Here is a 144179-nt window from a genome sequence, read left to right on the forward strand (position 1 = left end):
AAAAATAGATTTCACCCTACTTACGGGTAGGGCTGGAAATGGTATGGGATTCAACCCGAATCCGACCATATCCAAATCTATTTTAATGGATATGGTTTCTATGTTTGTGACTAGAATCCGACCCGAATCCGAACCATTTTAACAAGATTTATAATTTGATGCCTAAAAATTAATTTATATCGTACATTTATATATGAAAATCATTAAAATAGTGTATTTTTTATTTTTGTTTTTTAATGGATATGGAGACCCGAAACCCGATGGATCCTAATATGGTAAAAAGGTTTGACCCGAAACCCAACCCGAACCCACTCCATTTCCAGCCCTACTTATAGGCATCTCTACAGATTATCCTCCCGAAGAATATTATGAAATGGATGAGTTGGATCCATCCGAATTCTGCCAAAAGTATTTTCCCTGCTTGGAGAAAATGCAGAAGAAGTTCAAAGGTGCGGTTAAATTGCAGGAGATTTTGTGTAACGCCCGTATCTGTAATTTGTATTTATTTTTATTTTATTTATTTTTATTTTATTTTAAAATATGTTGGATTGGATTTGGGATAGGTGGGCCTAATTTTTGGGCCTGAGTCTGTGTTGGGCTTAGGTTTCAAACCCAGGTATATATTCATATTTTTCTAGAGAATAGGGTTTTTGGATAAAAAAAATAAAATAAAATGGAGGCGGCTCGCTTGCTAGAGAGTTGGAGCGCAACGATTCGGACTATGAGGGATTCGTGGAGCTTTTAATTAATGTGAGCAGATTAGTTTTTCTATTTCACGTCTAACATTACTGTTCAAGGTTTCTGCTCATGTTTTCTGCTCATTCTTCTGTCATTATTATTCGTCCTATCGTTGTTAAAACTTGTTGAACTATCGTTGTTAAAACTTGTTAACTCTGTTGAAACTTGAAAATCAACATTATTGAACTGTCGAAGCTTGATTTGGGCCCGTTAATGGCGGTGCGAGCCCAAACAAACATTTGTCATGTATATGATTTGGAACCGTTTGTATATTATTTGAAACGGTTATACTCTTGTTGTGTTGATTAAATTACTGATTGATGGTAGTGGGGGATGTCGGGTTGAGAATCGGTTGTTGGGTGCTGTCGGGATTGAAATTGGGTGGGCTGTTGAAGCTTGGAAAAAGCTTGAATAGGTGTTAATGGCGGCTCGCCCAAACATCATCCTGTAAAATATTTTGAACTATTATTCTGTTGATTGTGTTGGTTAATTGATGATTGGTTGTAGTGGGGTGGTGTAGTAGGTATGAGGGCTGTCAAATGGGGGCTGCTGAAGCTTGGAAGAAAGCTTGAAGACGCATTAATGGCTTCGAGATCCAGATCTAGTTGTGGGATGAAGAATTTTGATTTCAGGAATTGAGGTTTTTTGTTTTTGTTAAAGTTATAGGGGTTTTCATGGGGAGTATTTTCGGTTAGGTTTGGAGGATGATGGTGGCTGATCCAGTGGTGGCTGGTGGTGGAGGAAGCAGCTAAGGGAGACGACCTGTTGATGTGGTTGGGCCTTGGGCCAAAACCTATTAGTGGGGCTTGGGCCTTAGTTGGTTTTCTTTGGGCCCGATTTTAGTTTGTTTAGTTGGGCTAGTTCTATTTTGTTTGGTTGGGCCGAAATAAGTTAGTTGTTTGGGCCTCTTTCAGTTTAGCCTTTGGGGCAGATTTCAATTATTCTTTGGGCCGAACCTGTGTGTACCCTACGTCATAATTTCCGGTCCAAAGTATTCTCGGATTATGAACCGGGTGTAAGACCAGCGGCGGACTAGTTTGGGGGCAAACACTTTGGATAGTCCGGTCCTCTAATCCGTTAGAATTCACAACAGGTTTAGAGCCCATCCGGGTGACCCAAGTTCGTGGACCCAATCCGTCCGGATCATTCTGATCTAGTCACCCAATAAGATCCTAATGCAATCCGATAAGATCCTAATGCAATCCGATCGATAAGATCTTGCACAAGGATAGAATGGAATCCTAGGGAATGATCCTATTTTAGATAGAGTCATGATAGGATTCGTGAAAGAATGCAATCTCCTCGGAAATCCTTTCTTGGCAGCCAAGGCAGGGATTGTTATATATACGGAGGCTTCGCATCCTCCGAACTACGTTTTAAGAGACTTGATCCCGGATTCTTCACTGGCACGAGGGGCAACCGAACGTTGGTACGCCTCACTTTCCTCAAAAATCCCAATCCCCCATATCTTTCGAGCCTTCGGAAGCACCATCACATCAGGAGTGTCGGGTTAACGTTTTGCCCCGACATTCTTTGGCGCCGTCTGTGGGGACCGAACCCACGACCACGTGGTATTCCGTTGGAGCTTGATATCATCGGCCGTATTTTTCATACGTCCTTGTTACTATACCATGGCTGAACAAATTGCGATGAGTAATACAGAAGCCGCCAGTCGGCATGTAGCACCTCTGCAAAACATGGAGACTATTCTAGGCACCACTACGGAGGTGGGGCAGTCGAGCCGTCATAGATCTTTCTCTCAGAACGGAGGAAACAAACTGTCTGAAGTAGTTCCACACACTCTGGAGCCATTAGGGACTCGGGAATCTAATCCCCGTGTCCCTCTCCGCAATGTTGTGCGGATCGGGAGCACGAGAGCTGCCAGAATCCACGCCGTGGATGGTCCCGCTGAACCCACCCGCGATGCTACCGCGGCGACGCCCAATAAGGGGCCGGGGAGGCCGACATGCTAACCCACGCGCCTCCATCCGGAACTTGCAATACCAATCGGATCCAGCTTTAATCTCTCTTTTGACAAGAGTAGTTGCGAAAAACGAAAATTTGAGAAATCAACTAGGCAAATGGCCTAGAGACCCTGCAGAGCACCAATCGGTCGAGTCCCCGTCGCACCGCGTAGGCAAAGGCAACGGGCCGAACCGGGACAGCGCGAAGATCCTAATAATGGCCAAAACCTTATTCACAATAATGGTCAAGCTAGAGATCCAAGCCAAAGCCGGACTATCCACCCTATCGTGTTTGTCCCCACTCATTCAAAGTCAAACAATGTCTGGGATCGTTTGGGCAAGAATCCTCAGATACACCGATCCACAACAATAACTGAACGCCAAAGAAATGCATTGAGTTCCAGTTTGGAAACGCCAGCATCCGTGGATGTGTCCGGATTAAGATATGAATCCCAACACACAAATCGGAATGAGAGTCCGCCGCTACACCGCTAACAAGTGGCGGCGGGGTAGAATCGGGTAGAATCGAACGTCGGCAACGACCGAATCCCCATCGAATCTTAGCCCACGATGAACGGATCTGGAGAGAAGAAAATCAAGATGAGGACAGCTGTGAGAATATGAATGAACAAAGGGTTAAGGAATTGATTAACCAAGCCGCGACCGTGCAAAACCATCCGAGACGATCCACTCTTGGAAAGGGCTGTGCGAGGTCCGAAATTTTCACCCTTTGTAAATGACATTCGAGACTGTGTTCATCCTGAGGCATTCAAACAGCCCCTCTTCCGACTTACGATGACGTGGATGGTCATCCGAACGAAAGCACGCCATGAGCTACCAAGCCGCTATGACCTTATGGGAATTTCATGAGTCGTTGATGTGTCGTATTTTTCCAGCGACGTTGAAAGGATACGCACTATCCTGGTTCAACAAGTTGCCTCTGCATTCAATTGATTCATTCACCAAGCTTAGCGATATGTTCGTTGAACGTTTTCAGTACAATATGAAGACGAAGAAGAGTCCGAGCACACTGTTCAATCTCGCTATGGAGAAAGGTGAAACAATTAAGAGTTTGGTACGACGGTTCAGGAAGCTTCACGCCGAAGTTCAAGATGTGAGTGATGCTTTCGCTATACAGGCATTCCATCAAGCGTTGCATTTTGACAGAGATGGACTTTACAACTCTCTTACTCGAAAGTCGCCTACCACCCTCTCTGATTTATTCACCCGAGTGGAAGGGTACGTTCGAGTGGAGGATGATCACAAGTCTCGGCAGAGAAAGGATGGTGCAGATCCCGCTTCCAAGGATTCCACTAAGGATAAGCTTACCAATCAAGGTAGCAAGAGGAGTACTCAGAATAATACAAAGGCCCCAAATCTAGATGAAAAGGTATTCACCCCTTTGACTCTTGGCCTTGCAGACCTGTACAAGAAAATCAGAACTAAGAAAATGTTACTGCCAGCTCGGCCGCTACCAGAAGATCCTACAGGTAGGCGGGATAAAAATCGAAAATGCAGATATCACAATGATATTGGGCATGAAACAGATCACTGCAGAGCTTTAAAGAAAGAAGTTCAACGCCTTGTTGACGATGGACAGCTTACTGAGTTTGTTCAAAACAAACCTCGGTCGGCCCATATCAATTTGGCTGAACACAACGTTATTGATGTATGCCACGCACGTGTCGATAGCGTCTCCCACCGTCAGCGCAAGATCGAAACATGCTTGAAACTTCATCATATACAAGATCATTACCAGGTCAACAGTTTCAATTTTGACCAAGGTATCAATACGGAGACCTATGAAGGCAACGAGTTGAAGTTCACTGAGAATCCATTTAAAAGGGGTTTATTACCCCCACAATGATGCTGTTGTCATTACTGCATGGATAGGAATCTTTAGGGTGCAGAAGGTTCTTATCGACACAGGAAGCTCAGCTAGCGTGTTATTCACCAGGGCTTACTCCAGGATGAAATTGTCAGAGGACCTGATCATAGAAGACCGTAATCCAATCATTGGGTTCAACGGAGAACCAGCCCATGCTATTGGAAAGGTTCATCTCCCTGTCACAGTAGGGCATCAATCTATCGGGATAAATTTTCTTCTGGTGGATTGTGGTTCTTGTTATAATGCAATTTTTGGTAGGGATTGGATCCATGCCAATCAGGCTATTGTATCTACTTTCCACCAGGCATTGAAATTCCCGACGCCAAAGGGAGTCTGTAAGGTCCGCAGTGACAAGATGATGTCGCATCAGTGTCACGATTTGGCACTGGAAGATACCAGAAAATCCGAAGTCCGGGGCAACACGATCCTCCAGGGGGATCATGCCAAATAGCAATTACAAAAATGTTGGGCTTATCAGGTACGAGAAGCCCGACGCTCTGTAGAAGGTCCCTCGATCGATCAATTGGAAGAAGTTTAGATAGGGGGCGAGAGCCACGAAACTACTTTCATCGCTGCCGGTTTACCCCCAGCCGAAAAAAGAGCTCTAATTCACCTGTTGTGGGATTATCAAGTAATATTTGCCTGGAATATCGACCAAATGCCCGGAATCGACATGGAGGTTGCTTGCCACAGACTCGATATTGACCCGAGATTCAAACCAGTTCGACAAAGGCCAAGGAGGATGGCTCCAGAACGAAAACTGAAGGTCAATGACGAAATTGGTAAACTGATTGGAGCAGGGTTCATTAAGCCCATCGAATACCCTACATGGGTATCCAATATCGTCGCGGTTCCAAAGAAAAATGGGAAGCTTAGGGTTTGCATTGATTTTACCAACCTAAACAAGGCTTGCCCCGTGCATCCATACCCATTACCTCGCATCTCAGATCTAGTCGATGCAACCTCAGGATTCGAAATGTCATCGTTCATGGACGCCGATGCAGTTATAACCAGATACCTCTGCTTGAGACAGATCAGGAGCACACGGCATTCATCACGGACCAAGGCTTGTATTGTTTTACAGTCATGCCATTTGGTTTGAAAAATGCAGGCGCCACCTATCAGAGGATGATGAATACAATGTTTGCCGACATGATTGGGCGTATCATGGAAGTTTACATAGATGACATGGTAGTCAAATCCAAAGAAGCACCCGACCACCTTCAGCATTTACAAGCGGTTTTCGATAGGCTAGTAAGATACAAACTGAAGTTGAACCCTGTGAAATGTTCCTTTGGGTTAGCGTCTGGAAAGTTTTTAGGATTTCTGATGACTCGACGGGGTATTGAGGCAAACCCTGAACAGATTCGGGCCATTCTTGAAATGCCCCCACTATCGAATAAAAAGGAAATTCAGCGGCTCGCTGGTCGTTTGGCAGCCCTGAATAGGTTCATATCAAAGTATTCGGATCGATGCAAGCCATTCTTTCAAACGTTGAAAGGTACCTCCGTTTGGAACGAGGACTGTGATAGGGCTTTTAAAGAAATTAAAGCTTACTTGGTATCACCCCCCATCCTGGTTAGTCCACAAACTGGCCAAGACATTGGAGTTTATTTGGCGACCGAGATCGCAGTTAAGTAGAAGATTGTTCGTGGAAAACCCAGAGGAGCGCCCAATATATTTCATTAGCAAAATGTTAACCGGCCCAGAGAGCAGATATTCTAAAATTGAGAAAATTGCGCTCGCCTTGGTGCATGCCGCACGCAGGCTTAAGCCATATTTTTAGGGACGTGTTGTTAAAGTATATACGAGAATATCCCTTCGCAAGGCACTCGGACGCTACCGAAGAGTCCGCCTCCGATTGGTCTAGCTATCTAAGTGCTTACCACATCTTATATGAGCCTCGCGACCGCAGAAAAGGTCATGCATTAGCTTCTCTGATGGCGGATTTCCCAGTAGAAGATATCATGGTCTCACCCGAGTTATTCGAGGAAGAACAACTGCCAGATTTTCCCAACCACCAACCTGACTCCGTTAAAGAGAATTTCATCGGAGGGCGTGGCGTGGGTTGTGTATACAGATGGTTCAAGTAATAGGAAGGGGTCCGGGATCGGTTGTGTGATAGTCGACCCAAACGGTAACCGGATCGAGAGGTCCGTCCGACTTTGCTTTCCTGCTTCCAACAATGAAGCCGAATATGAGGCGGCAATAATTTTGGAATGAGAGCGGCTTCGAAATGGGGCAAAGGAAATCAATATGGTAACGGACTCTAAGCTAGTTGCTTGTCGGTTTGGAGGGTCATATCAAGCACGAGATGAGCTTAATGGTGGCTTATTTAGATGTGACACGATCTTCTTGCCGCAAAATTTGAGCGATCTCAATTTCGCAGAAAGACCAAGGAATGATGTTCGACACGCCGATGCATTGGCCTACCTTTCAGCAGCAGCTGATTCAATTGAACCTCGCAATATCGGGTAGAGGTCCGCCATCGCCTAGCATTGACCTCCCATTGCCCGATATGGTCGATCATCTATGCTTGAATCGCGCGCATTCACGCAGATTTTATCACGATCCTACGCCAAAGAAAGCGGACAAGCACCAAGAGCATCCCATTCAGGATTCTCCTCGCGGCCATGAGGAGGATGCTGACATCTCCCCCACGGTGGATATTGACTCTGCAGTGGCGGAAAATGAGGTTGTACAGGAGGAAGACTCTCGCGAACCGATTCGGCGGATCTTGCCGACAATGCTCCTGAAATACCAGATGATCAGTTTTCCGACATTGAGTCAATGGAACTTCTACTTCCCGATTGGCGTCAGAATATGGTTGAATTCTTACGAACTGGAGAACTCCCCTTATACAAGGCTTTATCTGACAAAGTCAAACGGGATGCATGGCAGTTTGTGTTGTTACCTACCTCGGAGGGGGGGTCCTGCCTTTACAAAAACCCATGGGTTCGGGCCCACTCCTCCTGCCTTACTCCTCAACAGGGGACAACAGATTTTAAAAGAAATTCATGAAGGCATTTGTGGTAATCATTCTGGTGGTCGGAGCCTCGCTCACAAAGCTCTCACCCAAGGATATTGGTGGCCATATATGCAAAAAGATGCCAAACGGTTTGTCCAGATATGTGTACCATGCCAGAAACATGCTCGGATCATTAAGCTTCCTGCGAATGAGCTTCATCCCATACTTAGCCCTTGGCCATTTGCTAAGTGGGGACTCGACATTGTGGGTCCTTTACCTAAGGCCCCAGGTAATGTGAGGTTTCTCTTGGTTGCGAATCGATTACTTCCACGGCTGGGTTGAAGCTGTATCCTTGAGTCAGATTCAGTCTTCAGACGTCAAACGGTTCATCTGGCGCGATATTGTGTGCCGATTCGGTGTCCCAGCTGAAATGGTATCGGACAACGGCCGCCAGTTTGATTCTGCTGAGATCCACATCTTCTGCAAATCCCTGAAGATACGGCATAACTTCTCCGCACCCTACTATCCCCAGGGAAATGGACAGGCGGAAGCAACAAATCGGGTTATTCTGGACACGTTAAAGAAAAGGCTTGAATCAGCTAAAGGAAATCAATAAACAGCTACTGGGGTGCTTTGGGCTTATAGGACAACCCCCCATCGTTCCACAGGAATGTCACCCTTTTCATTGGCATATGGAATGGAAGCAGTACTCCCAACTGAAATAATCGCCCCAACAGTGCGTTCACAAGCCATCTCCACAGAGGTCAATGCTGACATCTTGGCTCGCGACAGAGCCATGGTGGAGGACCTTAGAGATGAAGCCTTGCAGAATCTCATGACTTACCAGGATTCTATGAAGCGCAGCTATGACAAGAAGTTACGCGCACGAGCATTCAAACCAGGCGATTGGGTTTTACGTACAAGGCAAAGGAGTAACGAAGAACCCAACAGCGGGAAACTCGGTGAGAACTGGGAGGGGCCTTTTATCATTGAAAGGCTCGCATCCAAAGGTTCTTATTTTCTCAAGAACTTGGCTGGCGATGTCCTAACCAAACCATGGAACGCATACCATTTGTGTTTATTTCACAAGTAATTTACTTATCATTAGTTCCACCAATAAATTTCACATACATTGTACTTTCCTTCCATTTTTCATCAATAAAATTCTTTTCCATTTATGTTTTAATTTCAAATGGGTCATTTAGTTTGAAATTTATTAAACCCTGGTGGCGAAGGCAATCCTACACTTCAGTGTCGGCTTGCGTGGTGTAGTGTGCCTACGCCTGGCATCATGGTTCGACAATGAAAATCCAAGAACGATAATGTATCGCTTTTGGTCTGGGTGCGATTGTTTAGAGTACATCAAGCGTATACCCTTGGTGGCGGAGTCTAAGCTACACTCTGATTTAAACCCAACTACTGAGGCACTTCTGGGTTGTCTGTTGGTCTCCTCAAGGATCGTCTATGGGAGAATCTTTGCAGTGTAACTACGCTTGTTCGTCAAGTGACTTAGTTGCATTGTTATCGTGGCGGCAACGGTAGACCACCGTATAATATTTTATAAAGATGGTTATATATTACACATATTCTATCCATGTTACGTTCACTTTCGCAGGTTCTATGAAAAGAATCTTACGGATTAGTGTAGATTCGGTTGGAGATGTTGTCCCAATTCCAAAGATTCAAATTCTATTTCTCCGGATTTGGCTTCCATATTTCTATACCGGGCCGTGTAACACAAGCGGGGGCATCTTAGTTTATGCATTTATGAAGTCAGCCATGTCGGCTAGATTTGCTGCATAGAGCATATATAGTTTAAGGCTTGATTATCAAATAATATATCAGCCACAAGCCCAGTCGTTCAAGACATCCAAAATTCATTTTTCGAATAGCCTCCCGTGTATTCAACAAAGGCCCATTCCAAAAAAAAAAACCCTAAACCCTAAACCCTAAACTCTTGAACCGGTTCAGTACACTTCAAACTCTTGACCCTCTACCACCGGCACCGGCGGCCGGCCGGTTCAGGCACTTTTTCAACCGGTTCAGGTGGTTTACGTCCGGTTTTGACATTTTCCCAGCCGGTTCAGGTGGTTTACATCCGGTTTTGACATTTTCCCAGCCGGTTCAGGCATTTTCCAACCGGTTCAGGTGGTTTCCATCCGGTTTTGACATTTTTTCAGCCGGTTTAGGCATTTTTCTAACCGGTTCAGATGGTTTCCATCTGGTTTTGACATTTTCCCAGCTAGTTCAGGCGTTTTCAAGCTTGTCCAGGCGGTTTTCCTCCTAGATCCAGCACTTCCCAGCCGATTCAGTCGGTATACAGGCCGATTCCAACAGTTGTCAGGCCTACTTAAATCTGGGTCTGCTGAATTTCCTACATTTTCAGGCCGGGTCATCATTTTTTCTTCCTGGTTCATCAGTGTGCTTGCTGGATCAACCGGTTTTCTAGCCAATTTTCGTCTTTTTTTTACCAGGTTAGCCTCTTCCATGGTCATATCATTTAATTGGCCACTCTTTTACCCACTCAAGTGTTTAAGCTTTTCAAACTTTCTGGCCTATCTCCATTACACGTTCCTTTTTACTTCATTTTTGTTTTTTCGGTACTTTAATTATTCAACACATCATCTTCATCTTCGTTTTGATCATTTGTTGAAGAGGGGGCAATGTGTGTACCCTACGTCATATTTCCGGTCCAAAGTATACTTGGATTATGAACCGGGTGTAAGACCAGCGGCGGACTAGTTTGGGGGCAAACACTTTGGATAGTCCGGTCCTCTAATCCGTTAGAATTCACAACGGGTTTAGAGCCCATCCGGGTGACCTGAGTTCATGGACCCAATCCGTCCGGATAATTCTGATCCAGTCACTCGATAAGATCCTAATGCAATCCGATAAGATCCTAATGTAATCCGATAAGATCTTGCACAAGGATAGAATGGAATCCTAGGGAATGATCCTATTTTAGATAGAGTCATGATAGGATTCGTGAAAGAATGCAATCTCCGAGAATCCCTTTCTTGGCCGCCAAGGCAAGGGATTGTTATATATACGGAGGCTTCTACATCCTCCAGAAATACGTTTTAAGAGACTTGATCCCGGATTCTTCACTGGGTACGTAGGCAACCAGAACGTTGGTATAGTCTCACTTCCTCAAAAATCCCAATCCCCCATATCTTTCGAGCCTTCGGAAGCACCATCACATCGGGAGTGTCGGGTTAACGTTTTGCCCCGACAGAACCCATTTGTGTTTTAGGCAAATTTCAGTTTTATTTTTAGTTGGCTTGGGCCAAAATCCATTAGCTTTCTTTGGGTCAGTTTCTAATATTCTTAGGCCGGTCCATATAACTTAATATAGATCCAAATGGGGTCTTTAAATATTTAGACTTTTGGGTTTTGGTTTTGGGCTTTGATTGTGGACTTTTGACTGTTGAATTATGCTATGTTTTATATTGTAAATTGTATGGACAAGTCCAAAGATAGAATATTGCAAAAGCCTGTATAAATTGGTTTGTCATTACCTAAGAAAGATTTGACGTTGATGTTGTGTATTACGGACACGTGACGAAAGTGAAATTTAAGAGACATGATATTCATAAAACGTTATAAAACATGTTATGCGGTACGTTTGGAGATATTTGTGACATTATGTGGAATGTTGAAATTTATTGTTCTGTTAAATGAGATGATATGGTAGGATATCTATTAAATGCAATATCCTTGAGAAATGTATATAAACGCTCCATTATTATATATGTGAGATGCTACTATGAGGTAGTATAGTATTTGTGGATATTTCCCACGGGATTGTAGCTTAGTGCAATAATATATTTGCACGTGAAATAATGAAAATTGTTATGAGATGTATTGAGACATTTCTAAATATTGTGGCTTAGTGCAATAATGTATTTGGCATGCACGTGATAAAGTGAAATGGTTATGAGACACAAATGTATGACACTTGAATAAATTACGTAATGAAAATCCTAGAACCTAGCTACCACAACTCATGTGATTTGACCCTTGTGATGGTCGTATGTGATATGATTGGCCCCTGTATAGGGTGCATATATGAGATGTGGATTGACCCTTTTGTTGTAGGGCAGTCGTAGCCGAATAGTGGCTTGATTATTCCGTTCGCAAAAATTAGAACGAGACGCCCAATATTTTATGTCGAATAGTGGGAGTACTCACATAATGGCTTTCGTGTGACGGTTACCTGTTATGCGATATCCCGCTTAGGGTAACTACGCACGGAGTGGTTCATTATGTGAGGGGAGGCATGTGGATGTACATGTTTGGCGTTGGATATCAATTATGGTAGCCAGGGAAACTAGGTAAGACATAGAGATGACGCGATTCTAGAGACACTTGAAGAAACTCTAAACAATAATTGTGATGATATATCAAAGTGTACGTTAGATCTATAATAAATCTTTGATGGTGGTTGTGAAATTGGTTCAATGAGATGATTGGAATTAGGTATATTATATGTTTGTTTTATTGTAATTTATGTTGCATTCACAATGGTTCTGCAGAAGGGTGGGTTGAATTGATTATTTATGTAGGTGTGACCCACTCTGTGATTATGCATACGCCAGTGTAAGTATAAAGTAAGTTTTAGTTTTGTTCTATTATTATTAGATGTAGTTGATCTAGTACGGTTTGAAGTTAAGGTGCCTTAGTGGAGGAACTAAATGCATTATTATTATTGTATTGGAAGCTAAGGCACCTCAGTGGAGGAACTATCTGCCTTAATTATTGTGATTAAGAATGTTATATTAGTCGTTTGAAGTTAAGGCGCCTCGGTGGAGGAACTAACTGCCTTATGGATTGTGTATATATATCTATAAGTATATTTCGTATTTTAGGGCTACTCATACCAGCATTGTTTATAATGCTGACCCGATTTGCATGTTTGGTTATCGGGCGTGTTCATTAAATGAACATAGTTGATAAGTCTTGATAGGTTTAGTGTTGAAGAAGGTTGGTTGCTGCTTGTGGTTTGCATTAGCGTCGCATTTCAGGATATATTTTGTTTTCCCTTGAGGTGCAATAGATTTTCAGTTGAGACAATGTTTTTGTATTTTCATTTGTAATTATAATTAAAGAGTTGTTGAAAGAATATTTGTAACTTAATCCTATTTGGGAATTTTTGTAATGAATAGGACTTTTGTTTATTTAAAAATTTTTATTGGTTTCAAATTATGAGAATAATTAAATAGATGATGGGTTTTTTGGAAGTGGAGAGTGCATCACACCTCGAAAATCGAAGAGTCGGGAACAAATATTGTTTTTCCGATTCTGTCGAAAATCGAGGTGTGACAGTTTGGTATTAGAGCATTTGGTTAGCTTAGACTTAGGTGAGTTTAATTGATTCTCGGATCGTGGTTTATGGATAGTGGTTAAGAAGTATTATTTTCAAAACTATTTTCGTTAGTCGTTTTATTTTTTACAAAGAAAAAAAAAGAAAAAGAAAGATACATAAATAAAGCAAGTCAATATTTTTCTTGATTTGTTTGTATGTGTAATGTGTATATTTATATTAGTTACTCCTGTGGAGTGCATATGAAGTGTTTTTATTTTTTATTATCGTATGAGGAGTAGTTACATTTATTATATGTTAATTATTAACGGATTTGTTTAAAATGATGTGTGCTGCTATAATGTTGTTTTATTGTTGGTGTTCATTTTCACTTGGATTATGGATTAAGTGCGATAACATGTCTGTGAACGTTGTATTAGAGTGTTAGGTTATTATTCAAGAAACAAGAGATATTTTATTCTATATTGAATGAGCTGTATTAACTGATAACTTTGTGACGTACTAAGTGAGGAACTAATTGCCTCTATGTTGGAGGAACTATCTCGCCTCACTCGTACATTTTAATTGATGAATATTATTATAAAATATAAGAGATTAATTTGTTAGATGTGATTAGTTAGAAATAGAAAGAAAAATAAAATAAAATATATGTGTATTTCTTTTGAGATGTGTATACTTGCGTATACACGCTTTCTTATATTATTGTATATAGATAAACTATTACCATGTGTATATGATGATAATATTGTTCCACCAACATGACATGTGTAAAATTGTTTTCCTCATGTCACGTTATTCATGATTAATTAAAATAATTGTGATAATTCTTATTCTTAAACTATATTGGAATTTATGTAGAGGATGTCTTAATATAATGATGATCTTATTTCAACAACAAACAAATGTTTATTTAGTGTGTTTCGTGCTTATAAATTATGACATGATTGTTTAATATTGTTAAATTAGTTTCACATTGATTTTTGCATATTCGAGTATTCTTAAACATATACTTTGATTTATTATTCATAAATATTATACTGAGAATATAACATGTTATGGGTGATATATTAGAAGTGGGTTTATATTATCCCAAATTTTTTAAAATTCGTGTTATACGGTAGCAAGTCTTATTTTAATTGTCACTAGATATGGATATTTTTTTTTTTGAACCTTTTCACTGTTTAAAATAATTAGTAATAATAATAACAATGAACGTCGAGTATTTATTCTTAATTGTTTTGTTTCAGTCTATATAATTTTGATGGAAAAAAAAATTATACATGTTACATTTGATCTAGTTGCATTCCTGAATTAGGATTCGATAGTCGTTCTAAATTTAATATTTCTGATTTTTATAGCTTTAAATGATTCATTTTTTGCTTGCTTAAATGAAAGTATTATAGGTTTTATTGTTTAAGGTTGTTACTATCATGTGACATTTCAATAAATTTCACATGCATAATAATTAGTGTAATTCATCCGTTCTCTATAACTTTTGCCGATTATTAATTTTATTCTTGTGTGACTAAAATGTGTTAGTGTGTCGAATTTTTTTTATACTTTTAGATCCATGGTTTATCATAGTGAGTAGTCATGAAACAAACTACAAATTATATGCATTTTCTTGTTTCAAATTTTTCTTATGAAATACGTAGTATGTCTGTTGCTTAGATTGTTATCCATGATAATAGGAGAAACTTGATTTGTTTGTTTAGTAAGAAAAAAAAATAGTTTACTAGTAAAAGAAAATAAATTTTGATATATGCATGAGAAGAAATTGAGGTAAAATTGGATAAGAGTGTTTTAATGCGTTATTGATGACGATACATTGGTGTTTAGAGTAGTGAACGTTATTGATTCATATTATTATTTGTATTTTTAATTAGATGTTTCCCTTTCGATTTGACTCATATGATACTGGAGTACGTTTAATTAAAATGTTTGAGATTTTTTTTTTTATTGTAGTTTCAATGACATGAGTGATTTTTGTTTTAAGTGTATTAGGACACTAATTTTCTTCTGTGCATGATAATGAAAGACTCACTAATGTTTTATGCAGGGATGAACTTACCCCATATTATTGAATAGTTTAAGTAGAATATTATTTTTCGTAGAGGTTGCTACGTGTCAAAAAACTGCATGCTAATGAGAAACGATATATTTGTCTTATGTTTAAGTGAAAGTAGTAATAATTTATTTTAATATAGACAGTTAAACTATAATAGATTTTTTAGTGGCATGGGGACATATATTCTGAAATTATTTAAAAATAATTAATATCAATGTTATTTTGCTTAAGTTTAAACTTGGTACATTCTTGTGTAGGTTCAAAGTTAATAACCCACATTATTTGTTCGTATAGATTACTTTGCTTCCGAATCTCGGGACGAGATTCTTTTGAGATGTGTATAACTGTAACGCCTGTATTTGTAATCTGTATTTATTTATTAATTAATTAATTTTTATTTTATTTTAAATTTGTTGGATTGGATTTGTTATATGTGGGCCTGATTTCTGGGCCCGAGTCTGTGTTGGGCTTAGGTTTCAAACCCAGGTATATATTCATATCTTTCTAGAGAATAGGGTTTTTGGATAAAAAATAAAATAAAATGGAGGCGGCTCGCTTGCTAGAGAGTTGGAGCACAACGATTCGGACTATGAGGGATTCGTGGAGCTTTTAATTAATGTGAGTAGATTAGTTTTTCTATTTCACATCTAACTTTACTGTTCAAGGTTTTCGCTCATGTTTTCTGCTCATTCTTCTATCATTATTATTCGTCCTGTCGCTGTTAAAACTTGTTGAACTGTCGTTGTTAAAAATTGTTAACTCTGTTGAAACTCGGAAATCAACATTGAACTGTCGAAGCTTGATTTGGGCCCGTTAATGGCGGTGCGAGCCCAAACAAACATTTGTCATGTATATGATTTGGAACTGTTTGTATATTATTTGAAATGGTTATACTCTTGTTGTGTTGATTGAATTACTGATTGGTGGTAGTGGGGGATGTCGGGTTGAGAATCGGTTGTTGGGTACTGTCGGGATTGAAATTGGGTGGGTTGTTGAAGCTTGGAAAAAGCTTGAATAGGTGTTAATGGTGGCTCACCCAAACATCATCCTGTAAAATATTTTGAACTATTATTCTGTTGATTGTGTTGGTTGATTGATGATTGGTGGTAGTGGGGTAGTGTAGTGGGTGTGAGGGCTGTCAAATGGGGGCTGCTGAAGCTTGGAAGAAAGCTTGAAGACGCATTAATGGCGTCGAGATCCAGATCTAGTTGTGGGATGAAGAATTTTGATTTCAGGAATTGGGGTTTTTTGTTTTTGTTAAAGTTATAGGGGTTTTGATGGGGAGTATTTTCGGTTAGGTTTGGGGGAGGATGGTGGCTGATCCGGTGGTGGCTGGTGGTGGAGGAAGCAGCTGAGGGAGATGACCTGTTGATGTGGTTGGGCCTTGGGCCGAAACCTATTAGTGGGGCTTGGGCCTTAGTTGGTTTTCTTTGGGCCCGATTTAGTTTGTTTGGTTGGGCCAGTTCTATTTTGTTTGGTTGGGCCGAAATAAGTTAGTTGTTTGGGCCTCTTTTAGTTTAGCCTTTGGGGCAGATTTCAATTATTCTTTGGGCCGAACCCATTTGTGTTTTGGGCAAATTTCAGTTTTATTTTTAGTTGGCTTGGGACGAAATCCATTAGCTTTCTTTGGGTCAGTTTCTAATATTCTTAGGCCGGTCCATATAACTTAATATAGATCCAAATTGGGTCTTTAAATATTTATAATTTAGACTTTTGGGTTTTGGTTTTGGGCTTTGATTGTGGACTTTTAACTGTTGAATTGTGCTATGTTTTATGTTGTAAATTTTATGGACAAGTCCAATGATAGAATATTGCAAAAGCCTGTATAAATTGGTTTGTCATTACTGGGCGTATGTGATATGATTGGCCCCTGTATAGGGTGTATATATGAGATGTGGATTGACCCTTTTGTTGTAGGGCAGTCGTAGCCGAATAGTGGCTTGATTATTCCGTTCGCAAAAATTAGAACGAGACACGCGATATTTTATGCCGAATAGTGGGAGTACTCACATAATGGCTTTCTTGTGAGGGTTACATAGTATGCGATATCCCGCTTAGGGTAACCACGCACGGAGTTGTTCATTATGTGAGGGGAGGCATGTGGATGTACATGTTTGGCGTTGGGTATCGATTGTGGTAGCTAGGGAAACTAGGTAAGACATAGAAACGACGCGATTCTAGAGACACTTGAAGAAACTCTAAACAATAATTGTGATGATATATCAAAGTGTACGTTAGATCTATAATAAATGATTGATGGTGGTTGTGAAATTGGTTCAATGAGATGATTGGAATTATGTATATGATATGTTTGTTTTATTGTAATTTATGTTGCATTCACAATGGTTCTGCAAAAGGGTGGGTTGAATTGATTATTTATGTTGGTGTAACCCACTCTGTGATTATGCATACGCCAATGTAAGTATAGAGTAAGTTTTAGTTTTGTTCTATTATTATTAGATGTAGTTGATCTAGTACGGTTTGAAGTTAAGGTGCATCAGTGGAGGAACTAAATGCCTTATTATTATTGTATTGGAAGCTAAGGCGCCTCAGTGGAGGAACTACCTGCCTTAATTATTGTGATTAAGAATGTTGTATTAGTCGTTGGAAGTTAAGGCGCCTCAGTGGAGGAACTAACTGCCTTATGGATTGTATATATATATGTATAAGTATATTTCGTATTTTAGGGCTACTCATACCAACATTGTTTATAATGCTGACCCGATTTGCATGTTTGGTTATCGGGCGTGTTCATTAAATGAACATAGTTGATAAGTCTTGACAGGTTTAGTGTTGAAGAAGGTTGGTTGTTGCTTGTGGTTTGCGTTAGCGTCGCATTTCAGGATATATTTTGTTTTCCCTTGAGGTGCAATAGATTTTCAGTTGAGACAATGTTTTTGTATTTTCATTTGTAATTATAATTAAAGAGTTGTTGAAATGATATTTGTAACTTAATCCTATTTGGGAATTTTTGTAATGAAAAGGACTTTTGTTTATTTAAAAAAAATTATTGGTTTCAAATTATTAGAATAATTAAATAGATGATGGGTTTTTTGGAAGTGGAGAGTGCATCACACCTCGAAAATCGAAGAGTCGGGAACAAATATTGTTTTTCCAATTCTGTCGAAAGTCAGGGTGTGACATTTTGGCTGCAAGGAAGGAAGCGAAGGCAGACCCTAGCTTACTAGAGGATGTTTATCGGCTGGACCGGTTGTATGTGCTTGGAGCGTTTCTGATCCCAGTTGGACACAAAGGAGTGAGTGTCATACACATTGATCTTGCAAGCAATATGGAACAGTTTGATCAGTTCCCTTGGGGATGGGTTGCTTTCGGTACCTTCAAGCAAAGCGCCAACGAATTGTGTGATAAAATGGAGGACCACTTTAGGGAAAAACTGATTGAACTCTTCACGGCGTGTCTACATGGTTGTGTTATGGCTTTTACACTTTGGATTTACCCACACTTGCCCAAGTTGGGCCCGCAAAGGGCGGATGATAAGAACTTCCCATGGTTTCTTGGGTGGTCAGAATTCCCTGGGAAAAGCACGAGGGGTAATACATGGGAGTCGAAGTTGGTCAACAAGAAACTGTTTCTCAGGAATGTGGTTAAGGTACCAGAAGAAGTGAAAGCTCGTCCCGCCATTAGAGCTGCATTGGAGGTCAGTTTTAAAGTGTTCTCAGTAGTACATGATGTCTTGTCACTCTTATATTATGACGCCTGCCTCTGATTGTATGTCTAACTCTTCTTTGATGGTTTGTAACTCCTATTTGATGTAGTCTCCCTCCGCCTATTTGTTGTCTTCTCACTCCTATTGAATGTCTCCTCACTCTTATTTGATCATATGTAACTGTATTGCTCTTTTACAGGAAGAAAAGGGAGAAATAGAGCAGAACCTTAACTCTAAAATCATGGATGTCCTCTTTGAAAGCCGCCAAAAGCTCCGGTTCGACCAGATTATGGCGGAGCCTTCTATGAAAAGAAAATGTTCCATTGGAACAGGGGACACTGGGCAGAATAGTGGTGAGGAAGACTTTGAAACAGGGGATAGTGGTGAGGATAACTTTGAAAAACAGCCAGCTTCTAAGAAAGCTAAAGATGTTCTTAAGCAAGACAAAAAACCAACTATTGCTTAGGCGCCCTTGAAGAAGAACGCAGAAGCAGTGAAAGTAGTACCCCCCCCCCCCCTCCAAGAAGAAGCAGAAGCTATAAAGGTTGTGCCCCCTTCAAAGAAGTCGCCCTCGAAGGAGTAAAACACCCCCCCCCCCTCTGAGAAGAAAGCAGAAGCTGTAAAAGTCGTGGGCAAGCGACATGTAACTTTTGAGGAAAGTCTTCCCGATGACAACCCCATTGCTAATGTCACTGAAGAAGAGTCTCTATTGAATCCTTTACGTCGTTTGCGTGACTTGCCCGAAGATGAAGCTGATATTAGTTGGGGCCAGACACAGATGTTACATGTTGTTCTAGATAACACCATTCTTTCTTCGAACCAAGCTGGTGTTGTTGGAGGGACCATCAATGGGCGGGTATGATTTTCGTTGTTTCATTTACAGGCTTAATTTGATATATAAGCGGTGATACTGTACGTAATAAATGTCACTAAAAAATTGTTTATTTTCAGACCCTGGACGAAAATGATGTTGAGGCCCAGAAAAGTGTTATGGACACTTTGGAAGACATTAACACTACCATAGTGGAGAAGCTGAGATCTCCATGCAAAGTAGCTGATCTCCAGTCAATGTCCTCATCATATGGCAACAGTGACATACTGAATGGTAGCCAACCCAACCCCAAAGAAGGTGTTGGACTGCAGTTGTCCGATTCTGAACACCTAGATTGCTTTTTGAATCTAAGTTAGCCTGAACTGGAGAGAAGAGCAGGGGATCACTTAACAAAAGGCATATCTAATGCTGACATCCGCAATGATTTTTTGCAAAAAAATTAGTCTGAGCAAGGGAGAGTGGAAATAGGTGAAGGTGTTAAGGACATAAACATTAGTGATCACAATGCTCTGAACACTCTAAACGATGGTGATGCGGACATTGCTGTTGGAGATGGTGCGAACATTGAGAAATTTGTTCCTGCGGACATTGAGGTATCTGTTCCTGCTGTTGAAGTGGTTAATGCGGCAAAGACAGATGATGGGAATGTAAAAGAAACTTCTGCTGAATCAAAGGTTAAAATTTAAATAGCATTTCCTTGTGCTATTAAATCGGCTCCTGTTAAATAGCATTTTTTATATTTTATTTGCAATTTGGATGAGTTCTATGACTGAACATTTTTACATTGGTATTGGTAAGTGGTGAACACAACAAGAATGTGGATGATGGTGAGCAGTCCAGTAACGATGAGGATGACGGACGAAACTCTGTGTCTCCTTCTATAGCGCAGGCCGACATGGTGAGAAGGCGACCGCGCAAATTTGACACAGTAAACTATCCAGAACTTGAAAATGAAGTTGCCCATTTCTGCCAACCCTTGATTCGGAGCGTTTTCAACAAAGGCCCATTATTGGATAGGCCACCGGGGATTGCATTACGGAGAAGGCTCCCCAATGACTATTCGAAGTTGACTACTACTACTCAACGGGTAACGTATTACTTGAAACTGCACGATCTTCTTGGTACAAACCCAACACAGGTTGTTAGATAGTACGGCTACCGAGATGAGATAGATTTGTCTGTCTTCTACACCTTGTATAAGAATGGTTGGCTCAATGATATCGTATGTCTCTCTCACTGATCTTCTACTTATGCGGTTGTTTGGAAATATATTGCCTAAATATTTGTACTAATTCTGTGTAGGCTATCGATATGTACATGGAATTGTTGCGGCGTTGGTACATGGACATAGTACATGAACAAAAGTACCACATTATATCTGCGTCATTCTTTTTAGTAATCTTCTCAACTTATAGTATTGTGTTTACGGAAATGTTATATAGGGTCTTCAGAATCTTATCTACTGTCTTCCACTAGGTATATGGTGTCATATAAAAGATTTCCCAAGCAAGTTAACAAGTTAAAATTGTTAAGGACATATAAAAGCTGACCCACCATGAAGTCCGTCTATAAGAAAGCATGCATGACGCCCTTAACTAATAAATTTTCCTTTCCATGACTACATTGTTGTATGTACTTTTCCCACAATAGTTTGGCAGTGACCCTTGATGATGACAAAATTGATTTGGAAACCAAGATCGAAGAAGTCAAAAATTCTGTATTGGGAGGCTCTTTACACACAGGCAGCATGACAAGGTTTTCCTTTCATTTGTTAACGACATAGCGAACAAGCCGTGTTTGATGATGATGGTTAATATTGGCAACATCCATTGGATTCTCGTTGTAGTGAACTTTAGAGACTGGTCTGTTCAGATCTTTGTTTCTTTGGAAACAGGGGATAGTGGTGAGGAGTGGGAGCTTGACCCCAGGCCAACTTTGGAGAAAGTACTCTCCGTATTGCCTTACGGGATGTTGGCTTTCAAGAACGACTCTATCGATCACTCCAAATTGGGTACCAAGTGGAAGTTTGTGTTCACTGATTGCTGCAAACAAAATGATGATAACAGTTATGGGGCCTATGCATTGACCTTTGCGGACTGTCTTCTCAGGAATAGGTCACCAGATTTTGACCCTAAGCGCAAAGTATACATCAGACAGAGAATTGTAAAGGATTTATTGGAGTGTGGAATTACTGCTGCAGAGTATGTTAAGATGGCTGCTGGTTGTCGTCAAATGGACTTCAATGACGAAGGAGAGGGTAGTGTAAAGGATGGTGGTGACGGTACCGAAAAGGAAGTGGATGAAACCCAGACTAATGATAAGGTGTAAACCAAGAGTATGACACATATTCAAAAGGGCATGTCAAAGATAATTTTATTTGCTTTTTCACTTAAACACTTAGCTTAAACATGATCATGGGAGCTGCTTATATAATCTCTTCCAACACCTTATCTAGTTTCATTAACAACTTTTTAATGTACAGTTACTAACGTTTTAATTTAGGCTTATATATAACACTATATATGTTGTACAAGACCCTATATAATGTCGTACGTACACAGACGTCTGATCTTGTGTCATATATAAGCCTCCCTCGAACAAGTTCTTAAGAGAAAATTTAAAAGTTATTGAAGACTCGATATAATCTATTCAAAGAGACGATATAACCTAGTACACTCACCCACGATTGATAGTGTCTTGATCAGCTTATATAGTGTCTAGTCACAGCTAATTTAGTGTCATATGTAAGCTAACAAGGAACAAGTTGATAAGTAGAATTCAAAGTTATGGAAGCCACTATATAAGTTATTGAAGACACTATATAAGCTGTTCAAGATTCAATATATGTTCCCTTGTGAACTTGTCTCTTCACGGAAATGTCCGTTAAAGAGAAAGCCTTAAGTTGTGAATAATCTTCAGTATGTATACTGCTTTATTGTGAAGTCCATTGCACTGTACTAACGGCCTATGCCACTAATCTGGATTTGTCAGAATGTATTTGAAGGTACTGTCCTCAAACAATATTGTTGACGACCAGTTCACAAAAGGAATGCACAGAAAGAGTCCCAGTGGAACAAAGTTAGTGTACTAGAAGAAGAAGTGGCAAAACTATGCCAAAAAAAGATTCAGCATACTTTTCAAAGAATGTGTTAATTGTCAGAAACTCTACTGTATGCACTCGATGTGAACTTACGGATGATCCAGTGAAAAGGACCACTATCGCCTATGTCACAGCACAGTATTGGTGGCAGCATGATCAACAAAACATGGAAGTTGTTGCACCAATTATTAAAGTCAGATGTTTTGGCTGAGGCTTACACATTAATTTAAGGAGCTTCTACTTGCTTTATGACAAACAATGGCTGAATGATGAGGTTTGAAAACAAATTATTACCTTATAGTAATCCGTCAACGCCTGTACGTACACACAATGGCAAACTTCTTTTGCTTTATTTATTTATTATTGTTATATTTTTTTTCCCACAGGTTCTTTCTGTTTACATGGAACTTTTGAATAGGTGGAATAATGAAACGGTGGATCCAGATTTCCAGACACATTATGCCAGATACACTATCATCCCTGACACGTTTGTCCCAGTAATTTATTAGACATTCCCATCCATCGTCCTTCTTCATTTTTTCTGATACAGTGACGACACAAATTACTTCTGTGTCTATTAACTTAGGTTTCGATGGAGACGTTATATGGAACCCTGCAAGGCACCCTCAGTGATGGGAGTCTAACCACAACAGAAAAGCTTACAAAAACTGGTTCGGTAATATCGTGGATCCTAAGCATGACCTTCAAAGAATTGGTTCAAGAAAACAGTCACATCCCTCATGCGGCAAAATCGAAGGGATTGATGATGGCTTTGAACGTGGGAAACAACCAGCACTGGATCCTTGTTGTCTTCAACTTTCAAAATTGGACGTGTTTTTTGTACAATTCATTGGTTTCCAATGTGATCGACCCTTCCCCAACTATAGATAAGCTGTGTACTTTGCTCCCGTATGAACTCCTATTACACGACCCAAATTGTATACACCCTACGTTCTTGCAGCGGAAATGGCATATAGAACATGTTGATTGTATAAAACAAACTGATGGGTGGAATTGCGGAGTGTTTGTACTTGCATATGCAGACCAATTAATCAGAGGTGATCACCTCCAATTCGAAAGACCAGCAGATTGCATCCGCAATACTGTGGCAAAGGACCTAGTTGATTGTGGTATTAACTGAACATGAGTTCCTCGACATCGACAAAAATATGAAATACTCTGTATAGCTTTTATTCGTGGGGACTTCCGTCTTTTTTGTAGACTTGTTTGTTATAATATAATTTTGGTCAATTGTCTACTAATCAGGGTCCTGTTATGTGCCCTATAATGTTAATCTTAATATTTGTTAGTGATAAAATATAAAAACATTGTATGATATAAATATATCATCGTCTTAATATTTACCTGAATCATTATACCTACCTACCAACATAATCTCAAATATCTCAAAAATGTCAGATGTAATAATATTCGAAGCATTACAAATATATAAAAACATATTTCCTCGAGTACGTATATACTGTCGTTGAAAGCTTATATAGTGTCCTATCTGAACAAGTTAATAAACTATATAAAAGTTGTTAAGGACACTATATAAGCTGTCCGTGACACGGTATACGATTTACACGAACATGCTTTACAGACATGCCTTATCTTAGGAAGCTTATCAGGAACTTGTCCAGCAACTAACTATAAGAATGCAGATTTGATACTGGGAGAGAACGATCTCTTACTGCATCTTCAAAATGGCTTCAAAAGTTCTTGTCTAGACTTGACATACTCCCCAACTCGACTCGACTCCTAACCACACCTTGACATACTCATAAGGTGTTCATTTGGCACAAAATCTGACATTAGTTTATGAACGTGGTTCCAGCCAACCTTTGGGATTTCTTTGATTATCAAATCCTTGGTTTTTGTTAAATTATACCACACCATTTGCCTTCCACAGTTAAAAACTGCAACACCATTATCTACTAGGTCCACAAAATGGGGTCGACAGATGCCTTCAGCATACAAATTGTCCAATTTAAACCTCCGACCTTCATCCCAACAGTTGTCAATTACAAGTCGAAGCTCTAATTCATGTGTACGATACCCAACCCACATAAAGGAGAACATAACTGCAACTGTTCCCTGAAATTGGAAAAGCTTGAAACTCTTTCAACGACAGCCTGTCAACGGTAGTGCAATCTTACTCCATCTCTCGGTGACAATATTGAATCGCAAAATCCCCCCCTCACGAATAGGCCAATGAAAACATCCTTTCGCCATAATACCCGGATTCATTTCAATGTGCTCACTATTGAAGGACAACTTCAAATCTTTCAGCCTTCTCCATTTGCGTATGCGAGAGTCAAACTTTTCAACCACATGGCAAACGACTACCCTGCGGTTGTTGACTTCGGACTGTCTTATAGTGTTTCTGCAGTCTTCTGACAAATACAATATCATAAACTCTAACGATTCCACAAAACTCACATACAAACCCATACACTGTGTCCGAAATCTAGTTTTAGGACTGGGCAATATAAGCATTTGCTGCATCGTGGGTTTGCAAAGGTAGTACACGTCCTTCATTTCAACTTCCTTGTGACCTAAAAGGATACCTTGCATTGAAGACGCCAAGATTTTGAAACCGTATCCACAGAAGTCCAGAGTAGGAGTAGGAAGTGGTGGAATGTGATCACCGTTCAAAGTGAAGGATGTATACATTTCCCAACCGTGTGCAGTCTGAATTATGTAACCTAGAAGAGTTCTCATCTTCAAAACATAATCGTTAAGGAATGAGGGGTCAAACCTACTCTTTTCCCACTCACGACAAACAAGCTTTGATTTGTCGAACAATGGGAATGGAGCACAGAGAAGAATCTGTCGGCACATTTCCTGAGGAAGAACGCAACCCTCATCTTTCCCCTTTCGTTTAGAAGATTGGGCCATCGTTATGAAAAGTCACCAATAGTTCATGCACCAACACCCATGCTTATATAGCGCATGTTTACTATTTACTGGAAGGTGGAAAGTCACCAACAACCTAAGGACATTTCACTTCCAAAGGACACTTTCTTTGGACACATCACTTCCAAAGGACACATCACTTCCAAAGGACACTTCCAAAGGACGCATTACTTCAGGGAATCTACTTATTTTGTGAAAGGTTATTATTTTTGTATGCATCACTTCAAACAATTCAGTTATTTTGCAAATGGGATAAAGAAGTAGAAAGAACAAACTAGAAGAAGTTAGAGAAAAGTAAGAGTCATTTCGTCAAACACATATAATTCATACATAAAGGGATAAAATGGGATAAAAACATAACAACATAATACAAGCCATGAGTATGAATATTAAACAGATGAACAGTCTCCCTCATGAATCAAATCGGACTCCCTCCAGAACTGTTCTCTAAATCTAACCAAACAGATTGGATGACTTCCATCTTACACTCACATCTTTTCACTTTCTTCCGCAACGACACAATTTTCTTCTTCAATTTTCTTTCCCTCATTTTCATCAGAATATCACTATCAATAATAAAATTATCCATCTTCCCAAAGAGAATATCAACCTCCTTCATTGCTAACGGATTCACTTGCTTCTTTATCCTATTGATCGTAGTTAGTATGGCTTCGAGTAAATTCACCAACCCAATTGGGGAACGAGACGACACTGACGAAGTTGACATCGAGAAAGAGAATAATTATTATCGGGCTGATTATTATAGTTAAGAATATCGGTATTGGGGAAGTAGGGCACAAACCATATCTAATAAGAAAGCTATTTCACAAGGCTGTCTTAGGCCGTTCAACCTCAGGATCTTAATCTCAACCATTGATCAAGTAATAGAGAATAGCCATTAAAACCTTCCTTGGACAACAGTCAATTAATAGACACTCTCTAGGAAGGTTCTAAATGATGGTAATCCCATACCCAACTGAACCCAACAATTATGTATGGGATTATTGCCTTATTTATGGTCAGCTTATTTAGAATGCACAAGCTAGATTCTAGAAAATAGCAATAGTACTATCTAAATGGTTCATCAACACTATATAAGCGTTCAAGGCACATTATCAGGTACTCAAGGCACTATATATGTAGGAATTCCCACGACCATGTTATATAGTGCATGTCCACAGCGTATGCAGTGTCCTGAATAACCTAATTAGTGTCATTAATACGAACATATTAATAAGCATATATGAACGTGCTTCACGGCACTATATACGTTGTTCAAGCCACTCAATAAGCTGTTAAAGACTCCCTGTCCATTCACGGATAATCCGTTTAAGAGAAGGCATGATATATATGATGTCCATTTGAATTATAAGCTACGCAAACATGTCCGTTTAATACATACATCAGTTCTACCAAGGACAAGTCAGTATAACCATTTACGGCCCCGAACCATTTACAAGTACCAAAATCCAATCCAACTCTTGCAACTACCAAAATAAATACTCAGCCTATAAATACTGGCCCAAATAAATAAGAGGTAAAAAGGGGGCACCCGTTATTCCCACAAATTCCATCTATTACTTGCGTGAAATTCACATAAGAAATTGCGATAAATGATAAATTCACGATCATCATTTACAGTAAGAGGACGATAATTTCACCATTTTTGTCACCTCATTTACAACCTCAATAAGAAATGTCTCAACAATACTAACCACACAGCAATTGAGCAACTGCACAAGTTAGAATCACTAAAATTGCAATAGTATCTCCCAAATCGTTTGCCCAGATACCTTTTGCATGGACCTAATATAGGATACTCTGAAGACTATTTAATATTGTCAATTGCTTATATCGTGTTATATATGCTTATATAGTAGTATCTTCAAGAGACACTATAAACAATTGAAGCCACATCAAATAATTGCAAAATTAAAGATAAAGCAGTTGAAGCCATAACCAATTACAAGTTCAAAAGTACCCACAAAATCCCATTCTTGCAACAACCAAAATATCAATAACAAACAGTTGCTGTTCCTAAAGGGAAGAAGGGCAAAAAATGTTAACTGCTTTATCTTGTGTCCTAAATGGCGACAAAGTCAGAATTGTTACTATCATAGCATATGATTGCTCAGCCCCTTGTCATCGGCGAAGTTTTTTGCATGTTGTTGTGCCCTTCCATGTTGCAAAAAGTGCAACATCTTTTACACTTTGGACCATTATGCTCTGCTCTTATCTTTACTCTCTTCATAGAAATCCGACCAGCTTTACGCTTCAAGGGAGGGGGCAGGACGCGCTCTTCCTCCTCATCAATGTCCCACTGCTCCTTACTCGGAATGCCAACCCACACCTCACTATAACACCATTGCCAGTTTGCAGTACTGTAGTACGAATTGACATATGTCATATGACAAGCTTGGCGGCTCACACTTATGGCTTTGCATGCATGCGCACACGGGATTCCCATATATTGGAAATACCCACACGAGCAGACCCTATTTTTAAGACTGACACGAAATATTCGACAACGGTCGGTCTTTATTAGATACTCCCCAGTCCCAGCTCTTGAGTGTGTGAATTCCAATGCCTTGGTGATGTTGGCTCGCACCAAACTAGTAGCCCTGGGTGTGAACCTCTCACCGCGAGCAGCCCAGTCATCCGCCATTTTTCTGTACTTGCAGTAGTGCGCACTGAGATTCTCCCTAATTGCTTCCACTAAACAAACAACTGGAAGGGCTCTGTCATCCTTAATCATGTTGTTCCAAGACTCAACATGGTTAGTGTAGGCAATGCCATATCTCTTTACCATAGAGGCGTGACATGCCCACTTATCTAGCGGAATCTCCATAAGCTTATCGTACACATGTGAGTTCATTTTCTTTATATCTCTCATCACAGCACGGAAAAACCACTCTTGAGTTGTCTTAGCTGCTGTCTTAATCTTCCTCATAAGCGAAAGTGACGGAATCAAACCCGACATGTTCTTACAAATGTGGTTCATGCAAAAGACATGTTTCGCCCGAGGAAACACCTCAGGGACTTTGACTACCAGACTGGGATGCCGGTCAGATATGATAACTAACGGAGTCTCATACCCAATCACTTAGTCTCCTAGGCAATGCAAAAACCAATTGTAGTTCTCGTTGTCTTCACCGCTAACTAGACCAAAAGCAACAGGGAAAACATGATTATCACCGTCAACAGCAATGGCTGAAATCAGACATCCTCTTGATCTCCCCCTCAAATGTGTGCCGTCTATTTCTATGTGTGGCCTACATGTGTGACGGAAGCTCCTCACAGTAATCCCATATCTCCAGAAGTAACACTTGAAGCGATCTATGTTTCCCACTCTTTGCAGCTCTGTAAAGCTGAAGCGATCAACCTTCCTCAATTCTTTACTGGGTGTTGAGTAGTTGATAGGACTGGCCGAAACTACCTTGAATCTGTAGACATTACAATTATAGTTAATACAACTTATTCCTATGGGAATACAATAACATATCTGAATACAGTGCTGAACTGAATCACAGTCTATTAGGTCTTAAAGGTGTATAGCGTATATCATGGAATATGGAGCGTACATAGTGTCTTTCCCAACCTATATAGTGTCATGAACAACTTCATAAGTTTAATTTCTAAGCTCTCTTTCACATTGAATATAGTGTCTGTCACAGCTTATATAGCCTTGCGAAGAACTTGTATTATGTCTGGTATAACTTTATAAGTTACATATCAAAGCTGTATTTCAATCCGCAATTTTTATATAATGAAAGCCTCAGCTTATATAGGGTCATGCAGTTCTTACAACAAATTCCTATGAAAATACAATAACATATCTTAATACAGTGTTCAACCAAATTAGTCTATTAGGTCTATTAGGTCTATTAGGTCTACAACGTATATAGTGTTGTTCACAGCGTATACAGTGTCTTGAATAACTTGATCAGTTACATATCTAAGCTGCCTATATGACAGGCATTTCAAATAGGAACATAAGCTGACCGTCTTGCAACACACGCACCTCTTCGAGAGCCTTTTCCCTTCCCCACCACGCAATTCTGTAACTGATATCTACTAAAGTCCACTTTTTAACCATTGCTCTCATGTGCATTGCCTTATATGTTTTGTCATTCTGCAAAAGGTATTTACATGACATGGCGACATAACTGCTTGACACCTCACGGTTAAACTCATCAGCCTTTTGGCAACCACATGTGTGAAATTTATATACGGTTCTCACACCTCATATATATGAACCTTTCGTGTTGCAGTACACGTGAAATGGGCATGTGGAACTCAAACTATTCATCTCAGCCCCCTTACATCCAAACTGCACCCTTCCCCAGTCAGTTTTCAATCTTAATAGTTCAAAGTTATGTTTAATTGCAAAAGTCTTCATGTGAAATATAAACAAACTCCTTTCAGGGAACTCCATACCCACAGTCAGTAAATTTGGATTTGGAGCTACCCACTCAGTTGGAGGTGCATCTTCTATGTGACCTTCGTCAACCACAACCTCCTTGTAGTGTTGGGATTTCTCTCTTCTTTCCTTCAAGCAGTCAACTCGTTCACTACTACACCGATTCTCTTCTGTCAACTGCTCTCTTTCTCCATCACCCATACCCTTTCCAAATGTTGGTAAAACGACTGGTGGTTTGCCAAATATGTCATTATTAGTACCACCACTGATATTTGGATTGTCACCGCCACCATTGTCCTGCGTACACACACCGTTATCCATTACTTACGGGCGGATATACTCAAAAGGAAGCATTATTGGACCAAATGGGCACACTCCAGGAGCGGTGTGCGGAGTTCCGAGGACGTGCTGGTATAATACTCTACCGTAACGTCCTGCACATATCGCCTGACCACCACTGCTTTCTTCCCCCGGCGCAACACCACTAACCTTTTCTGCATGACCACCACTCTTTTCTACCCCTGCCGCAGACACACCATCAACTCCATTAACTTTTTCATCATGACAGCCACTTTCCATACTAGATACGACTCCAGCCATTCCGAAGCATGCAGTAACACAACCTGGGCTATCACTACCACTAAATTCTCCATAAACTAGACCATCATCTTCAAACATACAATCATTGTCCATAACATCATCCCTATCTATATCCTTCACATTCTTAGAGTCCATACCTATAAAACCCAATGGGTTCATATATCTATCTATCCTGGATGTACCTGCCACATCCATAGACACATGACCTTCCCCTTCTGAGTCACTGTGCAATTCGAGCGGAGCCCGTTTGCTATCCAACCTAGTTATAATAACTCTGTCTGTTGGTATGTCCGGAAATAATAAACCTCAAAGTGCTTGGAAGTTGCTCAACATTGAATGTGGTTGCTTTCCCATTGAGTAGTTTAGATTCGTCGGTTCCAAAACAACTACTTTGGACAAGAACCGTTAACCGTTTCTGCCACTCTCGAAATATCCAGACTACCTGCGAACATGACAATCGACTAGTTAATGCACAACAATTTACTCATTGGTATATTGCATCTCTTGAGGGACATGTCATATAGTATCTTGAGCAGCTTATATACTAGGGCAACTTCCTAAACATACTGTCCTTCACAGCTTATATAGTCTCGGCCTTTCAACTATTTAATCAGTGTAGCTTAATTAGTAAGCTATGAACGGCACTGTATAAGCCAGGAAAGACACTATATAAGCTTCCCAAAAACATATCAGGTTCTCTCTTAAGCTTGAGGGACGTGCCATATAGTACCTGACTCATCAATAGGCTTATCACTATCACTTAATTCATCATCACTTAGGTCATCACTATCACTAGATTCATAATCACTTGGACCATTGATAAGAGCCCAAAACTGTAGTTTTAACCCCTTAACAATATTGCTGTTAGACCAATTATGTGATTAATAATATAGGTTTATCACTAATTACGTGTTTTTGAGTATTTCAGGCTTTGGAGTTGAATAAATGTAAATTCGTTACTAATTAGGTGCTAAAAGAAGCTAAATGGATTGCTATGAAAGTTTTATGAAGAAAGCCCAAGTTTCATGGAGAAAAAGCCCTTAAAAAGCCCAAGTCAAAGCTGTTAAGTGAAAGTCAAACCGGATTAGAAAGCTAAAGAAAAGTCAACAGAACTTCAAAAGGCCATATCTTTAGACTTAGACCTCGGATTTTGGCCCATTTTATATCAAAATGACCGGCTCAGAAAGATCTTTCCAATCACTACACCAGAACGGTTGAAAAAAGACATTAAAGAGCCGTCATTTTTTCAAAAAAAAAGACACTTTAAAATGTCGGTTGGTGACCCATTTTTTTAGCAGCCGTTTTTTTTTATTTCACACTAAAAGTGCGTCGTTTATCAAATTTTCATTTTTTTAAAAGCGTTGAATGAGCTCAAAGAAACCCAGTCTACCAAAGAAGCCCAGTCTACCGAGAGGAAACCAAACAAAATGGACATTTCTTCTTATACAGACCCATCTTCATACAACAATAACAATAGAAGCCAAATATAAGCTAAGTAAATTCAAATTCTTTTCCATTTCCACACCTACTAAATAATACAGTCATACCACTCAACAAAATTCTAAACTTAAAATTTCAATTCATACACTATTACAATGATCTAAATTGTACAAAAATCTAAATACTCCAAAAATCTTATGCAGAGAATTTTCAATTTAACTTCTGATGAGTAAATATTCGAAAAGAAAAGTATGTAGTACCAAAGCCACCATGGCACCATCTCAAGCTCCAGAGGGATGCGGTCCTGATCCTGATGGTATAGCTTAGTAAAGTAGAACAGAAAAAAGAATTAATTCATTTTTGGAAGGCAATCAAGAGACAAACTTCTAGGATATTGCATAAGAGTCATATACAGATGCAGTGGATTCATGATAGATGCATAGGAGTCTCACTTTCCATACCATAATGTGGTGTCTCACTGTTGAAATGGAAAAGGTCAGGAAGCTCAACAAATAGACCAGCTTTTAAGAAACAGAAAGCTAACAACCAATTACATATTATTACCGATATGGAGTTGAAACAACAATATTATCCCTAATATTTTTGAAAATGTTGCCACGTGAAACTTTGTAGAGGTTTTCAAGGAAAAGGGGGACTAAGCAGCTCAAAAAATTGAAAGCAACAAATTACTGTGGAATTCTAAATGAAAAAAAGAAGAATGAACAATAGCAAATGGCCCTATAATCTCAACAGTGATAAAATATAACTATACAATAGCCACAAATTATCAAAGTTCGATGGTATAGAATTGTTCAAGTGCCACAGTGACTACAGAACTACTGATACGCTTTGGGGATGACACATGTTGCAGCTAAAGTATGAAATCAAGTTAGAGAAGCATCACATAAAATGTAACTTAAAATGAATAGATAGTGAAACCTTTATACAATGCACTTGAAAGCATATATATAACAGAGTTTCAAAGGAAAGTAAGAGCGTTATGATTATCTAAATAGGTTATCCGAATTGTGTCTGTATTATTGTCTTTATGTGTGTAATATGCAGGAAATGCATGACAAACACATTAACAAAGACATATCAGATTTGTCATTTTTAACATATCAAAATGAGGTGGCAATCCTGGAGGGTTCACATGTTTGGTTATGTGAAACACACAAAGCAAAAACTATCAACTTCTTAAATATAACTATGAAGAGATCACCACGTTTGGAAATGCCTGAGAAAATTGGAACATTTTCTCGGGGATACCTTTGTTGTATCCACAAAGTACTTTCACAAAGAAAATTTGGCTAATAAACGATGTTTACATGGTTTCCAACGTCCTCTCAAGGATATGGTTGAAGTAATATGGAGGATAATAAATCATATGTTTTCTAAATACAAGAGACTAGTAAGAAAATTTCAGGATTGGACAGATACATATTTTATAGAACAATGGCCTAGTATGTTGATAAGCATGTGAAATTTTAAAGTTCATGGAATCATAGCTCTATTAAGTATTCCAGTTAAGGAGATGCAACTTACAATAGTAAATTGTGCACCAACAAATGAGCAGCTCCATATACTTCAATCAATCATTCACCCTTACTATGTAAACCTACAATGGAAAGAGAAAAATCAAGTTAGAACACCTACACTATACTAGAGTTCTAGGAATGAATGAACATTATGGTCCTTGGGTTGTGGTGATGTCAGATCGATCTCTCAAAAAGGTAAACAATAACAACTCATAAGAGTATAGTGAGAAGGGTTATACCTTGTAGCTACAGTAGAGAACACTTTCACAGATTTGAAGGAATTTTTTTGAAATATACACAACAGAGTAGCAGAGCATTGCCCTCAGAGCATTCCCAATTCAAGGTGGGTTTACAATGAACATGCCACATTGGCAACCCCCAACCCGCCTTCTCTCCAAAATTGATTAGCCCGCTAAAACTATTTTGATGTAGTGACAGGTGGGCTGCTTCTGGTTGGCATCTTAGATGTCAGCTCACTCAAAAATCTCCCAAGTTTTCAAACCAAAGATAACCTACAAATTTTCTAGCCGAAGGGCTGTAAAAAGAATGTTGGATGAATAGATTATAAACACAATGCCAACTGCAAGGTAGCTCCAACTACCACCAAACTCATCTTTTACGAAGCCACACGGTACCTTGCTTCGGTATGGTTTGTTTGGAATGCAGGTGGATATATCTTTTTAGGTTCTATATAATCTTCCTAAAGAACTAATAATTTTAGGACAGTTTGACAACATAGCAATGCATCTATCTATTGTGAAAGTTAATAGCATCTATCCACTTCTGAAGAGAACATAGCTCAGTCTGATGACATCATGTTGTGGTACGCTTTTTCTATATATATCTTTTAATTGTGACAAATGCATTCACCAAAGAGCCTCAAACCAAAATCTCAAATTGAGAACTAAAATAGCATACTCTATTTAGTGGCAATCAAAACTACAATCCCCAACTCAAAATGTTCGATGGTGCTTTTTTAGTCCTTTGTGCCTAGGGTGGATCCAATGTTATACTAGGACTTGGGGTAATAGGCTACTTGTGTGGCACATGTAGGGCTGTTTTGTGCATTTTCGTGTTCCTGTGCTCATAGGCTTTCTCAACCTACTTTGCTTCATTTATTAATGAAATTCTATTTTACCAGGAAAAATTTATAATAATATATACTATAGGATAACTTATCATCGGCAAGATCATCCACACTTCCCTAGTTTTATAGGTTTATAAAGATAAAATGATAACAAGAATGGAAGCATCAAGTTAGTAAGCTAAACATGCGCAGGTTAATCAAATGAGAGCTGAAGTGCTAATTGCTAAACCATATCATCATTTCACTAAAACTAAAAAATAAATAAAATTAAATATCATCATTTCACTTACAACTGTACTGTTATGCAACTTCAGAAATTAGACAAGAAACTGTGCTTACTAGCCAGGTTCCGCCTTTCAAGTATGACTGGGTCATTGGTTTAACGAAACTAGGAAAACCATTTTCAAGTTTCGACTTCAAGTCCTCAGCTCTTTCCATCATAGGGTTGACCCTAGAATCCTCAGCTGTTTCTATCACATGGTTGACCCTAGATTCCTCTGAATACTCTCTGTTGACAATCCGATTTGATAAATTAAGTACATTACACATTATATCCCATCAGACAATCTTCTAAATATATATACGTAACCACAAACCTCATAGGACTTTCTTCGATAACATTGGGATCCTGAAAAATGAACATTTGGGGGTAAGTGAACTTCAAAATGCAATGTGGATATAAAGGGAGTAACTTGGGTCAAGAGAAAATGACTCACTTCTTTGTATATTGGAGTTGGCAATTTAGAAATACGGGATGATCTTCTTTCTCGATAATTGCTCTTTGGGTGGCTTTTCTTTGTATACACCAGTTGGTAATTTAGCCCTAGTCTTTCCTTATTATCTTTCGGAGTTGGCAATTCAGCAATATGAGATGATCTTCTTGGTTCAAGAATGATCATTTCTTTGTGAGAAGGTCGAGGTCTCACCTGCTTCCTCTGTTATCCAATTAGAAGATTGAAAAACAAAATAACAGGTAATGGAGCAAAGTGTGAAAAGGAAGAATTACCGGCTTTTTTAGGCGTGCAAACATCTTGAGCAAGTTTAACAAGGTTGATTTCCTGCATTCTTTTCTTGTTTTCCTCTATTCTTTGCTTACGATATATCTTCATATGATGTTTTCTTAGCTTTCTCCATTTTCTTCACTTAACTTTAAAACCTTGTCAGAAAACCAATAACTCAAAATTTCAAATCAAAGCCTAAAAACCCATATGAAGTACAAATCGACAAAGAAAGATTGAAGTTTTAAACAACAAAACAACAATGAAAACGTACCCTTTGCATAAATAGCTCTCTCTAAGAATGGAGTGTTGCTGCTGGAGTTAGTCACTTGGTTGTTGAAGAGAGTTACAGAGTGAGAGTGAGAGAATTATTTGGTGAGTGGGTTAAGTGCCAAATTTAGAAAAGAATTTGAATTTGAATTTAGCAGACATAACAATTTTGGTAAATGTGAGTTCCAAACTAGTTACAATTCTCTCAGAGCAAGCAATAAGATATAAAATCAAAATAAACTATAACTTCTATAACTTCTATGTTTCATAAAAGAATGAGGGTGAAAGTAAACCATAACTTCTATGTTTCATAAAGAATCAAAATTATCATGTGAATCAGGTCAAGCAAATTTGGCCAGGCCAGGTGAGCCTACTTCGTCGAGTAGTGTCAGATCAAAGCCCAAATAGCAACAAGTTACTACATAGTTACATAATAAATAAAACAGAAGTAAAGCATCAACAACCAAATAACTCAAATCAAAATCAATAATCTAGGGTTTTTAATTCGATTTAACAACCGCAACAATCATAAACAATGAGTAAACTAGATTTTGGGAAGAAAAATTACCTTTCTTCTCCATTGTCGATTCACTGTTGAATAATCACGCTTTGCAAAAGGATTAGTAAATCTCCATTGTCGAATTTGAGGATCATCAAATCTCCATTATCAATTTGAGTGGAATCGCCAAAGAGAAAGAGAGTGGAGGCCTATTTTTGTGAGCAAGGGTTTTTTCTTATTTTTGTGAGAGAGAATGAAAGAGTGAAGAAACGGTTATTTTTTTGGGACTTTTTTTTTTATGGGTTGTGATAATGTGATCCGACGCTTATGGGGGAGTTCAACGACGCGTGGTGGGCGTGCTCACAAAAAGACAAAACAAGAGTGTTGGTGGTCTTGTCTTTTCTTTTTAAATCTGGTGTAGTGAATGGTTCAGACCTTGACCCGATCAGAGCATTATAAGTTGGTAAAAACTCCCGCTACAGTAACACGGCCAGAATGAAAAGTCTTGGATTCAACAAATTGGGTTTTGGGCTCGATTTTTCGGCCCAAAACATGGCTCCTCAGCCTATGCATGAATTTGGGGATCTAACTCTTCTATATCAATAGACAAAAGCTTAACTCTTAAGTTATCTAGATCTAAATCTAGTTTTAGTTCATAAAATTTTAGTTTTGTAATATAGGATTAGTTTTAATTGATTAAATTAGTTTATATAGATTAATCTAGTTAGTTGTCAATTTTATTAGTTGTTAGAACAAGTTTGAATTTTAGAATAAAATACTTAGTTATATTTCAATATTTAATTTCGAATTCAATCTTGCATTCATGGATTTAGTTGTTTTAAATTGATAATTAGTATTCATAATCTTAATTCTAAATTAGTTTAAATTTCAATTGTAATCCATGTTTGAATCTTAGACAATTGTTAATTTAGATTAAAAAAGTTTAATTAGTTATGCAATAATGACTTGTTTTTACTGTTCTTAGGTTAGAAATGATAGTATAATGAATTCTAGCTAAACCTCTATTAGAGGGGTTTGATGAAGCTTGCATAAAGACTTGATGTATTAGTTAGAATTATTGTATTTAAGAGTTCACTCTAGTAGGTTAGTTGATTTGCCATGAGAATGGGTTGAACTTCTTCACATGCTAATTATTAGTTGGCAGAGATTGCCATGAATAATTAGGGATCACAATTAATCTTAATTGGTTATGATTTCAATAATCTACACTAGCATATTAGGAATTTATTTAAGTAAAATCAAATCCCCATAATTTCCTCCCCATATTTTATCCAAGTCATATTCAATTGTTTAGTTAAATTAGTATAAGTTAAATTTATATATTTAGTTTCATAGTATAAATTCCCTTTATAAATATTACTCTCACCATTATTTCCTTGTGTTTGATTAATTGGATTCTATTATGTCTTGGTAGTTTAGGAGTGGAGCGATTCCGTACTCTATATATTGCATGAATATACATGTGAGAGTAGAAAATAAATAATTGATACCGTAAGAATAAGGTTAGAGTAATCTAGTTGAGTTTTTACGGGTTACCAAATGGGGTTGCTGCCATCTTAAACTCATTCAGGACAAGAATTCAATTGGTTGAATCTAAAGGTCAATCCCTCATTCTCTACCCACCCACCCTTTTAATATTTCTTTCTTGTTTCTCATATTTTTGTTACTGTTCATGCTTGGAATTCACTGTTTTAATCCGCCCTCCCTTTTGCCTTGCACAAAGCTCGCCTGCGCTCCCTTAAGATTGTGGGACATAGTGACGAATACTGCAGTAAAGGTATTTCTAAATTTTCGAAAATTCTGAAAATTTTTAGACATAATATTTAATGTGTTGTTGATTTACTGGAATAATTTCAGAATTTGCCTAGTTGGTTTACCTAGTGAACTATTACCATCTTTACACTGCTGTAATTCAGTTTTCACACCGTAAGTGTCGGGAAAAACTATCGAGTAAGGTTACTTAGGCAGTTTTAAAAATTCTAAATTTTTTACAAGAGTATCTATCCTAAGTCAGAAGTTTATAGTAAAAATTTGACGAGTTTATGATTTTATTTGACCTCCTAACTAGTGGACTGTTTCCAGTGTATTCTGCAGTTTTGCAAACACTTAATTTCTGGAACAACAGCCGATAAGGAGAGTTTGTAGAACTCCAATTGCTCTAAAAGTTTTACAGGAATACCCATGATCTGTCAGGAGTCTCCAGTAAAATGTTGGCGATTTTTGTCTCTAGTTTGATTGGTTAACCATTCAGTTGTTTGTATTGTGTTCGAAAACTATTTCACAAACTTTGAAGGGTAGTAGAAGGACTTTCATAGCTCCGATTGATCTGAAATTTTACAGGCTACTTGATAGACGTCTTAGCAATCTACTGTAAAAATTTCAAATTTTTTGGAGAGTGTGACCTATGCCCATACAAGGCCAAACCTGAGCGCGACCCGCGCCCAAAACACTGGAATTCCAAATTCCACATGAGCGCGACCCGCGCCCTTCACAGGCAAATTCTGAGCACCCCCCATGCTCAACTCACTGAAAATTGCCTCAGGCATGAGCGTGACCTGTGCCCTTCACAGGCAAATTCTGAGCGCACCTCACGCCCTCTTCTGGAGCAGCCCGAGTTTCACAAGTCAGTCCAAACTTTCATTTCTTCAAGTTATTCGTGTTTCTAACTTCTTCAATATACTTAGATTGCGTATACAAGACGTTATTCATAAGCGTAGCAAGGAGGCATTCAGGTACTCCTCCTTCCACTCCTCGCCTCTTCTGTCAGAGGAGTTTTAATTCTAGTATAATCAGGCTTGTTTATCATAAACGTCAACGTACATGCCTATCTAGAAATTTATAGTTAGAGTTTTGTTTGCATATTAATTGTCCTATATTATATTTGTAAAACCAATATGGCATATCAATATGTAGACTAACAATCATATGATTATTATGCAAACCCTTCACCATGTTCAAGCTGTGGTAGTCCTTGCCATTGGGCTTCTCATTGCCCATCATATCAAGAGCAATCATGTAATTATTATGAAAACCCTTCACCATGTTCATGTTGTGGTAGTCCTGACCATTGGGCTTCTTATTGCCCATCATATCAAGAGTTTGAGCTTACTATAGGATATAATAATAATTATGAACCTCAATTTTCAAATTTTTATAGTGACCCATACAATCAGGAGTTTTCTAGTCATCGAAACCATGCAGGGAGTCAACCAGTGTCGTCTAATTCTAGTTCTATGATGAGTGTGTACAACGAACCAAACAATTTTCCGTGCACAATTTGTTCAGATCCAAACCACATCGCCCATTCATATCCTATATTTATTCAGCCTCAACCTAACCCATCACAGTACGAGATCAACCAGAGTAACTCCAACACTAATAACTATGACTATCACATACCATACCAGCCAAACCCTTCCACCATGCCAGAAATCACCCACCCATCTAGTTCACCACCCTTCCCAGACCAAATTTCTCAAACTATGCTTCAAAACCTAACTATGCTTCAGAACATAGCCCAGATGATTTTCATGATCTCCTCACCTAACAAAGAACTTTCAACCTTGCCAGAGATCGACACAAAACTAGAACAACCCATTCCCATAACCACACCATTCGACCTAGTTAAGACCTACCCTAAATTTCATGAACCATTACCTACCCATAACCCTCCCATTAACCATTATGTTGACTCCACACCCCACTTGGATGAGGAAATTCTTGCAGACGACTCTTTAGGACTAGTTTTGGATGACCACTCAAATTTGAGTGATGCCTCTGAGGAACCTCCCACTGATCGATCTGATAATGAATATAAGGATGACACTTTAGAAGATATTTATAAAGGTGTGACGAAGGAAGAATTTGATAACTATTGGCATTCTCTTAATATGGACCCTCCTGTTGAGCATGTCCAGGCCTTTGTGTTTGCTAACCACACTCGGCTGGATGATTCCTCGACACATTCGAATGATGCCATTGAGGATACTTATAGTATTTTAGAGGAAGAGGGTGAGGATATAGAGATTAACAATTCTAATCTAAGGCATGAACAAGTTAATGTGCAAGAAAAAGAGGAAGTAACTTCTTTAGCGCAATGTGAATCAAAATTTAGTTTGGCAGCTGAGGAAATAACAATAGAAGAAATATATTACATTCTTAAAGATAAAGCCACGAACCACAACTTTATGGATTCACCTAAGCTAAATGAAGATTTCTATGATTTCTTAAGAGCGTGTGAGGATCCACCAACTGATGAACCACCAACCAACAACCATCCACCTGAGTTACCACCTCCTATAATCCAACCATCTACCACAACTAAGCCATCCATTCACCCACCATTTCAAAGGAACCTCGATTTTGCCCTTGAGCCAATTGCCTCAAAGACCCTCTATAAGTTTTTCAACCCTCATAATGAAGAGTGTTTGCCTAGCACACAATCCTATGAGTACACCATTCCTGTAGTTGAGAGTCAAGCTTTGACCGAGTGTAGTGAGAAACCTAGTTTGTCTTATTTTTCCGCATCTGAGCCTCATGAAAGACAACAGGATCCATACTTCATTCCTTTCTCACCTAAAGTATTGTTGATTCATCTTTTGGGTCATTCTAACGCCTTAACACAGCTACAACATGATGGTTTGCATATGTTCTTTGATGGGTTGCATAAGTTTTCTTTCATTCTTCTACATGATTACTTCCAATTATACAACTTCATTCTGTTTGGAGGTGTAGTTAGTATCATATTTTTATGGCTAGACCCTCAACTCTTTCAACTATTAGTTTATAGTTGACCACATATCATCTATTTTGTGCCACCCCAGTTCTTTAGGGGTGTGCACAGTCTAGGAGAATCTGACTTAAAACGACCCCACATTAAGTCTAGGGGAATCTGACTTTAAAAGACCCACATTTAAAACAAATTTTCTAAACTCTATTCTGTAAAATTTGTTTGGGGGTGGGGTGTTTGGCTTTTCCATTCTTGATCAATCAACTTCCTATTCTTATCCCTTCCTCATCTCGTAGCTAGATTCTTGTTGTTTGTTGTTTTGATGTTGTTTTTATTGTTTTTAGTAGATTGGATGTTAAGTTGTTAAATTCAGTAGTTAAATTTGAATTCGGTAGTTAATTGTATTTGAATTTGAATTTTAATATAATGTGGTTCTTTTCAAATTGTGCATTGTTTTTATTATTAATCCCACCTTCCCAAATTGTTTGGGGGTGGTATTATTTACTCTAGCATGATTTGTTATATTATCCTCCATTTTATAAGTCTTTTGGAGTGATGGTTGAGAATATTGCCGATATTGGCATGACTAGGATTAGATGTGGTGGTAGGATGAAGTCCATAAGAGTTAGAAGTTACTATTCTAGATTCAGTCTAAGAGATATTAGGTTTGTAATAGAATCAAGAATATGGGTTGTTCCATTTTCGGTTTTGGAAATTTTTGTTTCCGGCAATTACCTTAAAACCTTTTGGAAACTTCCCGATTCATTTTGGAAACTCAAACCTATATAAACTTCATTCATTCTCCACACAAAACTCACATCTCTCACCTTTCACTCCCACGTTTTCCTTCTCACTTCCGCATTTCAGCACCTCGGAGCGCACCTGCGCCTCAATGGAGCGCCACCTGCGCCCATAACACTGTAAGTTCAGTTTACCCTGAGCTCAACCCACGCCCTACCAAGGCATAGGTTGAGTGCGACCCGCACCCAAAACACTGTAAGTTCAAATTCTCTGGAGTGTGACCCGTGCCCTGTCAAGGTATAGATTGAGCGCACCCCGCGCCCTGACATCCGTAGGCACGAAAAATTCCGATTTTTTGTGGGTTGTTCCATGATCATTTGCAGCTGTTCTAGAGAGTAGTTTTATGATGACATCTCCTCAAATCATACCGGAACAGTCTTTTGAATATTTGTTCAATTCCGAAGCGACACCTATGGTGCGTGGTTTCGCGAGGTGATCATACAAGCAGGCTGGGAACCGTTAATGGGAAGTCCTTATGAACTTTATTCTCTTACACTTACATCTTATTTTTATTATACTTGTAAGTTCTTTAATAGACCGGATGGAGAACAAGTGTTCTCCATCACCATTGAGGATGAACCGATGGAAATTACCAGGTTCTTGTTAGCCTTTGCTCTCGGACTTACTATGCCCACTGAAATACAAGGCTCATGGGCCTATTTGATAGAGGACCAAGGGGAATATAACGTCACCCTTGGTAGCATGTCCATGAACGTGGGCACTGTTATGTTTTGGATCATGCTAAACATTATAAGGGAATGGCGTTATTCTTCTGCGAATGATGAAACGTGTGATATGTTCCTTGCTTTAGCTAGGGGACGTATTCTCTATGATATTCCCCAGACCTTAATGTCTAGTTTAGCATGAGCCCATAGCATGAGGCATAAGTACCTTCTTATGCCTTTTTTAGTTTGTCGTATTATGCTATGTTTCTTCCCTATTTTTTGTGCCTGTTTCACAGATTGGGTTGAGGTCGACATTGTGAGACCCACCAATTGTATTATTCGATCTTTCCGTGTTATGACTTGGCCTGGATGGCAGGTGTAACCTCATTTGGTTGCTCCTTACACCCCATCCGACCAAGTGGCGCTTAACAGGTTAGTGATCATAGATGATAAATGGCGTGGAGCCTAGCAAATCATCATGGCATGGCAGGTCGCGAAGGAAACTCATTTCTTTATAGAAGAGGTTGACAATGATTAAACGCGGGAGAGGAGGTAAGTTTTAGTTTCAGTTAGTGTCTGCTTATGTCCCAAGCAATTTAATTCTTGTTAACCCCATAACGGGTGGAACTCCTATAGAGTTGCGTTAGTTTTTATTTTTTATATTAGTATGTTATAACCTTGTTTTGCAGATGTTCCAGAATTTTACGAGTTTCCATGGTATTTTTCTACCTTTTTTATTTAAATAGTTTGAGGACAAAGTATGCTTCTTGTTTGGGGGTGGCATAGAAACATGTGTAATTAAGGCATCTGTTAGGATATAGATATGTATAATATGCACTTGTTTTCTAGTAAAATTTCAAAAATATAAATAAAAAATTATGATATACACTTAGGAATATTGGTATTGTTTTCTTTCTCTATGCTCTTAATAATCTAGAAGTCTCACGTAGCTTTTGCATTAGAATAGTTTTTAGAAACTTAGGTTAATATATAGGTAATAATCTTTGCACCTATCTATAAATATATTACATGAGTATCTATGATTGTTAGCAATAAGTTTCTGAAATCTAGGCTAGAGTACTTATTCTACAAATCCTGTGAGAATATAGCCTAAAGCCGTATATTAGTGAAACATTTGAGAAATGACACAAGGGAGAAGTAAAATCCAGATAGAGAAATCACACGTCCACTTGCTTAATCACTATACCATATCCTAAGCGAGAATTTAGGCCCTCTTTGGATCGATATAGCCAGAAATTCAACCCTTATGAAATTATTTTCCGCTAGTCGCCCCTCTGAGCCTTTCTTTAGCCTTTCATAACCGCAAATCCTTTAACCTTTTACAAAACAAAATAAAAATAAAAATCAGTTTGCCCATTCTTTGAATGAGTCTGAGAATAGAGATGAAGAACATGAAAGAGAAAGACCTTTGAAATCAAGAAATTGTTAGTCGCTTCAAATAAGAAAAGAAAGTTCCATCCAAATAAATATTAAAAAAAAAAAAAAAAAAAAATAAATAGTTAGAACTCCAAAAATAGAATCAAGAGAGTCAAAAGCCAAAGAAAAAGAAAAATATGGCTAAGGATGGAAACAAAGTGTAGAAGCAAAAGTAAATAACAAGGTTTTCTCTAGTTACGTAATATAAAGACTCTATTATCTCAGACTTGTCCTTGTTGAATATCCATTTTCTTCCTTCTTAAACCATCTCCTAATCCCCGCAACACCTAATAAAGACCTCTAGCTTAATTAGGAATAGGTTAGTGTGATAGTAAGTGGCAGATGTGTTTGATCGAATCCGGCTTCCTTGTGTGACATTGAGATTGTAAGGTAAAGTATGCCCACTACACACTGGAGTAGCGAAACTTGAGCAGAAAAATCAAAGTATTTTTGTCTTGACTTTTATGTGATGACCTACTTAAGGACGTTATTCCAAAGTTTCAGAAACGGACTTGTTAGTGCATTTCATAGTATTACTCATTGTATATATGTTTATTCGTAGATGATCGATTATTATGCATATATTAGCTTAGGTTTCGACTTAATTATTCTGTATTCATTGTTAGTGAGATGTATAAATAATTGAGACATAAATAAGAAAATAATAGTTTTATTTCTTAGTCGTTGTAGTATAGATGAAGTTTGTGAGTACCTTCACTGGCAAACTCTCATGAGGCTATAACTCGTCCACTAGGGAATTCCTAGCGGTTTAAGGCCTTGTTGCATATGGTCAATACAATCGCACTCGGCGAAACGAGACTAGTTAGAACTCCATTTTTGGTCACTTATTCTAATTTCTCATATTTGCTTGAGGACAAGCAAAATGCTATTTGGGGCTGGTTTGATAAGAGCCCATAACTATAGTTTTAACCCCTTAACAATATTGTTGTTAGACCAATTATGTGATTAATAATATAGGTTTATCACTAATTACGTGCTTTTGAGTATTTCAGGCTTTAGAGTTGAATAAATATAAATTCGTTACTAATTAGGCGCTAAAAGGAGCTAAAAGGATTGCTATGAAAGTTTTATGAAGAAAGCCCAAGTTTCATGGAGAAAAAGCCCAAGTCAAAGCTGTTAAGTGAAAGTCAAACCGGATTAGAAAGCTGAAGAAAAGTCAACAAAACTTCAAAAGGCCATATCTTTGGACTCAGACATCGGATTTGGGCCCATTTATATCAAAATGACCGGCTCAGAAAGCTCTTTCCAAAGGTCCTAACTTTGACTCGATCAGAGTATCATAAGTCGGTAAAAACTCTCGCTACAGTAACATGGCCAGAATGAAAAGTCTTGGATTCAACAAATTGGGTTTTGGGCTCGATTTTTCGACCCAAAACATGGCTCCTCAGCCTATGCACGAATTTGGGGATCTAACTCTTCTATATCAAGAGACAAAAGCTTAGCTCTTAAGTTATCTAAATCTAAACCTAGTTCTAGTTCATAAAATTTTAGTTTTGTAATATAGGATTAGTTTTAATTGATTAAATTAGTTTATATAGATTAATCTAGTTAGTTGTCAATTTTATTAGTTGTTAGAACAAGTTTGAATTTTAGAATAAAATACTTAGTTATATTTCAATATTTAATTTTGAATTCAATCTTGCATTCATGGATTTAGTTGTTTTAAATTGATAATTAGTATTCATAATCTTAGTTCTAAATTAGTTTAAATTTCAATTGTAATCCATGTTTGAATCTTAGACTATTGTTAATTTAGATTAAAAAAGTTTAATTAGTTATTCAATAATGACTTGTTTTTACTATTCTTGGGTTAGAAATGATAGTATAATGAATTCTAACTAAACCTCCATTATAGGGGTTTAATGAAGCTTGCATAAAGACTTGATGTGTTAGTTAGAATTATTGTATTTAAGAGTTCACTCTAGTAGGTTAGTTGATTCGCCATGAGAATAGGTTGAACTTCCTCACATGCTAATTATTAGTTGGCAGAGATTGCCATGAATAATTAGGGATCACAATTAATCTTAATTGGTTATGATTGCAATAATCTACACTAGCATATTAGGAATTTATTTAAGTAAAATCAAATCTCCCTAATTTCTTCCCCATATTTTATCCAAGTCATATTCAATTGTTTAGTTAAATTATTATAAGTTAAATTTATATATTTAGTTTCATAGTATAAATTCCCTTTATAAATATTACTCTCACTATTGTTTCCTTGTGTTTGATTAATTGGATTCTATTATGTCTTGGTAGTTTAGGAGTGGAACGATTTCGTACTCTATATATTGCATGAAAATACATGTGAGAGTAGGAAATAAATAATTGATACCGTAAGAATAAGGTTAGAGTAATCTAGTTGAATTTTTACGGGTTATCAACCATCATCCCCAGCCAAAAGACCAATGTCTTCGCGCCAACTAGAATTGTCCATAAGTTTATCCCAATTTGTCCCTTCCTAATTCTATCTACTTCGACCCACATCAGTATTCCTCCAACTCATCACTTTCTGAATAAGGGAAGTAAAGCCCCCTGGTGTGAGGCTACTTTCTCCTAGGCCTACCGACTCATAACCTTTCCCTTCAGACTCACTCGGCTCTTTTCCAGGAGCACATTCGCTACCCAAACCATTTACAACAACTCTATCAGTTTGTATATCAAGAATAATAAGCGTAGAAGCGCTTCGAACTTGATCGGGTCTGGGCGGAAGACAAGTTTTCTGGCGTTCCCACACGTGCTGAGAAGACAAAACATCTACTCCGGCTGCAAACAACAAAGTGCTCTACTTTAGTACCATTTTAGTCACCTTTTTTAACGCAAAACAATGTAGGAGTCTAAAATAACACACTTACCGCCACAAGTGCCATGTACTAGGGATGCTTCAACAAACTGATTTTGAAGCGTCTCGCCTACAACAATGCTAACTGTAGAAGAATTTAGTCAATTGCACAAGTCAATTTGATATACATGTAAATATTATACAATATCACATCCTCCAAGTGATTTCATAAATCCAATACACGGTAAGCGACACCTTAGAAAGTGTCCTCTTATTTACCTCTCATTCAGTCACAATAATTTAGAACACCATAATAACACACTTACCACCATAAGTGTCAGGTACACGGGATGCTTCGAAAAATTGAGTTTCAAGTGTCTCGCCTCTAACAATGCTAGCTGCACAAGAATTTAGTCAATTGCACAAGTCAATTTGATATACATGTAAATATTATACAATATCACATCCTCCAAGTGATTTCATAAATCTAATACACAGTAAGCAACACCTTAGAAAGTGTCCTCTTATTTACCTCTCATTCAGTCACAATAATTTAGAACACCATAATAACACACTTACCACCATAAGTGTCAGGTACACGGGATGCTTCGACAAATTGAGTTTCGAGTGTCTCACCTCCAACAATGCTAGCTGCACAAGAATTTAGTCAATTGTACAGGTCCGTTTACTAAACATGTCAGTATTTTACCATCGCAACCGACAAACCACAGACACTATTTTTGAAAGACCATATATAACAATTCCGTAAATCAAATATACTGTCTTAGATAGTTTCCTCGATCTTCTTTACCCGTCCTATAGTTACGATAATTTAGAAAACCACAATAACACTTACCTCCATAAGTGTCAGGTACACAGGATGCTTCCAAAAATTGAGTTTCCAGCGTCTCACCCCCAACAATGCTAACTGCACAAGAATTTAGGCAATTGCACAGGTCCATTTACTAAACATATCATTATTTTACCATCGCAACTAACAAACCACAGAAACATTGTTTTTGAAAGACCTTATATAGTGATTCCTTCAATCAAATATACTGTCTGCGAGTCCCTATATAATGTCCTCGATCTTTTTTAACCATCCTACAGTTATGATAACTTAGAAAACCGCAATAACACACTTACCACCATAAGTGTCAGGTACACGGGATGCTTCGCCTATCTGAGTTCGAGATGAATCACTTCCAATAATACTAACTGCAAAACAATTTAGTTATTCCAAGGAAAAAATTTAGTTCGAGGTCTTCTTGTGCTTACCTATTTCACAGTTTTGTAAAACACTTACCACTAACTTCTCCAAATTTTGTTTTAGGCAAAAATGATGCTTCAACAACGACCGTTTCAGTGACATGGTACCCAGTATCAGGCACAACGGATGGTTCGCCCAATTTAGTTTCATGCAATTGAGATGGTTCATAAATATCTACCAAATGATTTCGTCAATCGGAATATTAGTTTCGAGTGAATCCATTAAATAAAGAACAATGAGGATCACAAACATACCTTCTCTTATCCTATTCTCATAAACAGGTGATGAGCATGATTGTGGGACATCCTCCTCCATCATATCTTTGTTCTCTTGTCTGAATATCAACAAACTACCTTCTCCAACGCTTTTCTTCCTGTGCACGCCCATCATCTCGATGAAATTGTTCTCATCTTCAATTGTGCAAACGTGTCTGGATACTAGGCAACTAAATCGAAGAGGTTTGATCTTCGTTACTTGTTCAAAATAAACTTCGAAGTCACCAAAACATATGTTTATACTGCAAGACCTAAGCTTGGTTGATCCACCTACATATGTCACAACTCCACTACCAAGAGTTCTAACATTACCCCCCCCCCCTACTTACAAATAAAATGTCCCTTCTGGTATGCTATTGTACTGTCGTTTGCACCCACTTTACTGCCGTCGGAGCCCATTGTAGTGCCTGTTATTGCCAATTAGTATGGTTGTCTTATTTTCTACTTCCATTCATCAAATACTAAAACTTCCATTTAGAAATCTCTCTAACTTCAAAAAATGACAACGAAAGACAAAAAGATGAACCAATTACTTTCCGTTCAAAAGAAAGCCTTAAGTTGTGAATAGTCTCGAATATGTATACAACTTTTGCGTGAAGTCGATGGCACTGTACTAACGTTCCAGGCTACTAAACTGGATTTTTCAGAATGTATTCGATGGTACTCTACTCTAATTATTTTTTCAGCGATTAAAAGATAAACCAATTACTTTACAAGTTTTCTATTTTACAAGTTAAAACAGTCAAAAATCAAAATACTCTACTGTGGAAACTTTAGTTAAAGTTTCAAACTTTACTCCAAAAACTAACTTTTAACTTGGGATATTAATGTTGCACATAAATGAAACGGCCCTAAATGAAACACATTTATGACCAAATACATCATTAATGACCCTATTTATCACAAACATTAAAGAAGAATTGGGAGCCATAAACTAAAGAATTTAAAGCAGACATTATTAATGCTAGAATTTAAAAGCGTGCCGAGGCTTCAAAAACACACCATTTGGACCTTCTAAGAACCTGTTGGTGAAAAAAGGTTGTGCACTTGGGATGCGTGCAATCAATTTCGAAATAAATGATGAAGAAGAACAACAAAGGCAACCAGTGTTCAATCCGAACAAGACATTCCCGCGAGATATTTTTTCTCTCCCATGCATTTAATGCATGCAATGAGGTGTTATTTAGGAGGGGTATAATTGGAATTTCAATTCTTAGCTATAAGGGCAAATATGACAATTTGCATGGCCCCAAAAGTGGGTTCCACGTCCTATTTTGGAATGCATTAGTGGGGGTCCGATTCTGGTATGAAACCTGACTCAGGGTCCGATTTGGTAAGTTGCCCATCATTGAATGGTTTGTAAAGCTTCCACTCAGGCATCCGCTCGTAGCTAGCTATGGAAGTATTAGCTATATTTGTTCGTATTGCTCCAGGAACCACAGTAATTACATCGATTCCAAAAGTTTGCAGTTCTAATCTGCAAAGAGATTTTGTGTAAGAAAGTTCACTTTTAGAAAGTCTAAGAATATAATCATCTTTCGACTAAATGACTGCAAAGATAAGCTATAGAATAGACAAAGTCAAAACTTGGCATAATGTCTTAAATAGATAATGTAGTAGCCATATGCCTATATTCATAGATGCACCATAGTGTGTATTGGGCCCAGAAAATAGGCCCAAGACCATACTGTGTCCCATACTCCCATGAAGTAAACCTAAAGGGGATAAAAGGAGAGGGGATATAAAAGGGAAGAGAGGAGAATAGAAAGAAGGGGGCTCATAAGAGAGGCAGAGATGAGGGAACAGGAGTGAACTACGGCGGCTTGATCCCAGAATGGGTATGTAGGCAACCTAATTGGTGCAGCCGATAAAAAATAGAGCTTTAATACTAGTAAAGTTAAAGTTTGCAGTAATTGGGTGCAACAAATAAGATCCTACTTTATGCAACCAGTTGGCGAGACCTTAGACCAGACCTACTAATCCCAGAGGATTTACAAGTTGTATTAAAGCAGGATGAGATGCACAAGATACAGCAGAGAGATGGTGATGTATACAAACAAAAGAGATGTATTACAAATATGTTGAGCTAAAGAAGAAACCAGGTGGTAAGCATTTGAAACCTCAAACTGTCAATCAAGGCGTGAAGAGCATCTTTGGAAGTAGTGTAAGCACCCGCCCAAGGACCAGGTGCCAAAGCGCCAACACTTCCAATATTTACGATCTTTCCCTTTTTCCTAGTGGCCATGTGAGGCACCGCAGCCTGAATTAACCTCATTGGACCTATAAAACAAAATGGGTAAATAAAAATGAAGGACTGCACAACATCTGCAACAAGTTATAAATTTAGTGACAGCTTTGTTTTGCATCATACAGTCTAAGCAACTTCGAGATTGACCACATCCATATGGTTTCTCGAACTATATCTTCTCTTGATGTGATTCATATCTCTACCAACTATAAAATTCCATTTAATCTCTTAACATGCACTAAATGCCCTTTTAGAAACCTCTTCCACCATCCTACTCCTTTTGATGTTGCAATTACACACTAGTTTACATGTGTCTATCATCTTGATTGAATCTGTTTGTAACCTACAAAGGTTCCTAGTTACTCAGGGAACATTAATTAAAAAAAGAAACCATTTACAATTCAAGAGGGTCAGCACAAGGGTAGAAGTGGCTTGGTCAGATTTTATTGCCCCTTTTGACATGGAATATCACTTCATAGAGAAGATTCCAAGTTTTTATTAGGTGCAAAGTTCCAGATCATGGTACCACATCATGATCATAAGCTCCTTCTCTAAGATTCTTGTAAGTTGAAAATAGAATACTATGTATAAGGTATTCACCCTAACACGAACTTGAGATGTAATGTGTATATGACAATAGAGAAGACTAGGTTTGGACACTCGATAAGTTGTTGTGCATTAGGAAATTCATAGTTTCATGGAGATTTGTGGAGAAAAAAAATGAAAGATTTGTGGAGAAAAATATTGAATGATTTGGAGAGAGAATAAAATAAATATTTGGTTAGATTTTAATTAATTAATGTTTAATCAATAGCCTAAAAAGATGTTGGATGGGTGGTGGATGGGTGCTTAGGAGAATTTTCGCTCCTAAGTGCCTAGGAGCAAAAAAATTCTCTCACCAAGCTAAAATAGGTTTTAAGAAACCAACTCAAAACGGGAATCTAACTCCTATTAAAATGGGAATTCCTTATTTCTATTTGAAAGCTCATTCTTTATTTTTGAAAGGAAAATTCTATAACTTCTAATTAAAACGATAATTCTTCTCCTATTAAAACGGGAATCATGTGATCTCTCACCCAATTATAAACGGATTTTTTAAAGGACAATTAAAACGATTTGTTAGGAAATTCAACTAAGACATATAATTCTTTAAAATTTCATATCATCACCCTATTAAAACGGGAATTCCTTTTCCTATTGAAAAAGAAAATTCTAGCAATTCTAAACTAAAAAAGTAATAATTCTCCTACTAAAATGAGAATCACAATTCTAAATTAAGTCAACTATTACAACGGGATCTCTCCCCAATTAAAAACGGGGTTTTAAAGGACAATTAAAATGATTTTGTTACGAAATTTGTATATGTTCTTGAGCAAGTTTTATAAAAAGTCGGTGCGTATGCACGGGCCTACAAACTAGTATTTGAATAAACTTGTTGCATGTATCAGTTTAATATATATATATATATATATATATATATATATATATATATATATGTTGTTTATTGGAAAAAATAATAATAAAGTTGACTATAGATAGATGACACAACATTTGCTACACCATGAATTTTGACATAATTGTCATTTTTTTCCGATAAATACATAATTGCCTTTATTAATAACCATAATATTACAACTTATTCACGTTCACATTTCCATGTTCCGGGTAACAGATACGATACTGCGAGTGCACAACTTGAAACTCAATCCAAAGAAATGCACCTTCGGAGTCACCACGGGGAAATTCCTGGGGTACATTGTGACGCAGCGGGGGATAGAGGCTAATCCCAAACAGATAAGGTCATTGGTGGACATGCCATCTCCTCAGACAGTGAAAGAAGTGCAGTGATTGGTAGGTAGGGTCACTGCCCTAAACAGGTTCATTTCAAAATCATCCGATAAATGTAGGCCGTTGTATAGGTTGCTGAGAAACACCACAGATTTTGCATGGACAACGGAGTGCGAGAAGGCATTTCAGGAGTTAAAAAGATATCTTGGGGAGGCACCTCTGTTGTCGCGGCCCCAGATAGGAGAGAAGTTGTTCTTGTATCTAGGGGTCACGGAATATGCGATCAGCTCGGTCCTCGTTCGTGTTGTGGATAGATTGGAAAGGCTGGTGAATTTCCAGAGTAAAACGTTATTAGATGCGGAGACTAGATATAGTCGAGTGGAGAAGTATGCTTTGGCCCTAATGTTCTCAGCCTTGAAGTTGAAACTATATTTCGAAGCTCATGCAGTGATCGTGGTCACAAATTTGCCCCTCAAACAAGCTTTGAAAGCTGAAAAATCTAGAAGAATGCTAAAATGGGACGTGATGCTGAGCTCATATGAGATCCAATATCGATCAGAACAGTGGAGAAAGCTCAGGCAGTGGCAGAGTTTCTGCGGAAGATCCCACTTGGGGGGAAGAGATGATCCTGGAGCCCGAACGAGAAGAAGAACAGGATCACTTAAACCCGTGAGATAAGAGGAATGGTTGGAGGGTGTTCGCGGATGGGTCTGCAACAGATGCAGGCAGCGGAATAGGGGTGGTGCTAGTTACACCAGAAAATAATAGGCTGGAACAGACAATGAAGTTGGGGTTCGCGGCTTTAAATGATGAGGCAAAATACGAGGCGGTGATCGCAGGCTTGAGAATGGCTGAGGATTTGGGCATAAAGGAACTCACCGTTTACTCCGACTCAAATCTGGTGGTATGTCAAGCAAACGGTGGATTTTTAGCGAGGTGCCCTCGAATGGCGAAGTATTTGGAAGTCTTACATAGGTGGGCGGCGAAGTTCACACGAATCCGATTTGTACACCTAAACCGCGGGGAGAACCGCCATGCAGATGCTCTGGCTTATGTGGCCGCGACCATGCTAGGATCGAAGGAGAGGATCATCCAAGTAAGAAAGTTAGACAGACCAAGTACCGAGGAGCATCCGGAGATACTGAGTGTCACGGAAGAGAATGAAGGATGGATGGAGCCTATCAAGTAATTCTTGTCTAGACACGAGGTGACGGATAAGAAAGAAAAGAGAAGACTGGAACAGTCGTCGCAAAGGTATACCCTGATGGAAGGGGAATTGTACAGGAAGAATTTCAACGGACCTTTACTGAAATGTTTGGGGCCTAGGCTGGGGCAAGAGGTGTTAGCGGAGCTACACGGGGGAGATTGTGGGAGCCATTCAGCAGGTCGGACCACAGCTTATCGACTGTTAACACAAGGTTACTTTTGGCCTCACATGAAGAGAGATGTGTAGAGTTTGCCAAAAAATGTGAGAAATGTCAGAGGTTTTCTCAATTGATATTTGCCCCGGCTAAGCCGCTGCACAATGTGTCTAGCCCCTGGCCGTTCGCGATGTGGGCCCTTGATATAGTAGGACCGCTACCCATGGCCAGTGGCAAAAGGAGATTCATGTTGGCTGCCACCGACTATTTTACAAAGTGGATTGAGGCCGTGCTGCTATAGCAAGTAAAGGAGGTGCAGGTGGTCAAGTTCTTATGGGAGAACATAATATGCCATTTTGGGCTGCCCTACGCTATAATCGCGAACAACGGATCTCAGTTCACAGGGTCTAAGGTGAAGGAATTTTTACAAGCCAATCATGTAAAGCAAGGATTCTCGGCCCCCTACAACCCCAAAGGCAATGGACAGGCTGAATCCTCCAACAAAACCATACTTAACAATCTCAAAAAGAAGTTGGAGGATAAGAAGGGGGCGTGGGCCGACGAGTTGAACCATATGTTGTGGGCTTACCGAACTACACCACGGACCACTACCAGGGAGACTCCATTCTCATTAGCATATGGCATAGAGGCGGTGATACCATCAGAAATGGTGGCGGCGACCACCCGAATGAGAGCTGTCGAAGATGGGTCAAACTGGGGCATTCTGTCTAGGGACACGAATTTGGCCGAGGAAAGAAGGAACGTCACGCGCATAAGGCTGGAAGAGTATCACCACCGCCTCCAAAGGCAATACAACAAGAGGGTAAAGCTGCGGAGATTTAAAGTGGGAGACCTGGTGCTTCGCAGAGTCACTCAAAGCACTAAGAAGGCGAGCGAGGGGAAACTGGGTCCAAATTGGGAGGGACCCTATGCCGTGGTAGACGTTGGAGGAATAGGCACATACAAGTTACAAACCATATAGGGAAAATTGGTAGAGAGACCATGGAATGTGAGGTTGTTAAAAAAGTTTCACCAGTGAATGTAATATGAAGCTATCCTCAGCTATATGGGCTATTTGTAAATATATAAAACCATGGCACTTTTGAGTAGATGGCGTTGCTTTGCATTTTGATTTGGCATCAGAGTGGAGGTAGCGAGGGGGGTGAGCCCTTCGCGGACGTGTGGTCCACCGCGAAATAAGGGCAGGTTGAGCTGCCTTTTCACGAAAAAGAGTTCTAATTCTCCATTAAAGGCAAGACGAGTTTCCCCTCCTCTGACATGAGGTCTACAGCGAACTAGGGGCAAGGTGGGTTGCCCTTTTCGCAGACATGAGGTCCGAGTCGAGCATATATAGGGGGCGGGGGCGGGGGCAAGAGGGGTTGCTCCCCCTAGCAAAAGAAAACAATCCTATGGCCTAGACGAGAAAGGGTGTGGGAGCCCACAAAACATATCTAGGAGAGAGTCATGAGAAGGCGGTATAAAAGAGTTGGTCAAGGAAGAAAGACGAATCATTAATTGAAAGTAAAAGAAATAGGACACCCCTTGAAAGTAGCAAAACACACCATTGTTAATAGTAGCAAAACAAAGCAAAATTATAGGAGTCACAAAAGTTAAACATCTTCGGCAATTACGGTGTCCGTGGCGTCATTAATAGCCGCATCCGCAGCTGCATTGATAACCTCAGCCACAATGACAGGAATAATGCCAGACTCCAAAGTGTCGGTAGGGAGGTCGGGGATCAAAGCTACTGCAAACTCCTTCTCGGGGGCAGGTTGTTCAAGAAGAAGTCTGCCCTCTTTGATAAGGCGGTTGTGCTCCTCCTTGATCTTTTTGGCCACTCGTTTGTCTGCCAGAGATTTGAAGGTTATCCATATCCAGCTCGTGTTGTGCTTGGAGAGCGGCGGTGGCATCTTTGTGCTGCTGAGAGAGGGTGGGCAAGGCTTCGGAGTGTTGCTGAAGGAGGGTCTCTCGCTGGTTACTTAAGCGATCATTGACCGAGTCCATGTAGGCCTGATGAGAACCCTGAGCTCGTCCTAAGCCTTGACCTTATCCAGGGCCGCAGCCTCCAGGTCTTGCTTGAGTTTATGGATGTCAGCCTCTAGTGATTCCACCTTGGATCTGGAACCGAACAGTCCGCGGATCATGTAGGAGATATCCAGGCTCATCTGAGAAAAAGAGAGGGATTAGCGCACCCTGGATGGATGGTAAAAACAGAGAGAAAGATGGAAACGAAATGCACCTTCTCCCAGCCAGTGTAGAAAGAGGTTCGGTGCCGGTCAAATGAGCCCTCTTCCACATACGCCAGGTCTTTGGGAGGTGGGACCCATAGAACAAGGAGGAGGTGACTACCGGATTCTCTAAGGCCGAGTCATTGATGTTGACGGTGCGGCTGCGGACTTTGAAGATGGGGCAAAACGCAGTTGAGAGATCAGCGGCCTCCTTACCCGGCCGCTGTGTATGGCGAGCGGGAGCAGCGTGAGGGGGAGCATTGACAGTAGAGATATGTTCATCAGTATCTGAGGTCCGCGGACGCTTGAGAAGCGATCCGAGAGGGGGAGCAGTGGGGGCAGTAGGAGCGACTTCTGTCACTGCGTCATCGGGAGTCGCTGTCAAACAGCTTTCTCTTGGAGACATTCATATTGGAGCAAGGAGAGGCAGTATTGGGGGAGTGAGGGGAGTGGTATTGATCCTCCCAAGTAACCAGAGACTGGTAGGATTTGGAGTGAGCTGCGAGATGCGTAGGGCGGCGAGTGGGAGCAGGGAGGGGGGAGGCTTTCTGGTGGGGGGCCTCAGGGCTGGAGGAGAAGCTCGGGGTTTGCATTCCTTCGGAGGAGGGGGACGATAAAAGGGGGCGCTATAGGCACCAATGGTTTGCACTTTGGAGTCAGACAGCAGAGGGGTGCAAGTGTGGGGGTCAACACCAAGGACCACGGCTTGAGAAGGGCCTAGGTCGCGAAGCTTCTGAAATATGGTGGAATTCACGCCTTCATAGATGCTAGACTTTGAGTCCGGTCTCCAACCTGCACAGAGAAAGGAGATCATAGCATTAGGGTTTATACAGCGGACTACACATGCAAAGGGAAAGGGGGCTAGGGGAACTCACCACTGGGCAGAAAAGCGAGATAAGTGAGAGTCAAGGCAGGGGTAGATCCGCGGATAGAAAATTTCTGGAGATATACAGCGGATAGTGGTGCCACAGCTTGTCCGAGGAAGTGAGGTGTAGGACAAATGACCGTTTCTTAGGACGGACACAAAAGGAATGGTAACCGACACTAACGTACTTGGTGCTTCTTTTTATGTAATAATGAGCGGCCATGTCGCGGAGTGTTATTTTGGGCACACCAGATTGATTATAATGGTTCGCGGCATACATGATGCGCCAAAAATTACCGATACCTTGGCAGGGAGGGATGTTAAAATGGTTACATACTGCGACGTCCAAAAGGGTTAGGTGAAAGCGGAGTCCTGCGACGATCTGCCCAACCGTGGCTACCAGACACCCCGGCCTATATGGGACTAAGTGTGGAAAATGGGTGAGGTCAGGCACGTGCTCCAGAATGACATCAGCAAGAATGTCGTAAGCTGCCCTGACCGCCTCTAAATTAGGTCTACGACTACGAGGCGGCGGTGGGGGAAGGGCAAAGTGTTGCCCGGAGGTGGAAGGGGCCTCGGAGGGGGCGAGCCCACCGTGTTGGAGGTGGAGGGGGGAGAATTATCAGAATCGGCGTCCGACATGGGAAAAAGAGGCCAAAGTGAAGAAGAAGATGAACAGTTTTCGAAAGGGGGAGGGAATTAGCGACAACTCTATGAAAGAAAATAGTGTAAAAGAGTGAGTGTGGGTGATAGAAACAAACCTGAAGATGCCGAAAAGAGTAGTCCGATGTTGGGAGGCAAGCGGTGGAGCAAGCACTCGGAGCACAACCAGTGAGACAAAAGCAGGACGAGGCGTAAAGGAAGAGAAAAATGCGAGAGAAAGAGACTGAATGAGAGAAAGAGAAGTTTGAGCTGGCTTTATTAGAGGAGGGGTAAATCTGTCATTCGGGGGTGCTGAAATCGAGGAGATAACTCCAAGGACCATCCAAAAAATGACACGTGGGACACGAAACTCGAAGAGACACTGACTCATCGTGCGTGTTGAACACGCAAGGCCCAGGGGCATAGGGGATGGGATAGATCGCGGCGGTTGAAGAAAGGGAGTGCAAGGACTCTCGACCCCCCGACCTTTGTAAGATCGCAGCCTCGAGAGGGGGCATCTGTAGTGGTAGGATTTGGGATGGGACAGATCAACGATGAAGGGAACCGAGGGTAACATATACCGCGACGGGGAGGTGCACAGGATCGGTCCGCAAACTCTAAGTTACTGTACGGAAACCCTACACGTGGGAGACAAGGGGCCGCGAGATGGGGAGACAGATGGACGCGGCTTGGATGAACAGGACAATAGTATAAAGAGAAAGAAGAGGATAGAGAGAGGAGGCTTTTTTCATTATTAGCGAGGGGCGTAGAGTTGGAGGAGAGTGTGAGAGAGGGGGGGGAGACCTATTAACAAGTTGTAAGAGAGTGAGTGTAATAGTGATCAAGGTATAACATATTGGATATCCAGATTTAATCATACAAATGTTGTCGGAGAACAATTGTACCCAATAATTAAAGAGTTTGCACACTGTTGTTTGACACTCCAGAGAATTGAACAAAATACCCATTATCTTTTCTTTTTGAAATAGTTAGAGGGTTATAAGACACCCACACCAGTTATATTGAATAATGTCATCTGAATATACTAATCAAGATTTTACGCCCAGAAAAAATTGATATACTGTATGTGTACAAATTAATAACCATACAATTCACATTTATTCACGCTCAGATTTCCATATTCTTATTAATAACAATTGTTCAACACCCGCTATGTAACAGGTACATGTAGATGAACCTTGGTACTCAAATATAAGTTTTTCCTTCGTAACTGATTGGCAGAAAGCAGAGCAATTTTCAGCTGTACATCCAGGGCGGAATGTCTCTACAGATGTGCATCCTTTTGCCTCTTCAATTACATTGCCTTCAAATAAAGAAACTGCAAATTCCATATTATTGCCAAAGTTCATGTGTGTTTCAATACCATGTAGTCACGAAAACAATATATGAGATATTCTAAAATAATTAGTAAAGATCAAAGAACATGATAATGGTGTAAAAACATTGTTTTTGCACATCAAATTAAAATTTATTATATGAGCACAATCGATAACTTTTTTTTTTTTTTTTTTTGCTAAACAATTGTTAACTAATGGAATGGTGCAAGATCTGCTGCGATGAGAAAATAACGAAATGGTTCATATTTATTCGCCGTTCACATTTTCAATTCAATATTACCGGCATGCACTGAGACAGGATGAAACGCATTCAACATTCCAATGTTTGGCACCTACAGCTATCTTCAGCCTCGCACAGTCACACCCAGCTCCAACAGCAGTGCCTACAGTAACTCGGCCGCAGTAATCAGAACACACTCCAGTTTTGCAATTTGGAATATATAAATGATGAATCGTGCATTCTTTTGCCTCTTGCATCATTTTACCTATGACTAGCCAAAAATAGTGTATGTCTCAGCTCATACCATATAAAAAGAAGATATTGGAAGTGGCGGATCATGGTACCACATCATATGATTATAAGCTCCTTTTATAAGATTTTTGTAAGATGAAAATAGATAAAAATCTACTAAGTATTAACCCTAATGCGAACTTGAGATGTAAAATGTACTTTTAGTTCTTGCGAGTGACAACAGGGTGACCAGGTTTGGACACTCGACCAGTAGTTGTACTTACGGAAGTTCATGGTTCTGACTTCTGATGCAGATTTGTGTGCTTAATAGCCAGACAGGATTTAAGATATATACAAGGATCAGGTCTTTGGGAGCCCAAAGTCCCAAACTGTACCATCTGTTTTATATTCAGACAGTAGGAAGTTTAACAACCAGTCAACCATCATAGCTAGGTGAAGTACATTAGTATAGATTTGCTCAGAAACTTTACCAGAAATTAAGTGCATTATTCAAAAGAAAAACACAATGTAAACTTTGGCAATACTTACGTGAATCAGGAAACTGACCCTTAAGGGTCATTGACGAAGAGTGCAGACCACCTAATCTATTTTCTTTATCATCAGAGGACAAAACAGTGGGTTGGACAGTTGAGCAATGGAGAGAAAGAAGACTAGAGCCTAGGAGCAGGAAGAAGGCGTACCTAGCTACGCAAACAACAAGTGATTTATAGCTGCATTTTATTGGAGTTTGGTTCGTCATCAATCGTTGTCTTGCCACGCTGACATGATTTTGCCACGCTGACATGATTTTAACCGTCAAGTTATGGAGTATCGCTAGTGAAAGTTGAAACTTGAAAAATAGATCCAATGCAGATAATCAGGTGATCATCTATCTAATAAAACACAATGGTGTGGGGCCCGCAGGGCCTCCATCCAATGGTTACCATTGTCTTTTCTAAGTTGTGACATGGCAAAATAAGCCAATCCCAAAAAGTATGCTCCCTTATGCCCTAACACTGGGATCTATTGGATCTTATTCTTCAAACAAACTATGTATGCCCTATCCTAGCATTCATTCTTCCTGCCGCCGTCACTCTAGAGTTCATTCTTCAAACAACACAGGTAATGAAGTCTGACTTGTTTCATTTCCACAACCAACACAGGTAAATGATAAATGACGAAGCTTGAAGCACAGGTAAATGAGGTCTGACTTCAGTTTTCATTTTTTTAATTTATTAATCAATCTTTTGTTTTATTAATCAATCTCAAAATCTCTATCAATTGATTGGTGTTAAAATATAAACTGGAATAACCAAAGAATGCTTTAAACATTGTGTACAAAGGAATTGCAGAGTCTTACAATGAATTGAAACTCACAAATATTGGAATAACCAAAAATGAACGAGAACTATTTAAAATTCAGAAAGGAGAACAAGCCCTGCACTAGCCAACTTCATTTATGTCGTTTACTAACATGAAGCACCATCTTTTGAAGAAGAAGCTTCCTCAATGTTCGGGGTGGAAGGATTAGAAAGATCTTGTTTTTAACCGACCCATTTCATGAGCTACATCAAGCATGCTTGGTCTCATCATAAGTAGAGATCGATGTGTGCACATTAGACCAAGCTCAATCATCTCAAAGATAACATCTTGCAAAGTCTTGGCAGAGTACAATCGGGGTTACGGTGGTGAAAACCTTAGCAAAGTTTGTTTAACTAGGGGCTCAAGATTGTATGGATAGAGACTCTTCACCCATTCTCCCAAACTCAAACCTTGATCAAACGAATGTGTCAAGAGGGCCGTTTTCCTATTATCAACTCTAAGAGTAGAACCCGTAACTAAATACATCTCCTTGCGGCGCGTGTCTTCCCAAGCCATATTCTGTAATCAACAATAATCAATAGATAATGAGTCAGTTTTTACGTTGTGGCGAGTGCTAAACATCAAAACATGTACCATTTAAACAAAGAGCTTTTTGACATAGAAGTCGTTTTAGCATTTGGAATGTATGCTTGGTAATCATATTTTCTCATTAACTTTGAACTATTTGCCCTCGGATTGGTAATAATCGATTCGATGGAATGGGAGACTAATGGTTCGAGACCAATTTGTTTGTGATTTGTTACATGAATGATGCTTACTCTGTTGGATGATTTATGATTGGATAGGATTAATGATCCACAAGTAGTCCACTGTAGAGCAAAATGAAATCCAAACATCCTCTGCCAATAGTCTGAAGTCCATATCATATGGGTCGCATGTATAGTTAGTCAATAATTTGGTTCGTCCTCTCCTCTCTCTCACCCAGATCCAAACAAAGCGGTATTGTTTAACCATTTAATTTTTTTTCTAAGAACCAGTCTTGATTAATTTAGTGTCTAGGAAAAGGGAAATGATGTATTAGGTTATTATTTTCATGAAGATGGTGGTTGCGCACCTGCACTGCTACGCCATATCTAAGTATTCCAATATCAAAATTTATTACAGAAGTTGGAAAAAAAAAAGAATGTACTAAAGTTAGTTAATTGGTTATTTTGCAGAATAAGATATTGTGAATTGAAAGAACTCATCAGCATTCTGCAGACAACACATGCATGGCTATTTTTGGGCCGTGCATCTTTAATTCCATTTAACAAAAGATTGATTGCCTGTATTATGACGAAGCTGAAGCACAGGTAAATGAAGTCTGACTTCAGTTTTCATTCTTTTAATTTATTAATCAATCTTTTGTTATTTATGTACAATGCTTTTGTTCATTCATTCTGACTTCAGTTTTCATTCATTCTGACTTCAGTTTTCATTTGATTCATTCTTTATGTACAATGCTTTATGTACACTAATAAAGCAAATATTATATGTACGCCTCTTTATGTACACTAATAAAATGAGGTCTGGCTATTGTTTGTTCTTTGAAGGAGCGGTTCAGTTCATGTGTTAATAATACCGTAAATATAACCTGTAAGTTCCCTCTTTATGTACGCCTCTTGCAGAAGACTGAATGTATAATTGTTCCCCTATTATTCAGCAAATATTATAAATGTAGATGACCGGAGCTTTGTGAACTCTACAAAGCTACAGGATCTCGAAATACCGTTTCTACCTGATTGCGCCACTCTTTTTTTTTTTTTTTTTCTTTCAGAGCTCACTCTCAATGGCTAAAGCAAAGAATACCTTCCAGACTTTATCGAAGTCAATGTCTACCAAATGTTTTTGGATACATCTGCTCTTATTTTGCTATTCAGGCTAAAGCAAATGTTTTTTTCCTTTCTTTTACTTTTATATACATGTGTCATGATCAAGAACATACCCAACAAATTCACGTATGAGTTTACTCAATTTGTCTGTTTTTCTTGTTTAATCTGGGAGAGATTGGTTAGTGTTTTATGGTTAGTGTTGATGTGTTTATATACACTTTTACTTTTATATACAATTTTATATACATGGGAGAGATTGTCGTAGGGTTTTATGGTTAGTGTTGATGTGGTTAAAAAGGGCTACTGACTTTTTCCTTCAAATGGATCGGATGGGTCTCTTTCTTTTTTTTTTTTTTTTTCAATCTCCCTTTTGAAAAGGTTTCGCCAGCTTTCAATCTGAGATCTCTTGGTTCCATTTTCCCTTGAAGGTTAATATTTTTTGGTGTCATTTTTCTTTTGCTCAAATTCAAAACACTTATGTTTTTTCATTTTTTGTTTTGGTGTAAAGTTGGGGTTGGGGCGGGGAATGGGGAAGACGACCTCCACTACCCTACTACTTTTATATATGTGGCATGGACCAAAATATCGCCGATATATATCGGTATTTTGGTACACCGATATCGATATTTCCAATATATATCTACCAAATATAGAACTTTTTTTTCGATATATATCAGAATTTCCGATATAAAACTTTATATTGCCGAGATAATTGATATATCCGATATTTACGATATATATCGTTTGACTTTTTGACCATTTTTTAATATAAATCCGATATTTCCAATATATTTCTGATATTTCCGATATTATATTTCCGATATATCCGACATTTTAAATAGTTTTGGACCAAGGACCAAAATATTGCCGATATATATATCGGTATTTTGGTACACCGATATCGATATTTCCGACATATATCCACGAATATAGAACCCTTTTTTCCCCGATATATATCGAATTTCCGATATAAAACTTTATATCGCCCGATATAATCGATATGTCCGATATTTATGATATATATCGGTTGACTTTTTGACCAATTTTAATATAAATCCAATATTTCCAATATATTTCGATATATTTCGATATTTTTTGATATTATATTTCGATATTTTAAATAGTTTGGGCTGGTCACCAAAAAAATGGATATATCCGATATATATCGGTTTTTGGGTACACCGATATATTTATCGATATCGATATTTTGGGCTTTGGTTTGGACTGGTCACAAAAAAAATAGATATATCCGATATATCCGATATATATCGGTTTTTGGGTACACCGATATATTAACCGATATCGATATTTTGGTCCTTGATATGTGGTCCTTTCGGCTTTTAGGCTCTTCCCACTTACAATGTTGACTTGTACAAGATTCAAAAATCACCAAGATTTTTAGAGAAACTTCTGTCTTTCAAAAATGCATGAGGATATTGGATTGTCTTCCACATGCTCTTCTTTGGGGTCCACCTTCTTTTACACTCGAACAAATGGCAATGATTTTTTGTCTAGCTTGAAGATTGGATTGACTTTTGAGTATAGTAATCAAAGTTCTACTATGTGTATGCTGAAATGTTAAAGGCAATGTTAAATATGTATGTATCCCTTATAGAGTGGACTTCCAACTAATAATTATTCAAAAAATATTCTTTAACGTAATGTGTGATTATTTTGTTTTCCTAATTTATTTTGTTTTATCAAACCTGTTCAACCCTTTGTAGTTTGGGACTTCAGCTCATTATACTCACCGGTTCTCCAAAAAGTCTCATGGGCGATAGAGCTAGAGTTGGAAGGTAAGCAAGGAAACCTTTTAGAACCTTTAAACGGTCAACATTTATGTTAGTTCTCCTAAAGTTTGAAATGTATTTTTTTTGTCTTTGGTTAAAAAAAATGAAACTTTGAGTTGGAGAAAAGCAAAATAAGAGCAGATGACACCACGAATAGTGTCCGTGTGTAGTTATATGTTTTAGTACTCAATTTAGTATTATTTTAAATGTGTTAATTCTATTGTTTTAAAATATAGGGGTTAGATGTCACTCAATTAATCTAAGTAAAACTCTTTCTTTCTTATGGAGGGAAAATTTTCCACCGAAGCGATGTGATGATTGAAATTTAAAAGCGGAGAGAAACAACATAATTCCTAATGGGTCGGGTTATGATGAAGCAAGTAACTTACATGGGATGTTGATGGACTTTTTCCTGAAAAATTTGCCTAGGCTTAAGCCCAAGTGTCAACTAGCCTACATTAATTGAGCTTACAACCGGTGGAGTCCAGTGCTTTGTTCTATATAAGTTAAGAAGCTTACCCTATGGAGGAATGTGACCGTGGGTTTGGATAGGGGCCCAGATAATTCCACTCTACTCCTTGGGGGTGTCTCATGGTGGAGACATAGGTGTTAACACTATTCGATTGCAATATAAGAGATGATGGTTATGAACAAGAAAATTCTTTTCGTTTATCTATGATTGTTCGGATAGAACATGTACTAATCAATTTACTGATTTAGTGTGTTTTAAGTTGCCTTTAGGTTTTGATTAAAGGCGATCAAGTACATAATCACTTTTGCTTTTCTTTTTTGTAGGCACCATTTTTTGTTGCAGATTTTCCTCTCAATGGTATGTTATCCCTACCCATCCTTTTTATGTTTGTTTCTACAGATTTTATTGAGTATCTAGCTATTTTTATTTGTTTCTCTGAGGATCCCATAGATAAGGGTAAACGTCCAATGGACCCTTATAAGGACCTTTGCAAGAAAAACAATAATTATGTTCCATTCAAGATGGACTCTACCTTGACCACCTACTCCTCAACGACACCTTTCGCTCCCGGTATTACAATCAACAATATCGTTATTGATAACTTCTATTAACATACTTTGAGTTACCCAAATTATATTAACACTCTTATTGATTTCACATCATGTTTTTGAACTCTCTTTCAAATATTTATAGCTTCCTCAACCAATTCTTGACAAAGGAAAACGCCCTATGGACTCCTTTAAGGAACCTTCAAACCAAAACAAACATGTCTTTGTTGCCCCCAAGATAGGCTCAATCTTCAACCGCTCTTGGCTTCCGGTATTTCTTGCTTGCATTGTCTTATGCTAAGTTGCATTTCCTTATTTATTTTTCTACTTTATTTGCTTATGTATATTGCATTGTCTTATTTCTTCTTTTGCTTTATAAATGTGCGGTATCATCGATAGTGTTTCTCTATCTCATCTCCGCCATCCGGTTCTCATGTAAGATGAGCTTTAATTAAAATGTAATGCTATAATTGCTCATGCATTGTCAAAAAGGTGTTTTTTGTACACTATAATTGTAGTAAATTCACTTCAATTTAATGCACCTTATATGTATACTATTTACCCACTAACCGTGTTGCATGTGGTTATCCATCTATTCATTTATAATTTGTTTTGTTTTTGGGTCTTCGATCACTTATTATCCTTGACTACTTTATTCATTTATTTACATTCCACTAATACTAACTGCCATATTTGCTATTCGGGTTGATTATACTTATAATTAGGTGCAGATAACAAATAGAATGCTAGGACAACGTGCTTTCGAAGGGAAAGAAAAGGAGCACTAAACTAATTGGCAACTCAAACTTCACCATCCAAGGTGCACAAGTAGTCACACGTCATGTCATTGACCACCAACTAATGGGTTCAACATTGAATGGCTCTCCTTCACTTCCACAGACTCCACTTCAAACACTTCTCCCGCCATCCGGTTCTCATGTAAGATGAGCTTTAATTAAAATAATACTATGATTGCTCATGCATTGTCCAAAAGGTGTTTTTGTACACTATAATTGTAGTAAATTCACTACTATTTAATAACTTCCATTTAATGCCTGCTTATATGTATAATATTTACCCACCAACTGTGTTGCATGTGGTCATCCATCTATTCATTTATAATTTGCCTTTGAGTCTTCGATCACTTATTACCTTTCACTACTTTCTTCATATCTTTACATTTCGTGTTTTCTAATTTTAATACTAATTGCCATCTTTGCTATTATCCATGCATTCCTCTTTCTCCCACTCTATTCGGTTGATTATACTTATAATTAGGTGCGGATAACAAATAGAATACTAGGACAAGACGTGCTTTCGAAGGAAAGAGAAAGGAGCACTAAACTAATTGGCAGCACAAACTTCACCATCCAAGGTGCACAAGGTTCAACATTGAATGGTTCTCATTCACTTCCACAAACTCCACTTCAAGCTGACAAGCATCAAACACATAATAGTCCAGTTACACCTCATGCAACACCATACCGACGTCTTTCTTCTTCAGAGTCTCTTCGGAAATCTTTATCATTCCTTAATCCCGTAAGGCTATTTACGCTCCCCGAAGAACGTGTCACATCAAGTACCCATGCTGATTCATCGGATCAAAACAACACGTGAGTACTTCACTTAGTAGTTTTTCTTAATCAAAATCTATATATAACTCACCTGTGCAAGTTTCATTGCAGTACATGTATCTCTTCTGCTTCCTCATCCTTACCTCATGCAATTCCACATTCAACCAATGAGAACTTTGTACCAACACCGTCTCACCAAAATGCAAGGTTAGTACGTGGTTTATTACATCTTTCTCTTAGTTCTTTGTGGTTTGGTTACCATAAGATCCTATCTAACATCACAAGTTTCTTCGCAGTACGCGTAACTGCAGGTCTTCTACCTCATCTTTTGTCCATCCAATATCACATTCGACAAATGCAGCTTCTGCATCATCATCAACTAACCGAAATTTGCGGTATACTTCTTCACACTTATTGAAATTGGAATACCAAAAAAATGGCACCTTTGTCTAAATATATACAATTATTTCTCTTGTAGACAACAACCATTTGGGGATCCTGCACAATATTGTGAGGAGGTTCACAATAATGGTTTTGACCGTCCAATTTCTGCTAATAATGCTGACATAAGTGATGATGAAGACGAAGTTGACAATATTGTTTCTAACCATCTGATTGAACAAGGAAGACACTCCTTGGGGAGAATGGATGTTCAATTAATCCATTTTGTAGTGCACTCCATTGGATGGATGAACGACTAAAAGATTCATCATTATCACGTCCTCGATTCGGGACTTGTTGTTTGCAAGGGAAAGTCAAATTGCCTCCACTACGGCCATTACCTCCAGCCCTTAAAGCTTTATATGATGGAAATGATCGCAAGTCAAAGTCATTTCGGAAGTACATGAGACAATACAACCAAGCTTTCGCATTTACGAGCCTTGGAGGAAATGATGTGTCTTTCTTGGGCGAGGTCCAAGGCCTTTTACTATACATGGTCGGTTCGTCATAGAACTGGATCTCTAATTCGACGACCTTTGAGGCAGCCAACTTACTCAACTTTACATATATGATCCCAAAGGCTGCATTGATATATCGTCAACCGTAATCCCCATTTGAACCACGATGTTACAAGATAATTCATGCAACTATGCTCCAAAGATAATTGTTTCTCTGCTACTTTTAAGCCATGCATACGATGTTCTTAGATCTGCCTCTCTTCAACATGGTGAGAACTTCAATGTACCTGCTTATTTGCATTCAAAGTGTGCTACTAGAGATGACGTTACACAACTTGCCAACCGCAGATGAGATTCTTTGTCATTTTACAGGGATGGCGGTGAATAATAATATGAGGGATATTGTGATATATCTTAAAGGAGGGCAAGAATTCATGCGGATCGATGAATGTCATCCAAATTACTTGCCTTTGCATTATGTGCTAATGTTTCCTTACGGAGAGCTTGGGTGGTCATCGATATGAGGCGTTCAAATACTAATGACCGATTGACCACGGATAGATTTCTACTCTTATCGGATATTTGAACGCATACGGAGAATATTCTGCAATCTTACGCTGGGGCACAAAGCTGTTTCAAGAGTTTTTGGTGGATGGATGGGCGTGGTAAGCGAAACGAAACAAAATGAGATATTATAGGTTCTGACAAGACAAGCTTCGGGCTGAACTTTATCAAGGTATCACTGATGTTGCAGCTGAAGCTTTCGACCCAAACCAGATTGGAAGACGAGTGGTCTTACCAGCATCTTGTGTCGGCAGCCCTAGGCACATGTTCGAAATTTTTCAGAATTCAATGGCCATCACACGTTACAATAAGCATCCTAATATATTTCTCACAATGACTGCAAATCCGCACTGGGACGAAGTTGTTGAGGCATTGTCTGAGCACCAAACTGCAACTCATCGACCAGAGGTCGTGGCCCGTGTCTTTGAACTAAAGCGAATGGCCTTGATGAAGGAAATTAAAAAGAAAGGTGTGCTTTGTACTGCCGTTACACATGTCTACACCATTGAGTTCCAGAAATGCGGGTTGCCCCATATGCATGCACTTATATATCTTCGACATTCTGACAAGATCCGTATACCTGCTAAAGTTGATCGCATTGTATGTGCAGAGTTTCCTGATCCAGAAACCGAACCTGAGTTATTTCAGACCGTCCTCACATGTATGGTTCATGGTCCATGTGGACTAAATAATCCTAACTCTCCGTGCATGGTAAATGGTAGATGCAAGCATCACTATCCCCGGACTTTTGCAGATGCTACCACCATGGATAAAGATGGATATCCTATCTACCGTCGTCGTGACAACGGTAGATCATATATTGTGAGGGGGCATACAGTTGATAACAGGGATGTTGTTCCTTATAATCCTTATCTTTCTAAGATGTTCAACCGCCATATTAATGTCGAAGTTTGTCTTTGGGATCCGTTGTGTTAAATACATTCACAAGTATATATTTAAAAGGGGCATGACATGACAACAATAGTGTTGAATGAGTTGGATGAGATCCAACAATATTTGGATCACGAGATACATTGGCCCACCGAAAAGAAGCGGTTTGGAGATTATTAAGTTTCCATCTACATGAGGAGATTCCCATAGTTATTAAACTTGGCACTTCATCTCCACTGGAATGCACCGCGTAGTTTATAAAGGCGATGAACCAATACATGATATACTATCAAGGGTGGAGCACCAAAAGTCAACTTTGATTTCTTTCTTTGATTGTTGTGCATCGATTTAAGAGCAAGAAGCCTCACTTATCAAGAGTTGCCCAATACTATGTGCGGAACAAACAATCTCGGACTTGGACAAGAAGGATCTGAGAGGAAAATTTGCTATTGGTAGAATGTATTTATTCCAGTCCTAATTTTCGTGAAGCGATTTTACCTACGCTTACTTCTAACCGTTGTAAAAGGACCTCAATCATTTGATGATCTGAAAAGGATTGGTAATGGTCCTCCCCTTCCAACTTTTAAAGATGCATGTGTTGCCGCGTGGACTTCTAGAAGATGACAAATGGGGGTGCAATGTCTACAGAAGCTTTGGCCCACGCCATGTAGACCGGATATCATCTTCGCCGACTATTTTGTGTTATTCTCGCAGAGTGCAATCCTTTGCAACCCCAAACATTGTGGAATGATTTTTGGGAAAATATATGTGATGACCTTCCACATAAGCTTCGCACAATGTTCAACATTCCAGAACCTACCCCTGATAAAGTGCAAGATTATGGTTTATTTCTCTTAAATGAGATTTTGATAGAGTCATGTAAATCACTGGCTAATTTCCTTCTAATGCCGCTGCCTCTGTTAACTACAAGATGGAACTTAGTTGTTGCAAACCGACTCATATGGGACCAGCGACAATTTCAGTTTGATCCTCAAAATGCAAAAGCACATGGCAACAGGGTTCTCCTAAATGCAGAGCAACGCTTTTCATATCAAACAGTGATAGATTCCGTTTCCCAAAATCTAGGGAAACTCTTCTTTTTGAATGGAGCGGCGAGAACAGAACCAAAACTTTTGTTTACAACACAATGATGCTTACGCGGTCGTCGGGTCGAGGGGCATATTGTTATTATGGTCGCTTCATCTGGAATAGCTTCATTACTATTGGTTGGCGGTCGTACTGCTCACTCGACCTTTCGCATCCCACTAGATATTCTTGATACCTCTGTTTGTGGGTTTAGTAAGAATTCAATGCATGCCGAATTATTCAGGGAAGCTAAACTTATTATTTGGGATGAAGTCCCAATGCAAAATAAGTTTTGTGTGGAGGCAGTGATCGCACTTCGGGATACTTGCAACAATAATAAACCTTTTGGTGGATTAACAGTTGTACTTGGTGGTGACTTCCGTCAATGCCTTCCAGTTATATCGAAAGGGGTTCGAGAACAGATTGTGCGTGCTTCCTTGCGGTCTTCCTTCCTCTGGAGTCACATTCATGTTCTAACTCTTGCCCAAAACATGCGATTGGAAAATGGAAACTCTGCAAATATTAAGTTATAAAATTTCTTAATGGAGGTACCAAACGTGTATTTTTCTTTGTACTATTTTGCTTAATATTGATATTCATTTACATCATTCTTTGTACTATTTTTATTAAGTACTAATATTCATTACTATTTTATGGTTAATTAGATAGGAAGTGACCTGCGAGACAGTTGAACTACCATCAACAATTCATCGATGTGCAAATCTTCGTGATCTCATTTCTACTACATATCCTCGGCTAAAATCAACCTACCACAGTTACACGAATATTTAAACGAAAGACAATTCTATCTGCGACGCAATGATGATGTCAATGATATTAATGCAGCAGCTTTAAATATGTTCCCGTGGGAAAGTACTCTCTTTCTAAAATGCGCACAAGCCGCGACGAGGATGCAATGAATCCAGCCAATATTAATCAATACCCAAATGAGTACCTAAACTCACTTGATCCAGCTGGTCTACCACCATTTCGTCTCAACCTAAAAGTTGGTTGTCCTATAATGTTGTTGCGAAATATTGCTCCCAAAGATGGATTATGCAATGGAACCCGATTGATGGTGGTCCACTGTCGACCTCACGTTCTTTTCGCAAGAATTTTGACTGGTGAAAAAGCGGGCAATCATGCATTTATTCCAAGAATATCTTTGTCACCGTCGTCTTCTGATTTTCCTTTTCATATGACAAGAAGACAGTTTCCTGTGCGTGTTGCTTATGCAATGACTATAAATAAGTCACAAGGACAATCGGTGAAGTATGTGGGGATTGACCTTCATGACTTGAACTTTTCAGCCACGGTCAATTATATGTCACACTATCAAGGTGCACTTCTTCGAGATTTAAATCGGTATTCTCCTCCCTCCAAATTCGGAAAGTCACACCCCAAACTTTGTTTACCCAGAAGTCTTACTATAATCCGTAAGTTCTTTTCATTTATAGTCACGTGTTGAGTAGTTACTCATTGAATTTATAGTCATCAAATTGATACATTTGTATTTGCACTTACTTGGTTAATTTGCTTCGCTCAAATTATGTAGGTTTTGCTGAATTGGTGTGTAATTACATTTTGTCGAAGATTAGTTGAAGAACTTTTTGCGAACCTTGGTTAGTTTTTTTCCCCTAATTTCTTCTTTTTTGATCTTACAACACCTGAATATATAGGTCTATACAAATCTATTTCAATTCCTACTAAATGGTGACGTCTGTTTATATGGTATTTAGCTGAACGAGGAAATTTCAATTCTCATATCTTCAAACTTAGTGATCTCTGCTGATTCTCAGGTATGTTCCTTTTCATTTTTTCATTTTTCCTTCCCTGGTCTTTCTCTACTTATTATGTTGTTTAATTTTTTCATCCGTGAACGTGGTGATGGGACCTTGGCCAATCACTATAACTTAGTGATCTCTGCTGATTCTCAAGTCAAGTGAAACAGGTAACATCTCTTCTCTTATAACTCAATCTCTTTGATTTTCCATGTAAAGATTCAGTTCGTTTTAAAATCGTTTAGCCAGAGATGAATTATTTGTTTTCTTCTATGTAAAGGTTTAGTCTGAGCTTCTTCTGGTGTTGTTACAGGTATTTATTTGCTTATTTATTAAGGGTTCTATTTTTTGGTTTTGGGTTTGTCGAAAAGTATTAGTTTTGATTGATTTGAGCTTTGATTTGGTTCTGCTGCTTTTATAGGTATTTTAGTGCAGGTAGCATTTCGGTGGCTATTGTTTGTTCTTTGATTTATTAGTGTTGTTACATAAAGTCGCGTTTATGGAACTACCCCAATGGAAACTTTAGGAAATATGGTATATGTATACATTGTAAATATCATTTGTTAAGGGTGTGTAGACCTTTTGATAGTTATGGGACTCGAATGTATGTATTTTACTTGTGTTTTCGGTAATGACTTTGTACGAGGTGCTTTGATGATCTGGCATTAGTCGGGACATTCAAATACTTTGGCGTACTAAGTCATAATGTTGAAGTGTTCTCATTTTTGTAAGCCAATTATTTGATCTCATCATCCGTCGAGACGGTTAAGTAACTGGATTAACCAATGAGAAATATATGATTGTGATTTTCAGGTTATGATAGGTTTATATTTATGAAATGTCAAAAATACAGAGGAGATGCTGCCAAAATTTTACTATAAAAACCACGTGTCATAGGTTTGTAATTGTTTGAGTTTTTTTGGGTGTTGTTACATATTTGCTTGTTCCAAAACTTAAAAAGAGTCTAGAGGTGAATACAATCGTTCATTGTTTCACTTCTAAATTGTCAATTTCTTCTTCCCTTCATTATATATAGTATTTCCTACTCACTCTATTTAACGAATTTAAAACAGATAATTACATACTTTTTCGATGAAGTTTCCTTAAGGCTTGGGATTTATGATAATGACCTTGACATTGGCGAATGAGGATGGGGTTTCTAGAAGAGTTATGATTGTCAACAATGTTATCTGTACTTTCGCTACTTTTTTTTGTACTTGGCGTACTTTTGTGGGTGCTCTTTTTGGTACTGTTTTGATGTCCTCATTCAAACCACTTGTGGGAGTCTGATTATTTATATGTTTCTCATATTGTTCTTATTTCATTTGGTTTAATTGGTGTTCTTCCATGTTTAAGTCCATTTAGATGAATGAGTCTAGAACATCTGTGCAAATCACTACCGGATTTATTGAATGAGAATTGTCTTTGCAGCCTTTTAACATGATCCAAAACATTGGAAAGTCATAAAATAATGGGGAGGTTTTATCCAAATTACCCCTTAGGTGGTTCAAGTTAGTGTGATGTCGAGTTTCTCAACCTAATAATCATTCTTGACCATAAATGGAACAATATCCAGTATAATAGAATCAAAACGGGGAGGGGGGGTGTGTTCAAGTTTAGGCTGCTTCTACAAAGTTAGCGTCGCAGGCGACTCTATCAGTGCCGTACGGCACGGGCATACCCTAGTTCATTCATAACTCGAAATATGCATATAAGATGTATAAGGAAATACACAATTCAACTTGTCGTCGATCTTATGTTAATTCAATAATCTGATTGTGATTTATGAACCAATTTTTTTTTCCCTTCTGCATTTTATGGTAGGTACAAAATATGCGTACCAAACAGTCTATTTAAAATTGCATTACGCACCTGACAGCCAATCAACGTTTGGAAAAATGCCACAATGGAATGGTACTGGGACATCTTCATTGAATGGTTTCATCATTGTCCCTTTGTGGTGTGTAAAGGTAGTGATTGTGTCATATGGTACAAATGGATGGAGACAAAGGTGGTTGTGAAGTCCGGAAGTGGTTCAGATTTTTAAGAGGCATGGGTCACGGATGCGGCTAAAATTGCATCGGTCCACCTTAATTTGATATATGTTGTTTATTTCGATCCAAAAAAGTATACTTTGCTTGTATTTTCACTGTTGACATAATAACATACAATGAAATGAGTGATTTTTGGCTCCCAACGTTTGTTTTTCGAGAAATATCCTAAACAAAGCAAGAAAAGTGTTATTTTTTCTCAATCTAGGCAAAACACTCAATTTTGACCCATTCAAAGAAAATTTGACATTTTTGCCCTTGTCCATGTCCAGACAAACAATTCTCTCTCCAATCTCCAACAGAAAAAAAATATTTCTCTCTCCTTTCTCCTTGTCTTCTTTGATGTGACCTCGTCTCTTGCTCATCACCACACGATTTTGTTGAGATATGTGTAGGCGTTTGGAACCGTTGGATCTCAACAAATTCAAAATAAAACCACACCTCTCTCTTCTCCAACACTCTTTATTCTCCTTCTCTAATACTCTTTACGCACAGTCCATTAAGTAGCAATACATTAAAACACCGTCAGTAAGCTTTGAATAAATTTTGATGTAAATTGTTTTTATGAAAAATCACAATAATTTCTGAAAAACAACTAAATTAAGGACTTTTCTGAACACTGATTTATATAATATCTTTTTTTTTTTTTTTTTTTTGGTAAGCCTGTTTTAAATGAGATCAGTAACTCTTTGATGCTAGCGGGATTCGAGCCCCAGACCTCTAGTATCATCACCCAAAGGTTTTATCGACTTTGCTAGTCGGCACCTGCGATTTATATAATATCAAACTCTAAATACACTGAAATCCAATTGAAAACAAAATAAAACATGGAAAATTTAAGGGAACCAGGATTTAAACTCTTAATAAACTAAACCAGGATCTAAGAATGTATTGAAACTAAGTACAAAATGTATTGAAAAATTTCATCTTACAAAGATTTAAAGTAAAAAACTACCACCACCAGATTAGTCCCAAAAACCATAAAAGTAGCTGACTTATGGTTTCAAAGTAACTACCGTATTAACACGTATGTTACATACAAGAGAAATTTAGCCCAAAATTAACTGAAAAAACACAAGCTAATTGCTTAACAAATATCATCTTTAAGTGAGAAACAAATTCTTCAGTGTGTAACTCACACACACACACACACACACACACACACACACACACACATATATATATATATATATATATATATATATATATATATATATATATATATATATATATATATATATATATATATATATATTATATTTCAGTAAAATTGAACAAAATAAATAGAAAACAATGAAATAAGATAAAACAATGAAATTAAAATTAATAAAATCACCATCAATTCAATACCATATTAACACATTTCTTCTAAGAGAAACTCAGTTCAACATATACTGAAAAATCATACATTTAGTCAACAAAAATCCTATGTAAGTGACAAACAGTTTCTCATTATATGACTCACAGATTAAAAAATCACCAACAGTTGGATTACAAAAACTACTCAAGTAGCTGACATAAAGTTTAAAGTAACTACCACTTTAAACATTACATCCAATCGAAATTTACACCAAAATATATTTAAAAAATACAAGTTTATTTTTCACTATATATCATATAAAAGTGACAGAGATATTCTTCAATCTGCAACTCACAGTTTAAAATTTTACATTTCAGTTAAACTTAATAAATTTTTAAAAACAAATAAAAAAATTTTGAAAAAAAAATAATATCACCAACGATTGAGTACCAAAAGCTATTTAAGTAGTAGACAAATGGTTTGAAAGAAACTACCATATCAATAAATTGTATCCGAGAGAAACTTAGCCCCAAATGTACTGAAAAAGAACAAGTTCATCATTTAACCAATATCATATATAAATGACAAACAAGTTCCGTAGTATGTAACTCACAAATCAACAAAGTATATTTTAGATAAACTTAATTTAAAATTAAAATAAGAAAAGACACACACAAGTTCACTAAGTACTAAATATACAATTAAAGTAGCAAACATGTGGTTTGGAAGTCACTACCATATTAATATATTACATCCAAAAGAAATTTAGCCCAAAATATCTTTAAAAAGTATAAGTTTATTTTTATATATATCATATATCAAATGGAAGTGACAAACATATTCTTCAATTCGTAACTCACAGTTAAAAAAATTACATTTCAATTAAACTTAGTAATTTTTTTTTAAAAAAAAATAGTAACATAAAAAATAATAATATCACCAATGATTGAGTACCAAAAACTACTAAAGTAGCTGACTTATAGTTGGAAAAAAAAACTACTATATCAATACATTATTGTATCCAAGAGAAACTTAGCCTCATATGTACTGAAAAAAGAACAAGTGCACCATTTTACCCATATCATATATGAATGACAAACAAATTCTGCGGTATAGAACTTACTAATCAACAAGGAAAACATATCTCAAAATATATTTGGTAAAAAAAAAAATGTTCAACAAATATTTTAAAAATACCCAAAAAAATATACTTTATGTATTTGTATAACAAGACAAAAATTTAACGAAGCAAGTAAAAGTTGCAGATAGAATGCATTGGAATACCTTTTTCCTTTTGATATAATCTTTTAGCTGATATCATAAGGAAATACACAATTCAACTTGTCGGCTTATGTTAATTCAATAATCTGATTGTGATTTATGAACTACTTTTCTTCCCTTCTGCATTTTATGGTAGGTACAAAATATGCGTACCAAACAATCTATTTAAAATTGCACTACGCACCTGATAGCCAATCAAGTTTCCAGCCTGGTAAACTTTCAAGATGCTACCAAAGAAATTAACTACTTGCACTTTCCCAAAAAACCATAGATACAAGTATACAACACTTCTTCAGATGTTCTAATACATAAAAGAAATAAAATCAAGTACTAAATGAAATGCATGAACTTATTTTGTAATTAAGCAAACATTTAGAAACTATAAAGCGAACCTTCGCTTTAAACAACAGCTGCAGGAGGCTTTAAAATTTCATAGCCTTACTAAGGATAAAATCTCTTATAGAAAGTGGCAGGTGATACAGGATAGCCGAAACTATTAAATACTGACCATACGTGAACCACTTATTTGGTGGATTCCTTTTCGAGCAGCGTCAACCTGTCTTTTTTTAGCGAACTCTTCACCATGTAGTAGCATTCACGAGTGTGACAGGGGTGGCTCTTGAACGAATGACATCATTAAATGGTTTGTAAAGCCTCCACTCAGGCATCCGCCAGATCTAGCTCTTGGAAGTAGTAGCTAAATTTGTTTTACTACCCCCGAACCACACTAATTACATCGATTCCAAAAGTTCGCAGTTCAATCTGCAAACATATGTTTGTGCAACCTATATCACGATCTAAAAATTCAAGAATAGAAAAGATTTTTGTACTACAAAGATAAGCTATAGACTAGACAAAGTTCATAATCTGCAGAACATCTCAAAAAGATAAGATCCTATATCTGCAAACCGAGAGTTGGTGAGACCTTACCGGACCAATTAGTCCCGAGGAGGATGAGAGGATTGTTATGAATTGAGGGAAAATAAGTATGAAGATACTGCTGAGAGAAGTTAATAAATACAACCACATGAGATATATTTAAAATCTTTTGAGGTAAAGAATAAACAAGGGAGAAAGCATTGAAACCTTAATTAGCTGTCAGTTAAGGCATGAAGAGCAGCTTTGGAAGCAGAGTAAGCACCCGCCCAGGGTCCAGGAGCCAAAGCGCTAACACTTCCAATATTTACTATATATCTTATTTCATTGTCACTTATATATATATATATATATATATATATATTACATTTCAGTAAAATTTATTAACAAAATAAATAGAAAACAATGAAATAAGATAAAACAATGAAATTAAAATTAATAAAATCACCATCAATTCAGTACCATATTAACACATTTCTTCTAAGAGCAACTCAGTTCAACATATAGTAAAAAAATCACACCTTTGGTCAACAAAAATCATATGTAAGTGACAAACAGTTTCTCATTATATAACTCACAGATTTAAAAATCACCAACAATTTGGATTACAAAAACTACTCAAGTAGCTGACATAAAGTTTAAAAGTAACTACCACTTTAAACATTACATCCAATCGAAATTTACACCAAAATATATTTAAAAAATACAAGTTTATTTTTCACTATATATCTTATAAAAGTGACAGATATATTCTTCAATCTGCAACTCACAGTTTAAAATTTTACATTTCAGTTAAACTTAATAAATTTTTAAAAACAAGCAAAAAAATTTAAAAAAAAAATAAATATCACCAACGATTGAGTACCAAAAGCTATTAAAGTAGCAGACAAATGGTTTGATAGAAACTACCATATCAATAAATTGTATCCGAGAGAAACTTAGCCACAAATGTACTGAAAAAGAACAAGTTCATCATTTAACCAATATCATATATAAATGACAAACAAGTTCCGTAGTATGTAACTCACAAATCAACAAATTATATTTTAGATAAGCTTAATATAAAATTAAAATAATAAAAGACACACAAGTTCACTAAGTACTAAATATACAATTAAAGTAGCAAGCATGTGCTTTGAATGTCACTACCATATTAATACATTACATCCAAAAGAAATTTAGCCAAAAATATCTTTAAAAAGTATAAGTTTATTTTTATATATATCATATATTAAATGGAAGTGACAAACATATTCTTCAATTCGTAACTCACAGTTGTTGGTTCGGTACTTTAGCTAGGGGTGAGGGTGATATTATTCATATTGGTCTTAGCATGAAGAGAATTGGATTCTGAAAGGTGGGATATGAATGGGCATCCTAAAGCAGGCAATGTTTAGAAGGAAAGCAAGTAGCTGCTCATGATTATGACAAAAACAGTTGGCCACTGTTATTTTTATGTCCTTATTTAGTACAGTTCATAAAGTTTCTCTTCTTTAAGTGATTGTTGATCCTTATATAATTTTTCCGCACTTTGATATTCAGTAGAATTTATAGTAGAATTTATATATAGTTTCTTATCATTGTTACTATTGTTACCGATAATGCTTTTAATCCTGTTATATGTTGCTTTTTCTAGAATAAAAATTAGATGAATGGGTGCATAACACCGTTAGCAAATTTTTAATTTGAGAATGTAGGTTGTCAAGAATAGATGGGAAGGAGAAACTATTTCTACAAAAGATTTCTTTGAAATTCAATTCTACTGATCCATGGGGTGCAATGGCAAATAAAGGAAGATTATGAAGTGTCGTTCTCATTTAATGCAAATGAATCAGGTCAACTTTTTGAACCTATGAGTCTATGATAGACATTCAGCCCAGGAGCTAAAGTTTTGGGTAGGTTTGGAGTGTTGAGTCAATTGTTTTAGGATGTTGCCAAAATTAATAAACCTAAGTCATCTTTTATAGTTACTCCGGCTAAAAATTGAAAAGTTTGAATATGAGTATGACTCCCCTACTCTTGATGCGCACCCTTATTGAAACATACACTCGCCAATGGAGAAAATTTACTTTGATAATGAAACAATCGGAGCCAGTTACTTACCAACCTCAGGTTCATTTGGAAATAGGTGAGGATGTTAAGGATTGTTATTTAGGACAATAATAACCCAAAAATAAAAATAGCCCTTCAAAAAAAATTAGAAAAATATAAACACTTCAAACAAAACAAAGTATACATATATTATAAGCAATGAATCATTAGATATCAATATGCATATATTATTTATTCAAGTGGACTTTAGGCTTTTGAGTCATTAGCTATCTATGTAGCAAGTCCGACCATGGGCCGGGCCAAATGGCTAGTGCTTTTAATCATTAGATTTTGGAGTTGGAGTATTGTTTTGTTTGTCCACGCAAGTGGAATCTGAAAGATAGATTCAGTGCAAATATCGAAACAAACGAACAGTCAGGTGATCATCCATTTTTTACTCAAAATATACATATATATATATCAACAATGAAATACACGTAAAGGATTGTCGTCTTATGTTTATTCAAGAATCAGAATGTGATTGGTGAACCAATTTTGATTCCCTTCTCTCTTCTATGATAAAATGATACAAGATATGCGTATCCACTTGCCAAACAATCTATCTAAAATCGCACACAAAGTGTCGGACAACCCGCAAGTTTCCACCGGTAAAACTTTCAAGATACAACCAAAAAAACTCATTACTCACACTTTCTGACAACCATAGATAAAACACTTCTTCAGATGTTCTAATACATAAAAAATAAAAATTAAAACCTAGTAAACGAAATGCATGAACCTATGTTGCAATTAAGCAAAAAAAATTGAAGCAAAGCTTTGGCTTAGAGCCTTAGACCACAGCTGCAGGAGGCTTCAACATTTCATTGACTTGCTAAGGATAAAACTTTAGATAGAAAGTGGCGGTGTCTGAGAATAGCGAGAAGGCGTGAGATCGGACCATACGTGAACCACGCTGGTGGATTCTTTTTAAGAACAATGTCGACAGTCTTTTTAGCGAACTCCTTGTAAGAAACAAGAAGAGAAAGATAAAACAAATAAAGCTCTTTCTTATTCATTAATTAATGGGGTTTACAACTCTTCACTCTCTCTCTCTCTTTACATGTGAGAAAATAGAAAATGAAAGTAAAAGTTGGAAAATGAATCTGGTCCTTCTCTATTTTGTCTTCACTTCTTTTATAGTTGCTCTACATATACTCCATCTAATAGTTTGGTGACATGTGTCTTTTCTTTCCTCCTTTTGTACCTGCCATAGTCATTGAAATAAAGACAAATATCGTAAGTATACGATATTTGGCCACAACATCGCCCCCTTAAATTTCATAAGCGAAAATTTGAAAATTTCGAGAATAAATTATAAAATAAGTTTTATTATTATTATTGTTATTATTATTATTTATTTATTTATTTATTTATTTTATTTATTTACTATTTTTTTTTATTGAACATTGAGTTTAGACATAGAAGTCGAGTGTGAAATTTTTTGACATCGAGTATAGACATTAGACGTCATGAACGATAAAATTTTGACATTGAGTATAGACATAGACGTCATGAACAAAAAAAAATTGACCCGAACTCGTATTTCTACCAAGAACTAGATTTTTTGACATTGAGTTTAGACATAGACGTCATGAATAAAAAAAAATTGACCTCGAATTTTGACCCGAACTCGCATTTCTGCCAAGAACTGGATTTTTTTACATTGAGTTTAGACATAGACGTCTTGAATAAAAACAATTTGACCTCGAATTTTGACCCGAACTTGACATTTCTACCAAGAACTGGATTTTATTGACCTGAATTCGCATTTCTGCCAAGAACAAGATTTTATTGACCTGGTATCGAGATGAGGATCTACAGTTCAGTGTATTTGTAACCAATTCATGTAAATCAGGCCACTGGAATTTTTGAAAACAGAGAAAGAAGAGCAGGAAGAAGGCGTGATTTATGGGTGCATTTTATTGGAGTTTGGTTCGTCATCAATCGTTGTCTTGTCACGCTGATATGACTTTAACCGTCAGGTTATGGAGTATCGTGTGGTTGTCCATGCGAGTGAAAGTTGAAACTTGAAAGATAGATCCAATGCAGATATCCAAATGAACAGTCAGGTGATCATCCATTCATAACTCAAAATATGCATATAAGATCTAAGCAGTTAAAATCGATTTTCAAAACTAATCGGTCGAAGAACGATATGCGATTAATTGGTTAATCGGTGATTTAATCGGTTATATCGGATGTATATATTTGACGTTTTCAAAATATATAATAGTATAATCATACCAAATATTTCTAAACAGTGATCCGAGATACAACAAAAAATATCAAATTCTCATAATCACATCTAACTAGCTCAATTTTGGAGTACTACAGATATGTCACATACAAGAGAAACTTAACCCAAAATTAACTAAAAAACCACAAGCTAATTGCTTAATAAATATCATCTGTAAGTGAGAAACAAATTCTTCAGTGTATAACTCACATATCAAAAAATTACAATTTGGTAAAAATATATATATCATCCATATGTGAGAAACAGATTCCTCAATATATATATATATATTACATTTCAGTAAAATTTAACAAAATAAATAGAAAATAATGAAATAAGATAAAACAATGAAATTAAAATTAATAAAATCACCATCAATTCAGTACCATATTAACACATTTCTTCTAAGAGAAACTCAGTTCAACATATACTGAAAAATCATACCTTTGGTCAACAAAAATCATATGTAAGTGACAAACAGTTTCTCATTATATAACTCATAGATTAAAAATCACCAATAGTTGGATTACAAAAACTACTCAAGTAGCTGACATAAAGTTTAAAAATAACTACCACTTTAAACATTACATCCAATCGAAATTTATTCCAAAATATATTTAAAAAATACAAGTTTTTTTTTCACTATATATCATATAAAAGTGACAGATATATTCTTCAATCTGCAACTCACAATTTAAAATTTTACATTTCAGTTAAACTTCATAAATTTTTAAAAACAAACAAAACAATTTAAATAAATAATAATATCACCAACGATTGAGCACCAAAAGCTATTAAAGTAGCAGACAAATGGTTTGAAAGAAACTACCATATCAATAAATTGTATCTGAGAGAAACTTAGCCCCAAATGTACTGAAAAATAACAAGTTCATCATTTAACCAATATCATATATAAATGACAAACAAGTTCCGTAGTATGTAATTCACAAATCAACAAATTATATTTTAGATAAACTTAATATAAAATTAAAATAACAAAAGACACACAAGTTCACTAAATATACAATTAAAGTAGCAAACATGTGGTTTGAAAGTCACTACCATATTAATACATTACATCCAAAAGAAATTTAGCCCAAAATATCTTTAAAAAGTATAAGCTTATTTTATATATATCATATATCAAATGGAAGTGACAAACATATTCTTCAATTCGTAACTCACAGTTAAAAAAATTACATTTCAGTGAAACTTAGTAATTTTTTTTATAAAAAAAAAATAGTAACATAAAAAATAATAATATCACCAATGATTGAGTACCAAAAACTACTAAAGTAGTTGACATATGGTTTGAAAAAAACTACCATATCAGTACATTATTGTATCCAAGAGAAACTTAGCCTCATATGTACTGAAAAAGAACAAGTGCACCATTTTACCCATATCATATATGAATGACAAACAAATTTCGCGGTATAGAACTTACTAATCAAGAAGGAAAACATATCTCAAAATATATTTGGTAAAAAAAAACGTTCAACAAATATTTTAAAAATACCCAAAAAAATATACTTTATGTATTTGTATAACAAGACAAAAATTTAACGAAACAAATAAAAGTTGCAGATAGAATGCATTGGAATACCTTTTTCCTTTTGATATAATCTTTTAGCTGATATCATAAGGAAATATACAATTCAACTTGTCGGCTTATGTTAATTCAATAATCTGATTGTGATTTATGAACCAATTTTCTTCCCTTCTGCATTTTATGGTAGGTACAAAATATGTGTACCAAACAATCTATTTAAAATTGCACTACGCACATGATAGCCAATCAAGTTTCCAGCATGGTAAACTTTCAAGATGCTCCCAATCTTGAAAAATATATTAGTTTATATATGTCAGCTACTTTAGTAGTTTTTGGTACTCAATCATTGGTGATATTATTAATTTTTATGTTACTATTTTTTTTTATAAAAAAAATTACTAAGTTTCACTTAATTGTAATTTTTTGAACTATGAGTTACGAATTGAAGAATATGTTTGTCACTTCCATTTGATATATGATATCTAAAAAATTAAATTTATACTTTTTAAAGATATTTTAGGCTAAATTTCATTTGGATGTAATCTATTATAATAAAACAAAATGGATAGACAAAGGGTGGTCAAGATTACGTAGGGATCTGCGTTTGATGGGGCATAGGTATACGCTCCATATCGTTTCGAAACACCTCTGAGTAGTTTTTAATGTGTCATTTAATTAAGGTTGTAATAAAGTGTAGAAACTATGCCTCTTGGACATAAATAACCCCAAATATTAAGATTAAGTGTCATTTAATTAAGGTTGTAATAAACTGTAGAAACTATGACTCTTGGGCATAAATAACTCCAAATATTCAAATTAAGTGCCAGTAAAAACAGGCGTAAGGAAATGAAAACAACTTTGAAACGTAAAACGCCCAAGATTCACGCCTGCTTTAACATCTATACCTCGGATCAATTTTATCTTCATTAGCATAGGATTCTTCAGATTAATTACTCCATCATTTAATTTCTTACATTCAACTCTTTCTTTGATAAAGTCTCATTCTCTCCATCCCTTTTTCACCTTCTAAAACCCGCTATCCCTCTCTACAGTAGTTTGATTATCTTCTCAGGTACTCCGTACGGCCGTACACATTTTATTTTGATAATTTCTTATTTTATTTTTTTGCTGATGTGAGTGTGATTCTTTGTTTTTTCATGGTTCTATGTCATCAGAAATGGTAGCATTTTTCGCACATTCCTAATCAGTTTTAACCAGTCCTGGTAAGATTCACTTGTGATCACAATGTTTTGATCGAGTGCACAGTTGAGTTAAAACTTTTTGCTTACTATTGTTTAACTTTTTGCTTATCTTTCCTTAGTTGCGGAATTTAAGGAAACATTTTGTACTGTTCGTATTGTAGCTTCTATGCAATTTAGTGCGCTTTAAATTTCTAATTTGATTTATGGACGCACTTAATTTCTAATCCATGGATATTTGGATTGGTGAGAAAGAATCGCCATTAAAAAGCACTGGATTGATTTGTAGTTTAGTTGGGCTATTTGAATTGAAATCAATACACACTTTGATTGGAAAGGCTAAGTGGTCTTTGACGCTGAATATGTACAGGCCCACACAAAATTATTTATGGTTCTTTAAGTAATATGGTATACACTGAGTGAGTTGTACGTTGTATGTATGTGAATAGTTTCTTATAATGGCACTTTAGATTGTTACGTTGGATCTACTTAGGGAATTCAATCAAAAGTTTGATGCCACAATACCATTCCCAGACAATTTTTCTTATGTTGTTTAACATGGGATATTCCAATAAGTAATCTCTTTTATTGAACTACACATTTGAAGCTTCGAAGTTCATCATTGTATACTTACTAACATAAGTTAATATCATTACATATATAGGCCTTCTTTGCTTTATAACACAATGTCCAGAAAGATCTAATATCAGAAAAGGTTGAAAAACCTTCTTGGTTGCTTAACCTTAAGGGCATTGCAGGTAGTGGGTTGCTATTCTTAGGAACACTTCCACCCTTAACTTATTCATCGTAAGCATCTCTTTAATTGCGACTATACTTAGGCATTCTACCCATTTGTCACGTTCCTAATTATTTGTGATCAAAAGTTATTCAAGCTGCAAATCGGAGATATTTGTGTGCATGATCTCAACTTCAATTTATTTGTGATTATATATTTGGAGATAGTATTTATTAGTGGATACAACTCTTTGCATTGTTGTGGATTACTTAGACCTTCAAACACCATGGGCAATAGCTCCTTTTATCTTAATTCTCGCATGATCAAACTTGAGCAGTTGCAGTCCAGATAGAATGGGCATTGGTATTAGCATTTGTAGACGTGTTTTGGATTACTCGAGTATGTGGTGCGATTTTTTTTAACCTGCTTTTCTAAAATTTGATGATATGTTTGGTACACTTGATATGATTTATTAGTTGTTATGTTTTCTAAGTCGTTGTTTGTCTTAGAATAATTAAAGTCATAAATATATTACGGTTAAGGCATTTTAGCGGTCAGATACTCTACTGTTAGGATTGCACTAGAGTGAGGACAAGACAAACAAAATCAGTGGTTGAGATAGAGTCTTCACACATTTATTTGGGGCCAAGAAGTTGGCCGATGACAATGTGTATGCTACATTTGAGGTTAGTATTAGACTATATTAGTGAGAGAGAACGGGTAGGTTTTCATAATGATTGAGAATTGAAACCATGTATTCTTCCCAAAACACTTCATATTCTTAATTTGCTTAATGAAACCCACGACCCTATGCAATCCCCACTCTCCTCTCTCTTCTCCAAACCCCCCTCACTTTCGGTTTGAGTGTCGTCAATATCACCATGAAAAAAGGGGAATCAAGGGAGTAGTTCACTTCCATTTCCATAAAAACAGGTGAGTTGTTTCTTCTTTTTCTTTAATGCAAAAGCCTTACTAATCGCTGAATATAGTTTTACGCCAAGTGGTACTCTTGATTTAGTATATCGTTTTCCTATCTCTAATGCAAAAAGAATTTATCTATTCATCTGCTCATGGTAGCAATTCTCCTTGTAAGTCACCTTACATCTCATCTTTTGCCTTTTCAGGTCTTGGTTCATAGAGAGGTGTTTCGACCCCCACCTACGTGGCAAACGTCCATTGGTAGGAGTCTCCACTTTATTCGTTTAATCGACAAGGCTAAAGCCCAATTCGCAATATCATAGATCAATGTACATGCCCATTAACTCATGTGGCTAAGGCTGAACCTTAGCCACATGGCTTGCCACTAATGTACGTTGATTTATGTCCAGATTCATTTCTTATCAAAAGAGATAATTATCAGTTAAGATTTATATTCTATCACAATTACTCAAGCTACAAGAATACTTGAGCTACAAGGATTCTCTACTTTACCTATATAAATACCAAACTATTTTTTATAAAGAACTACGTTCTTGAGACTTGATCCCACTGATAATTTGGGTACGTAGGCAACCGCAAGGTACAGTCTCATCATTCCCCCGATCACCATCATTTTTCTAATTACTTTTCTACGTTCTTCGTCTTTTTCATCCACACTTGGTGTTTTGATCATATTTGGTCGAAACATAATTGGCGCCGTCTGCGGTTCTTATACTACACCCTCGAGCACGTTCTGTGAAAGTTATGACGCATACTCGAAGAGCTCAAGGTCCCAATGTGATTACTGACGATCATCACGAACATGATGATCAAGGACAACTTGGCGCCGACAGCATAATACCTTCTAATACTGTCATTCCACCAATGCGCCAAATTATTCAGCATGAGGTTATTGCCTCTGACGATTCTCCAGTATCTGATGCGGATAATATAAGTCATATGTCTCGAGAAGCACTTCTTCAAAAGTTAAAGATCGTCCGCGAAACGAATAATTACTACAGCGCCATCTTAACCGACGCTCTCCACTCGCGAGATGATGTTGTATCGTCACACCACAACGTCACACACGCCCAACGACATAATAGTGTGTGGGATCGTTTAAGTGGTGAGGATGAGATTCGCGATATTCGCAACAGCCATCAACGAGTTAAGAGTAATGGGCGATGAATTCCCCGACCTCCGCCGAGAAATCTCCACCCACTTGGTCACGCGTTCTCGGTAGGCAAGGTATGCTTGCTAATAATCGTCCGGACTGCACTTACGATCCTACAAATTATAGGCAAGTCCCGAGGAATTCGAGTGGTGAACAGAATAATGATCGCACTCATGATCGGAACCATCAGTATGGTGAAACACTTCAGCAACGCGGTTCTTATCATTCCGAACATTATCGTACTGAAAGCCCAACGTACCATCCACAATCATCTTGACACGGAAACGATGAATCTTCGTCATTTTCTTCTCGTTCTGTTCGCTCCCATAGGCGTCATCGTGACTATGATCACGATCCAACAGATACGGATTTGATGACTCCTCAACGTGTTAGAGAAATGATTAAAAAAGCTCTTCTGGACAGCGATCCTTTTGAATCGACACTAGAAAATCTGGCAGTTGAAGATGGTATTTTGGACAAATTTTCTCTAGCCGTCCAAAGGGCTACTCATAACAAAGATTTTAAACAACCAGAGTTCGATCAATATGATGATGTCGAGGGTTGCCCTATGCTTCATGTGATTAATTTCACAAACAAACTGGTTTTATCGGGAGGTGATGATGTTTTAAAATGCAAACTTTTCCTTCTACATTAAAGGGGAAGCGTTGGTATGGTTTAGCGAATTACCTCCAGCTTCTATCGTCGGTTCAAGGACTTAACCGAAAAGTTTTCAAGACATTTTCATCATAATCTCAAACGTCCAAATGGAGTCCGAGTTCTTTTCAACATCAAGCAACAATGTGAGGAAACTCTCCGTAGTTTTATCGCTTCGTTTCGCCTTAAGCTGCGGTGAGATTTCGAAAGCAATCGATCTAATGGTGGTTTACACTTTTAAAGAAGCTATCTTGTTTGATAAAGATGGGTTATACAACTCTCTTGTTCGGGATATTCCATCTTCCCGACGTGCGTTATACCAGCGAGTTCAACAATTTATCAATGTTGAAGACGACACGGTGCTCGAACTTCTCGCGTGACAAAGATAATAAAGGAAAGGATTTCAATGATCAGCGAAATAAAAAAGAATCCGACTTTTGATCAACAACAACCCGGTCATAAGCCTCCGTGTATAAAGAAAGAAGACTCCACGGCGGGACCGAAAAGCCTTTTACTGATTTTGAATTAACTCCGCTTAATACCAAATATCGCGGTAGTTTACTGACAAAATCAAGGATAAGAGTCTTCTCACTCCACCGTTTCCTTGCTAGCGGCGACACTAAAACAACTTCGCGATAAATCGTTATGGTGCAAATTTCATAATGATTATGGTCATGAGAGACGGAGAATTGTCGGTCTTTGCGGGGAAGAATTGAAAAGCTTGTGCAAGAATGGGAAACTTGATCAATATGTGCGGAAAAAGTAACAACTCAAGCTTTAACTATCACTGATCACAATGTCATTAAGGTTGGACATGCCATCATTGATTCATTGTCCAATACTCGAAAAAAACTACTCGTCGTTCTAAAGTCAAATATCTGTCTAATTTGTACGAAGTTAACGGGATCAATTTCGTGAAAGGTTTTCGCACGGAGACTATTGAAGATGAACCATTATGTTTCACTGACCAAGATCTAATGGGCGTGCATGTTCCTCATTATGATGCTGTCATGATAACTGCGTATATCAGTTGTATGCGTGTACAACGTATAATGATCGACACTGGTAGTTCAGCTAGCGTCATGTTTTCTGGGTGTTATCGCAGTATTCCTTTTATTGATAACTTGGTCACCCCGAAAATCGCCTATCGTTGGTTTTGATGGTACCGCTACTCATTTCGTTGGAAAGGTGTCTCTCCTACCACTCTTATGCGAGAAGGAAGTCAATATTGATTTCTTATTGATGGATTGTAAATCCCCTTACAATGTTATCCTTGGTCGAGATTGGATTCATTATATGGAAGCTGTCGTCTCAACATATCATCAAGCCATCAAGTTCCCATTCAATAAAAAGTATGTAAGGTCTTGTGGCGATCAACTGGCATCTCTAATTTGCCACGATAATGTTCTCGAGGATTATAAGAAGTCTGAAGTTGTTGGACGAACTATTCTGAGTTCCAATGCCGTCAAATAGCAATTACAGCATCCGGGACCTTCAGTTTACTCTGCCAATAGAAATGTTGAAGGACCCCGACGATCGATCCACTTTTAGAAGTTCAAATTGGCCAACTCCACGGAAGAAACTACTTTTATTTCAAAGAACTTCCAAAAAGAGGAGAGACAAGAGCTTATTTTGTTATTGCGGAAGAATAATCATGTGTTTGCTTGGCGAATAGAGCAAATGCCTGGTATAGATCCTTCGGTGGCTTGTCATAAACTCGACATTGATCCTAATGCAAAACCAGTTCGACAAAAGCCCCGAAGGATGGCCCCCGATAGAAAGATGAAAGTGAAAGACGAAATCGACCGTCTCTTGTCTGTTAACTTTATAAGGCCTGTGACTTATCCAACATGGATGTCAAATGTTGTCGCAGTGCCTAAAAAGAACGACAAATTACGTGTTTGTATCGATTTCACAAATCTCAATAAGGCTTGTCCGGTTCATCCATATCCATTGCCTCGTATATCTGAAATGGTCGATGCAACATCTGGTTTTCAGCGTTTGTCTTTTTTGGATGCTTATTCTGGTTATCATCAGATTCCGTTATTCATTGAGGACCAAGAGTTCACTGCATTCATTACAGACCAAGGCATTTACTGTTACCAGGTAATGCCTTTCGGTCTGAAAAACGTTGGAGCCACATATCAAAAGCTAGTCAACACTATTTTTTCTGACATACTTGGAAAGACAGTCGAAGCATACATCGACGACATGGTTGTCAAATCTACAGAAGCACCTGATCATCTTACTGATTTGCAAGCTGTTTTCGACAGACTCTCCAATTTCAACATGCGTTTGAATCCGGCTAAGTGTTCTTTCGGTTTATCATCTGGTAAATTCTTAGGATACATGATGACTAGACGCGGAATTGAAGCAAATCCGGATCAAATTTGAGCTATCCTTGAAATGCCTTCTCTGACGTCAAAGAAAGAAATTCAACGACTTACGGGCGGCTTGCAGCTGCCCTAAATCGCTTTATCTCTCCGGTATTACGATCGATGCCGTCCTTTTTCCAAACATTGAAAGACGCGGCAATTTGGATGAGGAGGATTGTGAACTTGCATTTAGTCATTTGAAAGCATACTTAGTCCAACCTCCAGTTCTTGCCCGGTCCGGCCGAACGGGCAGCCTATAGGTTACGTATTTAGCCGCCATGATCATCGCGTAAGTGCCGTCTTATTTGTCAACGGTGGCGATGGTCGCCCTATATTCTTTGTTAACAAGACTCTTACAACCTGGCTGAAACAAGATATTCTCGAGTAGAAAAATTGCATTAGCCTTGGTTCATCTTTGCCCGGCGCCTTAAGCCTTATTTCGAGGGGCGAGTCGTCAAAGTTTATACCGAATATCCATTCGCGAAAGCTTTTTCGCAATGCTCGAGAATCAAGTCGCCTCATGAGAATGGGAAAGTTACCTTAAGCTTATAGCATTGTGTTTGAAACTTCGCACGGTGAGAAAGGACAAGCTTTGGCTTCGCTAATGGCTGATTTTCCAATTGAGGATATTCTTATGTCCGAACGACATTACTAGGCGAAGAGAATGTCGTCAACAACACACGCCATTACCTCTCGGGGATGATGATTTGCCAAACTTATCGGATGTATCTCGATTGTTGGATTGTTTACACCGATGGTTAAGCATAATAAGTATGGCTCGATATTGGGTGTGTAATCTTGCAACGAATGGAGAAAAATTGAGAAGTCAGTGCGTTTGGGTTTTGACGCTTCAAATAATGAGGCCGAGTACGAAGCTGTCATTTGCGGCTTGCGTACTGCTCTTCACTTGGGGGCGACTAAACTACAATTATTCACAGATTCTAAGTTAGTCGCTAGCCAGTTTGGTGGATCGTATGCAGCTCGTGACGATAGAATGGCAGCTTATGTGGACTTAATTCATCGGATTGCTCGAAATTTTGATTCTATCGATTGATGCGGCGTCCAGCGTCATGACGTGCGACATGCGGATTCTCTCGCTTATTTATCCGCGGCAGTTAAGTCAGATAAGCCTCGCCAGATTACCATTGAATTTCAAAAGGAACCGAGTATCGATCTGTCCATCGAGGATGTGCGCGATATGTACATCACTCAGAGTTGTTTTTTCATCAAGACATTTTCTGAGGAATCACGTTATGCCAATTTGATATCTCCCCGTCTTTAACTTCGGAAGCGCAAGCGTGATCTTGATAATCAAGCTATCATTGCGAGAAAACGATCCATTGACTTATGCTATCAGATGACCACAATGATCCTGTCAATGATATTGTCTCGGTCCATACCGACGACGATCATGAAGCTGACAATGCTCCAGAGGTTCCTGATATAGAGCTAAGTTTTCCACTTACACCTTGTGATGAAGATGATTGGCGTCTTCCTTATATCACATATTTACATGATCACATCTTGCCTCCCGATCATAAAGTGGGTGATCGTGTCAAACGCGATGCTTGGAAATATTGTCTCATATCGACTTCAAACGGTCTGTTGCAACTTTATCGCAAAGGCACAAGTCTTAACCCTATGCTTTGGTGTCTCAGCAGAGCTGAAGGTTTGCTTGTCCTGGCGGAAATTCATTCAGGCCTATGTGGGAACCACTCCCGGGGGCGAAGTCTCGCTCATAGAGTAATGACACAAGGATATTGGTGGCCGTACATGCAAAAGGATGCTAAGCGTTTGTCTGAGAAGTGTGTTCCTTGTCAGAAATATGCTAACATGGGAAATCTTCCAGCAACGGAACTTCATCCAATCTTGAGCCCTTGGCCATTTGCAAAGTGGGGTCTTGACATCGTCGGTCCTCTTCCGAAAGCTCCTGGCAGTGTTCGTTTCTTACTTGTCGTAACTGATTATTTTACCAAGTGGGCTGAAGCTATGCCCTTAGCCCAAATCCATGCTTCAGATGTTAAAAAATTCTTATGGCGAGACATTGTTTGTCGTTTCGGTATTCCAACATCATTGACTTCCGACAATGGCAAACAATTTGATGCTGAAGAAATTCGACAATTTTGTTCTGACTTGAAGATTAATCACAATTTCTTGGCACCATACCATCCTCAAGCTAATGGACAAGCTGAAGCTACTAACAAATCCATTCTTGCAATGCTCAAGCGACGACTTCAACAGGCCAAAGGAAATTGGGTTAAGGAACTTCCTGCGGTTATGTGGGCTTATCGAACCACACCTAAGCATTCAACTGGATTTTCTCCGTTTAATCTTGCTTACGGTACGGAAGCGGTCTTGCCCACAGAGTTGATGACACCAACCACACGAACTTCTAACGTGGAATTGGAGTCGAATGATCAAGCACTTGCTCAAGCCAAAGCCTTGATAGATAAGACAAGAGATGTTGGTCTTCAACGATTAATTAGTTATCAAAGCTGATATGAAACGAAAATATGACAAGAAAGTTCGACTTAAAGTGTTTGAGAAAGATGACTGGGTACTCTGTCGAAAGACGAGGTTGATAGATTCCGATAAATTTGGAGAAAATTGGACAGGTCCATACATCATAGATCGCCACCACCAAAGGATCTTATTTTCTCCGAGATTTAGATGAGAATGTTCTCGATAAGCCATGGAATGCGTTTCATCTGTGCAAGTTCTATAAGTAGATTTTAGTTGTGTTTTTCCGTTATCCTGGAGAAATAAAATAATACAATATTTAGTTTGTTTCCAGTTCAGGCATGTATTTTCCGTTATTATCTTTGCATTTTTCAAGACTCGGTAATCAATAAAGAAGCAGTTTTTTCACTTTAGTTCCAATGGTATGATTTTGGTTCTAGCGAACCTTATAATCGCTCCGACAAAATCTGGCTAAATTACCACGTTTAATTTCGTCAGTCTAAGTTGAACGCTTTTACGCTCGCTTAGTCGTTACTATCGCTACAACAAAATCTGGCGAAATTACCACGTTTAATTTCATCAGTCTAAGTTGAACGCTTTTACGCTCGCTTAGTCGTTACTATCGCTACAACAAAATCTGGCGAAATTACCACGTTTAATTTCGTCAGTCTAAGTTGAACGCTTTTACACTCGCTTAGTCGTTACTATCGCTACAACAAAATTTGGCGAAATTACCACGTTTAATTTCGTCAGTCTAAGTTGAACGCTGTTACGCTCTCTTAGTCGTATTATCTCTACGACAAAATCTGATGAACTTACCACATTTAATTTTGTCAGTCTAAGTTTGAACGCTTTTACGCTCGCTTAGTCGTTACTATCGCTACGATAAAATCTGACGAAATTACCATGTTTAATTTCGTCAGTCTAAGTTGAACGCTTTTTTTAAAAGCGAGTAGTTACTATTGTTACGACAAAATCGGCCGAAATTACCACGTTTAATTTCATCGGTCTAAGTTGAACTTTTACTTTTTCGGCTTAGTCGTTACTATCGCTACAACAAAATCCGCGAAATTACCACGTTTAATTTAATTGGGTCTAAAGTTGAACTTTATTTCGCTTCGCTTAGTCATATTATCTCTACGACAAAATCGATGAACTTACCACATTTAATTTTGTCGGTCTAAGTTTGAACGGCTTTTTTTCGCTTAGTCGTTACTATCGCTACGGTAAAATCGTGAAATTACCATGTTTAATTTAGTCGGTCTAAGTTGAACGCTTTTACGCCGGCTTAGTCGTTACTATCGCTACGATAAAATCGGCGAAATTACCATGTTTAATTTAGATGGGTCCTAAGTTGAACGCTTTTCGGCTTCGCTTAGTCGTTACTATCGCTATTTACAAAATCGTGAAAAATTACCACGTTTAATTTTAGTCGATCTAAGATGAACGCTTTTCGCGCTTAGTCGTTATTATCGCTCTACGACAAAATCGGCGAAATTACCACATTAATTTAGATGGGTTTAAGTTGAACGCTTTTTACCGCCGCTTAGTCGTTATTATCGCTACGACAAAATCTGGCGAAATTACCACGTTAATTTAAATGGAGTCTAAGTGAACGCTTTTACGCTCTCTTAGTCGTTACTATCGCTACAACAAAATCTGGCGAAATTACCACGTTTAATTTCGTCAGTCTAAGTTGAACGTTTTTTACGCTCAGCGCAGTATTACTATCATTCACGATAAAATCGGCGAAAATTACCACGCGTTAATTTTAGATGGGTCTAAAGATGAACGCTTTTACGCTCGCTTAATCGTTACTATCACTACAACAAAATTTGGCGAAATTACCACGTTTAATTTCGTCAGTCTAAATTGAACGATTTTACGCTCGCTTAGTTGGTTAATCGCGCTATGTCAACATCTAATGAAGTGCCCTGTTTCGTTTCGTCAATCTGCATCGGAGCATTTTTTCGCTCAATCTAATTTTGCAAGCTTAAAGTTAGCATTGGGGGCGTTTTATTCTATTTCGTGTCATCTATATAATTCAACAACATTGTCAGTTTTCCACAGGTATGTTATCTAACATCACAATGATATTCAATAGCCAATACATACTTTATTAAAAAAGAATTTTTAGCTCTATGGTATTACATTCACGCAATCCGCGTAATCATTGGGTTGGGAAAAGCCCAATGGTTCCTTATCGATTTTGTTTATACAACTCGTACAACTCTTTCCGTTTCAAGCGAAACTATATGACAGCTTTATTATTTTTTCTAAGGCATTGTGCCGAACTTTCTACGAAAAATTTTCCGAGCGAAAATTTTCGTCAGCTTCATTATTTTTTCTCTAAGGCATTGAGCCGATCTTTCTCAACGAAACTTTTGTAAGCTTCTTTAATTCTTCTACGGCATTAATTGACACCTTTTTGTGCGAAACTTTTATCCGTCAACTCTTTGAATATATTTTGCTCGTAGTACCGCCGTTTCTCCGAGCGGTAAAAATTCGCATTACGTCAAATTTCTAAGCGAAAATTTTCTCCGCTCGACACTTTTCTTTGTAGAATTTTCGTCGATATCTTTTGCCCGTGTAATAGAGTCGTTTCTACCTGCAAAAAAAACAACAAAACCCGGGTCAGATAGCTCAAAAACCGGATGCAATAGCTCCACAAGGGTGAACCGAGTCAGATCAAGGCAACACAGGTACGGTGCCCCTCCTTGGCTGGCACGACACCTTATCATGGTTTGTATTTCAGTTCCGGATGCACCTGCCCATATTAATAAAGAGCAGGTACGGTGCCCTTTATTAACTAGCGCTGCACCGTATCATATTGGTTAATATGAGTTTGAATGTGAGCGCCATCTTCAGTGCCAAAACAAATCAGTATGGCCACCTCACCATCTTCTCCAGCCGTCAGAGGGTTTACAAACCAAACCAAATCTATTTTTATCCCAAGGTTAATGGCGTGAGATAGTCCTGCTTGTTAACAAGTGGACTAAAAACAGGTATGTGTTTTCATGCATGGCGTTCGAAATATAGCGATAGTTGGTCGTTTTCATGTGCTGCCGGTTCCCTTACGGAACCTGTGTATACATGCACGGTATGTATATATAGCAGTTCTCCAATCTTGTTGTGTCAGACACGATGCAAAACATTATTTTCAAGACGACCAAGTAACAGAGCAAGCTTTTTGAAGAAGCAGTTTATTTTCGTGATTTTGAAGCAGTTTAATACAAAATATCCACAGATGCTAGACCAAAGATTCAACTTTTGCGGTATTCGCGAGAGAAAAATTGATGCGGAAGAGCTGATGGTAAGAGAACATACCTGGCTAGTCAAAGCGACGACCGAACAAGCTTCAAAGCTTCTCTTGCCTACGTCTGTTCTGTGGGATGAGCATAAAGTGTTTTTTTTATGGATTGGGATATGCGGCCCCAGCACTTATATAGGATTACGAGCGGGTTTTCCAGTGCTGGTGGGATTCTTCTCCGACTCCAACTTCATCTCTACTCTCAATTCTTATCTCATCCGAACACGTTGAGTCCAATTCGTATTTAACTTCCTTTTATTACTATTATTACTAAACTGCCCCTACGTTTAATTTTCAACGGTATAATCCAAGTATCGCTATTCCGTTGGCACGCGTCGTCGAATTCAAATTTCGTATTTTTTACGTGATGCGTTCGGTACAGTTTTCGGCAATCAATTTCTTTTGCAATTTTATTTCTGTGCATATTTTATTTTTTTCTATGCATTTTCGACCATCTTTTATTTAATTACATTGCGTTTCGTATTCGTTAGTTTGACATTTTTTCGTTCCCGATAATTCCACGATTTTTTTTTTTCGACCGGTTAATTTTCCTATCATTTCCTTTTCGCCGACACACTTCATTATACATTCCGTTCATTTTTCTTTCTTCTTTGCCATATGAACTTTGTTCGCATGCCAAAGAGGGGGCGGTGTTTCGACCCCCACCTACGTGGCAAACGTCCATTGGTAGGAGTCTCCACTTTATTCGTTTAATCGACAAGGCTAAAGCCCAATTCGCAATATCATAGATCAATGTACAGGCCCATTAACTCATGAACCTTAGCCACATGGCTTGCCACTAATGTACGTTGATTTATGTCCAGATTCATTTCTTATCAAAAGAGATAATTATCAGTTGAGATTTATATTCTATCACAATTACTCAAGCTACAAGAATACTTGAGCTACAAGGATTCTCTACTCTACCTATATAAATACCAAACTATTTTTTATAAAGAACTACGTTCTTGAGACTTGATCCCACTGATAATTTGGGTACGTAGGCAACCGCAAGGTACAGTCTCATCATTCCCCCGATCACCATCATTTTTCTAATTACTTTTCTACGTTCTTCGTCTTTTTCATCCACACTTGGTGTTTTGATCATATTTGGTCGAAACAAGAGGTCTAATTCAGAGAAACAATTACACATTCATTTTTGTCATAAGCACAAGTACATACACCATAAAGTTGAACTCTATCTTGAAAAATATATTCCCCGTGCTATTATTAGAGTAGTTGTTTATTTCAAAAACATTTTGTATGGTATTAGTCTCTACATCAAGTGGCTTAGATAGCCAAATAACAAAATCGATAGTGTTTTGGAGGCTTAGATTGATGAAAGCAAGTTAATTTGACTAAGACAATCATGGAAGGTCAGTTATTCATAACTTATTTATTTTTAAGCGCAATTATACACTTTATTCTTTTCTTCATTCCAAGCTCTCTTTGAGGAAGTTTCTTATCCAACTCTGCCTCCCAATCTTTATTGATCTAAAGCTTGCAACAATAGAACTTTCTTTACTTTATTCTCTATTTGATTTCATTTGATCACCTTTTCAGTATGCTTATAGAGGTCGCCTATCTTTTTTAAAATGATTTGTTAGGTTTTAGGTTTCTTTAAATGTGATTGGCATTGTAAAAGAATGATTCTACAAAAGAATGATGTCTTTAATAATCACCCCCAACAACAATATATTAGTTAAACCTTACCAAAAGAATCATGTTTATGACCATTGTAGTTCTTATACCATAGGATACTATGTGAAGTCTTCACTAGATTGTGCAATGTATGTCTCATCTGCCTGAGTAGGTTGAACATAGCATTACTATGTATTTAGAATTGAAAAATGCAACTTATAGTGTCGTTGGGAAAGTGCCTAAGATACTGCTTGATGGCGTTATTTCATTACAAATCATGATTCTCTTTTCCCATTTCCTTATTTGTTATACTTCTTTATTATTTGCCAAATTTTATCATGTGAAGTGTTTCATAGTTTGCTTTGCCTCTATTTATATTTTTGAACTATGCAGTTGAAGTTGAACGTTGAGCATAGTCTAAATTATGCCAAATCAAAGCTTCAAATGATGTAGCAATTCCTTGGGAATGGGTTGTCACCGAAATTGGTAACTTTCATACTTGAACTATTTCTTTTATTCACTTTATCGATTGTGCTTCTTTGCAGTACTCTCCTTCATTATTTGCCCATTTTTATTTTGTGGAGTTTTGATGATCAGTCATTGATTATTTGCTTATTTTTTGTTGAGCCATGCTTATGGGAGACTTATGATCGGTTCGGAATAATGCTTAGCGCATAGTGAAATATATGAAAATGTAAGGTCAGTCAATCCAACCAGCACTGGGACATTTTAGTCCACCATCGATAAATGTAAATTTGGTCAAGGTGTTATACAACCTTAAGCCTAGAATGGGGTGCTTACTAAGTTGTTCAATGAGGAGTTGGGTTTCATAAAAGCGTGTAGGGATTTTGAAAAGATCTTCCTGGATGCATGAGTACGTGTTCTTAAACTTATACACTATCCATCTTGATATTCTCCATTCAGTGGCCAAATCGACCCAACGTAAATGTTGCTTATACAATTTTTTTTATTTGTTTTAGTGCCATATGTATCATAATTCGTTTTCTTCCACGTCATGAAAATTTTCAAATAATAAGCTGATGGTTTGTTTTGGATCCATGTATTATATTGATTTGTATTTAGCATATCCCGACATAAAAAATTAGTCACCCATACTTCTTTTCGTTGGGGGTTATCCTAATTTGCTTTGTAGTTAGATTTTGTTGTTACATTATCAGTATTTTTTTTTTTTTTGAATGGTGAGCATTGCAGGAGGCATAGGTTGGACTACAGTGGAATTTAACTGATCTAGCTTGGAGTTTTTATTAAGCATAGGCTGCAATGCTGCATTAGACATGTTTGGATGAAAGTTGTATGGGGCAAAAGCGAGCAGACACATTCCTTCTAAAATATTTGAACTTTAGTGTTTTGATCACTTGGCACACCTGCATACCCAATTTTGGTCTTCTACGGACTTTATCCTCATTATGGGTTTGTCTAAAATTGCTTGCTAGATCGTGTTGTAACCAAATTTTAACTTTTTTTTTTCTTCTTTTTTGGTAAATGTTGAGGATTGCAGGCTGTTAAAAGTGGAATAAGAAATTCAGGGAGGTACTTGATTCAATTGACGTGACGATTTTGCACTTACAATGAAAGCCGGTGATTCAAGTTCAAATACAGCGCTAAGGAACATTTATTCATAGTAAACACCTTTATTCACCTGGCACACCACACACTGCAAGAGACCTTTCCAGTACAAGCTGATCTGGCTTGGTGAAAGTGGCACAGGCCGGTCAAAAGCTTAGGCATCACATTCCCTCTTGAGTGTGTTATCAATATCCAAGTTGCTGTTAGAAAATGGACGCAATATGAAGTTGTTGTTAGAAAATGGTACTTCATGGGTGTGCTGGCGGGAATTAAACTTATAATAATATGGAAACATCGATTTTTAGCTAGTCTTCGCATGTTGTATGCAAAACAAGATATGTAAGCGTCAATGGTCAATCTTTTCAATCTATATTTCTTGGCTTTTCTTGGTAATAACAGGATTTTAAAGAGTTCTCATCAATTTATATTCTTTGGATTTTCTTTTGGTAACAAGATTTTAGAGTCATGTATGCATGTGCAATACTTGAGTCAACTATCTCATATGGAAGCGCAAAATACAAGTTGCTGGCTGTTAAGTTATTTTCTGGTAACACCAGTACCTTTTCTTTTGCATTAGGTGTTCAATTAAAAGTTGAATTGCAGGTTAATAGAGACATAGCAGAAATAAAAACATTAGTAGTGAACAAGAAAAAAAGAGACATAGCATAAAGAATAAGATAGTGTAGTAATATTTATCTCCACCATTTTATTCTAATTAATTCTACATAATATTAATCAAGAAAGCATTAAAACAATCTGTGCCAAAAGGCACGGGTAATACCTAGTGTATTAATATGGTAGTGACTTTCAAACCACATGTTTGCTATTTTAATTGTATATTTGGTACTTAGTGAACTTGTGTGTCTTTTGTTCTTTTAATTTTATATTAAGTTTATCTAAAATATAGTTTGTTGATTTGTGAGTTACATACTACGGAACTTGTTTGTCATTCATATATGATATTGGTTAAATGATGAACTTGTTCTTTTTCAGTAAATTTGGGGCTAAGTTTCTCTCGGATACAATTTATTGATATGGTAGTTTCTTTCAAACCATTTGTCAGCTACTTTAATAGCTTTTGGTACTCAACCATTGGTGATATATATATTTTTTAAATTTTTATTTTACTGTTTGTTTTTAAAAATTTATTAAGTTTAACTTAAATGTAAAATTTTAAACTGTGAGTTACAGATTGAAGAATATATCTGTCACTTTTATATGATATATAGTGCAAAATAATCTTGTATTTTTTAAATATATTTTGGAGTAAATTTCGATTGGATGTAATGTTTAAAGTGGTAGTTACTTTTAAACTTTATGTCAGCTACTTGAGTAGTTTTTGTAATCCAAACTGTTGGTGATTTTTAAATCTGTGAGTTATATAATGAGAAACTGTTTGTCACTTACATATGATTTTTGTTGACCAAAGGTGTGATTTTTTTACTATATGTTGAACTGAGTTGCTCTTAGAAGAAATGTGTTAATATGGTACTGAATTGATGGTGATTTTATTAATTTTAATTTCATTGTTTTATCTTATTTCATTGTTTTCTATTTATTTTGTTAAATTTTATTGAAATGTAATTTATATATATATATATATATATATATATATATATATATATATATATATATATATTGAGGAATCTGTTTCTCACATATGGATGATATATATATTTTTACCAAATTGTAATTTTTTGATATGTGAGTTACACACTGAAGAATTTGTTTCTCACTTACAGATGATATTTGTTAAGCAATTAGCTTATGTTTTTTTAGTTAATTTTGGGCTAAGTTTCTCTTGTATGTAACATACGTGTTAATACGGTAGTTACTTTGAAACCATAAGTCAGCTACTTTTATGGTTTTTGGTACTGATCCGATGGTGGTAGTTTTTTATTTTAAATCTTTGTAAGATGGAATTTTTCAATACATTTTGTACTTAGTTTCAATACATTCTTAGATCCTGGTTTAGTTTATTAAGACTTTAAATCCTGGTTCCCCTAAATATTTTATGTTTTATTTTGTTTTCAATTGGATTTCAGTGTATTTAGAGTTTGATATTATATAAATGATTGTAATTAAGTTTGATATTATATAAATCAGTGTTCAGAAAAGTCCTTAATTTAGTTGCTTTTAAGAAATTCTTGTGATTTTTCATAAAAGCAATTCACATCAAAATTTGTTCAAAGTCACTGACGTTGTTTTAATGTATTGCCACTTAATGGACTGTTCGTGAAGAGTGTTAGAGAAGGAGAAGAAAGAGTGTTGGAGAAGAGATAGTTGTGGTTTTATTTTGAATTTGTTGAGATCCAATGGTTCCAAACGACCACACATATCTCAACAAAATCGTGTGGTGATGAGCAAGAGACAAGGTCGCATCAAAGGAGACAAGGAGAGAGGAGAGAGAAATGTTTTTTTTCTGTTGGAGAGAGAATTGTTTGTCTGGACATGGGCAAGGGCAAAAATGTCAAATTTCTGTTGAATTGGTCAAAATTGAGTGTTTTGCCTGGATTGAGAAGAAAGGGCACTTTTCTTGCCTTGTTTAGGATATTTCCCATCCCTTGTTCCTCTAAGGGCTCCAAGGGAATTATCAGCCACACGTCTCATTTTTTCCACAAAAAAAGGATAGTTACACTTCGCTACAAAATCCTCAAAATTCTAGATGTTGCTAGTTTGTCCCTCATAAAAGAAATAAAAATAAAAAATAAAAAATGTAAAGTGGAATAAACCAACAAACGTGTGTATTTCTTCTTCATTTTCTTCCCACAAAAACTTGTTAATAACAATAATATCATCTTCTTGTTAGTTTGTTCTTAATGCATCCATCGTGTTTTTTATATTTTGATTCCAATTTTTTGTTTTGTTTCTGTTTCCTTTTTATTTCCTTTCTAGTTATGACTTAGGGACAAACTAGTAAAATTTGGAATTTTGAGGATTTTGTACGAAGTGTAACTATCCTTTTTTTGTGGAAAAAATGAGACGAGCGTGAGTGGCTGATAATTCCCTTGCAGCGCTTGGAGGAACCAACTCTAGGAGCAAAAAATCACTCCAATAAAATGGCAATGGTGACAATGTAACAATTCAATTCCATGTTCCTGTGAAATTATTTTGCAGGTAATAAACAAATATTTAGAAACTACAAAGCTTAAGCAGAAGAAGAAGGTTAGTTTGAACTTTCATAAATCGTAATGAGTTTGTGTATAATTTTGATTATTCTATGTTGAAAGTCCCTCAATTTATTTATAAGGATGCATTGGGAGGACATTGTTTAGCCAGTGTAATAAAAATTATCAAATTTTGTAAAGATAAAACACTTTAGACTTTAATTAATACTCAACATACTATAGAATACAATTTTACCTTTATTTGAACGCAAGTTGTGTTCCTCGGATGCCTATATTATTGTGGGGTACTCCATTAATTATATGTGTTTTATTTTATTCATTGCAATATAATAATTCTGCTTTTATTTTATTCATTTTATATGTGTATTATCACTTATTATCACGATTCTGGGCTAGATGATCAAGTATCACAAGAGCCTAATATCCATGTCGATATACACACTTACTTATAAGGAGGTATATATGCTTGATACCTCCAGCATCAGAAGCATATTTCCCACAAAGACATTAAACATATGCATGTTGTAGTTTAGTTCAAGCATTGGAATCTGATCGAGTTTGTTTTGGAATTTGCTTGAATAGGTACTCTTTGTCATTGAGCACTGAAATAGCTGTATTGAGAACTGGGATGATGAGTTGTAAAATGTAATTCTTAGTGTATACTGAATTTTGAAAGCTACGGTAGAAAATCGGAAACCCAACTACAAGGTGTTTTGGGGCCTAATATATGTTTTGGATCTTCATTGCATATTATGTTCTCTTGCTTTGCTGAAGTAAAAGATCATCCTTGGCCCATTGACTGATTTAAAGAAACTAACTAACAAATGTATTATGGGAAATAGGAAGGTGTATCATGGGGACTTTGAAGGAGATCAGTTGCAGGCATCAATGGGTAATCGCAGATGATGCAAATCAAAATTGAGTCGGATTATAGTTAGTGGAGAGTGGATCGTTCCTAAAGAAATTCTTTTTTTACTGCAAGGTGCTGGCATAGACATCAACAACCTACGTAAATGCAGTGAAGATGTAAAAGACTACAGAGTTTGCATTGCAGATACGAATGGACAATTTACAATGAATTCTAAGGTCTGCTGCAGCAAGCTTTTATGGATTTCCCATTTGGACCCTAAAAGAGCCACGACCTGCTTGGAGACTATATTGTAGTTGTGCTACCACTGAAAAAGAAGAATGCTCTGATATTTGGGATGGCAGAAATAAGAATCTATTGATTCTTATGGGAGTGGGACACTGCAGGAACTATTGGCATGGATTTTTCAGAAAATTTAAGGTCAACTCCATTTTTAACAATAAAAAATGTGATAAATATGTGTAAAGGACATATTGCAGTGATTAACACCTATGGAACACTACGATGGTGTCTGGTATGGTAGCTATATGGCAAACTGGGGCATGAAGACGAGAGTATTAACTTGGACAGCTGCAAGAGAAGTGATCAGAGGAGAATTCAGAACACACTGGCTCTCTGAAGTAACTATGTGCAACACAGCCACTGACCTAGAAATAATGCAGTGGAGACCATAAAGGCTTCGAAGGTCAGCAATAGTGAATGACTGCAAATGAGAACTTCCTTATCAAGATATTATTAAAATCAATGTTGATGGAGCTTCACTTTGCAACCCTGGTGAAGTTGGGCTTGGTGCCATATATTGGGATTCAAGATGCGAAATCATATATATAAGTTATATGCAGTAGTATATTGGAGTTGGTATGAACTATCTTGCAAAAATTTTAGCAATCCTACAAAGTGTAAATGAAGCTTTTTGCAAAGCTTACCACAGGAACCAAGTTCTCTGGTGGGGATTCCAAGTGTACCTTACTCAACCCAGCACCTGCAACAAGCTTATATGAACAGTCTCAGACATGTATCAACCAATCCTTCCATGGTTTCTCCGCTCAATGGTACTGCTGTGAGAACCTTTGGGCAAGATCAATCAGGTATATAGAAAATGCGTTAGCCTATTCTTTTTTCTTTTGTTATTGCTTGGTGCACTAATAAGCAGATCGCTTGGTTTGCTTGGTTCAACCTTTCCCCTCCCTACCATCCTTTTTGTCCTTCTTTTAGTTGAGTAAAATCCAAGTTTTAAAAATTAAAGATGCGTTAAACATATAGGTCACAGTTGTGGATACTTGGACATGTGCCTCTAGATGTTCTCATTCATTTTCCCTACATTTTGTATCACTAGGGTAATTTTGGGTTCGTTTTTAATTGTTCTCTTCACGTTCAAAAAAAAAAACTTTGAGTTCGGAAACAAAAAGGTTGATTTTATTCTTCTCACTATTATGGAAAAAGATGCATGAATTTGAAATAAATATTCAAAGATAATTGTATATGTATTTACTTATCAAAGAATTTTTATATGAGTTTCTCTACTAATTACCTTTTATTAACTCATGATCATACAATTTTATTTGTAGAAAATAATGGTTCGAGTCGACGTAACTCCTTTCGTAATCGCTGGATCGAGATGGTACGGTGCTGCTATGTTAATGTACATAATATTTTGAGAAAGCCAGAGGACGATAATATGCTACTTAAGGTATGGAGTGGAGAGTTGTTTAAGTGTCTTTTAGCTATTAGCATGTTGAATGGTATTGAGCAAGCACCATAATACTGCTTCAACATATATCCATGGCAGTATGGTTAATCTATATTACATATTGAAATTTGAATGGGTTGTCATAATACGTATTTGTCTAATCTCATATATATTGATGTGATAATGTATTTTAAGTTTGATTTTAAGCAAAAAGTCCAAACCATAGCACAGTAGATGTATTGCAAGAAAAACAAACACACACACACACACACACACACACACACACACACACACGGAGAAAAAAAGGGAAGAGAATCACTTGAATAGTTGGGTGTTGTGGTTGACTCTTGCTTTTTCTTGCAGCTCAAACTCGACCCACTTATCCGGATTTAGAGTTGAAACGAAAATTAAATTGAATTATAATTTTATCATGTGTTATTAGTTTCGAACATAGAGGTTGATAGGAGTTTCAACTTCATGCAGTGTTGTAACTCTGTAGGTTTTCCTGCATTATTTCTCAAAACGACTTCAATTTCCAATGCCAAAAAAAAAAAAAAAAAACAAACAAACAAACAAACAAAAACAAAACCTACTAAAAACAATCCCAATTTAGCAACAAACAAAAAAAGATCAAATTTTCATCACATCCAACAACAACATTAAGTTTAGTTCTAATGGGGACCTCAACTTGGCGATCGGTTGTTACTTAATATATTCTAATCCCCGATCTGGTGTACCAATTATTTCCTTTTTGGAGTTAAAAAATTGTTGGTAGGCAAATCTTATCCTCTCTTTCCCTCCAAACCTTCTTTATCGAGTAAGTTCAAAAACCAATCAAGGAAGAAGAAGACAGATCTGCCAAATTCTTTAGATTCTTGGCTTCTTGCTCTTATCCTCATGGCTAGTGATCAGACAAGTAGTATTAACACTACAACGCAACATCGTGGAGCTCTCTTTTCAGTGGTGCGGGTACGAATTGAACAACAACTGCATTAAAGAGTTTTTCTCCATTACTACAAGATGGAGTGGCTGAAGTTCCTAGCAATATTGTGGAACAAGGTAAGCAACAATGGGATGGGTACTTGGTTGGGTATTTTCTAGATAAAAGACTCTCCTTTCCCTTTGTAAAGGAGTACCTAACCAAAACGTGGAAGCTAAAAGCTGGATTTGAGATTATGACAGATAAGGAGCTGTTCTACATCAGCTTCACTAACAATGAGGACAGAAAAATGGTGCTTGATGAAGGTCCTGTCTTCATTGCAGGTAGAGTTTTTATTCTTAAACCTTGGTCAATTGAAGTTGAGTTACAAAGAAACAAGGAATCTACTGTTCCTATATGGGTAAAATTAAGTGATGTTCCTAAAGTTTTATGGACCTTAGATGGCCTTTCTTATGTGGCTAGCCTGGTAGGGGATCCATTGTTTATGGACGATGCTACCGCGCAAAGGAAAAGACTCTCTTTTGCTCGTGCGTGAGTTGTGATCACTGTTAACCACAAATTCCAAAGTACTGTTAATCTTAAGGTTGAGGGAAGAGAGGTTACAATTAGGGTGGAGTACTCATGGAAACCTACTTTCTTGTGTAAAATGCAATAAATTTGGGCATGCTACAACAAAGTGTACATATAGAACAAACCCAAATACAATAAACCCATCTTGGGCTCGAAGGGCAGAGAGAGGGGAAGCAAGTGGCACACCCAATGGACTCCCAATGGATGTTCAAGGACAGGTTGTTTCTCTTGCGGCTGTGGCGACGGAGATAAATTTAAGCCCAGTGGGGGTTCATAGACAAGAAAGAAACTTCGATGAAGGTACTCCTGGTGGTGTGGATACAGAGACAAATCGTGTGAGTGAGGAAGAAGCAGTTTCAACTGCTATGGTGATTCACAGTAGTCATGTTCAAACCCCAATCTCTCAGGATTTGTTTAGAGTGAGTTTAGGGTCGGCTCCTCAGTCTCAAACTCCAAAGGACAATGAACAAATTAGATTGAGTGGAGCACAATCTAACATAAGGGTGAACTCTGCTCCCCAGTTGCAGAGCGCAATTATGAGTAACTTTCATTTGATTTCACAAGGTGTAGTGGTATGTACACATAAAGAGATCTTGAGGAGAGCATTATGGTTACACCTATCCAGAGTCACCAAGATAGGATTACTCCTCTTCCCCAACTACCCAATAGCCAGAAAGAAATATGTATGAAGGGTTAATTGCTGAAAATGAGGAGGTAGATAATATGGATGACCTATCGGATTATGAGGAAGATATATTTAATGACCACTTGCCTAAAAGCAGGTCGAGGCATGAAACGTCTTCAGAGGATTGGTCCACTGTAAAGCCAAAAAGAAGCAAAAGAATCTAAGAGCATTCTTCTAGAGAAATTGAGCCTACTCTCGCAATGATGAAGAAGGTAAAGTCACTAACCAAAACAAAAAGAGGTATCTTGAGGATTATATTAAAGAGTTTTGGGATGATACTTTGGGGCTTACATACATGTGTTGTGCTTGCAGGTGTTTTTTCTGTGACTATGAGAAGGTCAACTTCATCTTAGGAAAGATCATCCTAAGATAGTAAAGCAATTGAAGGCTAGAAAGTAGGAGATCAAATGAGACGATTCCTATGAATGCTTGCTTGTGGTATGTTGTTTCGACCCCCACCTACGTGGCAAACGTCCATTAGTAGGGGTCTCCATTTTATTCATTTAATCGACAGGGCTAAAGCCCAATTTACAATACCATAGATCAATATACAGGCCCATTAACTCATGTGTCTAAGGTTGAACCTTAGCCACATGGATTGCCACTAACGTACATTAATTTATGTCCATATTCATTTCTTATCAAAGAGATAATTATAAATTGAGAGTTATATTCAATTATAATTACTTACGCTACAAGAATACTTGAGCTACAAGGAGTCTCTATTATACATATATAAATATCAAACTATTTTTCATACAGAACTTCGTTCTTGAGACTTGATCCCATCGATAATTTGGGTACGTAGGCAACCGAAAGGTACAGTCTCATCATTCACTCGATCACCATCACTTTTCTCACTACTTTTCTACGTTATTCATATATTTCATCACCGCTTAGTGTTTTGATCATATTTAGTCGAAACATAATTGGCGCCGTCTGCGGTTCTTATTTAACACCCTCGATCACGTTTTGCGAAAGTTATGACGCATACTCGAAGAGCTCAAAGTCCCGATGCCTGTTGTAGTCTTTGTATGCTCCCTTTAATGATGGGGTTGTTGATTGTGGTTTTCTTGTCAGTGTTTGTTCCTTCGGGAATGTACGTGTAGGGAGAAATCCCAAGTGTTTTAGGCTTGATGTCTTATGTTATGTGTACCTCCCTCTAATGATCATACTCTTAGGGAGGGTATGTAATGTTTCTCTATGTGCAATAAACAGGTGGGGGTTCCTAGCAAATTTTTCAAACAAAAAACAACAACAACAATAAACTCAAATTAAGTAACAAATTCAACAAACAGTAAGAAATAAAGAAAATGGTATTGATAAATTTATACATACACAACAACATGATCGGGATTGAAAGTGCCAGTAATAGAGTTATACTCAAATCGGGAAGTTCTTTGTATTAGAAAAAGGGTTTGGGTATCTTACTGTTTGGGTATTTTAGATTCATTTCGAGGAATTTATTGTTTGTGAAATCCATTTAGATAACTATTTCACTTTATGTACTTCAACTTTCTAATCCAATTTTATGACAACAAAATTTGAGTCGTCTGTAAGTGATTGGTAAACAGGTGATCACTTAAACAGGATCACGACACAATACAAAGAAAATCTTAAGAATTGAGTTTCATATTTCAAATTAAAGTATGTTGGTGAGTATACATGCTGAAGAATGTTTGGGATGCATGACGTATTTTGAATTTTCCTTTTGAGCTTATTTCCTTACTAGGTGTGTTGCATAACTTGCATATGGTTGTAATGTAGAGGATGCAACAACAACCAAAGGGGCTCCTACTTTAGCTAGGGGTGAAGGTGATATTATTCCTATTGGTCTTAGCATGAAGAGAATTGGATTTTGAAATGTGGGATATGAATGGACATCCTAGAGCAGGCAGTGTTTAGAAGGAAAGCAAGTAGCTGCTCATGATTCTGACAGAAACAGTTGGCCACTGTTATTTTTATGTCTTTATTTAGTACAGTTCATAAAGTTTCTCTTCTTTAAGTGATTGTTGATCCTTATATAATTTTTCCGCACTTTGATATTCAGTAGAATTTATAGTTTCTTATCATTGTTACTATTGTTATCGATAATGCTTTTAATCCTGTTACATGTTGCTTTTTCCAGAATAAAAATTAGAGGAATGGGTGCATAACACCGTTAGCAAATTTTTAATTTGAGAATGTAGGTTGTCAAGAATAGATAGGAAGGAGAAACTATTACTACAAAAGAATTCTTTGAAATTCAATTCTACTGATCCATGGGGTGCAATGGCAAATAAAAGAAGATTATGAAGTGTCGTTCTCATTCAATGCAAATGAATCAGGTCAACTTTTTGAACCTATGAGTCTATGATAGACATTCGGCCCAGGAGCTAAAGTTTTGGGTAGGTTTGGAGTGTTGAGTCAATTGTTTTAGGATGCTGCCAAAATTACTAAACCTAAGTCATCTTTTATAGTTACTACAGCTAAAAATTGAAAAGTTCGAATATGAGTATGACTCCCCTACTCTTGATGTGCACTCTTATTGAAACATACACTTGTCAATGGAGAAAATTCAGGAAATTCACTTTGATAATGAAACAATCGAAGCCAGTTACTCACCAACCTCAGGTTCATTTGGAAATAGGTGAGGATGTTAAGGATTGTTAATTAGGACAATAATAACCCAAAAATAGAAATAACCCTTCAAAAAAAAATTAGAAAAATATAAACCCTTCAAACAAAACAAAGTATACATATATTATAAGCAATGAATCATTAGATATCAATATGCATATATTATTTATTCAAGTGGACTTTAGGCTTTTGAGTCATTAGCTATCTATATAACAAGTCCGGCCATGGGCCGGGCCAAATGGCTAGTGCTTTTAATCGTTAGATTTTGGAGTTGGAGCATCGTTTGTTTGTCCACGCAAGTGGAATTTGAAAGATAGATTCAGTGCAAATATCGAAACAAACGAACAGTCAGGTGATCATCCATTTTTTACTCAAAATATACATATATATCAACAATGAAATACAGGTAAAGGATTGTCATGACCCTCTCAGAACAAACAAGAATGAAATTTCCGGGCCACCTTCCCTACATCGTTGTACATGACATACAGCTTCAAAACGAAGCTTAGTCGGAATTCCTCAATGGATATAAATAGCATTCTAAGACACTCGAAACATATTATTTTCTGAAACATTGCTTGTATTCCAGTTTTCATATATGTTCAATCATTCCACATACTCCTCAGAGATTTTAAACCAGTTGCAATGTTCGTAAGCTAATTTTGTAAGATAAATAATTAAGATAATCAGATGAACATATTGTGAGTTCATTCATAATTCATAGTTCCTACTTATAAGTTACAACTGTTACAACACAAAAATAGATTAAGATACACTTATCTTTTGACATATTTACGACCAATAGATCACTATTAAGTATTCAAGGTTTCTTTCGGAGCAAAGTGCTTAACTGTGTAAGTTGGGAAAAAAAAACAATTTATATACAGCATCAATTCACATAATCAGCACCACAAGAAAGTAAGCAAATATTGAATGATGAGTTGAACAGATTACCATAGACATTGGTATTGAAAGTGTGCTCTAATGAAGAAAGAGGGATTTCAGCCAAAGGACCAACGCAAGGAACACCAGCATTATTGACTACGATATCAATACGACCAAACTTATCAAGCACACTAGTTAAAACATTTCTAACACTTTCATCAGACTGAACATCCAACTCATGAAGTGAAAATCTAGGATCATTTTCAAGGGATTTCATTGAAGCCAGAGATCTAGTTGTTGCTACAACTAAACATTTCTTTGAAGCAAAAGCTTGTGCTAGGGAGTGACCAATACCTCCTCCTGAACAACCAGTTATCAAAACCACTGGTTCATCTGAAACATCCATTGCTTTGATATATGGTTAAGAAGTAAGATTTTGAGCTTGGGTATTGGGCTTTGAATGATTCTGAACGGTACTCAAGTTTCAAAATCTAATCTTTCTTTTGGTTCAAGGGTAAAAGTTACAGAAAATGAGAATTGGTGTTCACTCAATGCATCGAAGAATCAGACAGTTACGTTTGTTTTATATTTTTTTTTTATGTTATTGTTTACAGCGTCTGGAAAATGGGCCTTGTTAGTGTGTGACTTGGGTTTCATACATAAGAACTGTCATTGCAAATATCCTGTGTTATTTGGAACCACATATATACCATTACCACAATACCACCTGATTATCTATGTGTATTTTTACTGGGAACACGATAAATTTTATGAAATGTTACCTGGGTCCGAATTTGCGAGAACCTATCTTAAATATGAGTTCCAGAAAAAGGAAAATCACTCGTTATTAATCACTAATGCAGTATGATCATCTCAAGACCGAAGAATAGTGAAGAAAAGGTTTTTGCGACATGTTCAGTGCTTGCAAAAAAGGATTTAGTTATCGACCCATTTAAAATCTTTGAAAGAAACCCAATTTCTAAAAAATGATTAACTTATTATTGTAAACCTGAAAATTGACTAGTGAAATGAAAGATTTAAAAGAGATGAATCAAATATTAGCTGATAATAGTATATGACCACCGTACCTATGGTTTGTGCATTGAACATCAAACAACATATTACATACATATACTCAACTAATCATTCCTTCAAAAAATCCATGAAGCTGCGTCAACTGAATATAGGCCTAATAGTTGGTGTTCCCATTCTCAGGAAATCATTTCTGGTATCTTTTGGAAGACAACCTATTCTTCCTTCTGGCATTGAAGAAGACAATATCCTTGATTCACTCACTACCCTCCTTATATCCTGACGTCGTTGCTGCTGCGCAACTATTGAGGCAACATTCATCTCTTCCTCCAGCAGCATCGCGGCCAAGTTCAAGGTATTCTCTTCATGACATGTACTCTTCTCATTATCATCATCATCATCATCAACAACAACATCATCGGCTTCATCAGACTTGACATTCTTTTCTGGAGCTTCTCCATCACTCAGTGTCGATATGGATGATGATAGTATATTGATATCTTTATCGTCATTATCACAATCATTGGCAAGAACTTGGTCAATGTCGTTCTTCTTGGGGGCTAATTGATCATCAGCCATGTACATCATCCTTAGAACAAGACGACCATTGGATCTATGAACCTTAAAGAACTCGTGATGTTTTACTGGTACCTCATGCATAACAAGCCTACCATCTTTGTAGCTTCTCTTTAGAACCCATGGCATGTGACAGAGCAAATTTTCTGTTCTAGCCAAAAGAGGTATAGGTGGAGGAAACTCTCTCTTCATCTTTTTCTTTTCATTTGAAGTATCCATGACAGAAAATGAAGGTTCTGATGATGAATGAGACGAGCATAATAGATTTGTACGACTAATGCATGAACGATTGCGATGAGGTGAGGCTGCTAATGACTTGAGACCTGGCTCATTTTCTGTCTTTTGAGTTGTATCATTTGTTGATGAAGAGAAAGAAGAGGAGGTAGAAGAGGACTTGTTGCCAAATAAAGTTGTTGCAATGCTAAGGATATCCATGCTGCAAACAAGGAGCTCAAATTTAGATTTTGAGTCAAAAGAATTGCACACATTTGAAGGAAAGATGCGCACATACATGTGGTGCGATAATGCCAGCTATTAGACTACATCAGTTAGGAAGGAATTTTCAGTTACCAAAAAAAAAGTTAGGAAGGAGTTTTTTCTCATAGTAAGACCAACTAATTCGTTTCTATATATTCATCCCCCATAAAAATGACAAGTGGTACTTTCTTAACCAACAAACAAAACCAGAAGTTTGGCAAATTGGATACAATCTCAATAATAAATTATGAATCAGGAACAACTAAATTTGGAAAGAAGATTGGACTACAATCCATGGATGTAAATTCCTTAAAAAGAAGGCCAAGTGGATTTTACTCGATTTTATTTTGTGGTACCTTTGATTTTGATCCAATTTTGGGTGGTCAAATAACTTCCTTAAGATATTACTCAACCCAATCCAATCCAAATGGTACTTGGTCTCATACATGCAGAATGGGTAAAAAAAACCGTCAATATATTGATCCGATTTTAATAAACAGCCCTTAAAAATTAGATTATGTTCTCTTTATTAAAAAAAAAATAAAAAACCACAAATATGATGCGACGCTGGGGTGTGCATAAAACCGGCTGAACCAACAAAACCAACCAAACCGAACCGGTCGGTTTCAAGTTGGCTATGTTTATGAACATGTCGGGTTCGGTTTTTCCTTTTTACCCTTTCATTTGTAAGCTGTCAATTTCTTCCACAAATATTTGAAAACCAATAGAGTCGGTTCGGTCATTGGTTTAGTCCCAAACCCAACCCGAACCATGATATTCAAAATTATATATATAAATTGTTAAAAGGCAGATATATCATACAATATATATATATATTTAATTGATTTTTAATTTTGAAAAATATGTAAAAATTTTTTTTTTTTTTTAGTTGGCCGGTTGGGACTAATAAAAGAGGTCAAAATTGTAAAAAGTCGGTTTTAACATCGATTAAACTGTAACCCAATCGGTTTAGTTTGGGTATCGGTTTGACTGGAAATTAGTTCGGTTCAATTAGTATAATACAGCCTGTTCGGTTCGGTTTTAAAAAAATATAAACCAATAGGGTCGGTTCTGTTGTCAATTTAGACCCAAACTGACCCGTGCACACCCCTATGCGATGCCTCTTGTTAGTAAATTTGCAAATAATTCACGTTTTAAACTCGAATTTTTGAAGTATAAATGAAATCGAATAAAAACATTCTAAACCGTTAAAGTTCGGATTCAAGAATAATTCAACCAAAAATTTAGATTTTTTCAAATAAATAAATAATTTAATAAAATTTCTTATTTGTGGTGAAGAGATGTGTGGTTCAAAAGAAATTTTGACTTTTTTCATTGTTAAGATGTTTTATTTTAGGGAAAACACTTAATATAAGTAATTTTATATTGTTTTGACTGATATTTTGTGAGATAGAAGTGGTTTATAACTTTATATAAACGGATCTTTTATTGAATTTTTATCAGAGAATATCGAATTATTCACGAACTACCGTATAGACGAATCTTTCTTGTACTGCGAATGTTTGACCGAATTTTTTTCCGATTTTTTAAAAATTGAAACCGAATTATATACCTGATTGATTCTCGTCTCCGAATAAATTTCCTTCCCGAACTTACTAACTAGGGCGACACCCTCTAAAGTCTAAACTCTAAACCCTGCCTGCCCTTTTCAATAAAGAATGTTTATTATTAGCATAATGATCTCTACCTGTTTACCCAAGTCCAGTCGAACTATGGGTAATACCCAACTCGTTCTAATTTTGCATTGCTTAGAGGCAAGGATGTTGAAGATTCTATCTCTATATTAATGCAGGGCAGGATTGTAAGTAAAGAAGAAGATGAAGGAAAAATGATGATGAGATGTGCTTACCCGTCACCGATACACTTCATCATTCATCAAAGCTTGTTCTTGTTGTAATCCTAATCGTTGTTAGATGAAGTATTATTAGGCTAAAAAAGTGAACTTATAAAAATCGAATATGCAAAAAAAGCGAGTCAAAGATTGCATGCAATATATAACTCGAGATTTTTTTCACAAAATTTATATTTTTACCTTCATTAATAAAAATCTAAAATCTCTAGAGTCTCAAATGTGATCTTTAGCTAATTGGATCATCGTATGGAATATTCTAAAATTACTTTTTTTTTCCCTGAAAAGAAGAATTTGGAAGATCTTAGAATATTATTTGACTCCAAATTAAAATAGGACAAAATCGGATGTTTAAAGTTGGGGTGTTTGGATCCTATTTATTTATTGCTAAAAAGTGTTTATTAGTGAAAAAAATATTTTTTGAAAAAATAAATGCCTTTGGTCTCTATTTAAAAAAAAAAATAGTTTTTCATCCAAAAAATATTTTTTGGTATCAAAAACTAGTTTTATGATAATTAGGTAAAACTTGTTTTTCAAGTTAAAAAACTATTTTTTTATGAGGGAAACACTTTGGGCGCTCAAGGCAAATGAATATGAATTGTCTAGATGTTTTAGACTTTGGTACTTTATGCGGCGATATGCCAAAATGTATCAAGTGCAAAATCTGATTTGATAAAATAGTTTTTAAGAAAAATCACAATCAAACATGTTTATTCAAAAACTGTTTTTAGAATAAATATTTTTTCATAAAAATGCTTTTTAAGAAAATATGAGACCCAAACACCCATTTAAACTATATTAAAACGCTGAAGGAATCTTTGTTTGCGGTTTTGCATGACAGATTGCAACCAAAAAGTCAGAAACCATGAAAGTTGTTCGCAACTCAAAAATTGATACAATTGAGAACTTATTACAATCTCAACTTGCTCGCTTCAAAGATTTCCTATTTGATTTAAAGTAAAACAAATGCAAGTAAAATGAATCTGAAAACAAAGAAACTTATAGATCGAGTAATGTATTAAGGTATAACAATGTTATCCTCCGTTACGTTGAAATAGATTTATATAACACTATAACAGCAATGCATGTGAATATGAAGAAAAAAAATCATCAAAACAAAGGGATGATAAGCAAGTAGAATAAGCTATTTGAAGAAGAATAGAAGGTTGAAAAACTTACCTTAAGCACGAGATGAAACGTCAATGTCTTCAACTATCCGAACTAGATAGCTAAATAGATATGAGAACGTACGTGAAAAAGAAGAATAATTTGAAAGAGCAAGAAATTGATCCCAAGGCCCATTTTCGAGTGAAAATAACTCTCACAATTAGTGTTTCTTTTAATCACTCTGAATAGAAAGGGGTGAAAATAACCCTGAAAACCAATTTTCGAGATAACCCATAAGGACAAATGCACTGATTTGAAATAAATATTTTTCGATTTTACCCTTTCTGTCGTTTTGCTATGAACAATGAGTATTCATACCTTATGTTGATATATAAACAATGATTGTTCATACCCAAATAGGTGAACGTATCTCATACAATCTATTAATGTATGAACAATGATTGTTCATACTCCAATAGGTGTTCTTACTGATCATACATTATGTTGAGCTATGAAATAACAGTGATTGTTCATATGAAATAACAATACTTTAATATAGGTGTTCTTGCTGATCATACATTATGTTGAGATATAAAAGTGATTGTTCATATTAGCAATTGAAAGTACCCTCCGTTCTACACAACAGAACACGTGTCCACACAATAGGACGTTCTACTTCAACTCATCCCACAACATCAGATCATACTAACGACCCAACACCTAGGTTGTCGTCAGCATCATCAGTTACAGCCATTTAAAGAAGGATATCAACTAGCGTGATCTTGGAGCCCAATCAAGGCCACAATGAAGAAGACATTAACTTTGTAACAGCAGAGTAATGACGAATCATCAAGATAGCACACAAGGTGGATCTACAACTCATAACGGTCCAAGGACACATCTATAAATAGAGAGAGATGAACTACGTAAGGCTTGATTCAAATTTAGCCCGAGAAACTTGATATGTAGGCAACTCTTATCCCAAGAAGAGTGCAGCCATTTCCAATTCTCCAGATCATCAGGTCGTTGTCCAGTAAACACAACATCTACATTGGCATCGTCTACCGGTTTGTTTCCTTAAGAAAAGAACAACCACTCTTTTCTCAAGCCCACGATGCTGGTCAGAGAAACCACAATGGATCCCAACCTACAAGCATTGGCAGACCAAATGAAGACACTCCAAGAAGCATTCATCACTTTGCAACAAGAAAACCAGACAATGCGAGAGCAGGCCAACTCCAACGCCAACAATGGCACCACAGAAGTCGGGGAGCACAACACTGTTGCAGCCCTAACCAACACCACCACTCAGCGTTTAGAAGACTTCGCGCAAAAATTAGAGGAGTCAAAGGAAAGAGCCAGCGTGATCCAAATCGCTCAGAAGATGTTAGAAACGTACAAAGCATCACCATTCATCCAAGATATCATAGACAAACAGCCTCCTTCAGAGTTCATCCAACCAAAGTTCCCCACCAGATGCGATGGTACCTCTCCTCGCCAGCGCCGCAGCACGCATCTCGCCAAGAAAATCCTTGGACTCTACAGCCATCCTGACTACGACTACCTGAAGTGCAAACTTTTTTCAGCCAGTTTAAAAGACGGAGCTATAGACTTGTTTTACACACTCCCTCCTGATTTGATCAACAACTTCGACAGCCTTGCTGAGACGTTCGTGGCAAAGTTCGTCCATAACAGAAAGAATCATGCCAACCTGGACTCCTTGTTTCAGCTCAAGCAAGCTTATGGCGAAATAATCCGAGCCTTCCTAGGACGTTTTAAGAAGGACCTCCTCTCGCTAGAATCAGGACTCAGTGACGGTTTTGCAATTTCTGCGTTCATAAACGCCCTCTTGGACGACTCCGACCTAGCAGGGTCCCTCATGCGCAAGAAGCCAGACACCTCAGCCGACCTGTATCACAGAGTCGACAAGTACATCAAGTACGAAGAGTGGATGGCCAAGCGCAAAGGCAAATAGGTCCTCGCAGTTAGCAATGAGCCAAACCCCAAGGAAAGCAAGCAATATTTAGCCAACAACAACAGCAAAAGATTTAGCTCCAGCAAACCCTTATACACGAAGAGAGAATTCTCTAACTTTTCCAGGATGCTAAGTCAAATCCTGAATAAAATATATACAACACCATACTTCAAACAAAACATCAACAAAGTGATAGCCATACCAGAACGTCCATACTGCCATTTCCACAAACTCCACCACCACGACACCAATGATTGCTAGAGCCTCAAGCACTACCTCTAAGACCTAGTGGAGGAAGGCAAATTAAAAGAGTTCTTGCCAGAAAGCGAGCTGAGGCACAAGCTGGATGCCAAATGTCACAGAAGCAGGAGCCGCAGCAATGAATGACCTACGAACAACAGGAACAGAAGCAGGAGCAAATCAACCCGATGATCTAAATCTCCAGGTCGGTCAAGGCACAACAGGAGACATCACTCCTCCGACCAAGAAGAGGACAAAGTAATCAACATGATTACAGACACCTCAAACGACGAAACCTCAGGTCGGGAGAAGCGCAGAAGAGTGGGAGCAATCCAAAAATCTACCACCTCTCACACAAAGCCGAGATGATCAACCCCACCGACCCTAAGAAGACAACATCAATTTCATTCACAGAAGAGGATCTAGACAAGGTGTGCCTATCTCACAATGATGCCCTGGTAGTGCATGTTAAAATCAATGGTTGGACAGTCAAAAGAGTCCTCATCGATCCAGGGAGCTCATTGTTTCGGCAGTAAACTGCTTCAACACAACGAGAGCAATGGTAAAGAATGCACTAAGAAACAGAGAAATTTGATGTTGGGGGAGATGAAACTGAACCAAGATAATGGCTGCCTACGTACCCAAGATCTACTCTCTAGGGATCAAGTTTCAACGTAGTTCCTTATGAAAAATAGTTTGGTATTTATAGAGGTAGAGTAGAGAGTCCTTGTAGCTTAAGTAATCTTGTAGCTTGAGTAATTGTGATAGAATATAACTCTCAACTGATAATTATCTCTTTGATAAGAAATAAATCTGGACATAAATCAATGTACATTAGTGGCAAGCCATGTGGCTAAGGTTCAGCCTTAGACACATGAGTTAACGGGCCTGTACATTGATCCATAGTACTGCAAAATTGGGCTTTAGCCCTGTCGATTAAATAAATAAAATAGAGACCTCTACTAATGGACGTTTGCCACGTAGGTGGGGGTCGAAACACCGCCCCCTCTTTGGTATGCGAACAAAGTTCACATGGCAAAGAAGAGAAGAAAAATCAAGGAAAACTTGGAATAAGAAAAGAGTAAGCGGAATGTATAACAAAGTGTCGTATGAACGTAAACGATAGGAAAATAGACAATCGAAAAAATTCGTGAATTATCGAAACGAAATAATGTCAAACTAACGTATATGGGACGCAATGTAGTTAAAAAATGGCGGAAAAATGCATAGAAAAAATAAAATATGGACAGAAAAAATTTCAAAAGAAATTGAGTGCCGAACAATGTACCGAACGCATTACGTAACAATGCGAAAGTGGATGTCGACGACGCGTGCCAGCGGAATAGCGATACGAGGATTAGACCGTTGAAATTAAACGTAGGGGCAGTTTCGTAAGAATATGAAGAAAAAGAAGTAAAAATACGAGTTGGAGTCGAAAGTGAAGACTTGCGCGACTAAAACTGTATTTCACCCTGAATTAGATAAGAATCCAGGTTAGATAAGAATCCACCCCGTAAAACTTATCTACGAAATATTATAAAAGCGTATTCGTAGAACAAAATAGATCTAAGTATATAACAATACTAGCAGACGAGACAAAGTTTGTTGTTTTGCATAGCAGCAACCCAGTAGAGAAACAAGGTTTGGGTAACGAAGTTTTGAGAGGCTTCAAGGTCGCAGCAGCGGCGAAAAGAAGAATTAACAGCGATCGATCTTTCACAGTAGCCTTTCGTCTCATGCCTCACACAATTATTTTGTTAGAGTAAGTGCCTCTACGTATGCTGCTTTTGCCAGCCGAAATTCTCAATAGTAAGAAATAAATGTGTTTATTCTTCTCAACAGTAACCCTTATAGAAATATAAATAACGTGCTCAAGAAACTCCTTTGTTATCTTCTTTCGAATTTGATTGCAGCTACAAACATGCTTGAATATCATACATCATATATGAGATGTTAGATCTACATCCTGATCTTTCAAACAAATAAAGGGGTTTGATCGAAAAGTGTACTACATGCTCTTTGTGGAGGAAATGGTGGCCTGTTGCCCAAAAAGCTATGATTCCTCTGTGCAGCGAGTGAAGACCATGAACCCCTCGTTGTAGATCCTCTTGTATGTCTCGCATTCCTAGCAAAAAAACTAGGAAGGGCTGGATAGGAAGTGAGAAGCTGGTACCACCAACCCACAAGAGAAGTCGACTTCGTGGTGTTTAGGTGCTGTAGTGCGGTCGCATGAAGCTATGTTCATTAAACCTTGTGTGTATGAAGCACGTGATACGGAGTTCTGCGTTGTGCACGATCAAATAACGCATGTCGTTGCGTAAGATCTTGTTACTGAGTTCGTGTTTGTTCTGTGAAGGAGATATCAACGATGGCGCCCATATTCAAAACGGATTGTAACAAACAGGATAAGGTGTAACGCCTGTAAAGGAAGGGCACTGTACCTGTGTTGTACCGATTTGGCCCAGTGAACCCAGTTTTTTTAGCTTTCTGACCCGATTTTTTTTGTTTTTTTTGCAAGTAAAAACGACCATATTACAAGGATGAAAGATAATCGAGAAGAAAAAAACTCGATGACGATCGTAGACTTCATGAGGTGGAAAGAAGGTGCCAGATATAACGAACACACGACGCTGCGGCGATGGTCACTGAAAGAACTACGGAAAATATTAGCACTCGAGAGATTTGAGATGGACGAAGTGTATGAATTTGAAACGAAAGTCGAAGAAGACGAAGTAGTAATGGCGTACTCACAATTAAGTTGCAGGAGTGCAATTCCGTTGAGCAAAGAAATTGCGCAATTATTGGAGTGGTGGCAAATTGCACCGGGACAACTGCCAATATCGTTTTGGTTAATCTTTACGAGAGCGCACCATTTACAAAATGAATTTAACAGAAGGTTCGGGGCTCAAGAAATCTTCGCGTTGATACGACCGAAAGCCATACTGACGAAAGGGTACATAAAATTTGAAGTTGAATTCAAGAATTCAAACAGAAGTTTTAAAGGGTTCCCAAAAGTATATACCGAATGGGATAGATATCTGTACCGCTTGCGAGGGAAGTGGAATCCGACAGAGTTTAAAGTGCTGAACAAATTTTGAGGTAAGCCAAAACATAAGTATTGAAAACTGTACTATAGTAAACTGTTGACTAACATGAGTTATTTTGTGTCTAACAGAAAACACGAGTATACTGCCAGACATTGAATTGGACAAGGAAGTGGAGAACAACCTTCGTTTCTTCTTTCATGAATGTGCTGACGAAAGATTGGTAGATCTGAGCTACTTTGATGATATTGTTGATTTTCGACACTATGAGGGTATCGAACGACGGCCCGATTGGTCCAGGGAGACACATAGTGAAATGGCGAAGAAGAGTAAGAGTATCAGAAATGCAATATTTGGCAGCGATAGCGATAGTGAAAAAGAAGATGGAACGGAATTAACAAAGCAAGAATTAGTGCTGAGCTTGCCAAACACAAATAGCGAATTGTACAAAAGAAGATGTTCTACAAGAAAACAGGCGAACGGAGACCAAGAGAGACAACCAACGTTACAATGTATGATGCCTCGAGGGACGAGACTACAATGCACAAAACAGCCCAGACAAAAAATAGTACATTCTCAACACAAAGAGGAAAAGGTATGTACCGTATAAAACATAGATATGTAAAAGTGTGGGGAGATGTAATATCTCGCTCTGGTTTGGTATATACAGGAAAAGAATGGCTGGGAAAAGAACGAAACAGTGATACTTGCAAAAGATAGTGCAACGAAGAACACAAAGTCGGTGAGAGAAAACAAACGGCAAAGCAAAATGCAAGAGCAAAGAATCCAACGACCACTGGCAAGTACTGTCAGGGGTAATACTACGCACGGAGGAAAACCACAGAATCTGTTAACAGTAAGTTGACCGTTGAATTTTACTATTGCGTTAGGACGGTAAAGAAATTTGTGTCCAACACTAATCTGATGAAATTGGTAGATGAAGCAGAGATTGTCAAGTCTGGAAGACGAAGCGAAAGTATCGCCAGGGACCACGCCAATGGAGGGGCTTGAAAAATATCGGAAATGTGATCAGAATACGGAGAACATCGGAGAATATGACAGAGCAGTGTCAATGATTTTCAATAGTATGAATCAGGTATGATAGTATTTTTTATCAGTTATTGCAAACTTGTGATTAAGTCTGAAAGATTGATGAAATCAGATATTTTTCGCCGTAGGTTAAAACGGCGGTAGTACGGGCGAAAGAAATTCACGAAAAAGTCACGAAGAAAAGTATCGTTCTGAATGAAGTCAATGTCGTAGAAGAAATAAAGAAAGTGAAGATACTCAACCGAAAATTGGAAGAAGCAAACAAAACGTTAAGCGAAACCAACAGAGAGTTAGAAGACGAAAATAAAGACTTAACCGAGCGGACGGAAGAAGCAGAGCAGAGATCGTACGAAGAATTTGGGAAAGCCTATGAGATAATGGAAGAACACAAACACTTAAAAGCAGATGTGATATAATTGAAGTCACTCGTGGCGACCAAAGATCAGGAACTTAAATGTGCGCAAAAAGAGGTAGAGAAAAATAACAAGCCAATGACAAATTTAAACGAGCGGCTCGGCCAAGATCACGTGCAAATGGCACATTGTGAATCGTCCGTAAGACAATTGACAAAGACTTTAACAGAAACGGGAGATGAACTAGAACGTGAGAAGATGAATTACAAAGACTTGTACGAGTTGTATATGCGAAAAGTTGGTAAGGAACCATTGGATTTTCCCAAACCTATGATCATGTGATTGTGAGTATGTAATACCATAGAGCTAAAAATTCTTTTTATGAAAATAAAAATAAAGTATGTGTTGGCTATTGAATATCATTGTGATGTCAGATAACATACCTACATAAAACTTAGTGTTGTTGATTTATGAATGTAAAAGAATGAGACGCCCCCATGTAGAGAGAAAAAACCTCCCAATATAAAACCACTGTTTAAAGTTATTGAAAGGCAAAGGGGACATGATCATCCTCAATGAACGTAGCTATTTAGGTGTCAAAATAGTTGTACCGAACGTGAGGCAAGGCCCGACAATTGTTGGAGTTGTCATAGGTGCAAGGGTGTCACCCTTGTACTGGGACCAAAACAACGTCATTGCCTTAGTAGTGGAATTTGCACGGATATTGTAATTTGGGAGTATTGCAATAATTGTTCCAAGCAAAAATAACCATCTTATTGACTCGGATTTCCTTCAAGTAGGCATGAATGCGACTTACTTGGACCGAAAAAGTCATAATATGGATGACCTCTCTAGAATTAACGTTAATGAATGACATTGTTGAAAGGAAGAGTACAGAAGAATAGAGTAATGTAAAATGACAACCAAACATATGAGAATGGAATTTGAATGCCTTTATTGATGGAAAAAATAGAACGAACTACATAGATGGATAGATTTGTTATTGATGGAGTAATGAAAAAATGCAAACAATTTCCTAACGGTAAAACTTGTGAAGGTGGTAAGCATTCCATGGCTTCTCTATCATTCTTCCAGAAATAGTACGGAGGAAATATGACCCCTTAGATGCTGGACGATCTATGATGTAGGGTCCTTGCCAATTTTCTCCAAACTTTCCTGATTCTATTAGCTTTGGGTTTCTACAGAGAACCCAGTCCTCAGGAGCAAAAGACTTAGGACGGATCTTCTTGTCATAATTCCGTTTCATGTCAGCTTGATACTTAATAAGCTATTGTAGTCCCTCAGAGCGAACCTCATCAGTAAGAGCTTTTGACTGAGCCAAAGTAGTGTCATTGGAACCTGTTTCGACAAAGAATCGATCGATGTGTACCGAAATCAGTTACGTAGGTAAGACTGCTTCAGCACCATATGCAAGGTTAAAAGGTGATAATGTAGTTGAATATTTTGGCGTTGTCCTATAAGCCCACAAGATAGCTGGTAACTCCTTGACCCAATTTTCTTTAGCGCCAGTCACACGCCTCTTTAGGTTGGCCAAAATCACCTTATTGGTGGCTTCGGCCTGCCCATTGGCTTCTGCGGATGATAAGGTCGCGGAGAAGAAGTTATGCCGTATCTTCAAATTAGCAATGTAATTGGCGAATTTCTTTAGCATCAAATTGTTTACCATTATCCGATACAAGTGCATGAGGATGCCAAAACGACAAACAATTTTTCTCCATAAAACATTTTGACGTTGGAAGCATGGATTTGGACCAAAGGCTTTGCTTCTACCCATTTGGTAAAAATGTCGGTTGCCACAAGAAGGAATCGTTATACTCCCTGGAGCTTTAGGTAAAGGGCCAATAATGTCTAAGCCCCATTTGGCAAATGGCCATGGGCTAAGCATGGGATGCAACTCAGTAACAGGGAGTTTACTCATATTGTCGTGCTTTTGGCATGGCTCACACCTCTCAGATAAGTGTTTTGCATCATTTTGCATCTCTGGCCACCAATAGCCCTGTGTCATAGCCTTATGAGCTAAACTTTGTCCCTTGGAGTGGCTTCCGCATAAGCCAGAGTGAATCACTTCCAAAACTTGAACTCCTTCCTGTTTTGAGAGGCATCGCAACATAGGGTTTAAGTCTGAGCCTTTGCGATATAATTGCAAACTTCCGTCAGTAGCAGATATCACCAAAAACTTCCATGCATCGCGCATGATTCTTTCAGCGAGTTTTGGTTCTGGCGGAAGTGAAGAAACTTGCAAGTAGTGAATATAAGGAAGACGCCAATCTTGCTCATCGGAGATCATTACTGGCTCTGATAGTATCATATCGGGAACTTCAGGACTATCATCTGCTTCATGTACCAACTCACTATCTGTTTCGGGAGCGAATTCAGGAGGAACAAATGGATCTATAGATTCTAATGGAAGATCCAAAGTATGGTCATGTTGTGAATTTTCCATCTCCCTTTTCCGCTTCCGAGTCATGATTGGTGCGATTATACGTGGGTTATATTTCGCTGTTGCGTACAAGCAAAACAAGTAATTGCTTTCATGTACATACAAGTCATGCAATTCTTTTTCGGTAAAGTCAATGCTTGGCTCTTTCTGGAACTCCACAGTGATGTGTCTTGACTCTTCGCTTCTAACGGCGGCGGAGAGATAAGCCAATGAATCAGCATGACGTATGTCATTTTGGGGTCTTTGAGTAATAGAGATGCTATCAAATTGTCGAGCAAGGCTATGTATCAAACCAAGATAAGCCGCCATATGGTCATCTCTTGCTTCAAAAGACCCGCCAAACTGATTGGCCACAAGGCGAGAATCCGTGTATAACTGGAGCTTTCGCGCCCCCAGTTTCAAAGCTGTTCTCAAGGCACAAACGGTAGCCTCATATTCAGCTTCGTTATTTGAAGTGGCGAAGCCAAGTCGCACAGATTTCTCAATCTTCTCTCCACTGGGTTTAACAAAAACGCATCCAATTCCAGACCTAGATTTATTATGGGAGCCATCTGAGTAAACAATCCATAGGTCAATGGGATTAGGAATTGCGTTTGCAAGTTGGTCTTCGTCGCCCGCAGTTATTGGTGGCAGAATGTCTTCCATAGATTCTTCCTGGCACAAGAAATCGTCAATAGGAGAATCATCAATCGAAAAATCAGCTATCAAAGAAGTTAGAGCATGTCCTTTTTCAGCAGTACGACTTTCAAAGACAATGCTATATGCACTAAGATAACTTTCCCATTCGGCTAATCTGCTTAATTCCTGTGCATTACAAAAGGTCTTGCGTAAGGGATACTCAGTATAAACTCTGACCAACCTCCCCTGGAAGTATGGTTTTAACCGACGAGCGGCATGAACCAATGCAAGTGCAATTTTTTCCATCTTTCAATAACGAGACTTAGCTCCGGTTAACGTCTTACTGATAAAAAAAGACGGGTCTACCATCATCGACGAAAAGAACAGCACTAACAGCTTGAGTTGTAGCTGCTAGGTATATGCCAATAGGTTGACCCGTCGAAGGACTTGTCAATATAGGAGGACTGACCAAGTATTTCTTCAGTTGTTGCAATGCCATCTCACAATCAACGTTCCAAGTTGCCACCCCCTTTAAAGTCTGGAAGAAGGGATGACAACGATCGGAATATTTAGAAATAAATCTATAAAGAGCGGCAAGCCCGACCCAGAAGCCGTTGAATTTCCTTCTTATTTTTTGGTGATGGCATATCAATAACGGCACGTATCTGATCAGGATTAGCCTCAATACCTCTACGAGTCATGAGGTATCCTAGAAATTTTCCAGAAGAGAGGCCAAAAGAACATTTGGCGGGATTGAGTATCATGTTATACTTGTTAAGCCTATCAAAAACAAGTTAAAGATCGGAAAGATGATCACCAGTAAGCTTCGATTTAACGACTATATCATCGATATAAGCTTCCATTATTACCCCCATCAGATCGGAAAAAATTGTATTGACAAGCTTTTAGTAGGTTGCACCGGCATTTTTCAGACCAAAAGGCATAACAAATTAGCAGCGTAAAAATGCCTTGGTCGGTAATGAAGGCGGTGAACTCTTGGTCATCCACATTCAAAGAGATCCGGTAGTACCCCAAGAAGCATCCATGAAAGATAGGCGTTGGAAGCCCGAAGTGGCATCCACTAGTTCGGAAATTCATGGCAATGGATACGGATGAATCGGACAAGCTTCGTTAAGGTTTGTAAAGTCAATACAAATTCTTATTTGTCCATTCTTTTTTGGCACTGCGACGACATTAACAAGCCATTTTGGGTAAGTAACTCGTCAGATAAAGTTAACCGCAAGTAGCTTATCAATCTCCTCTTTAACTTTGAGCTTCCGATCAGGTGCCATTCTTCTTGGTTTTTGGCGAATTGGCCTGAAACTTAGATCAATGTCAAGTTTATGACAGGCAACAGAAGGGTCTATTCCCGACATTTCCTCAATTTTCCAAGCGAAGATACGCTTATTTCGCTGTAAAAGGGAAACAAACTCTTTTTGTTCTGCTCGAAAGTTTAGCGGAAATAAAAGTGGTTTCTTCTGCTGAATCTCCTACTTGCACTTCCAAAAGTCGATCCACTGTAGGCGGCCCTTGCACATGAGCCTCAATATTATAGATGGAGGGCACGCTTAGCAACTAACTTAATCAAGGGGCACTTGCAAGGATTGTATTACCACGAACTTCATATTTTTTATAGTCATCCATTGCTTTGTCATGACAGGCATGGGCAGATACCTGGTCACTACGAACCTTGCAAATATGCCCAGAGAATGGGAACTTGACACACTAATGAAATGTGGAGACTACAGCCCCCATGGAATGTATCCAATCTCTGCCCAAAATTGCGTTATAGTGGGAGCGACAGTCCATCAATAAGAAATCGAGCTCAACTTCTTTGTTCATTAATTTGATTGGTAAGGTAATTCTTCCAACCACTGAAGATGTTGTCCCGTCAAAATCGACGATAGGATTGTCTTCGGCGATGATCATACCCTCGCGAAGTTGCATTTGAGAATAACATCCACTGAAAATGACGTTGGAAGTGGCCCCTGTGTCGATCATTACCCGTTGAACACGAGAAACACCTATAGACACAGAAATTATGACTGCGTCATAATGAGGGTGATATACACCAAGGAGATCATCATTAGTGAATTGGAGGGGCTCTTCTTCAGAAGTTTCGGTCTAGATTCCTTTGACAAAATCGACTTTGTTGATATAGTTAAACTCACCAACATAACTAAATTTCAAACGCTTTTGATTCTTACTCTGACTTTTGGAAAGAGACTCAACATGAGAATGGGAAACATTAATGACATGCTCATAAGTTGCAGCAACTGCCTGTTGAGAGTTTTTAGTAAGATATTCGTTTAAAAGTCCTTTCTCCACTAATTTCTGAATCCGACCCCGGAGAGAGCGACAAAGTTCTGTGTCATGGCCATAGTCATTATGGAATTTACACCGTAAGGCTTTGTCCCTTGTACCTTTGGTATCTTCCGAAGTGGATAAAGGCGGGAAAGAAGATTCCCACTTTTCAACTTCTCATATATAATGTAGTACTTGGCATTGGCCGGGTCGGTTTTAGCTCGTAGTAGAGTCTTTCCATCACAATTGAAATTGACTTGCTTCTGATTGTCATTCTTTCCATCGTTATGTTGTTGATCTGACTGTCCTTGCTTTGGCTTAGAATTCTTGCTGTTAGAAAAATCTTTACTCCGAATATCTTTGTCTCTTGCTGCTTTTGCCGATAGGTTCTCCTCGATACGGATGTGTTGTTCAACCCTAACATACAGATCGTACCGAGTTTTAGGGACATCTTTAATTAGAGAGTGGTAAAGATCCCTTACAATGAAATTTGAACTTCTGTCTCTTTCATAATATAATGCTTCTTTAAAGGCGAAAAGAAACATCCCATCAGAAACTTCTGGAACATCTGCTGCTGCCTTTCGGAACCTAGTAACAAAAGTACATAACTTTTCGTCACGCTGTTGTTTTGATGTTCGGCGAGTCGACATCCTTTGGCGCCTTGCAATTGTGGCGGAAACGATTAACAAACTGATTTTCTAGTTCATTGAATTGGTGAATTGATCTTGAAGGCAACTCACTAAACCAGCGTAATGCTTCTCCCTTTAGAGTTGATGGAAAGAGCTTACACATGAGCGGATCATCTCCACCCCATAACACCAAATTATTTTTGAACGATAGAACATGCAAGCCAGGATCGCCTTCCGACTCATCATAAAGTTCAAAATCGGGTTGTTTGAAGTCAGGATGGTGATAAGCTTCTTGAATGTCGAGCGAAAACTTATCAAGTACGCCATCATTGACTGTCAAGTTTTTCATTCTTACATCCCTTGACTCTCTATCTTTAAGTTCTTTTGCAATCAACTCTTTCAATTGTTGTTCTGTTAGAGTTAAAGTATTGGCTCGAACAACTGGACGCTCCCAGTCGTTCCCATGTAGAGAAGGATACCTTCCATTATCTCTTATTGGAGTTAGAGATCTTTGGCGGTACGCACGATCAGCTCCGACCGGTGATTATCTTTGTCTATCCCTGTAACCAGCCTGTCTAGGCCGGTAGTCACCCTTGGTCGGGTGGTCGGTATAACTATACCGCTTCTCCATGTTTTGTTGCTCTTGTCTGGGATGCCCACCTTCCCAGTCATGTCGGACATATCTCGGATGGCGGTCTTCCCTGAAATTGCTTCTCAGAGGTAAATCTTCCCTTTGAGATCGGACATGTCTAGGGTAGTAGTTATCCCTGCCAATCCGATTCTCCCCATAAGTACGGGTAATAGGGTCATTACTCTTAGAGCGTATACTAGTTGATTGTGCTTGAGAAACAGTACGTTGCTGAGGACTATGAAGTGGATCGTCAAGACGGTCCCATACACTAGAATGGCCTGCGTCCCTTCGTGGTCGCCTCGATGTTGTTGAATTTGCAACATCGTCCACCGGCCTTTGCCTCTTTGCCAGCTTCCTTCTCAAGTTCCTATTTAAATTTTTGACTTGTCGTAACTCACGCTCAACCGTATTAGGGGTGAATTGGCTGTTACTATCACCTTTTTCGTTAGTTGGTGTGAGAGTAATGTCCACGTCTATATCCATGTCAACTGAAGGATCGACATGGACAGACGGCGGACTGCATGGAGGATTACTGACTTGTCGGTTTTCTTGTTGCAAGACTGTTAGGGGTGGTGGCGGCACTTGTACTGCCAACGGTGGCGGTGGCGGAGGCGGTGGTGCTGCTACAGTTGGATGTTAAGAATTGATCCTACTACTAGGAGCAACTTGATTGTTCAACGGTTCTTGCATTGGCCGATTTGAATTTCGAGGGTTGCGATTCCTGTTAGCAGGGGGAATATGTTGACTATTGGTCTGCTTCTTATGCTTACCATCTTGATTGTTTCACGTGATAATGAATTTTAAAATCTCCACAGACGGCGCCATTTATGTTTCGGCAGTAAACTGCTTCAACACAACGAGAGCAATGGTAAATAACGCACTAAGAAACAAAGGAATTTGATGTTGGGGGAGATGAAACTGAACCAAGATAATGGCTGCCTACGTACCCAAGATCTACTCTCTAGGGATCAAGTTTCAACGTAGTTCCCTATGAAAAATAGTTTGGTATTTATAGAGAAAGAGTAGATAGTCCTTGTAGCTTAAGTAATCTTGTAACTTGAGTAATTGTGATAGAATATAACTCTCAACTGATAATTATCTCTTTGATAAGAAATGAATCTGGACATAAATCAATGTACATTAGTGGCAAACCATGTGGCTAAGGTTCAGCCTTAGACACATGAGTTAACGGGCCTATACATTGATCCATGGTATTGCAAATTGGGCTTTAGCCTTGTCGATTAAATGAATAAAATAGAGACCCCTACTAATGGACGTTTGCCACGTAGGTGGGGGTTGAAACACTCATGCGACATACTTTTCTATCAAACTTACAAGGACATGCATCTACCAAACTCGGTGATGATAGAGTCCAATGCACCGCTCTATGGGTTCAATGGAGATCGTACAGATGCCATTGGAGACGTGATACTACCAGTCTCCATTGGCAAAAGGAGGACATGGTCAAAACTTCAACACGCTTCAGTGTAATCGATGTCAAGTCGTCCTACACTGCCATCCTAGGATGTAGATGGATCCACAAGATTCAAGCAATTCCATCAACCCTACACCAAGTCCTGCGATTTCCCAGACCACGAGGCATCATGGAACTCAGAAGCAACCAACTCGAAGCTCACAGATGCATTCAGGTCAGCACAACAACCTCAAGCAAGCCGCAGGTCATCGAGGACAAAAACATCCCAAAGAAACAAGATCCTCAAACGTCCAGCCCTCCAACACCTGCAACAGACAAGCTCAAAGGGAAGCAAGCTCAAATTGAACCAGGAGAGAAAGTCAATTTGGGCACAACTGATGACCCAAAATTTGTCTATGTAGGGGCTGATTTAGACCCCAAGCTCAAAGAGCAACTTATCAAATTTCTCTCTCTCTCTCTCAAAAGATGTTTTTGCTTGGTCGTATATCGATATGCCAGGAATCGACCCGCAAGTCGCTTGCCACAAGTTAAATGTTGATCCAACTGTCAAGCCTATCAAACAACGACTTAGGAAACTAGCACTCAAGTTTCAAAAAGCCATCAACGAAGAGATAGAAAAGCTCAAAAATGTTGGATTCATCAAAGAAGTCGAGTACCCGACCTAGCTAGCCAACATTGTAGCTGTTCCAAAGAAGAATGGTCAGGTACGACTCTGCATAGACTTCACCAATGTCAACAAGCACTGCCCAAAAGACAGCTTCTCCCTACCAAGGATCGACATACTGGTAGATCAAACTTGCAGCCATGAGCTTTTGCCATTCATGGACGCATACAGTGGGTACAACCAAATACCACTTGCAGAAGAAGATCGGGAAAAGATGTCCTTCATAACCGAGCAAGGTACGTTCTGCTACAATGTCCTACCATTCGGCTTGAAAAACGCAAGAGCGACCTACCAAAGACTGGTCACCAAAATGTTCAAAGACTTGCTAGGAGACACTATGGAGGTCTACATAGACGACATGGTGGTCAAAAGCGAAAAGGCAGGCGATCACATCTCCCACCTACAAGAAGCCTTTGAACGACTTCGACAAAACAAGATGAAGCTCAACCCAGCCAAATGCGTATTTGGAGTAGCCTCAGGGAAATTTTTAGGTTACCTCGTTTCACAAAGACGCATTGAAGCAAACCCAGAACAGATACGAGCTCTCCTTGAAATGCCAGAACCAACGACAAAGCAACAAATCCACAAGTTATCTGGCATGGTTTTAGCCCTCAACAGATTCATCTCAAGAGCATTTGACAAATGCAGACCATTCCTGCAAATACTCAAAAAGGGAGCAACATTCACTTGGACAGACGAGTGCCACAAAGCCTTCACCGACCTGAAAGCTTATTTATCAACTCCATCCGTCCTGTCCAAACCAGAAGAAGGAGAAACACTAGGGTTGTACCTTGCAACTATCGACTTCGCAATCAGCTCAGTTCTTTTTCGCGAGCATGATGGAGTCGAAAAGCCGGTCTACTTCACCAGCAAGACGTTGGCAGATGCATAAAAGCACTACTCTCTGTTGGAGAAAACAATGCTTTCTTTACTCTACTCAGCTCGGAAGTTCCGACCTTACTTCCAATCTCACATCAGCAAGGTCATCACTGATGTACCCATCAAACAGATATTGAGGTCTAACAACAAAACAGCCCGCATGGCCAAATGGGCTGAAGAACTCGGAGAACATCACATCAAGTTCATTCCCAGAACGTCTTGCAAAGTCCAGGTCGTGGCTGATTTCTTGGCAGATTTCCCCGTCGAAGACATCAACTGGGAACCTGAGCCCATCACTTCACTCCATCAACCAGCCACCCCAGACACATGGCACTTCCACGTAGATGGCGCATGTAATAACAGTGGTAGTGGACTGGGGGCTGTGTTAACGTCACCAGAAGGAGCTTAACTACAAAAATCAATCAAAATTGATTTCGCAACGTCCCATAACGAAGCGGAATACGAAGCATTAATCACAGGCCTCCGCATGGCACATCAACTACAAGTCCCAAAGCTTAAAGCTTACAGCGACTCCCAGCTAATCATCAAGCAGATCACCAAAGAATATGTCACGAATGGAGCAAACCTGGCAAAGTATGCTCAAGTCGTCTATGACATCATCAGCTAGTTCAAAGCATTCTCCTTAGAACATATTCCTCGAGAGGACAACAAACATGCAAATAGCTTGGCTTTCCTAGCATCTAAAACACTAGAGGCATGTCCGACCACAGTCTACATTGACATTCTGGAACGACCTGCTTACCAGAAATAGAGTATTAACAACCTCATAGATTTCCAGCCCTCATCCGAGAAAGAGATCAGTCAATCATGGATGGGCCCATTCCTCAAGTTCATCTTACATAGGGAGATCCCATCAGAACCCAAGAATGCTCGAGCAATAAAATTTCGAGCCCCAAGATACACAGTGATCAACGAGAGACTGTTCCGCAAATCAGCAGAAGGACCCCTCCTAAGGTGCATAACTCTAAGGGAGGGACAACTCATTTTCGATGAAATCTACAAAGGTGAATGCGGTAACCACGCAGGAGCAAGATCCCTGGCACATAAAGCAATAGCCCAGGGGTATTATTGGCCAGGCATGCATATTGAGGCAAAAAGGTACGTTCTTAAATGCCTCCAATGTCAAACTTTTGTCTACAATCATCTAAGTCCAGCAAAGGAATTGATCAACATAGCCAGCCCATGGCCTTTCCACATGTGGAGGCTAGACATCATGGGACCATTCATCCCACAAAAGAATCAGGACTCAGATACGTCCTAGCAGCCACAAATTACTTCACCAAGTGGGTTGAAGCAATCTCACTAGTCCAAGTCAAGGAAGTCAACGTAATAAACTTCATCTGGACCAATATCATCACTAGATTTGGTCTACCAAGCACCCTTGTCATGGACAACGGAACCCAATTTGCTGGCACACAAGTCAAGGCTTTTCTACAAAAATGGTGCATCACTCAAGCATTTTCTACACCTAGATACGCACAAAGCAATAGACAAGCGGAGGCCACCAACAAGGAAATCAAAGAAAACCTCCAAAAGAAGTTGGAAAGCAAGAAAAGCCAATGGCCAGAGCAGCTCGAGAACATTCTATGTGCATACAAAACAACACCCGGAGCCAGTACAAATGAGTCTCCTTTCGCACTTTGCTTCTGAATGGAAGTGGTGATACCATCAGAACTCACACTCACAACCACACGTTCTGACATAGTCGAGTCAGGAGACAATGACAGCATTTTGGCAAAAGAAGTTGATCTCCTAGAGGAAAGAAGATAAATAGCTACAACATCCCTAGCTCGGTACCACCAAACAATCCAACGATCTTACAACAAGAAGGTCATCCCAAGATCTTTTCAAGCTGGAGACCTAGTCCTCAAAAAGACACTAGCTCCAGCCAAACTCAACCTAACATAGGAAGGCCCCTACATTGTTGACAAAGTTATTGGGAATGGCGCATACTGGATCAAAACTCAGCTCGGTGATAGGCTTCCCCGACCTTGGAATACAGCTCTCCTAAAGTGATTTTATCAATAAGTTTTTCTTTTCCTCTTTCCAAAATACATAAGTCGATATGAACAAATTTTCAACAATAGTTCAAGTACTTATGTTATTTTTGCATTACTCAAGTACAATGCATCTCGTACTATGCAGCCCGACCTAAGACATCATAATGTCAGGTCGTACACCAAAGGCGGAATCCAGAAAGACTCAACAATAACAACAGCCACGCAGTGGTTAATTTTCAATCAATTCAAACCAAGGTCCCCCAAAAGGACCCTAAACCAACTTAACACCAACGCCAGGGTTAAGTATGGTTCAACTGTAGTTGCCAATCAAAGGCCAATTATTAGCCAAATTCAATCAAAGGGACCCCCAAAAGGACCCCAAGTCAACTTACGACCTCACAAAAGGTTTAAGATAGACTAAAATATAATGGCCACTCAAAGGCTAATTATATCAATCAGAAGTTCTCCCAAAAGGAACGAATCAGGGCGTACACCTGGGGACAAGACGAAGCCTAGGTGCCAACTACGCAAATACATTAGGTCGTACTCAAACGCTCTACGACCTGTTACAAAAAAAAGACGACACTATACCATAATAGGCTATTACTAACAGGCAAAAACCGTTACAAAAAATATTTGTAACGCTTTTTATCCGTAACAGTTTGGGCGTGGGTAATCTGTTACAAATATTTGTAACGATTTAAAAGTGTTATGAAGCATTATTTTTGCTAATAGTTTTTTCCGTAATTGAAAATATTTGCTAACAGTTTTCTTTGCTCAATTGTATTACTATTTAGTAACGGTTTTATAACGTTAGTAACGCTTTTTTTGTGTTACTCTTTTCTAACATGAGTAACGGTTTTATAAAAGTAGTAACGCTTTTTTATGTTACACTTTTCTAACGTCAGTAACGGTTTTATAAAGTTAGTAACGCTTTTTTGTGTTACTGATTTATAAAATTTGTAACGGTTAATTTTCTTTTGGTAACGGTTTTGCTGCTTCGTAAGTATTACTCATTGCAAAGCTTAGTTACAGTTTTCCACCGTTACAAAACTATTTAATATGTAAAAAAAATAATTTCTCCCAAAACCACCCTTTTTGGGAGACTATGAACCTGCATAAAGATGCCCCCACTTATTGGGTATTCTACAATCGTCCATAACATAAACAAGAAATTAACCTCACAAGTACATCCAATCACATAATCTTTTATTAAAATAACATCACCAAAACATCTTTCATAAATAGGACTTGCCACGAATGAAATACACACTATTTTCCAAATCAATGGGACTTGTCCTTAAACTCAAACTCTCACGTCATTTGTATAGAACTAGCACATTCAGTAGTTGCAAGCATCAGGGGATGATTTTGGGATGGTATCATCAGAAAAGTCCCTTTCATCCTATACACCAATAGAAATATATAAAAAGGAGTCAGGCAGTAGAAATCAAATATGTATAGATATATACTTATATCCTATTCTTAAGTAGTAGCTCCTTATACTCAAACTACAGCATTCTAAAAAGAGAATATGGTAGCATACTAGTAGCAATAGAAGCATAGTATAGACACGAAAGTTTATGTAACGCCCCAAAACCCTATAACCTTGTCAGACACCTTGACGAAAGACATAAAAATTTCGGCAGTCTCCTCTGTATTTTCAACATTTCATATACATAAATCTTGTCATAACCTGAAAATCAAATAATATATTGATTCGTAGAACTAGCTACTTAACCATCTCGACCAATGCCAATTAAGTCAAATAACCAATCCTCGAATCAAAAGGACACTATAAATTATATACCAAAATTAAAATGAAGACAACATATACATCACTTCCACTTATATCAGTGTTATACACCTCTATTAGTTCCAACCCGAGATACTACACTTCGAATATATATACACCATACATTCACACTACTTATATGTAATAACCCATCTTCCAAAACAAAACTCATGAATAGGCTGCATTAAGGAATTTAGACAACTTTTAGAACAAAATAGACTACAAATTGAGGGTTTACCGTATTAAAACACCCACACAAAAAAATGAAAAAGTTTTGTTAATTAAGTTAGAATGTACCTGGAGATCCTCAACACTTCCAGCATGCCTAACAAAAGGAGTAGATTCTACTTTCCATGTTCCACTAGACAATGGCTCCCACAAATGAATAGCCTTTTTGCAATCCCCTTAAGACATGAAAAAATAAGAAAGAAAATAGTAGCAGTGTTAGTTTTGAGTAGATTGTTTTGCGGCATCGTAATTCAAATACATTAGTATACTACATTGCAATGGGAGCATAAGCGGAGTGGGAAAGATTTTTTTTTCTTTTTGTGTGTGTGTGTTGGGTCAAGAATATGAAATGTGCATCTTACTTAGGTTTCAACGATTTTTATGCTTTTATACATAGCTTGACTGGATGGCCATTCCTTTCCCAACCTTTTTTTCATTCATTTGCCTTGGCATCTCCTAGCTCAGTTAAAGTAACATATTCATACCTAACGATTTTCCACATGCCACCAGTTTCATTGTCACGGTACATTTGTGGAGAATTTAAAAGAAAAAACCTATCTTAATAATGCCCAACAAACCATATTAAGTCAATGGAACACTTAGCATTTTGAAAGAAAAATGATACTGTGACAACATGGACAGGGACAAGGAGAAAAAGAATAAAAAATGAAAGGATTGTATTTTTGCAATTAAAGATGAATGTAATTGAGTTGATGACGAATTGGAAGAGAAGTAGGCTATAATAAATGTAGGGTAAGGTGAACACCACTATCTGATGAAGTTGGAGTACCTCAGATAAATGAAGATATGCATCCATACTAAGTGTTAGATCAAGGAGCAAAAGATATCTATAGTTTCTGAGATCATTAAAGTTTATATGTGAAATTGTTCTATACATTGGGCTGGAAAGGAATAGGGCACTTTAAGAACACCTCTCAAAGATTGGAAATTGACAAATGGTTAAGGATAGACTCCTTAATGATATGAAACACTAACTGCACAGTCAAATCAAAGAGACACAAGACTTAGTGGAAGCTAGAAGGATCAATAACAGACTAAGCCTTCTTAATTACTAGTTTAGTACTTACAAAAATAATGCAATCCAATGCAAATGGGCCAAACCTCCAAACTGCACAATACCTTTAACTGAAATGGGGCATTGTCTGACACAAGGCGTAACATAGGTGGACTGGTAAGGATATCATAGGGTAATGCAATCTTTGCGTTTACTAGTGCAAGAATTTAGATCTTTATTTGTGCAAGATAATAAAACTTAAACTCACACTTTCATAAAGTTATGGATATTTAGTAATATACACTTTCATAAAGTCATGGTATCTTCCTTCTTCACTGCCTGAAAAACAACAATCACTCCATATTACACCAAAGAAAAGAATTACACTTTTAATAGAAACTTCATTGATGCTTTATCAAAATAGAACTAAAGTTGGATTGACATATAAACTTGTAGTGCAATATAGAGTTAAGTTCTAATCAATTCTATAAAAAAAATGGTGATAGCTACTCAACTGTCATTGTCGATCGAAAGAAAGGCTTTCATATATAAAACACTTTGTAAGTGCAACATCTGACTTATCTACCTAACCTATCCTTAGTGCTTAAAAACCTTATGTTCCAACGAGTATCATAATAGCCAATGAGAATTAACTACTCACCTTCACCAGTCCATCAAAGTTAATAGGAAGCAACTCTGACATAGACTTCTAGTCTCAATTTGGAGTTAGAACAACAAGACCATCAGTGACAAGCGATATAGCATCCTCAGTGACATTCACAACTTGCAATTCAGGTCCCACTGTATCCAACATGACCTGATAGCAAAACGAAAATCAGTATCTCACTCCCCTAATCATACATAAACTATAGTTTCACAAGGGTTTACCGGGCAGAGCTTCTTAATACTCTTAATTAACAGCTAGCTTCAAATTTGCCAAAGTCTGTTGATGATACTCAGGGTCTCCAAGAGAAATCAAAACGTGCAACTACAACAATATGAAATAAATAAACCAGTCAAGTTCCAATCTTTAATACATCAAACCAACAACATTCCTATTAATAATATAATCATACTAGACATCCCAGCTTTAAGACAACCAGAAATCACTTCCACATATCTCGATTTTGGTCCAAGTGTCCAAACAATTTTTGTAATTGCAGGGAAAAAATTCTGCACAACCAATATTTTGTATACAAACATGAATCAATAAACAATATAAGCACTTTAAAAAAAGATGATATTTATTTTACGGGTTTAGAAGATTCGAGAAGATGCATCTTTCAAAGCTTTGATCAAACAGACAAAAAAGGGTTTAGTTGGTTTTATGAGAGAGAGAGACTGAAAGGGAAATTTTGATAATGAGAAAAGTTCCACACACCGTCCTCATAATACAACCATCACCTTCACTATCACTATCTTAATAACATCTCTACCGCATGCTCTAGAAATTAACCCCTCCTTTTCAAAAGTATTGAGGTACTAAATGAATTTAAAGTGCAAACCCAATTGATAGACTCCCACATACCAGTTTAAATTCTATACCACAAAGACCTAACTAAAAAATTAAAATTGGAAAATCGAAAATTTTGATTGTAAACACTAATTCACTCTCTGGCGCATCCTCTCAAACCCTAAGTATGAAAAAAGGAGAGCATTTAAATAAAAGGAAGAGGATAAGATCATACCTAGAACCCGCGATTTCTCCATCCCATAACCAAATGAAGAAGAAAAGAGAGAAGGCCAAAAATGAGAAAGAACCTTCTATCAAAGATGAAGAGATGATGGTTTGCGCTCCCTTCTTCACCCAAGCTCTCCCTTGCATAGATGCTGCTACCCTCTCTGAAACTGACGAGAGTTCGAGATCGATGAATTTATTGGATCTATGTTGTTTCCTTTCTATTTTTATTTTTGTTTTAATTGTTTCTAACAAAATGTGTGTTATTATACCATGACCAAATAAACAAACAATAATTTTATATATTTAGAAACAGAAAAGGATGATTCCTTACGCTTATCTACCATTAGCAAGCAACTAACGATTATAAAAACATTAGCAAGCGGAAATTGTGTGCGTTAGTAAATCACCCAAATGGTGTAGTGTATGAATCTTAAAAATTATACCTTCTAGCAAGAAACAAAGCCCTCGAGGCCTTGAAGCTGTTAGTTACTGGAATAGGATAGGAGTGGAAGAGAGATGAATGATAATAAATAGAACAAAACAAGATCAGTAAAAAAAAACCAAAAAATTGAAACAACTAGAAATGAAATAATACCCAAGTCTCATAACTAAGATCGAAATCAATTCCTTCAAAACAGTAAATCAAGAAAGAGATAGACTAATGGCCTGGAACCTAGATTCGTTCGCAAATTTTTTGTGGAAAACCCACGCCTTTTTTAATTTGTGCTCGAAATTTGAAGTGAAAAAATTGATTATCCAGTAACCCCACCTAAATTCATTATAACTTTTTCTAAAACAATGAAACCCCCTCAAGAAATTTTTCAGACAAGTTTTGTTCTTTTCGACCTAGAAAATGAAGTGAGAATAGTTACCTAGCGGCGGTGGCGGCTGCGGCTAATGCTACTTTGGACAAACAATCAGGGGAAGATAGAGAGAAGAAGAAATTGATCGAGACACACACCTGATTTGCAATTCTAAAACCCTCTTGGGAGGAGATGAGAAACGATAGAGAGGGTTTGTTTATGTTGTTTTCTTTCTTTTTTTTATTAAGTTTTTTATGTTTGGAGAGAGAGTGATATGTTTTCGTTTCCCTCTTTCCCAAAATTTCGTATTACCAACGGTTTCTAATTATAACTTACGGTTTAAAAAGCGTCATAAATTATTTCATAGTATTCTTGGAATTAACGTAACACTTAATCAAGTACTTAACGCCACAAAAACGTTACTAACCCTGCAACGCTACAAAAGCGTTACTAACTGAATTTTTTGTGTGTTACAAATTTCCTGTTTTGGTGTAGTGCGACCTAGCAAAGTCAAGCATTTCATCAAGACTAGTACTATGCAGCACAGGTCGTCAAACAACAAATCAGTAGCAACAAAAGCAATCACATGCATACTTCAAGCCAACTTCAACAAGTAAGTAATTTAAATATTTATACTTTAATACAAAATCGGTTAGATACCCCCCAGGTTATCCTGGGAAAACGACCTCAGTATCTCCATCAAAAATAATATTGTATCAGTATCAAGAACAAAGAACTGTTTAAATATTGTTCAACAACCTCCCAACCTAAGAGCAAACACAAGACATTCAAAGTCAATTCACGCAAGGAGTATTCTCCACATTCGAAGGGTCTAGATCACCACCCTCTACAGCACCAGAACCAGTAGCCTGATTAACAACAACTTTAGAAACAACAAGAGGAACAGAAGGAACAGCTGGAGCAACCAGTGGCACATTGACTTGGTCAGATGGCAGATCAGATGGGCTACTAGCATCTACACCAGCATCTGCAGCAGACACTATTGCAGCCCCACTTTCCATAGACATCTTAAGGCGATCATACTTATCCAATACCTCAATATAATCATCCATCAGCACGTAAACGTCGCCACTCTCCACCAAGTCCACCAAGCCGTTATATGTAGTCTCAGCTCGTTCAGCAACGAAATGCAACCTCTTGCACTCAGCGACCTATTGTCGAACCTCCAGCTTTGCAGAGTCTAGAGCGGGTTGCAATAGAGCCACTTTACCACCCAACTGTTGCACTTGATCCCTCATCCCTGCAACCTCAGTTCTCTCCACTTGCTATTCAGCCACTAGCCTGCTATAAGTTTGCTTGCTGACATCCAGCTCCTTTTTGTAATGATCGGAGATAGACGCCATATCCTTCAGCTTCCTATACATTGCCAGAATCTAACAAACAAGATAACAAATATAGATATTAGAGTGGATCAAAATCAACAAGGCCCAAAAGAAGCAAGCTCAAAATGGAAGAATACTCACATAGCACAACAATCGTTCCATCTCCACCAAATTCACTTCCAGACCCTTATTATCCAGCTTGCGCCTATCCCCGTCAAGCACAATACTCTCCAACAATGCCCCACCAACCAACTTGGACTTGAAGCTACAATCACCATTCTCAACAAACTTCTTCAGCCCACTATAGGGGTCCTCATACATAACCATCCTATCAAGGACAGCACTGTCACTCTTTTTACTTGGGTCCGTACTTCCTGCCCCATTGCCCTGCTCAGCAATAGGCTCAGCCTCATCAACTTTCTTCTTTCCACGGGCCTCAGCCACCCCATCATCAGCAGCCAAATCAATCAGGTTCATCTTCTTCAGATGAACCCGACCTGAAGGTGTATGACCCTCACCAGTACTAGGTCGTTCCTCAGACTCAATTTGGGCCCTCTTAGCCCCCTCCGACTCAACCACTTTGGAACGCCTCTTCATATTAGGCTTCCGGAATGAAGTGGGAGCATCACCCTCCCCACTAGCACTTCCAGTACTTGCATCTCCAGAAGAGAAGCAAGTGGACACAGAACGATTTGCATCACCAGAAGAGAAGCGGTTGGACGTAGAATGTACCACATCCCCCAGCTCAGAACGTTAGGACGCCGAGTGATTTGCAACACCCAACTCGAACGTTGTAACGACAAGCGATTTGTGTCACCCAACTCAGAGCGTCTGGATTGCATCACTCTTCTAGCCATCCTCACTGCCCCAGAACGGTGTTCAGCAGATCCTCCAGCCGACCTAGCGGCCCCAGAATGGCTATCACCAGCACCTCTAGCCCTTTTCCCTCCAGAAACAGGTGCTTTCTTTTGGCTCTCCCTCTCCATGGTAGATTCCGAGCTAGAATCAGAGATAACAACCGCAGATTTTCGAGCCCTCGCCTTTTGCTCAAGCCTCTTACGGTTGATCTTCTCTCTTCCGCGTCTCTTAAAATAATGCGCAACCTCCCCCAACAATGCCTGTTTCTCCTCCAAACTCAAACAAGCGAACCTTTCAATAACATCGGCCTTAGTACGAAAACGAATAATGATCTCTGCAAAAACAAACGAAATAAATTAGAATGTCCAAATTATGATATACCATACACACATTACGACCTAAAACCAACGACCTACCAGGCAACTTTATAGCCCAATTTTCAATCTTCAAACCAGGAGGACAATATCTACCCGTAGCTAACAACGGCCTACGACTCCAGTCCTCCTTACCCACCCCCATGATAATAGGAGACTTCCCCTTATAGACATGAAAATTAAAATTCATAACACCCGACCTCCTCACAACAAAGTGCTCCATCACATCTGATAAACAGATGTTATAGCCCCTGTCATTCAACAAGTCCAACACATGGAGAATCCTCCAGCTGTTCCCCACGAACTGACAAGGGGCTTTCCCCAAAAAGTTCAACACCTCCATAGTAAGACGGGAAAAAGGCAACCTCATCCTAGCCTTCAACTGTCCATAGCAAACAACTACTCCTCCACCCCAAGGAACGTAGTCACTATGAAACAAATTCCTCTCTCCCCTCAGGTCAAACTCCACCCAGCCAAACTCCTCCCTCAAAGCTGCATAGCAATCCTCCGACTTAGGCTTCCTCACATCCACCGCCTCCAACGATGAAGACGATGAAGCCTCATCACCACTACGAACCCTCTTCTCAACTTCTTCATCACTTACCGTTCTCTCTCTCTATTTACCAACTTCAACCTCACCACTCAAACTATCACTAGTCATAGACATTGCACAATCAAAGAAAGAAGGAAAGCTCAAATTTTTAAGTTGAAAACACGAACCTAATGGTAAGGGATGAGAAGTTTTTCTTTGTTTTCTTTCCTTTTCTTTCGCTCTGGATTTTTCCTTTTTTCTCCCTTTAGTTGAAAAGTGAACAAACAAAAAGCTTTTACAAGTCAAAAACCTCTCAACTGCCCAAACACCTCAAGACAATCAAAACGTTTCGTGTTCCCAAAACCTAAATCATTACTCGCCCACAAATCGATGTAACTCCGGGCCCACGAATCCAGCTTAACAACAATTCCCGCACATTCCCCGAAACATAAATTCAAAACAAAATAGCTGTCAGACACGTGTTTTCAAACTTTACTTTTTAACCGTTCTTCTTCCACGCAACAGCTGTCCAATGAATGAATAAAAAATAAAGGGGGCTGTGTAAGTACCCTCCGTTCTACACAACAAAACACGTGTCCACACAACAGGACATTCTACTTCAACTCATCCCACAACATCATATCGTACTAACGACCCAACACCTAGGTCGTCGTCAGCATCAGTTACAGCCATTTAGGGAAGGATATCAACTAGCGTGATCTTGGAGCCCAATCAACGCCACAATCAAGAAGACGTTAACTTTGTAACAACAGAGTAATGGCGAATCATCAAGGTAGCACACAAGGTGGATCTACAACTCATAACGGTCCAAGGACACATCTATAAATAGAGAGAGATGAACTACGTAAGGCTTGATTCAAGTTTAGCCCGAGAAACTTGATACGTAGGCAACTCTTATCCCAAGAAGAGTGCAGCCATTTCCAACTCTCCAGATCATCAGGTCGTTGTCCAGTAAACACAACATCTACAACAATCACTGTTCATACTATATATATATATATCCCACAGGTCGTTTCGGTTGGGCCGAGCCATTTATTATTTCACGCTAGGGGGTATACTTAACTTTTCATCTACCCAAGCCATTTTTAATTTCGCGTCAAGAGTATACTTGACCTTTCATCTACCTGGTCCTTGTGAGTGATTTAAAAAAATAATGGTTCTGAAAGTTACTTTTTCCCTCGATCTGTCTTGGAGAGTCACTCCCTGTTGAAAGAGAGCAGCAGCCGAAGCTTTAAATATTAAATATTTTTTTTCCATTTTTAGATTATTTTGTTTCC

General features: G+C 37.9%; 7 protein-coding genes and 4 long non-coding RNA genes across 14 annotated transcripts; 5 read left to right on the forward strand and 6 right to left on the reverse strand.

The window, feature by feature from the left end:
• The first annotated feature begins 2369 nt into the window (after positions 1-2369).
• Positions 2370-5041, forward strand: LOC147502368 (uncharacterized). The gene is made up of 3 exons (XM_086604517.1): positions 2370-2640; positions 3599-4486; positions 4596-5041. Exons 1-3 carry the CDS (start codon positions 2370-2372, stop codon positions 5039-5041), a joined length of 1605 nt encoding a protein of 534 aa, XP_086460643.1.
• A 222-nt stretch (positions 5042-5263) lies between these two features.
• Positions 5264-7900, forward strand: LOC147502369 (uncharacterized). Its single transcript, XM_086604518.1, has 3 exons — positions 5264-5660; positions 5702-6168; positions 6980-7900. The coding sequence occupies exons 1-3, from the start codon at positions 5264-5266 to the stop codon at positions 7898-7900; spliced, it is 1785 nt and encodes a 594-aa protein (XP_086460644.1).
• Positions 7901-24672: 16772 nt separating this feature from the next.
• On the reverse strand, positions 24673-25449 carry LOC147502370 (F-box protein At5g41720-like). The gene has a single exon (XM_086604519.1). It carries the CDS (start codon positions 25447-25449, stop codon positions 24673-24675), a length of 777 nt encoding a protein of 258 aa, XP_086460645.1.
• A 2149-nt stretch (positions 25450-27598) lies between these two features.
• LOC147502371 (uncharacterized) lies at positions 27599-28447 on the reverse strand. Its single transcript, XM_086604520.1, has one exon. It carries the CDS (start codon positions 28445-28447, stop codon positions 27599-27601), a length of 849 nt encoding a protein of 282 aa, XP_086460646.1.
• Positions 28448-33468: 5021 nt separating this feature from the next.
• Positions 33469-35180, reverse strand: LOC147502372 (uncharacterized). The gene is made up of 3 exons (XR_015221683.1): positions 35149-35180; positions 34892-35060; positions 33469-33545 (listed from the first exon to the last, which is right to left on the reverse strand). It is a non-coding gene; the product is annotated as an uncharacterized LOC147502372 (long non-coding RNA).
• Positions 35181-50390: 15210 nt separating this feature from the next.
• LOC147502373 (short-chain dehydrogenase/reductase rusD-like) lies at positions 50391-111506 on the reverse strand. The gene is made up of 2 exons (XM_086607192.1): positions 110956-111506; positions 50391-50600 (listed from the first exon to the last, which is right to left on the reverse strand). The coding sequence occupies exons 1-2, from the start codon at positions 111290-111292 to the stop codon at positions 50407-50409; spliced, it is 531 nt and encodes a 176-aa protein (XP_086463318.1). The 5' UTR covers positions 111293-111506; the 3' UTR covers positions 50391-50406.
• Positions 58582-60013, reverse strand: LOC147502374 (uncharacterized). 2 transcript variants are annotated; one of them, XR_015221681.1, is made up of 3 exons: positions 59811-60013; positions 59091-59301; positions 58582-58776 (listed from the first exon to the last, which is right to left on the reverse strand). It is a non-coding gene; the product is annotated as an uncharacterized LOC147502374 (long non-coding RNA). The 2 variants fall into 2 exon arrangements; XR_015221682.1 differs by having other exon boundaries at positions 59091-59193; positions 59811-60009.
• On the forward strand, positions 64226-67540 carry LOC147502375 (uncharacterized). The gene is made up of 6 exons (XM_086603685.1): positions 64226-64251; positions 65041-65074; positions 66544-66878; positions 66951-67046; positions 67136-67234; positions 67318-67540. The coding sequence occupies exons 1-6, from the start codon at positions 64226-64228 to the stop codon at positions 67538-67540; spliced, it is 813 nt and encodes a 270-aa protein (XP_086459811.1).
• LOC147502376 (uncharacterized) lies at positions 71877-72726 on the forward strand. Of its 2 annotated transcripts, XR_015221678.1 has the most exons (5): positions 71877-71901; positions 72019-72078; positions 72197-72230; positions 72341-72373; positions 72482-72726. It is a non-coding gene; the product is annotated as an uncharacterized LOC147502376 (long non-coding RNA). The 2 variants fall into 2 exon arrangements; XR_015221677.1 differs by lacking the exons at positions 71877-71901; positions 72019-72078 and having other exon boundaries at positions 72096-72230.
• On the forward strand, positions 102175-109454 carry LOC147502377 (uncharacterized). 2 transcript variants are annotated; one of them, XR_015221680.1, is made up of 4 exons: positions 102175-102666; positions 103212-104585; positions 105066-105187; positions 109150-109454. It is a non-coding gene; the product is annotated as an uncharacterized LOC147502377 (long non-coding RNA). The 2 variants fall into 2 exon arrangements; XR_015221679.1 differs by lacking the exon at positions 109150-109454 and having other exon boundaries at positions 105066-105333.
• Positions 111507-111915: 409 nt separating the features above from the next.
• LOC147502378 (structural constituent of ribosome) lies at positions 111916-113053 on the reverse strand. Its single transcript, XM_086603874.1, has one exon. It carries the CDS (start codon positions 113005-113007, stop codon positions 112060-112062), a length of 948 nt encoding a protein of 315 aa, XP_086460000.1. The 5' UTR covers positions 113008-113053; the 3' UTR covers positions 111916-112059.
• Between the last annotated feature and the right edge of the window lie 31126 nt (positions 113054-144179).

This window comes from Coptis chinensis, chromosome 4 (genome assembly GCF_015680905.1).
Source record: "Coptis chinensis isolate HL-2020 chromosome 4, ASM1568090v1, whole genome shotgun sequence".
In the NCBI taxonomy this organism is placed as follows: Eukaryota; Viridiplantae; Streptophyta; class Magnoliopsida; order Ranunculales; family Ranunculaceae; genus Coptis; species Coptis chinensis.

Coding starts and splice junctions, on each gene's coding strand:
- LOC147502368 (XM_086604517.1), top strand. CDS start 2,370: ATGGCTGAACAAATTGCGATGAGTAATACAGAAGCCGCCAGTCGGCAT. Junction 2,641..3,598: donor CAGAATCCACGCCGTGGATG/GTCCCGCTGAAC, acceptor GTATTTTTCCAG/CGACGTTGAAAGGATACGCA. Junction 4,487..4,595: donor CAGTTTCAATTTTGACCAAG/GTATCAATACGG, acceptor CTGCATGGATAG/GAATCTTTAGGGTGCAGAAG.
- LOC147502369 (XM_086604518.1), top strand. CDS start 5,264: ATGGAGGTTGCTTGCCACAGACTCGATATTGACCCGAGATTCAAACCA. Junction 5,661..5,701: donor TTCATCACGGACCAAGGCTT/GTATTGTTTTAC, acceptor TGAAAAATGCAG/GCGCCACCTATCAGAGGATG. Junction 6,169..6,979: donor TGGTATCACCCCCCATCCTG/GTTAGTCCACAA, acceptor TCAATTTCGCAG/AAAGACCAAGGAATGATGTT.
- LOC147502370 (XM_086604519.1), bottom strand. CDS start 25,449: ATGGCCCAATCTTCTAAACGAAAGGGGAAAGATGAGGGTTGCGTTCTT.
- LOC147502371 (XM_086604520.1), bottom strand. CDS start 28,447: ATGTCGGGTTTGATTCCGTCACTTTCGCTTATGAGGAAGATTAAGACA.
- LOC147502375 (XM_086603685.1), top strand. CDS start 64,226: ATGGGCGATAGAGCTAGAGTTGGAAG. Junction 65,075..66,543: donor TGCAGATTTTCCTCTCAATG/GTATGTTATCCC, acceptor ACTTATAATTAG/GTGCGGATAACAAATAGAAT. Junction 66,879..66,950: donor TCATCGGATCAAAACAACAC/GTGAGTACTTCA, acceptor GTTTCATTGCAG/TACATGTATCTCTTCTGCTT.
- LOC147502373 (XM_086607192.1), bottom strand. CDS start 111,292: ATGGATGTTTCAGATGAACCAGTGGTTTTGATAACTGGTTGTTCAGGA. Junction 50,601..110,955: donor TTTCAATACCAATGTCTATG/GTAATCTGTTCA, acceptor TTTGTTTTATAG/GTCCAATGAGGTTAATTCAG.
- LOC147502378 (XM_086603874.1), bottom strand. CDS start 113,007: ATGTATGTGCGCATCTTTCCTTCAAATGTGTGCAATTCTTTTGACTCA.